Source organism: Diadema setosum, chromosome 10 (assembly GCF_964275005.1).
Source record: "Diadema setosum chromosome 10, eeDiaSeto1, whole genome shotgun sequence".
Lineage (NCBI taxonomy): Eukaryota > Metazoa > Echinodermata > Echinoidea > Diadematoida > Diadematidae > Diadema > Diadema setosum.
Window position 1 is genome coordinate 9,985,802 of NC_092694.1, and position 144,179 is coordinate 10,129,980.

Below are 144,179 nucleotides of genomic sequence, written 5' to 3' on the forward strand. Positions count from 1 at the left end.
AGTCACGTGTGACACTAACAGGAGCTGCAGACAAACAAACATCTCTACCCGCAGAGTGAACGCCGATTTCCGTCTCCACCAATCGGACGTTGAGATGTCTTGCTCCTCTATTGCGTCAAAGGAAGAAGGCGGAGCTCAGGGACGGTCTACTCTAGAGATGGGAGTGGTCATCTTGTGCCACACCCACCTACAAGTCGTCACGTGGTCGTGTCGTTCCTTGTAGAGCAATACAGAAAGAGGAGATTCAAGTACGCAGCTGCACTGCGTAGCAATAGATTGAGATGCTGAATCAGTATTATCACTTTTTACTCCATCAACTGATTTATCATAAAGTGACGCGATGAAATAAAAGTTATCGTTATGCACTTACTTCGGTGTGTTTTCATGCACTTTGTTTTCTTGTCTGTTTACTTGTGGTAGATATGATATGTTGAGAGTTTTAAGTGTAATCTGAATATTATGATCGAAATTAGGCATGATTATGTGAGCGAATAGTAGAGATCAAATCCACATGTTATCAAATTTGAGTCGAACATTTTCTCACGGTATTATTTTGTTTTGTTTTTTATTTTAATTTCGCAAAGTTTGATGCAACCAAGGCAGTGTAAGAACGTCACAAAGGTATACCGTTTGGAAGCAGGAAAATAATAAATTGAATTGACACAATCATAGCAAAGCAACTGAAACGTCAGTGATGCAACTTTTCTTACTTCTAAGCAGTACCAGGTTCCATTATGATGTCAGAGACTAATAATTCACAAAAGCGAAAAGTCGATGTCATTAGAGTCACCAAATAAGAATCCATAACAGAGATTTTGATGTTGTACATGAACATAACATTGAATATCAATTATATAAAAGTGCCAAAGGTTTGCGACTTAACATAGAAAAGACTTCCATTATGTGATGGCCAATTTCTAGATATTGATCTAATATTGTCCATCACCAATTGGTCACGTCGTGATTCTCGAGGCGGCAACCCAGCCGTCAATCTGTGTACATATGTAATCACAGTGTGATAGTCAACATGTTTCTGTCATTCCATTGATGATTAGTTTTAAAGCAAACACAAACCCAATCATACATTGCAAACGAAGGCTGAAATATATTGACATCTCTAAGTTCAAGATTCAAGACTTAAGATTCAGGATTCAAGTTTATTTTCACTTCCATTTAATTAACAAAGAAATTATAATGCATATGTACAGGATATTTGTAATAATTGCAGGTATGAAAATGAGTAGCAGATGAAAAAAAAAAACCGCAATCATATCTTTGTTATTATACATGTACATAAAGCGTATAATACAAGTTAAATAAGGATGGGGCTGAAAATGGAGGGTCCCACTAAGAAGCAAAGCTTGTACGATATGGGACCCTCAGAAAATACACAAGACAGCAATATAAAACAAGATAAAAGGAACCGATGTCAACTGACATGAAATCAAAATAATTAGGAAGGTAAAAAAGAAAGAAAAAAGAAAAAAAGGAAAAAGAAAGAAAAAAAAAAGAACTACAGTTGCTTAGGTTTTTATATTAACATTTCATCAATGCCACATATTGCATTCTGTCCAAATGTTTAACTTTAGTTCAATTTTTAATCAACTCTTGCAGGCAAAAGAGATCAACTTTTTTAAATCAGTGACATGTTACAATACCCATTGATGGAATGATGGACACACAATATTGCATCAGTTCTTCATTTTTTTTTTACAGTTTTATTAAAGCTCGTCATTAAAGGGATTGTATAGTATTGGTTGAGCACTAACTTTGGGTTGCTAACATTTTTTGGCGAGATAAACAAAAACATCTTATAAAATGTGAAAGAGGATGTAATTGCAAGATGAATTATTCAACGTTTATTTGATGAAAATTGGTTTTGAAATGGCTGAGATATCCAAAATAGGGCAATCCTAATAAAAGGTGTCACCCACCTTTTATCATCATTTGATTTACTTTGTTTTTGGACGTCTCAGCCATTCCAAAACCGATTTTCATCAAATAACCTTTGAATACATCTTACAATGGTATCTTCTGTACTATTTCATAAATGATTTCTTTGTATCTCGAAAAAAAGTTAAAAGCCCCATCTTCATCTTTATCAATACTATGCAATCCCTTTAAACGCGAGTGCGACAGGCTACACAAGATGATTTATATTTACTTCGTACATTGTGGCTTCAGCGGTTATCACAATGTCCGGTATAGAGATCCTTTGATACGTCATTACAGTAATCAACGCAGAGCGTTTTTCCCCTTTTCACTAGAACTCAGTTTTGTTGACGTATATGGTCAGTGATTGATGTGTATGAAGAGATTGTGCCATTGACTCCCTTTCATCAGTTATGCGGACGTCCCTTTGGAAAGGCTGGTCATGCGAATAGCTGGCAAACGGTTTTACTCCTAATGGCTTAATGGATATCGTGCAAGTATTGTCGTTAATTAGGCGTGGCAATTAGAAGCGCACAATCCTATTGCTATTGCACGACACGAAAGATGCTGATTAACTGGTAGTGTAACTGTGTCATATCACAGACATGGCAGTGTATTAACAATGGGAATAATATCGGCTGTAGCGTTTCTCATCTCTCTCCCCCTCGTAACGTTCTTAGGAGCGATCTCGATTTACATCATCCACACGAGAGAGGGTGTTTTCGAAGGAGCACAGAAGTTCCTCTACCAAACTTTGTGCTTGGTGGATCTGGTGAGCGGCGCTGTGAGATGCATTCTTCACGCCATCCTGAGTCTGAACGACGGGGCGTGGCCGTATGAACGGCAGTACTCATGCCAGCTCTTGAACACCTTTGGATATATGCTTTTAGGGGCTTCTCTCTACATAATCGTCTTGATAAGTCTTGAGCGCTACATCGCTGTTGTGCGTCCTCTTCACCACGTTATTATGGTGACGCCGTCCAAAGTCAAAGTGGCGGGTATGAGCGTTTTAATTTACACGTTTTCCTCAGTAATTTTCTATAGTTTGAATGTCTGTGATTCGCGAATTATGGTGAACGAATTTTGTCGCAATTATACTTCATCTTTTCACTACCACTACCGAAGTTCGGACAAGATTTGTCTTCTTACCATTTTTAACGCAAGTGCGATACCGCTCATAGGTAGTATCGCCTGTGACGTGCATGTACTTATGATCACCTATAAGCAAGCAAGGCGAATGCGCCTTCTTGTTGGAGCCGCCCCAGTCCAGAACGGTAACCATGACAACGAACTTGTTCCTCCAATTAATGGATCGAACGTGAAGGGTGTGGCAACAATCCTCCTGGTTACCTTTACCAATGGTCTTTCTGCCGTAGCTTTTTATGTCCCGTTTACTGGGAAATACATTTATGGATTGGACATTCCTACGTGGACCTTGGAGCTCTCATTCTTGCTAGCTTTAACGAGTAGCCTGACAAACACGCTGGTTTACATTCGCACGAACAGATCATTTCGCAAAGCATTTCTTCGCATCTTACGCCTGCAGTGCAATGATTAAATTTCATGCGGCAGCTACTACAATATACACACGCCATATCAACTCGGAATTCTCTCCAGGCTCTAGAAGTTTACTCGATAGAATATATCAACGCCTGAAAACACTGGAGAAGGACTTATTATTCTCTGTGCGTTCCTTTTCTACAATAATGATATGAAGTAATGAATTAGGCCTACATTTTTGTGAATTACAGCGGCATGAAATTTGTTCGAGCAGTAATTTAAATGCTGTACATAATCACGATTGCCTCGTCTTCGTTGTGACTCTAGTTGTTATGCAATAAACTAAAATCGTTTATAAATATTTTCTTAATGGAGATTTAACGATGGTAAAGTGAATTGAGGTTTGTTAATCCAAAATGAAATAAGGCTCGTAATTCCGAAATTTAGGCGTAACATGAGATTTTCAAATAGGGTCGGTCGGTCGGATTTTTTTTTTTTTTTTTTTTTTTTGCTACCTGCATTTTATACGTGTAAAACTCGTGCTCAGCTCAGTAAACAGTTACAACTGCTGCACCGAATGTGCTGTGTTCATCTATTCTACAAATCATTTATGAGGCCGATATTACTGGAATTATACCCCTTCACAGAATTTAAAGATGTTGAAATCCCTATCCTGAATGTTTTCACTTCATATTTTACTATTTTGACTTTTTTTTAATAGATAAGATAGATGCAAATTGACCCATATGTACGATCTTTTCATCGCACACGGCGATCTCTATTACAGTCCCACATATACAGATTCGTGTAAGTTCTCCACACAAGAAACCTATGGCAAAACTGTGCACAATACATCGCAGTCTGAATGCTACGTATACTAGTACACTGAATAAATCTTGTTAGAGTACGTGTCCGTGTTGGAAACAGATGACGTACTGATCAAGGAAGGCTTATGCGAGGCGCTAGATCTCTCCCTCGTACATCCGATATCCCCAGAGCCGTTTCCACTTCCGGGTTTGTGCGATCGCGATCGCAATCAACAAGATATTTGATATCGATAGCAAAAAAAAAATAAAAAAACACGGGGTCGGCGGAATTTTTAGGGTCGGGCGGGTTACGCCAATGCAAAAAATTTTTTTTTGGCCTTAGTTTGTACGCACTTATTTTTTTTGCATTAATGAAACTTTGTTTATTAACAGATCAACAGACCTTAAGAATAGCAAGCTCGTTTTCCGGATTACGAATCTTCGAAAGGTTTCCGGATGACGAACCTTCGAAATGCACCACAAATTTTATGGATTGACGAATTGTATATCATTTTGGGAATAACGGACTTTATTTTACACTTTCGCATCAACGAACCTTTTGAATAAGGAACATCACGCAAGTAGGACTTCCTCAACTGCAGCATAATTTGAAGGAAAATTCCATCCACTACAGATTTTGTTATGTAAACAGAACAATGACAAAAGAAGATCGCAGACAATTTGGGAGGAAGTTGGACAGAAAATATAGACTCTAAAGTCTTATAGAGTAATTAAGACAAAGAATATAATAAAACAATAAACTCTATGTGATCTGAAATTTAAGCAGCGCTTAAGTCCTTTGTTGTTGTTGTTTTACGCTTAGGAATAAAGGTCATCAATTTTTCCCCCTGAGAAAAGTTTTTGGTTTACAATGAGATTAAAGTATATAGTATATATATATAAAGTATATAAAGTATATAAATATAAAGTATTGGATAAGTTTTTTTCTGTGCCAAAATATTTGAGACTGTTGAGATTTGCCATTGCAGAATGGCTCCAATTCTTTTTCACAATAGTGTTCAAAAACATGCAATTGCATGCAATATGTGATCTTAGCGAATCTAAAAGCTGCACAGGTATATATACATTCGCCAGTGTTACGACAGAGACTGGGGAGGCAGGGCAGGAATGCCATTGTGCACGCTATGAGGAACGAAACGTGGTTTTCTACATTGAATTACTGTGCTACGATGACCTTTTTTTGCAACGGTTATATTTTGGTATTTAATTTCTTTGTATTGTTGTATGTCGTATTGTATGTTACACCATTATGTTATGATATTGAATAGTTCAGAGTTTTGTGGTGGTCACATGGTCGTGTCATTTATTGTAGAGTGATATAGAAAGAGGAGATTGTGGGGCACAAGATCAGGATTCTGAGACAGTGCTAAAATCTTTCATTTATTGCTGTAACCATGGTAACTAAATGTAAAAGTGTCATGAATAAAGCGAAATTTTGATTCTCAGTGTTATTGAGAAACTAGAAACTCGCTATGGCGACTGGTATGCCTCCGCCATAATGCATGGTTCTCCAAATAGGTCTATAGCACAATATCTTGACAATGTGTGATGACAGCTTCACATAACTGGCAAAATATTAACAAAATGACAGGTTTGTCACAAATGCTTTCAGTGTTCACTATCCTTGAAAAAGGTTTATTTAGATGAATGGCTATACTGTCTAAAAGTGCAGGTATTTGGGGATTTGAGGATTTGTACCCAACTTTTGACCCTTTTATAAGTTTTTGAAAAGAGGAAGTAAGATTTAGCATTTTCACTTGACCGTTGACTTTTTGACCCTTGACCTTTAGGCTAGAAACTTCCTGGAGAATCTGTATTGGGTAATATATGCATACACTAAGTTTCAAGAAAAAATCCTGCAGGCATTGCATAGATAAGCGAGAAATAATGACATTTTGATGAGCAGGTTGACCTTGACCTTTCACCCCCTTACCTTTGACCACATGACCCCTAAATTTCCTATGTGATCACTGCCAGTCAGTACATGCATATATACTAAGTCCAATGAAGATACCTTGAAATATTTGTGAGATATGGAGAAAAAAGTGGAATTTTAACCTTTTGCACTTGACCTTTGACCCTTGACCTTTTACCTCATGACCCAAAGCTCTCTCTGGGTAATCTTTATTTGGTAGTTCATGTACACACCAAGTTTAAAGAAAATACCTCCTGGCATTGCATAGATATAGGGGAAAAAACTGAAATTTTGAGCATTTGACCTAGACCTTTTGACCTTTGACCTTGAGCATGTGCGCCCAAAAGTTGATAGGCATACCTTCGCCCTTTTATACATATACATGCCAAGTTTCATTAGGATACCACTGATAGCTTTTTAGATACGGTGTCCACAAAATTGATTACGGACGGACGGACGGACAACCTGAAAACATAATGCCTCCGTCGACACTTCGTGGCGGAGGCATAAAAAAAGAAAGTATGACATGTCTGTAATCGTAGTGTTTCATTTGACATCTCACGATAATAGTCGATTACAGATCGATTCAAAATTCATAACTTTTTTTTCATGGTGATCCAGCCCATTAACATTTAGTCTGGTAGGAATGGGGGGTCCCCATGCACCCCCGAACACATTTTTTTTAACTTACTTTTTTGTAATCCTTAGGGTGTCTAGTTAATGAATTTTTTTTGTTCCCAAGAAAAAATCGTGTCCCATGGGGGTCATTGGCGGCCATCTTGGCAACCATCTTGGATTTTCAGGGAAAATCATTATCTTCCATAACTTTTGAACTACACAGTATAAAATTATAAATAAAGCACTTCTGCAGGGTAAACATGACACGAGGAATCGATTGCAATGGTTATTTACATGATTAAAGCAAGTCTGAAACAAGAAAAGCCTAAAAGCATGCAAATTTTGGTGTCATTTTCACCGAAAACTACCCAAATAGTTTAACTTTTGAATTACACAACATACAGGGACAAATAAAACAGTAATTCAGAGTTAATACGGCATGATGACTCGTTTGAGAGAGTTATTTACATGATTAAATTAAGTTACATACAAGAAAAGTCCAAACATGCGAGGAAAACCAGTGTCGTTCACTCTAGAAATATTCCCAAGTAGTCTATATACATATATACATGACAATCTCATACCTCCTAAGAGTAAACGTACCTCTCTTTCTTAACGGTCTGGTAGGAAAGGGGGGCCGTGCACCCTCCTTTTTGTATCCCTTAAGGTGTCTATTTCATTTTTTTTTGTGTGTGTGTGTCTCCAAGTGAAAATCGTGTCACATGGGGGGTCATTGGCAGCCATCTTGGATTTGCGAGGAAAATCATTAGTTTCTATAACTTTTGAAGTTTCCAACATACAAGGAAAAATAAAACATTTCTTCAGGGTAAATGTGACATGAGGAATCGATTGAGATGGTTATTTACATGATTAAAAAATGCTTGATACAAGAAAAGTCCAAAATATGAAAAATTATGTATCGGTTACACTGAAAAGTACCCAAATAGTTCAACTTTTGAACTATACACAACATACAGGGACAAATAAAACATTTCTTCAGACGAAACACAGCATGAGGAGTCAATTGAGATTGTCATTTACATGATGGAAGCAAATTTGATACAAGAAATGTCCCAAAAATGAAAAATTAAGTGCTGTTACTCTGGAAATGGCCCAAATATTTCATGCTACATACATGACAAATTGCATACCTCACAAAAGTGACTAACAACTCTGTCTTTAGATCATTGCCCAAATAGGCCTTTTTTGTTTTTGTATCAAAAACATTAAACAGAGAAAATTAATTTCAAGCATTGTCACCCCTCACTCGGTGAAATAGAATAAGAATGTAAGCACTGTGGTAATTTATATGCAAATACCCTTAAAAAGAGTTGACACATGATAATAATGTTGATCACAACACTTAAAATTGACTAATGGACAAAGATAAAACTTGAACTGAAATTTAACACTCTTTGTGCGCATTCAATTTTGTTTCATTTTACATTTAAAACGAGTTTGAGTTGGGATATATTCACGGAAACAATCACTGTGTCAAAATGTCGAGCCGATTTCAAAAATTTAGATGCCAAAATGGTTTCATTTATTCTCAGATTAAAAAAGCAGTTCATTCAAATGTATTTGTTTAAAGTTTATTGTCCAAAAACAAAAAGAGAAACATTTCATTTGACAGCCGGAAATCTAGCCTGTGAATAGGGACTGTTTATCAATGTGGATTGCTGCTATTTTAATTTAGAAATATTTGCATATGAATCGCTTTTGTGCTTACATCCTGTATGCATTCAATTCAAGTTCACATTGATTGGAATTAAGTTTCCTTTTGAATTCTATTAAAAGTATCTGATACAAAATGCAATATTCAAGCTATTATCAAAAGAAATAATGATATTTTGAAAGGGTTAGTCACATACCGATTAGTGATTGGCTGAACACAGTCACGTGATGGAAGTACATTCGTTATGTTCGCCCATGGGCGAACATTCTTGTATTGTTCTCCCATGGGAAAACATTTCCACGTGACAAATGACAGAATTAAGGCCTAGGACCGCACCGCACTTATAACCTCCCTCAATAGCATTTCAAACCCTTCGGGTGGAACATTTGGTATATTCCCTCCGCCGCCAGTCATCATCTATATATTTTAACATCTGTGACATGTGTATATGCTTTTCATGAAGTATGGAATTAACGTATATTGAAAAAATATAAAATAACACAATATGATTTCACTTTTCTTAAAAAGTATTCTGAGTGCTCATCCTGTGTAACTGTACAAACCACAGAAGCGGTTATGCGATATATCAGGTTTTCATTTCACATTTCTTTAATTTCTATACCGGTAGTCATCATCAAAACAATCATTGTAGTCAATATCTGGCTCCTCTTCTTCATCCTCCTTCATTTCCTCAGTAATTGTCTGAAGCAAGTCAATGAGGGAAGTCGGAAAGATAGGGCCACTTGACCACACTGGCTCCATCATAACAAAGGCTACCTTCTGCCATCCTTGTCCAGAATCAAAGGAGTCATATACAGAGCACCAGAAGATTGGTTGGTCAGCTCTCTTTAAGATGGCAAGGCGATGGGTCATACATTTTATGTGTGGGATAAGGTTGTCTCTGCAAGGTGTATATGAGCATGAAGAAATCCACATTGGAGTTTGTCGTCATTTGTTCGCCCTCTCCCATCATCTGCTTTGGATGATGCTGCTGTTAATAAACTTCTCCACCTCTTATGGTCATACATTAGGCATGTGAATGCTCCAATGTCTTCTGTCACCTTTTATTGGCTCTACAGACCACCCATCTCCAAGGTTTAAGTGGGGGACAAAAAACATTGGCACATTTTAAAGTCATGTTGTAAGATTTCAGCAGTGTTCATTATAATGTAATATTGAACAATTTACCACATTTCAGTAAAATATTGCAGAGATTATAATGTCAAACCACTCTCTCCTGAGTGCTGTATGGTACATGGGATGGCTTTGTAGATTCTTTAGGGGTCCGACCTTGCCCCTACTCTTGAAGGCACTTGTTACATCTTCCCCTGTAAACACAATATGTCATGTCGTCCAAGTATTGTGCTACAGTAGCCAGCTCCCTTTGATTCTGTATGCCAGTTCAACGACATTCACAATCTGGCAATGCTCGACAGTCCATTTATCAAGGAGGATAGTGAGGGTGACGGAGTAAGCATGGTGCAAGAAGATCAAGAAAATGTCTGTGTCTGGTGTCCGTATACCACAGCTGCTCTGTACCCAAGCTTAATAGTGGAATACTCGAGGTAGAGCGCTACCCTGGTGTCCGGCAGCTCATGGATAGAGCTTATTGTCTCCTGGGATGAATAATTAGGGGAACAAAAAGAATGTAACATGAATCACTTAAGCTTCAGAGAATGTGATTTCTGTTACATTCCTTTTGTTACTGTTCCAAGAGACAATGGCGCGATATCCATGAGTGACTGTCTAACCAGTATAAGGAGATGGACACCAGGGTCGTGCTCTACCTCAAGTGCGCTGCTAAGCTTGGGTACAAGGCATCTTTGGTGAAGAATCCAGACACACATTTTCTTGATCCCCTTGGTCCATGCTTAATCCATTCTACAATGTATATTAGTATCTTTCTTAATAAACGGACTGTCACGTATTGCCAGGTTGTCAATGTCAACTAACTTGCATTTATATAGAATCAACGGGAGCTCATATACTGTATACCAAAATACCTGGACTGTATTTGTTTACCGGGGAAGATGTAACAATTAAAGTGCCTTAATGGGTTGGGAAAAGTTGGACCCCTAAAGAATCTACAAAAGCCACCCCATATAGCATTCAGGTGAGAGTTGTTTGATATCGTGATTTCAGAAGTATTTTACTAAAATCTAATAAGTTGCTCAGTATCATATTATAATAAACACTACTAAAATCTTAGAATATGACTTTACAATATGCCAAGTTGAGTGTTTTTTTCCTCACAAATCTTGGTGATGGGTGGTCTGTGGAGCCAGAGGTGACAGATGACATTGAAGCATTCACATGCCTAAAATGTATAGCGAGGCCCAGGAGAAGTCTATTATAATGGCGTTCGCAGCATCATGCTGAAACAGATGGTGGGAGAGGGCGAGCAACTGATGACCAAATCCAAGGTGGATTTCTCCTTGCTCCCACCTGGCAGAGGCAACCTTATTTCACACTTTCAATGTGTGAACCATGGGTACCACCTTGCCATCTTCAAGCGATCTGACTAGCCAATCTTCTGGTGCGCTACCTCTTTAATCCTGGACAAAGGTGGCATAAGACAGCCTTCGGTATAATGGATCCGGTGTGGTCAAGTGGCCCTATCCTTCCCACTTCCCTCATTGACTTGCTTCAGAAAGCTACTTCGTAGACGGAGGAGGATGAAGAGGAAGAGCCAGACATTGATTACAATGGTCATTTTGATGATGACTGGAAATTACCAGAAGTATAAAACCAAAAGCTAACATATCGCTTACCGAATCTGTGGTTTGCATAATTGCATAGGATGAGAATTAAGAATATGTTAGACAAATCAAAGTCATAGAGAGAGAGAGGATTTCTGGCTGTCAAGAGATTTTCATATGTTTATTTTCAGACAGGAAGGCTTTAAACAAATACGTTTGAATGAACCATTTTAACTTAATCTTAAATAAGTTTTAATGATAACAATCTGACACCTAAATTGGTGAAACCGACAGAGCATATTGGTACAGTGATTTCCTTTATGAAAATACACTTACTCAAACTCTTCAAATACAAAATTATATGAAATAGAAGATGCACACAAAAAGTGTTCAATAACATTTTAGGTTTGAATTTTGTCGATTAGTCACTTTCACATATTGTGATCAAAATTTGTATGTTCACCTCTTTCGATCTGCTTTTTAGGGGTATCTGCATATGAATTGCCATCGTGCTTACATTTTTCATTTGATTTCAACAAGTGAGGCGTCAAAATGCTTGGAGTTGCATTGTTGCATTTTTTTTTTTTGATATACAAAACACCATTGTTGAGCTATGATCTAAAGACAAAGTGCCAAGTCACTTTTGTGAAGTAGTTTGTCATGTATGTATACGGATTTTGGGTACTCTACAGTGTAAATGACACCAAATTTTTCGTATTTTGGACTTTTTGTATCAAACTTGCTTTAATCATATAAAAAACCATCTCAATCGATTCCTCATGATACAGTTACCCTGAAGGAAATGTTATATTTATCCCAGTATGTTGTGAAATTCAAAAGTTACAGAATTTACTGATTTTCCTCTCAAATCAAAAATGGCCGCCAATGACTCCCCCCCCCCGACACGATTTTTACTTGAAAACAAACAAACAATCATCAAATAGACACCATAAGGGATACAAAAATTTAGGGTGCATGAGGATCCCCCATTCCTTCAAGACTATTAAGACTTTAGTGGTTAGTCAATCATATGAGGTATTTGTCATGTATGTATATGGACTATTTGGGCAGAGCAAACAACACTGTTTTTTTATTCGCATGTTTGTATTTTTCATGTATCATAATTGTTTTGATCATGTAAATAACAATGTCAATCGATTCCTCATGCCAAATTTACCCGGGAGAAATTATCTATTTGTCCTTGTATGTTGGAAAGTTCAAAAGTTATAGAAATTAATGATTTTCCTCGCAAATCCAAGATGGCTGCCAATGACCCCCATGTGACACGATTTTCACTTGGATACAAAAAGAATCAATTAGACACCCTAAGGGATACAAAAAGGAGGGTGCACGGGACCCCCACCCCCCATTCCTACCAGACTGTTAAGAAAAAGAGGTTAGTTTACTCTTAGGAGATATGAGTTTGTCATGTATAGACTATACTTGGGAATATTTCTAGAGTAAACGACACTGGTTTTCCTCACATGTTTGGACTTTTCTTGTATGTAACTTGCTTTAATCATGTAAATAACTCTCTCAAACGATTCCTCATGCCATATTAACTCTGAATTACTGTTTTATTTGTCCCTGTATGTTGTGTAATTCAAAAGTTAAACTATTTAGGTATTTTTTGGTGAAAATGACACCAAAATTTGCATATTTTTAGGCTTTTCTTGTTTCAGACTTGATTTAATCACGTAAATAACCATTGCAATCGATTTCTCGTGTCACGTTTACCCTGAAGAAATGCTTTCTTTATAATTTTATGCTGTGTAGTTCAAAAGTTAGGGAAGATAATGATTTTCTCTGAAAATCCAAGATGGCTGCCAAGATGGCCGCCAATGACCCCCATGGGACACGATTCTTTTCTTGGGAACAAAAAAAAATTCATTAACTAGACACCCTAAGGGTTACAAAAAAAGTAAGTTAAAAAATGTGTTCGGGGGTGCATGGGGACTCCCCATTCCTACCAGACTAATTGACTGTAGATGAGACACTCATGCAATACACTATAGCAACCTCGTTCAATTTTCATGTTTAAACTAGAGGAAGGGATACAAACGCACCCTTAACATCAAGACGGTAATGTTTTGCGTACTCATTGATGATAAGAGGAAATTGTGCATTACCTGTGTACCTGTTCGACCATCTTGTTTGAAATTGCTAGATTTTGTTCATCAACAAATGATGAGAAAAAATAGTGAAACAAAACAATAAGAAAAAAGCAAGAACACAAACAAACAAGATGTATATTGGGCCTGGTCGTGATAACTCGAAAGATATTGATGAAGCAGCGCAGGCTAAAAGAGGACGCACAATGGATAATGCGTGATAAGAAGATGTTACTACTTATTGCGATTGAGACGACATAACTTATAATAATATATAAGCATAATATCAACAACAATGATAATGACAATAATAATTTTTATGATGATGATGATAATAATAATAATAATAATAAAAGCAACAAAAACGACAACATCATTAACAATAACATGCATGTTCTGAATACAGGTTTGTTGTTAAGCATGTAGACAAGGTCCATTCACTTCTGAATGGTAAGACAAAAGGAAATATAGTACTAAGTAAAACACAAGAAGGGAATATGGAAAAGAGGAAGCATGGCAACAAGAGGTTTAACGAGGGTGGTAGGGTGACAACTAATGTAACAGAATAAGACCGGAATTTTGCGAGCAGAGGTGTGGCATGAGTGGGAGAGATAATACCGACATTGCGTACTGATTCACAGGTATAGTCGACACTGAAAAGGCGACGTTGCCAGGGGTAGTGCTTGTTGATCGTTCATGGGTCATTCTTTTTATTTTTATTTTCATTTCAAAAGCGTGCGTGTCAGGCCTCCTGTGAATTCTATTTGTACAATTCTCATTGTTACTCTTTTCAGATTAAGTATTACTCTTATTTTTTCTCTAATTCCGGTACCTTCGTTTATCATAAAATCAAGCTCATTAGTGTAACGTTCTGTATGTGAATAAGATATAAATTCATTGGCTTATATCAGTATTCTTTGATAGTACATGTTTTGAAGAGACTGTGTGATGTATGCGCGTAGTGGATTGTGACGTCAATTTTACTCGCGCGCCTTCTGCAAAGTCCAACCAATCGTATCCCCTGTTACAGCGCTGACGTATTGTTGCCATGCGTTACATGAGTTATGTGCTTTCAATCTATTTAGTACAGCGTATCATATACGTAGTCATTATTACCACCGCAAAAAGGGAGGAGGTTATGTTTTCGTTACCGTTGGGTTGGTTTGTTAGTTTGTCCGTGTGCAAAATAACTCCTCTTTCAGCACAGGACTATATTATCAAACAGGCTACTCAGTTAAAGAGAGCCTCTATATTCGAGAACTGAATCGCATCGCCATTCGTTCTTCCCATGAACTGTAAGGAACTGGAATTCCCTGTCGTCAGAAATTGTTTCAGCGCCATCTGTGGGATCATTTCGAAACCGTCTAACGGTTGATCACAGTGGCTAGTATTTTCGTCAAATTTTCTATGTGCTTGTAAATATCTGTAAATAAATTGTATTATAATGTAAATAGCACCAGTCTGCAAGAATCTTCAGTCTATTGAAGGAGGCAGACTTAATCAGAAGAAGAAGAAGAAACTCAAAAAGTAGTTAAAGGTGCATGGTCCCGGTGTTTTAGTCAAATGCGTACGCGGGCGCACGGCGCAAGTTTCCTATATAGAGACCTACGCTATCGACCCCTCTTTAGTGCTTACGCTTTGGCCCACTTCCCCGAGTCCGAAGAAGTCCGATCCACTGTAGTCAGTGGTCCGATCACAGTTCGGCTCATGATTCGGCTGAGGGGGATGACAGCTTTAGCAAACTTCTTTTGTGATGTCATAATGACAAGCACATAATTATGCACGCACCCTGGCATTACCGCCCTACAGACAGCGCGATGCGCAGAGAAGACAACGAAGGCAACGTTACTTTTAAAGGGGCATAGTCCCGTAGTGTAGAGGGCGCTGATGATGATACTGCCGATCACCGTTAGCATTGATACGAAGATAACCGAAGTTGAGCTGTCATCAAGAGTAAAGTGCATAGGTGTCGCTAAGTAACGTTGCCTTCGTTGTCTTAGAACTCTGCGCATCGCTTACCGACCGAATCCAGGCAAGCGGGAAGCTGATTGGTGGAGGAAAGACAGTCACATGTGATATTAACAGCAGCAGACAAACGAACATCTCCATTCGCGGACTTGCATTTCCTATGATTGCCGAAATTCGTCTCCACCAATCAGATGTTGTGATATCTAGCTGCTCTATTGCGTCAAAGGAAGAAGGCGGAGCTCCGGGACGGTCTACTCTTGATGGGATTGGTCATCATGTTCCACACCCACCAACCACTCGTCACGTGGTCGTGTTGTTCCTGATAGAGGAATACAGATTTTTTTTTTTTTTTTTTTAATTCGGCACGTTTGATGAATGATATATTGCGGGAGCAAGACAACGTGAGCACGACACCATTATAGAAAACTAGAGAAGCACTCTGAGAGCGCAGACCTCCGCCAAGCATGCATCTCATTTTCCACCACCAATCTTGTTCTTCCGTTAGAGCTGATATCAGTAATAATTCCACCCAGGCTTTCTTATAGCATTGTGTGCTGTAAGTCGCCCGATTTCCCAATATATTGTAGAATGTGAAAGCCTTTGTTACGTCATAAACCCTGAGCTGCACGGCGCGCCTCGCCCTAGCAATTTAGTGCGCGCATGCAAACCTGACATACGCGCAGCCTGAACTCCCAAGTTCATTGACCCTACATGCAAAAATATCTAAAATCCTTCATAAATTCGCCCTCCCCAAATTTTCGGATCACTACCAAAAGTTAATCGTTTGTTACTTGTGTCATTCTCAAGCTTTCCTGCAAGTTTCATCCCAATCCGTTCACTACTTTTTGAGATATTTTGCACAAAGACAAACTAACGAATAAACAAACTAGAGCGGCACTCTGAGAGTGCAGACCTCCGCCAAGCATGCAAATCATTTTTACCGCTTCCGTAGAGATATCAGTGATTTCCACCCATACGTACTGCATTGTGTGCTGAAAGTTACCAGATTTCTCAATATAGAAACCTTTGTTACGTCATAAACCATCAGCTGCACGGCGCGCCTCACCCCAGCAGAAACTAGAGCACGCACTTTAGTGCGCGCAGGCAAACCTCAAATACGCGCAGCCTGAACTCCCAAGTTCATTGACCCTACCTGCCAAAATGTCGAAAATCCTTCATAAATTCCCCCAAAATTCTTGGATCACTGCTAAAAGGTAATTATTTGGTACTTGTATCATTCTCAACATTTCCTGCAAGTTTCATCCCAATCTGTTCACTATTTTTTGAGTTATTTTGCACACAGACAAACTAACTAACAAACTAACGGTAACGAAAACATAACCTCCTCCCTTGGCGGAGGTAACAAACCAACGGTAACGAAAACATAACCTCCTCCCTTGGCGGAGGTAATAAGTACCCGTGTAATTATTTGGATATGAAAACAAACTAGAGAAGCACTCTGAGAGCGCAGACCTCCGCCAAGCATGCAAATCATTTTCACCACTGATCTTGTTCTTCCGTAAAGATGTCAGTGATTTCCACCCATACGTACTGCAATGTGTCATAAGAAGAAGAAGAAGATTGTGTGTTGAAAGTTGCCTGATTTCCCAATATAGAAGCCTTTGTTACGTCATAAACCCTCAGCTGCACGGCGCGCCTCACTCCAGCAGAAACTAGAGCACGCACTTTAGTGCGCGCAGGCAAACATCAAATACGCGCAGCCTGAACTCCCAAGTTCATTGACCCTACCTGTTAGAATGTCAAAAATCCTTCATAAATTCCCCAATAATTCTCGGATCACAGCCAAAAGTTAATCGTTTGGACAGGTACTTGCGTCATTCTCAACCTTTCCTGCAAGTTTCATCCCAACCCGTTCACTACTTTTTGAGTTATTTTGCACACAGACAAACTAACTGACTAACGAACGAACTAACGGTAACGAAAACATAACCTCCTCCCTTGGCGGAGGTAATTAAATGAAATGAACTCAACTCGTAACTGAAAACGTTTGTGTTATAATACTTCCAACAGGTGCCTAACATGCTTCCAATCAGGGCCGGGCTCCATTATGTCAGACATTTTCACATCAAGCATCAACAAAATTGAATGTCATTACAGTCAACCAATAAAAATCTATACCAGGTATTTTATGGTTAACATTATACATGTCAGTTAAATGTCAATTAATTATCACAGTGCTACGAGTTAACAAGGACAAGCCTTGGATATGAAAACAAATAAATGAAATGAACTCAAATGAAATATAGGATCTTGTATATGAAGTTGCATTCAGCACAGCGTAACCAGGTATTTTGTGGTTAACATTATACATGTCAATTAAATGTCAATTGATTATCACAGTGCTACGAGTTAACATGGAAAAGCCTTTCATGATGTGATAGCCAATTCCTAGAAATTGATCCAGGAATCATCCTTAAAGGGAAGATAAACCCCAAGAACAATGTGGATTGAGTGAAAGCAGCAACATTAATAGAAGACATCAGTGAAAGTTTGAAGAAAATCGGACAATCGATGCAAAAGTTATGAATTTTTAAAGTTTTGATGTTGGAACCGCTGGATGAGGAGACTACTAGAGGTTATGACGTATGAGTGGACAACAATACCAAGAAAATATAAAGAAAATTCTGCAAAAATCCATTTTTCATGAAAATTACAAATTCCATCAACTTGATATTGATATATGTTAAGGGTAGCAATTATTCCCCCTGCTTTCTGAAAGCGGTTGGTCCATTGTTTTTTCATAATTCTAGAAAAGTGAATTTTTGTTGAATTTCCTTTATATTTTCTTTGTATTGTTGTCCACTCATACGTCATATCCTCTAGTAGTCTCCTCATCCAGCGGTTCCAACACCAAAACTTTAAAAATTCATAACTTTTGCATCGATTGTCCGATTTTCCTGAAACTTTCACTGATGTGTTCTACTAATGTTGCTGCTTTCACTCAATTCACATTGTTCTTTGGGTTTACCTTCCCTTTAATGTGATCTCCGTTGAGAAAACCCATCCGTCTAGAAATCTTTAAGTGGCTTCGGTTTTCATGTTGACAATGTAGTGCATTTTGTCCAATATGACTGTGATTAGATTTTCTTTCGATGAACTCTTGTAGGCAAAAGCGATAAACTCTTAAAATCATTTATATTCTACATTCCCATTGATGAAATGTTGGACACACAACATTTCATCTCTTCTTGCGTCTTCTTCTTCTTGGCAATTTTATTAAAGCTCACCATTTAGCACGACTGCGACAAGCTACAAAAGATGGTATATAATTTGCCTCGTAGCTTCAGCGACTACGTCATGTATCACAAAGTCACGCACTGATTATGCTGATCCTTTGATACGTCGTGACAGTTATTAATCAACGGAGAGCGGTTTTTTTTTCCTTCTTTTTTTTTTCTTCTTTTCCACTAGAACTCAGTGTGGTTGACGTATATGCATGGTCAGTGTTTGATGTGTATGAAGAGATTGTGCTGAGGACTCGCTTTCCTCAGATTGGTGGAAATCCCTTTGGAAATGTTGGTCATGCAAACAGCTGACGAACAGTTTTCCTGCCAATGTTTACTGGGTATCGTGCAAGTTGATTTTCGCATCATTATGCGTTGCATGTAGAAGAGCACAATACTATTGCTGTAGTTATTGCACGACACGAAAATACTGTTCGAACACTAGTAATGTAACTCAACTGTGTCACATCACAGTTACGTTAAGGCGTGGCAGCGTGTATTAACAATGGGGATGATATCGGCCGTAGCGTTTCACATCTCTCTTCCCTTCGTAACGCTCTTTGGTGTTATCTCGATTTACATCATCCACACGAGAGAGGGTGTTTTCGAAGGAGCACAGAAGTTTCTCTACCAAACTTTGTGCCTGGTGGACCTGGTGAGCGGCATCGTGAGATGCATTCTTCACGTCATCCTGGGTCTGAACGATGGGACGTGGCCGTATGAACAGAAGTACTCTTGCCAGCTCATGAACATCACTGGATACATGCTTCTAGGCGCTTCTCTCTACATTATCGTCCTAATAAGTCTTGAGCGCTACATCGCAGTTGTGCGACCTCTTCATCATGCTACCATGGTAACGCCGTCCAGAGTCAAAATGGCCGTTATAAGCGTCTTACTTTATATGTTTTCCTCAACCGTTTTCTTTGTTTTGAATGTCTGTGATTCGCGAATTATGGTGGACGAATTTTGTCGCAACTATACTTCATCTGCCCACTATCACTACCGACGCTCGGACAAGATTTGTCTTCTTGCCTTTTATAACATCACTGCAATTCCACTAGTAAGTAGTATAGCCTGTGACGTGCATGTACTTATGATCACCTATAGGCAAGCAAAGCGAGTCCGCCTTCTTGTTGGAGCAGCCCCGGTCCACAACGGTAACCGTAACAACGAGCTTGTTCCTCTACCACCAATCAAGGGATCAAACGTGAAGGGCGTGGCAACAATCCTCCTGGTTACCTTTACCAATGGTCTTTCGGCCGTAGCTTTTTACGTCCCGTTTAATGGGAAATACATTTATGGACTGAACATTCCTACATGGGCCTTGGAGCTCTCATTCTTGTTATCTTTAACGAGTAGCCTAACAAACACGCTGGTTTACATTCGCACGAACAGATCATTTCGCAAAGCATTTCTTCGCATCTTACGCTTGAATTGCCGTGATTAAGTTTTATACGGTAGCTGCAACTATACACACGCTCCATCAGCTAGGAATTTTCTTTATACAATCAGAGGAGTTTTTTCTCGATTGATTACATCAACGCGTCTGAAAACTTTGAAATAGGACTGATTATTATTTCTTTGTTCCTTTTCAACAATAATGATAGGAAGTTGTAAATTGCAGTTTGTGAATAACTGTGGCAGAAAACTTGTTCGTGAATAGTTTAAATGTTGTAGAGATAACGACTGCGTTTATATCTTCAATGTAAATCTAGAACGTTATGCAAATAACTGAGTCCGGTATACATATTTTGTTCATGGGCAGCTTAAAGGTAGGGGATACCTTTTACAGACCTCCCAAAATGCAGCAAAACATTAAATATGAACCTCAGGGGACTTGTTTAGGCCACTGTTGAGAAATTTGGAAGTCAACAGTTATCTACAATTTGAATAATGCACAAAACTCAACTACTCAGTAGTTCTGTGTGTCAGCCACACTTCAGCCTTTTTGTTGCAGTCTTCTGCATTTTTTATCTATAAACACAAATCTAGAAGTAAGAGCTGATGAATAACATATACAGTGTGTGGCAAGAATGTATATAGAAATGTTTGTAAGTTTTGATGAACTTTCTTCACAAAATATACATGATGGACACACATGCAGTGCATGGGTCTGCAAAGGTATAGCCTAGTAATGTACTGGAATTTACGGTAAGCCCCGAAAAAAATTCAATTCAAAATCTAACGGTCAATAAAAATGTACTAAATGTTACCTTCCACTTTCAATACTTTATGGGAGTTTCTAAAATGACACTCTCTTCAACATACCACTGTATTTATACAACTCTTTATTTTAGGCATGCAAATGGGATTCCCTACCTTTAAAAATGATAAAGTGAGTTGAGGTTTGTTAATCCAAAAAACGAAATAAAGCTCGTAATTCCGAAAGTTGGTTTATATGCACTTTTTTCCCGTTTTCCCATTAATGAAACTTTTTTCATTCACAGATCAACAGACCTTCAGAATAGCGAGCTGTATGCCCCATACTTCTTTTTCGGATTACGAAGCTTCGAAATACACCACATTGTATAGGTTTTCATTTTCAGAATGACGAACTTTATTTTACACTTTCAAATCAAAGATCCTATTGAATAATGAACATCACCCAGTTAAGAAATCCCCAACTGCAGCATCATTTAAAGAAATATTCATTCCGCTGTAATGAAAACAGAATGAGAGAAGAAGATCGCGGAAAGTTTGGGGGAAATTGGGCAAAAATACGGACTGATAATTCTTATTGCATCCTGGACAAAATAACAAAATGAGTCATTGGTTATTGACACTTAAAGGGATGGTACAGTATTTGTGGAGATAAGAATTGGGCTTTTAACCTTTTGCGAGATACAAAGAAAATACTTATGATATAGTACAGAGCATGCCATGTTAAGAGGAATTCAAAGTTTATGTGATGAAAGTCGGGTCTGGAATGACTGAAACATCCCAAAACAAAGTAAAACAAAGCGATCGTAATAAAGTGTTTTTCATAGGAGGTTTCTCATTATTTCACCAAAAAATGCTAGAAACCTGAAATTAGGTCTCAACCAAAACTGTATGATCCCTTTAAATACGCAAAATTACGTAATACGTATCCAGGAAAATACGGAATTAGTATAGTTGATTAACACTGTAAGCAATCAGAAACGTTTGTAACAAATAAAGACAGAAATGTAATACAGTGTGTGTGTAAGACAGAAATGTAATACAGTGTGTGTGTACTGCGTGCAGTGCATGGGGAAATGTACGGTGATTAATTAATTTTGTGTGATTGTTTTTTTTTTTTTTTACGGTGATTAATTAATTTTATGTGATTGTTGTCAACCTCACAAAGCTGTTGTAAATATAGCTATATTTGTTCATTGTAAGTATTCGTAAGTGTGTAATTACCTGCCATGTGTCCAGAATAGGACCATGGACCTGCATGAAATGTTATGTCAACATGTCCTTTGTTTTTACTTTTCAATAACGACATGATTACAACAAATTGCCGTTACAATTCTAACAGTCACTACTTTTAGATTTATCAGGCCTACTCTTTATCTTCACCTCCTATTCATGTTGCTTTGTTTACCATAAAGACAAGCTCATGAATTACTGCAGTATGTAGTTAGGGCATTTTAGAAAATTTCAGGACCATCTGTGAAAAACCTGTTTACCAATAGCTTTCTTCACCAGTGTGTTCATAAAGGTGTCTACTAACACCTCTCAATTAGTTCCAACCCAAATCCTTGTGGAAAATTCTGGGGAGCCAATCAAAGTTGGGCATCCGGAGGGGCGGGGCAAAAATTGAAAAAATATATATTTTTCCCAAAATAGGCGTGTGAGATGTCTAACTAGAGGTTTCTAGGGGTGCTGAATCGATTCCAACCATTAGTTTTGAGTAAAAACTACTATTTGACGGTAAAATAGGCCACGCCTCCTTTTTGCCCCCGCCGAAATACGTAAATATTGGTATTTTTATACATATCTCATTGGGTTGATGGGTTTTTAGGGTGCACTGAAAACATTTATGTGCGATGGGAAGTAGTCGTTCCCATTCCTCTTATATCCATTACACCAAATATAATCCTATTTCTGCTGTAAATACTTATTAAATGTTTGATTCTCAATGAGTTCGAACCAACATCCGTGTGGAAAAAAACTGGGGGGGGGGGGGACCAGTTAAACCTAGGCAACAAAGGAGGGGGGGGGTCAAACAATGGGAAAATATTTTTTCCATTGTTTAATAGTGAGTGAGATGTCTAATACGGGGTTTCTGGAGGTGCTGAATTGATTCGAAACATTAGTTTTGAGTAAAAACTACTACCTGATCATTAAAATAGGCCATGCCTACTTCTTGCACCCGCCGAATAATGTATTAGTGGTGTTTTTCACGTATCTCAATGAGTTTGTAATTATAGTGAGTTCTTTAGAATGCTGAATTGAGGTCTATCATTGAATTTGAGCTATACCCACTCTGAAAACAATGTGCAAAACACTGCAACATAACTGTGCAATTGAAAGTAGTCGTTCCCACTTCTCTTACTTCCATTATGCCCCATTATAATCCTACAGAAATGTAACTCAATATTAAAACCTTGGTACTTTACCCTACTCCCCGACATCTCCCTCACTGCTCTCATCAGCTGTTTGGTTGATATTCTGGCAAGAGTTACCATGACATGTGCCGCAATTAGAAAAATACTGGACTCCTTGCTTTTTACAACAGCACCTAAGTGTGCTACAGTCCCCTCACAGTTGCAGCTGACAGGACATCTTCAGCAAGCGGGCTGCTGCTGGGAGCATCAAACTTGAGAAACTGCCCCTGACAACAGAAGCTGCAGCGCAGCATTCTCTACGAGCTTATCTCCAAACCAGAGATTGGCTAATGTTGCAAACTCCATCATTGGAGATCTTGGAGTACGGATGGAAGCTCAGTGACCAAGGTTACGCACCGGTCCCTTCAACAGACCCCATCGCAAAGGACTATCTTCTGAAGTTTGTCAGCTACAACTGTGAGGGGACTGTAGCACACTTAGGTGCTGTTGTAAAAAGCAAGGAGTCAAGTATTTTTCTGCTTGCGGCACTTGACGTGGTAACTCTTGCCAGAATATCAACCAAACAGCTGATGAGAGCAGTGAGGGAGATGTCGGGGAGTAGGGTAAAGTACCACTGTTTTGATATTGAGATACATTTCTGTTGGATTATAATGGGGCATAATGGAAGTAAGAGAAGTGGGAACGACTACTTCCAATTGCACACTTATGTTGCATTGTTTTGCACACTGTTTTTAGAGTGGGTATAGCTCAAATTCAATGATAGACCTCAATTCAGCATTCTTATAAGGAACTCACTATAATTTTAAACTCGTTGAGATACGTACAAAATGCCAATAATACATGATTTGGCGGGTGCAAAAAGTAGGCGTGGCCTATTTTAATGGTCAGGTAGCAGGCCCTAGTTTTTACTCAAAACTAATGTGCAGAATCCATTCAGCACCCCCAGAAACCGCTAATTAGGCATCTCAGATGTTAATACTGAAAAAATCCCATTGTTCGACCCCCCCCCCCCCTTTGTTGCCTATGGTTTATCCGTCCCCCCCCCCATTTTTTTCCACACGGATGTTGGTATATTTAGTATAATGGATGTAAGAGAAATGGGAACGACTGCTTCCCATCGCACATAAATGTTTTCAGTTCACCCTAAAAACCCACTATATCAACCCAATGAGATATGTATAAAAATACCAATATTTACGTATTTCGGCGGGGGCAAAAAGGAGGCGTGGTCTATTTTACTGTAAAATAGTAATTTTTACTCAAAACTAATGGTTGGAATCGATTCAGCACCCCCAGAAACCCATAGTTAGACATCTCACACGCCTATATTGGGAAAAATATATATTTTTCAATTTTTGCCCCGCCCCCCTCCGGATGCCCAACTTTGATTGGCTCCCCAGAATTTTCCACAAGGATTTGGTTTGGAACTAATTGAGAGGTGTTAGTAGACACCTTTATGAACACACTGGTGAAGAAAGCTATTGGTAAGCAATTTTTTCACAGATGGTCCAGAAATTTTCTAAAATGCCCTAACTAAGTATGCGAAATGTTCTGTATGTGAACAAGATACGTTCTTCATATCGATGCTCCTTGATCCTACACTGTCTTGAAACTGTACGTAACAAACTGTGTGATACGCGCGTCAAGGATTGTGATGTCAAACTTAGTCGCGCGCCTTTCCTGCAAAGTCCAACCAATCGTATCCCCCGTTACAGCACTGACGCCTTGTTGCCATGCGCTACCATGTGTTATGGGCTCCTAAAAGAAGTTACAGCGCATACTACGTGGTCATTATCTTCATACTGCTTCTTTGTAGTTGACGGATGATCTTCATCTAGCGATCTTGCTATTTGCTTGATTTCTTAACTTCTGGGACTTTGACTTTTACGTCGATCGAGTTCATATTGGTGTAATTACCTTGACTAACATCAATAGGTGATTAAGGTAAGATTTGAGAAGATTTTTGTAATGACGTAGCGGCGAGTTTCACAACATGTCATCAACATTGATTGTTACGAAAAACCATAGGAAGATTAACTTCAAAAAAAAAAAAAAAAAAAAAAAAAACGGCTTTCCTTCGACGACCACAAGCAGCATTGCACAGCAAAGCGGCCAATTCTTGTTGCATGTCTACACACCATGACGACTAGAAACTATGAGGTGAATGGTTGTTTCGATTACAACTTTTTTGTGACCCTTTTCCCCCTTTATGGCAAAATTTATAATCACTTTACTTTGACCGCAATCAGATGCGTGACTATATATATGAGGTATTCTTGCATGTAGAGCATTTTCCCTTCCTTCGTGTAGATGGCTTCGAATGGAATTATGATTCCAAAGCCATTAAAGGCCCTCCCTGGTATCGAAATCGACTGTGGTTCCATGCCCAAGACTCCGGCCTTCCTGCTCAGAGACCCCGCCACATCTCGGCGAAACCCGCAATTAGTGCTGAGACCTCTGGGAGCGGTAAAGAAGAAGGAGTCGGATGGTGACCGCAGCGTACGGGGAGAGAGGGTCAAATCGACCAAGGGTGGCAAGAAGAAGAGCAGACGCCACAACAAAGAGAGGATCTCAAGTGAGCCGCTGTACTTATCGTTTGTCAAAGGAAAAATACTTTCACAGTTTAATGGGAAATATGGTCTTAAGATAATTTGGAATTTATTATTCCTCTTCACATCTTATGGTTACGTCATTATCCTTAACCCACTGATTTTTTTGCCACAAATGTACTGTCACCCAACGTTTTTTTTTTTTCTTTTTTTAAGGGAATTACAGGGTTAAGGGACGATACACCTTATGATACATAATTTCACCTATATCGAAGTCTCTATACCCCTTTAATACAGTAGGAGACTTGTTTTTATTATGCTTTTGTTCTACTTAACACAAATGAATTTCGCAAGCCTTTTTTTTTAATGGGGTTGGGGCATAGGTGGTCATTTTGTGGAAGGTGATATTCTAACAAATATTATTGGGTATAATCTTTTCTTCTCAAGTTAAATAGGATAGAAAAAGGTCATAATCGATGCTAATCATGTTGCTTTCCCTGTTATTTCTGAAGATGATGTGGCATCTTCTTTGGGAAGCATCGTACCAACTTGCTCTAAATCAGAAAGAATTCCGCAAAGCTTCGGTAGATCCAACTATTCTGTGCTTGGACAGATAAAGGTAATTCTAACAGTTATCGTAAAAATTGTAAAAAAAAAAAAAAACGATCATAATATGTGCCACGAAGTTATAAGCATTACGGCGGTGCCTTTTTTTTTTCAAGAAATAAACAAACAGGCTCATGCATCAAAAGGGAATAAACAGTGGTCATTAAAACTAAGGAATGCGTTTGATAACATTTTATTTTTTCCTTTTGGCAGGTTTTATCCAAACCTTATGAGTACTCTCTCCTGCTATCTCCCTATCTCTCTGTCTCTCTCTTTTGTCGATTCTCTTTGTATATAAATGTACGTCCCCTATTTATTAGGATATCTTTCCATATCATCCCTTCGTTGTTCTTAATTTCCGACATTCCCGCTTTCTTCCCTTTTCATTTTTTTTTCTCTTCCACTCTGTTATCAACTTATTGCGAGTAGTCCTACACCATCTTTTTCCATTGTCAGTAATTTGTGTTTCCGACGGAAAGCAATGTACACAATAATATCAGTGTTGTTTTAAGTTCTTTTTTCTTCATCTCCTACTCCTCCACATCACTCTTCATATTTGTTCTCTTACCCTCTTTTTTCACAGCCTTCGTCTCAACCTCCAGCAAAGGTCAACAAACTTTTGCCCCATACTGAGGGTGACAGAGACGAAGGCAAGACCTGCGCCGAATCGTTGGCGGAGATCGAGAAATCTTACCAGGACTTCATGCACTCCATCAAATCAACACAACGGAGAACATCCGAGACATGTGGGCCAGCGAGGAGCTCCGAGACTTCTATCCCTAGCAACCCGGTCGAGGCGACTCGGGAGGATGACAAATCTTTGCGCGGGAATCAAAAGAGACACGAACTTTTGTCGGAACGTGTGAGGGCGTTTGCCGACCGAATCCAGGCAAGCGGGAAGCTGATTGGTGGAGGAAAGACAGTCACATGTGATACTAACAGCAGCAGACAAACAAACATCTCCACTCTCGGACTTGCATTCCCTATGAACGCCGATACTCGTCTCCACCAATCGGACGTTGAGATGTCTTCCTCCTCTGTTGCGTCAAAGGAAAAAGACGGAGCGCATGGACGGTCCGCTCTTGATGGGAGTGGTTGTCTTATGCCACACCCACCTACAAGTCGTCACGTGGTCGTGTCGTTCCTTGTAGAGCAATACAGAAAGAGGAAATTCAAGTATGGAACACTAGCACTGCGTAGGAAAAGACTACCACACTGACAACCTGTTCAAATCACGTTTTATAGTGTGTGTTGCCATAATAAAATACCCCTAAAATACTCATACCAGGAGTTTTCTGTCTGTTACTTTTTTATGTGTTTGCTTCATTTTTTTTTTTTTTTTTTTCATCTGAGAAGCTGGCTAGGCCACAAGAGAGTTAAGAGAATGACGCTGATGCATGTGTTCATTTTACAAACTCACCCAGCAGAGTATATTTATCTCCCCTTTTCTCCTCTTTCTCTCCCTCTATCTATCGTCACTATATATCATCAATATCATCATCATTGTCATTTTCGTTGTTCTTATTGTTATCTTATCATTTCAATGTTGTATAGGATTACCCAGCCAATTTCAAATTTTCTCAAATAAACTGAACTTTTTGAGCAATATTGATTTAGTTCGAAATGCGATTGCGGCGAAAAACAAAATTAGAGCTAAAAAAATCGACTTGTTGGAATTCAAAATCAAGAACTCAGTGAATTAATTGCAATCAATTTTTCTGTAATATGTAGTAACTATAATACAAACATATAATATAAGATTTTATCGTGAAACAGGTTAAGCATCATCTTTTAATATTTTTAAAGTCTGTCATCAGATAGAGCAAAATAAAAACTGCAGTTTTCAGTGCTACTGAGCATGACAAAATTAACAAGGAATTATCTTGAAATTATGATTAAACGCATATATCCAGTATGCTGTTGTACTTCCTTTGATTTTTAGCAGCTTGAAAACAAAATACATCAAATTAACAAGAATGGGGTTTTTGCGATCATAGTCTTCGTATCATTGCATTGCATTGCATTTTGTCATAGTTTGACACCTGTTTCGTCACCTGTTCCTTGTCCCCCAAAGATGTACATTGTTGAACTAATGATTCGTACATAGTCATGTTTTCACCGTATGTACGCCGCCAATCATAATTAAATCTAAGAAATAAGTGAAGTGATTAACATTATATGAAAGCAAAAGAATGTTAAAGCAGAGGGTTAAAGATTGGGAAATTTGTCGTCCCTCAAATTGTACTACATTTCCAGCTAGTGGCGTTTATTGTGGGTTGTGAATTCTACTGGTTCCTACTCAGTGTCCTTCCCTGTCGATCACTGGTCGACGTCAGTCGTACGGAATACTTTTAGCAGCTGTAATAATTTATTGTGAGAGACAGTGCGAGCTCTTTATGTTTTCTGAGACTCAACTTTACACTCAGCCACTAAGTCACTCTCCGGTGTCATAAACGTGATAAATGTGGGACGTCGTGTATACGCATCAAACCATTAATCATTAATTTTTTTACAAGCAACTCATTGATAAGGATTCAGGATTGAACTGAACTAGGTTCAAAGTGCGAGTGAGATCTGCTAATGTGTTTGTACTAACCTTCTAAACATCAAAGAACATTTGATTAATACCCTCCGCGACTTTCTCATTCGAGTTGTATCGTTTCTTGCAAAGAGGAGGGATTTTGCCTTGAGAAACCCTGGCTACGACCCAGGCAAGCTCAAGAAGGGATTTGGGATTTACTTACTATTTTAGTGTTAATAACGTGCATGGGATGAAGAGTCTGCTTGGACCTCGAACGAATCAATGCTATTTCACAACCATGGATTTTCTATCAGCGAGATACAAAATGTACCTCAATTATTTTCTGTCATTACTTGTTGCGGGTAAGTTTTTCGACATACTGCAGATGACTTCTGTGTTGGGATTTTCGTGCATTTGACACTGTGATCAGGTGCAGAAAGCCTCAAGTAGATTAGTCTATTGCACATTGGCGCCTGTTATTCATGCAAGTTCTATGGTGTTGAACCTACTGTTGTGATAACACAAAGGGGGTTCGTATATCTTGCCGTGTTTTTCGTGCACTTGACACTGTGATCAGGTGCAGAAAGCCTCAAGTAGAAGTCTATTGCATACTGACGCCTGTTATTCGTACAAATGTTCTATGGTGTAGCACCTACCCTTGTGATACCACAAAGGGGCTTCTACTCCCTTCTAGGGATATTGGTATCAGCTGACATTAGATCTAATAACCTCCTTACCTTGGCTCTTGCTTGGTTGGTATTACACTATATCTGTAGCACTGTGTGGTGTAGACAGAATGATCCGTCTGTCCGGAGGAATCTTTTTTTAATTATTGCGCTCTCCACGGTATAGAGTGGTTTCTGTGGAGCCAGACGCAGTCTCCGCAGAACATAACATACCTGATGACCAGATACAGACCGATCTTTCTGTCAATTTGTGGCGATATCATTCACAATCTTTGCTTTCTTTATCACGGAGGAGAGGAATTTTTATTAATGGTGTAATTAAATACCGAAAAGAAGAATTGATCATTAATCAAATGTGTTGTTTGTATCAGTCATACAATCATGCCTTTTTCCTGATCCTTTTCTTGTATGCTTTTTAACTGCAGGGATCAGCCTATTCAAAGGAATAAAAGGGAATGTAAGCACACCTGATGATGTCACCGTATTTGTAGGTGATAATGCAGAAATTCCTTGCATCTTTGATCAAAGTAGCCTAGTAGCGCTGTCATGGTACCGTGGGGTCCTGACCAATGACACCTCGAAACAAGTTTTGCGGCGCTTCAGGCAGAGGTGGGTATGAGTTTGAATACCAAACAGGGCTGTCACAGAGTGTCAAGCAGTTCATTCAGGCATTCTCATGCCTGAGGTAGAGGAAAATTAGTTGTCAAATATAGTACCAATATCCAATCAAAACTCAGCATTTTGGATAGTTACTCAGACTCTAAAATGCAATACATTTCGGAGTCTTCGGATAAATCTTAATGATCAGCAATATGAATATGAGTGGCCTTGAACCTTGAACCATGCAGGAACCATGAAGTAATAATCCCTTTCAGCAGCTAATTGGACCTAAATACCCATGTTGTGTGTCAGTGGTCAGTGAGAGGGGGCATGATGAACAAGTTAAGTGTAAATCTCACTAATGACAATAATGTACACTGAAAGTGACTGTGCATAGTGCCAGTAAAAGTGGCCCTGAAAGCTGTAAAGCAGTTTGTGTTGTTATGATGAAAAAAAAAAACTATTTTACGATGAAAGTGCAGGAGCCCCCCCCCCCCCCTTCCCAATTACATACCAAGTACAGGCACACATGGAACCCCCATTGCTATAGACATACTATTTGTATGTAAGTGTGGAAGGGATTTTGTCTGTTGCGTTATTGATCAATTTTTCCGATGTTATACATTACATTTTTTTTTTATCCTGTTAAGATAAATATAATTGTTCGTCCCTATCAAACATTTCCTGCACAGTGATTGTGGGGCCTATACATTGAATTACATTTACTGTAAAATCCAATGATCCAAAAGTGTTTGAGTGCTTTGTTTGTTTGTTTTTTGTTGATTTTGTTTGGGTTTTGTTTTGTTTTGTTATTTGTTTTGTTTTTTTTGTCGATGTCAAGCACATGTCGTGCCGGATCAAATTTATAAGGCCATTTTTGCCACATTTTGACAGAATTTCCATTTCGCTCTTTCGTGGCACAGATTTTTCCCTGGATCTGACTCGAGGTTTAACATGTCGGCCAACTTTTCACTGCTGCTCAATGACGCACAGTTGGAAGACAGCAGCTATTACACTTGCCAGGTTACACTCCATGGCACATTCCAATCATCCACAAACCTGATAGTCACTAAAGGTGAGTTGTCACTCGACTTTGCCGTAAAAATAATTGATTAATACTTGTTTGCATGTTTGATTGCATTTGGCAGTGTCTGCCACGATATGTTGTTAACTTATAACAAGCCTGCTATTTATATTAATATAATCATGTTTGTTAAACTAAATATCAACATGAAGAATTTTCCAAGCATATGCCTATGGAAGAGTTATAGATGATAGAACAGTTATCATTGGGATTTCATGAGCAAAAAATACACACATTTTTGTGCGATTTGGATCGCGACCCAAGTAAAACTTCTGGTCCCAAAATTATCGCCTTTAAAGTCTATAGTACAAAATTCGCTTATAACGAACACGGTTATAGCAAAATTTTCATTATAAGGAAGTCTTTTCCGAGGGCTCTTGGCAAAGAAAAACAAAAGAAAAATAAATGTGCTCCGTTATAACATTTATAGCATCTCTGCACATGGGCGAACACTTCACATCACTGTGTGTTCGCTCTGTGTGTCCAGTACAGTTTCCCAGGGGGAATTGCATTATTGTAATACAATAATATGAAATTAAACAAGGTTCGTTTTATTGTTTCGAAGGTACTTCATTACAAAACACACAAATTCTGATACACCGAAATCTCCGTTAGGTCGAAAATGAAATAGAGTTTTGTTATTACGAACATTATGGCGTTATTCAAAAAGTTTGTTATCAATAAGGTTCGTTAATCCGACAAAGAAATTTCATTTCATTTCATTTCATTGTTTCTGTATGGTATAGTTTAATCAACGATGATCACTTCAGAAATATACACATGGTTCAAAATAATTCATGGCTGATTTTGCACATGAAAGGTAAGCAAGTCATTATGACAGAGAACGGAGACATGATAATAATAATGATAATAATAATGATGATAATAATAATAATAATAATAATAATAATAAAAACGATAATGATAATAAAAATAATAATGAAAATGATAATAATAATAATGATAATAATAATAACAATAATAATAATAAAAGCCAAGGTACCATACAGGAGAATTCCCAGTAAGCCGAGCTTGATATTGGGGCCTCACGCACAAAGAAATAAATAAACAGCTTACACGAACTATCGACTTACTTAACTACAACAAAAACAAACTATTTCACCCAACAAAACATACACGGTCATGTACACATGTCATGCTAAGAAAGAAAACAAAGAAGAAGGTGACGGCGATAATGAAAGATGGTGAGAAAGAACAGGAGAGAAAGAAATAGAAAGACTCCTCGTTCACTGTACAATAATGCAATAAGAAATATGGTTGTTATTACGATGCGACGGTTCGTTAGTCACAAAATGATAGGATTTTTTTTTTTTTTTTTTTTGGATTAACAAACCTTCTTCGGAATAGCAAACCTTATTTCACTGTCGGATTAAAAGAACCTTCAGAACAACGAACCTTCGGAACATTGAACCTTTCTCACTTTTCATTTACAAACCATCGGAATGGAGTTTTTGTTAAGTATTTATTTGTTCGGTTATAACGAAAGAAAACTGCCGGTCCCGAGCACTTCGTTATAACGGGAGAGCACTGTATACTGGTTTCAAAGTTGTGAAAGTTTGCAAGCTTAATAGTAACATAATACAAACTTCAATACAGATCCCCGATTCGACTTGATCTCGAGCTTGGTTGCTCTGCTCGTTGGTAACTTCTAGAAGATTCCTTGTCGGAACCCCCAAAGTGTGGTCCTCTCTGGAACCCTCACCGCCCTGTTAATTTAATAACATCATATTTCCCTTATTTTTGTGGTCCTTTGTTATTCTTGATTCTAGTCATACAGCTTTAACAAAACATATCGTAGTTCCATCCTTTAACCACAAATAATTTCCATACTAATGTTTGACAATGCATCATTATCTTTCAACGTTGAGTGCTAGGGGATGAGTAATCAGCCCATTAAACAATGCCATATCGGCAATTACATAAAAACTTACAAGGCACAAACAACTTTCAAACAAATGGTCATGTACTTATATACAACAGTTGTTGGTGTTAAACTCGAATCCTTGTAGATTCTCTTCTGGACGGTCAGAATGCACCAATCCCTGAATCACAATGATTCCAGCACTCTGCTACTCTGCTACTTCCCAATTTTGAAATGACGTAGCTGGTCTTGAGTGTTCCGCAAATTATGTGGCATCTGAATTTTGCGCCTAAACATTGCATAATTTTGTTGGGCCATAGGCCTCCATACGAACTATAAGCTAACTGAAGTGACTTCCTGGAAAGTTTTTACAGAAGTCCTGCCCCTTTTTTTTATGGGCTGGCGTTTTCTGCCTCTCAATACTTTCTTAAATATTCCATTTTGCACTGGTCAAGCCTCCGCTTGACGTCATCAGTTCCTGTCCATGGAAACCAAGAATCACACTACAATTCGAGCAACGTTTGTCTGTTTGTCTGTCTGTTTGTCTGTCTGTTTGTTCCTCTACTCCTCCCAGGTCCTTTGTCCGATCTCCATCAAACTTAGTGGGTAGATGCAGGTTGACCGCGAAATTGCCGTTGAGGGGTTCATTTTTGGAAAGGTCAAGGTCACTGGGATCAAAGGTCAAATAACTTCAGACACTCGATAGAGGGCGCTATGTAGGCCTACTTAATATGGGGATTCCCCAGAAATATAATCAGACACCCGATAGAGGGCGCTGTGTAGGCCTACTCATATGGGGATTCCCAGGTGTACGCCAAAGAGATTTTTCTCCTCAAAATCTCTTTGGCGTACGCCTACTTATGCTTCCAGCAAGTTTGGCCAAGATCGTACCAAGGAGTAGCGCAAAACAGATATTTGACGTCTGTTGACCCAGTGACCTTGACCATTTCTGGGGGAATCCCCATGGAGGATTTCTGACACTCCACGGGTACATTGACTAGTTCTCTGAAATGGTCCTGTTTGACCAACTTATAAACTTGTGCTTATACGTCCTGACTGACGTCCAGATTAGTATGAGGCATAGCATCAGGGATACCCTCTCCTCGTATGTTAGCGTCACATTTAGGGTCTACTCATACTAAAACATTTAATTCTAAATTGCTGTCTTTTACTTCATTGTGCTTCGCAAAATCTCCTTATTTGGTAATGCTGGTGTAAGCTTTTGTCTTTAAAGTTGTGATTCTTCTAACCTTTACAACAACATCAATTTCTTTCATTAATTACGTGATAAACATTAATGAAATGAGACAAATTATTACATGATAAATACAAAATATGTCATACCATAACAGTATCTTTATCTCCCTTTTTCTACTCTTTCTTTCTCTTTCTATCTATCTTCACTATTATCATCAATATCATCATCGTTGTCATTAATATTTTCGTTGTTCTTATTGTAAGCATTATCATTTCAATGTTGTTATAGGATTTCCCAGTCAGTCTCAAATTTTCCCAAATCAATTGAACGTCTTGAGCAATACTGATTTAGTCCGAAATGCGATCGCGGCGCGAAAAAAAAAAAATCTGAGTTAAAAAAAAATGACTTGTATAAATTCAAAATAAAGAACTCAGTGATCTAATTGCAATCAATTTGTCTGGAATATGTACTAACTATAATGATATGATTTGATTTGATTTGATTTGATTTATTTCTGCATTCAATTAGATACAATTTGAATACAAATTTCAATAGTACAAGGACAAAGAATAGCAAGTGCAGTGAAATGAATCGATAACAGTATACAAAATACACATAGGTGATTGCATTGAGCAGTGTACTTACACAAGAACATAAAATGAAATACACAGAATTTTTCAGTAAATGACTGATATCAATGAATGCAGGAGACCACCACCGTAAGCGATTAAGCTTGAAATAGATGGGGGCCTCATAAAAGGATTATTCAAGGACACAACTCTCTTGGAGGAAAGTGATAAGGTGGGTACAGTGTAGTTGCAGGTGTGAGTGCAATATGCAGTTGAAGGAATAAAATAGAGATTGAAAATAAAAAACAATCATTTACCATAAATATTTGTTATCTTGATGAGTGGGTAGAATATGATCGTATCAAATATCGTTTTAGTGAAGCTTTCAAATAATTAAATATTTGAGCAAGACTTTATATTGCCGGGGAGATTATACCAAATGTCCGAACCCGAATGTCTGATAGATTTATATGTCACTAATAATTTGGGATTCAAAAGATGAAAATTTCTATATATACGAGTAGGGCACGAATGGACAGTTCAGTAAGTATTAAACCTAAACATGTTAATAAACGATGACGGAAGTTGATCATGAATACTTATATCAAACATATTTACTGCTTCTTGAATAATATTCAAATCAAAAACCTTCAATGTTTTATGTTCATGAAATAAGAATCAGTATGAGCCAGGAAATGCGAATAACTTTCTTTTGTAATTTTGAAAATAGAATTTATTTTGGTAGAGCCGCAAGTTCCCCATACAATATTACAATAACTTATATATGGTAGAATTAAGGAATTATATAATATTGTTGTTTTGTACCCCCATGTACGTGTCTAAACCTGCCATTCGTTTTGAATGAAACGGTGGACCTGGTTGTTTTGTATACTTGTTATTCTCACACTTTCTTGAACTTGAATAAAGTCATGATTAATCATCAAAATAAAATTGAACGAAGGAGAAAAAAACTTCAGCTGGGATATGATCCCTATATTTTTAGAAATACACGTTGGAACATGATGCAAATGCTCATTCCAAGTCAAACTTTCATCTATAATAATTGAAGACCTGAATATAAGAACGACCCAAGTCCAATTATTTTTTGGCAAAATTCAGTTTGATATGGGAAATTGTAGCTTATGCATGGACTCATTAAAACTAATTAAAAAAAAAACCTAACTACAGAAATTACATAAAAACTAATTACCCCCGGAAGTGCCTGAAATGAATGAGTGAAGAATGAGTGAAGAATGAAAGTGCTCAATGCAATCACCTGAAATGAATGAGTGAAGAATGACCAAGTCCAGGACTTGGATCCTTTGTACATTCATATTATAGCGCCCTCTCTCATCGCTTCTCTCATCTCGTATAGCAGCCTATCCTGTATACGATTCAAAGAACGACCCAAGTCCATCACACAAAATGGCCTCTATTATTATTAATGATATAATCGAAATAAAGAAGGAATGATAGTGGGCCTAGAATTGAGCCTTGAGGACCACCACATTCGATTAAAAGGGGATCAGATTCAAAACCATTAAAGGTAACTATCGTCTTCTGTTTGTTAGATAATCTTTAAACCATAAAAATGCTTGACCCAGAATACCATAATGACTAAGTTTGGAGAGTAGAATAGAATGGTCAAGAGTGTCGAATGCTATGATATGTATTGATATAATATAAGATTTTAGCGCAAAACAGGTTAAGCATCATATTGAACTATTTTTAAAGTCTGTCATCAGATATAGAGCAAAATAAAAACTTTTCAGTTTCCAGTGATACTGAACTTGATAAATAACAAAGAAATATCTTGAAATTATGATTAAACGCACATGTCCAGTATGCTTTTGTTACTTTATTTGATTTTTTAGCAGCTTGAAAACAAAATATCTCAAATCAACAAGAATGGAGTTAAATTTTTTTCTTTTTAGTTTGCGATCATAGTCTTCGTATCTTTGCATTGCACTGCATTTTGTCATAGTTTTACCCTTTTTTTTTTCGTCACATTGTGTCTTGTCTCTCTAAGATGTACATTGCTGAAATAATCATTCATAATCATGCTTTCACCTTATATGTACAGCGCCAATCATCAATAATTCTAAAATTCGTGAAATGATTTACATTAAATGAAAGCAAAAGAATATCAAAGCAGAGGGTTAAAGATTGGGCAATTTATCAAAAATGTAGAGCAGCAGTTGCGATCTTACAAATACATTTTTCGTATGATTTTAACAAATTAACGCAAACAGAAAAACTGACCAGAATGAATAGTTTATTAGTGGAAAATTAAGCAAAGAAAATGGTGGAATCGATGGACCAATGGAATTGCATTTTCTTTGCTCAATTTTCCACTAATAACTTTTATTTTTCATTTGTACAGATCTAAAGGGTGGCAACACCGCTGATAAAAAAAAAAAATCTACCATGAATCGCACAATCAACATTAATTTTGTAGCTGAAAATCAACAAGTACCATACAGAACATGTGGAAAAGTCATTGACATCTGTTCACGATACGTTGCATGACTTTTAAAATTTCACAAACTGTAGATACATTGTAGTTGCCTTTATCATGTGATGTGACTTTGTTCGCATTTTCACAGCTCTTTTGCTCTTTTGCCTCAGCTCATATCTGTATGATATTTTATGCTTGCAAAAACTTTTGGAGAACTTTCGAGACAGTCGGACATTGCTTATTTGCATAGTGACACGCTTCTGTATGCTACATTATTGTAATGGCCACGGGGACATGAAAGAAGGCCAACTTGTGTAAATTGCCCCCCCCCCCCAAAAAAAAAAACAAAAACAAAAACAAAAACAAAAACAAAAACAAAAACAAAAAACAAAACAAAACAAAACAAACAAACAAACAAAAAAACAACTACAAGGCGACTTGCCACGTCACCTTGTTTAAGACTAAAGCGAGAGGGACAGAAGGTGAGAAGGCGACTTGTACAAATTCACCAAGGCACCTTGTTTAAGACAAGAAAAAGAGGGGGCGACTTGTAGAAGACGAGATTTGAAAGCGAGAAGGCAACTTACACAAACTCGGCGAGGCACATGCATAATAATGATCTTGAAATGATATTAGTATCTGAAATGTTTGTCGAAAATAGTTTTGTTCAACAAGACATTCAAACTCATTGTATTTAGCTTTGGATAAAGCTCTATCTGCTAACATTATTTTTTTTTTCATTCACCAGATCTAATCTCTGTATGGAATTCATTGGACACCAGTTTCATAGAATGATATTAATTCATTATTTTGATTACTTTTAAAGACAATTAGTTTTTAGGAATAAAATAGGGGCCTGTTCAAAGAAATCCTGTTTCTCCTCATTCTCATTCCCCGAAAATGCAATTTGTGCGCTTTGTTCCGGCCCCCCCAAAAAACCACCCGACTAGTCAAGGCGCCTTGTTTAAGATTAGAAAGCGAGAAGGCGACTTGTTCAAACTTGCCAATTTGATGCACCTTGCTTTTTTAATACGTGTATGGAAAACAAATGTACCTAGAAATGTATATCTGAATGATACAGTTATTGAAGAAGTTTCTTCAATCAAATTCCTAGGTTTGATTATTGACCGTAAACTTACTTGGAATTTACATATTGATTCCATAAGCCGTATCATCTCAAGAAATATAGGTGTTATAAACAAAGTTAAATTTTGTTTACCCAAAAATGTTCTTTTAATGTTATATTCATCTCTGATTTTACCTTATTTGAATTATGGTATACTCGCCTGGGGAAACACACATTCTTCTCATTTGGAAAGACTACTTTTGTTACAGAAAAGAGCTCTTCGCATTATTTGCAATGAATCGTGGAGAAGTCATACTGATGTGTTATTCCATGAAAACAAAATCTTAAAGGTTAAGGACTTGTATTTGTTACACCTAGGACAATTCATGTACAAACTTACCAATAATTCTCTCCCATTTGTGTTTGAGTCCATGTTCACTAAAAATAGATCTGTTCATTTTTATCCTACCCGGCAATCCAACTCATTTCATTTGCCATTAACTAGGACTATGTTTGCTAAATCCATGTTTTCTTTTACTGGCCCCAAATTTTGGAACACTCTCGATAATAGTATGAAGCAAGTTCTAAGTTTAAACACATTCACATTTAAACTGAAGAAGTTGTTCATAAATTCTTATATAGTTGAATGAGTTATATTTTAATTAGCCTTAATTCTGAGATCTTTTTTATATTCGTTATATTCACTCTTTTCTTTTATCTATTCCTTTCCTACATTATGTACATATACCTCGGTGATCCACCGCATCATGTGCCTCGCGTGTGCTGGTATAGACCCTTCATCTCTTCTCCTTTCTCGCCTTTCCCTGTCCTCTTGTCTCTTTCTGTTTCTTCTTTCAAACTAATTTCCTCTTTTCCTCTTTTTCCTTTTCTGCGTTTTGTTTTTTTCTCTCTATCTCTCTCTTTACAAGAGAGGTTGCTTGTGTTTGCTTGTCCGTCTGTTTGTTTGTTTGTTTATGTATAGGTCTGTTGTGTTGTACACCGATATATTTGTATGTCTAGCTAATTGCTTTTCGATGTTATTTAGTCTTTTTGTCCACGAGGAGACTGCAAAATACAAGCTTAGCTTTTTAGCATGTCTCCTCCATTTCCTGCAACTTTAGTTTCAATTCAATTTTCATTGTTTACTTTGCTTTTGTGATGCGTAGTATTGTCAACTTCACGTATTTTTCTTTGTTACTACATTGCATTGATGTTGTGTTATTTTGTGTATGAAAATGTTGTTGGAAATGAAATAAATGAAATGAAATGAAACAAGGCGCCTTGGCGAGTACTGTTCAGTATGTACAGAAGTCGTCTTCTCGGGGGGCGCTAGCTTCCGCAACCGACTCTGACTTGAGTAATAACCACGATCCATGGTAAAGGGCGAGAGACTGTGGTAGAGCGCCAACTACGTTTGATAGCAGAAGCCTTTGCATCAGAGACTTCACCAGCCCACAATCGCTGGGCTATACGGGAGCAGCAGGTGCAAGTGGCACGTATCTTGATCGTTCGTTTGTTGTGTGTATAGACACTTTATAAACCTCGATCCTGTCGATCTAGCGATTTGTTGTTGTCCCTCTGTTACAGTTCCAGCTAGTGGCGTTTGTTGTGGGTTGTGAATTCTCAGATTCCTACTCAATTTCCTTCCCTGTAGATCACTGGTCGACGTCAGTCGTACGGAATACTTTTAGCAGCTGTAATTAATATATTGTAAGAGACACTGCGAGCTCTTATGTTTTCTGCGACGCGACTTTCTCTCACAGCTCGACAGTCGGTGAAGTATTAAAAAGTCACTCTCCGGAGTCATTTAACGTGATAAATGTGGGACGCCGTGTACGCAGCAAACCATTCATCATTTTACAAGCAGCTCATTGATAAGGATTCAGGATTTAACTGAACTAGGTTCAAAGTGCGAGTGAGATCTACTAACCGTCAAAAACTCAAACGAACATTAATACCCTCCGCGACTTTCTCATTCGAGCTGTATCGTTTCTTGCCAAGATCGAGGAGGGATTTTGCCTCGAGAAACACTGGCGACGACCAAGGCAAGTGCAAGAAAGGGTTTTGCTGACTGTTTATAACGTGAAGTGAAGAGTCTACCTGGACCTCGAACGAATCACTGCTATTCCACAACCATGGATTTTCTATCAGCGAGATACGTCAATTATTTTCTGTCATTACTTGTTGCGGGTAAGTTTTTCGAATGACTTCTGTGTTGTGATTTCACACCCGGAAAACGGGACTGTGCCAACTTTCGTGCTGATCCTGAGCTGAGTAACTGTTGACCTCGTTCGATACCTCCCCGTATACAAGGAGGTACTAACCCCAGTAATGCCCTAATGGTAAACTTTACCTCCGGCCGTGGTATCGGTAGGTTGGCCCGTGCCCTGGCTGGTCGGCTGGGGGTTCGATCATATCTCTTGCCATGTTTTTCGTGCATTTGACACTGTGATCAGGTGCAGTGGCAGAAAGCCTCAAGTAGAAGTCTATTGCATATTGGCGCCTGTTGTTTGTACAAATATGTTCTATGGTCTACTACTGTTGTGATATTACACAAAGGGGCTTCTAGGGATTTTGGTATCAACTGACATTTAGATCTATTACAATGTAACTTCCTTGCCTTGGCCCTTGGTTGGTATTACTATTACTAAGTGTCTCTCTAATGACAATTGTATGAAAGTGACCATGCATAGTGCAAGTAAAAGTGGCCCTGGAAGCTGTAAAGCAGTTTATTTATGATGAAACAATTATACATCTGTAGTCCTATACATCTGTAGCACTGTGTGGTGTAGACAGAAAGATCCGTCAGTCCGGAGGAGTCTTTTATTATTATTTTTTTTACATCATCGCTCTCCACTGTTATAGAGGGGTTTCTGTGAAGCCAGACGCAGTCTCCGCGGAACACACCTGATGACCAGATACAGACCGATCTTTCTGTCAATTTATGGCGATATCATTCACAATCTTTGCTTTCTTTATCACGGAGGAGAGGAATTCTTATCAGTGGTGTAATACTACAAAGAAGAATTAATCATTAATCTAATGTTTTGTTTGTATCAGTCATGCAATCATGCCCTGTGTTTTTCAGTTTTCCTGATCTTTTTCTTGTATGCTTTTTCACTGCAGGGATCAGCCTATTCAAAGGAATAAAAGGGGATATAAGCACACCAAATAATGTCACCGTATTTGTAGGAGAAAATGCAGAAATTCCGTGCATCTTTGATCAAAGTAACCTCGTAGCACTGTCATGGTACCGTGGGGTCCTGACCAATGACACCTCGAAACAAGTTTTGCGGTACTTCAGGCAAAGGTGAGTATGAGTTCGAATACCAAACAGGGCTGCAGAGTGTCAGGCAGTTCATTCACGCATTCTCATGCCTGAGTTAGAGGAAAATTAATTATCAAATATAGTACCAATACCCAATCAGAACTCAGCATTTTGGATAGTTATACTAAGACCCTGAATGGAATAGATTTCAGAGTCTTCGGGCCAATCATAATTATTAGCAAAATTAATGTGAATGGCCTTGAACCTTAAACCATGACTCATGAAGCAGCCAATGATAATCCCTTTCAGCAGCTAATTGAAACTATCCAGGGATGCAGGTGGAAATGTTGTGCATCAGTGAGAGGGGACATGATGAACAAGATAAGTGTAAATCTCACTAATAACAATTGTATGTTGAAAGTGACCATACATAGTGCAAGTAAAAGTGGCCCTGGAAGCTGTAAAGCAGTTTGTGTTATATTTATGATGAAACAATATTTTATGATGAAAATTCAGGAGCCCCCTCCCCCCTATTGTATATCCAGTACAGCTGTATACATTGTAGGCATACATGGAACCCCCCCCCCCCCTTCACCCTCATTGCTACCATATTTAAGTGTGCAAGGGATTTTGAATAAATGTTGCATTATTGATCAATTTCTCCAATATTATACGTTTTTTAATTTTTTTTAATCCTAGTAAAAACAAACATAACTGCCGGTCCCTATCAAACCTCTCTTGCACAGTTGTATTTTGTGGGACCTACATGTATATTGAATGACTTTTATTAGCTCACCTGAGCCAAAGGCTCAAGACACAAGTGAGCTATTGCGATCGCCCTTCGTGCGGCGTCTGTCGTCCGTCGTGCGTAAACTTAAACATTTTCATCATCTTCTTGAAAACCCCATGACCGATTTTCACCAAACTTGGCAGGTAGCATCCCTAGGGGGATAGGATCTCAATTTGTTCAAATGGGCACCATGGCCCATCTGGGGGGCCCCAGGGGGGCCCAAACCCCCTAAAATTAAGGAATCTTTAAAAATCTGCTTCTCTAGAACCAGAAGTGATAGGGCTTAGTTAATACTATGAGTTAGTACATTGATGACTGTAGTTTCAAGTTTGTTCATGTGGGACTCAGGGGTGCCCCCCTTGGGACCCAGGGGAGGGGACTTGGGAGGGGTCCTAATGGGGCCTAAATTGTACATTTTCATCTTCACTTTGAGATCCCCATGTCTAATTTTCACCAAACTTGGTACAGTGTACATGTATCTGTAGGTAGCATCCCTAGGGGATAGAATCTCAATTCCTTCAAATGGGCACCATGTCCCTCTTGGGGGCCCCTAGGGCCACCCCCCCCCCCCCCACATTAAGGAATATTTAAAATCTTCTAAGTAGAACCAGAAATGGTAAAGCAAAGTTAATACCATGAGTTTGTACATTGATGAATTTAGTTCCAAGTTTGTTCATTGCAGATCCAGGGCTGCCTGCCCCCCCCCCCCCCCCCCTCCACCCTGGAGTTGAGGAGGGGGATCAATTATGCAGACCTAAAATTTCCAATGTTCTCAGGTATGAGTGTGCAAGAATGCATGGAAGGTGAAATTGCGATACTCCGGTGAGCGCGTGACCCCCGGGTCTCTTGTTGTTAAATCCAATGATCCAATTATGCTTGTTTGCTTAATTTGTTTTTTTTTTTGTTGTTGTTTTTTGTCCATGTCAAGCACATGTCGTGCCTCATCAAATGAGGCCTTTTTTTTTTACCAGATTTTGACAGAATTTCCATTTCGCTCTTTCTCGGCACAGACTTTTCCCAGGATCTGACTCGAGGTTTAACATGTCGGCCAACTTTTCACTGCTGCTCAATGATGCACAGTTGGAAGACAGCAGTTATTACACTTGCCAGGTTACACTCCATGGCACATTCCAATCATCCACAAACCTGATAGTCACTGAAGGTGAGTTATCACTCAACTTTGCTATAAAAAAAAAAAAAAAAAAATTGATTAATAAATTCCATGTTTGCATGTTTGATTGCATTTGGCACTGTCTACCATGATATGCTGTTAAGTTGTAACAGACTTGCAATTTGTATTTATATATCATGTTTGTCAAACTAAATATCAACATGAAGAACTTGCCAAGCATAGAGTTAGTTGATAGAACAGTTATCATTGGGATTTCATAAAATCACACACTTTTATGTGATTTGGATTGTGACCCAAGTCTAAAAAAGGCATGGTGTTTTTTTCTGTTGACACTGTAATAATTTCAATTTTTTTGAAAAAATCATGGTATTTTGAGTGCAACGAGAATGCCCCTATTGTGTCCTTCTGTACCTGCCATACACTGAATTTGTATCACTGCAAAATTTGACAAAGCTGTTGAAAACAGGAAAGGAGTGTTTGTGTGGTAAAAGTTGAATAACACACCATGGTGTTAGTTCCTCCTGACAGATAACACTGTAATCTGTGTCACATTTGCCTGCATGTGATTCCTAATGGGGCGCTCATGAGTTCCAGCCATGTCTGGTCTCTTAACCTTACCTCAGCTGACCGTCATTGTTGAAAGGTGAAATCACAACAAAACGGTTGATAAACTGATATATGTTTTAGACCCGAGTTGTCAGGTCTGCTGTGAGAGATAGCATTGCACACATTCAGGTTGAAAACTCATCAATGGTTTTCCCCTCCGGAATGATTGGATTACAATGTAGTTTGGGAGGCTGCACATGGTCAAAGTATAGGCCTACAGTGTATATTGTAGTGTAAAAGTGGAAATTTCGTGGTGAGTACCGTAAATCTTCGCTCAACCAGAAGCTAGCACGAAAATAAAAGCATGCAAATAGTTTTGCGTGCCATATGTTCCAGTAATTAATGTCTTGATTCTGCAAAATAGAAAACATGGTATTCAATTATGCTCGTGCAAAAATATCCACTTTTGCAGGTAAAAAAGATAAAAAGCAAAAACAGCAAAATCTTCTGAATGTATTTCATCTAGGGCTGTTCATACAAGAAAATCATGACCTTAGAAAAGTGGCATCATTGTGATGAAAATTACCAGGTAACTGTGCCAGAACTCACACATTCAAGAAAAGATGCAGACTAGAGAGCCATTTTTCTATCATTCAAAACATTGTCAGAAAAGATGCAGACTAGAGAGCCATTTTTCTATTAAAAACTTTGTAACGGTATCATATTTAGTACATGGCAAGAGGAAAGCGCTTAAACTCAGAAATATTGTGATTTGAGTCAAGTGACCTCCATTTCATGTGGTGATTCCACCCCATGGCAACACGCACACAAGCCTTGCAGCAGCCAGGCCACTGAGCATGCAATATCCATGTATAGAATTAATGATGATAGGCTCCCAGTACAATATTTCTCTTGCAACGTGACATATACATGAGTGTATATAGTTTTTATTGCAGTTAGAGCAGAAATGTCAGACATTGTGATTTGTGATTTGATAACTTAATACAACATGTATTTCCCCAAAGAGAAACTGACTTGGTTTCAATTGATGCTGCATTCGATTCCTGCCATTGTTTCTTCATGTAAAGACACTTTCAGTCCCTTGTGATGAGATCACATACCAATACTTTTTGGCCTGATTTTTTTATTTTTATTTCTTCATTCTTTTTTTTTTGGGGGGGGGGGGGGAGGGGAATCCCCAATTTGCGGTACTTTCCAATTTTTATGTTTGTTGTTTAGAAGTAATGTTATAATGGATGGGCAGGCCATGATGTACTGTAAAGTGGAAATTTATGCAGAGTGGGAATTTTTGTGCATTTTTCACTTCCGGAAACTAGCACAAAAATGAAAGCATGCAAATATTTGTAATGTCTTGATTCTGTGGAAACAAAACCATACAAAATTCATCTTACTCGGCAGAGCTCATTACATCACTCCAATGCAAAAATATCCCCTTTTACAGGATAGATTGTGAGTGTTTAATATTGTACATCCACAAGCTACAATACTGTATGTCATTTTTCATAATCTCTCCATTATCCGGGTATTGACTGACACATGGTTGTCTTTCATGCATTTTTTACAATAATGCAAAATCTGACTAAAATGAAACACAAAACTATATTCTAACAGGTACTACAGCGTACATTAGATACTATGTAGGGCCTACATGGAGGCATGAACAAGAAAGTTGGAGCTTAAATTTCTTTTTCTTGTCTTTTTTTTTAAGATAAGAAAAGGTTGTGTTGCTTTTTGTCAGAGGGAGTCAGAATAGCGGCAATAAGTTTTCTGATGAAATGTAGAGGAACTGAATGTTGAAAACTTGCGTATTGTCCAGGAGATATCTCATTGTGACATTTACACCTGACGAAAGCCATGAGTTAGTAGCAATTTCCCTGTTCTTTTTGGCCTTCCAGACATTTGATGGTTTTCACCATGCAATAAAGTTCTTGGCAGGCAATCAATAAGTCTAGTCCCACACGTGACGTCTTTTGTCTGACACATTGTAGAGCCTAAAAAGTTGGTGTGTGTGCGTGTGAGGGTGTGTGTGGTGTGTATGTGTGTAGTTTGTGTGCACGTGTGTGATACACCTTCAATACAGATTGGACATGTGTTATCAATTCTTTGCAGACAAAACTATACGTGCATGTATACTTCAAAGTTTGAGCAATAGAGTGACTGTCCACGAGCAGCCTTGACTCTGAGGGCGGTATCCATAGCAACCAGATATCAACAGTGTGGGCAAATTAGTGCAGCTATGGGGTGAAGGCTTTCTCCTGGGCCTGGCAGGATGTGTGTGCATCCTCCCGAGGAGGGGAGTGAAGAGGAGGGGTATGAAGAGGAGGAGAAGTGATGAGGAGAAGTGATAAAAAAAACACCCTCCACACAAAAAAAGGGGAAAAATGAAAGAGGAGGAATAGAAAGAGTAAGGACAAAAACAAAAAACAAACAAACAAACAAACAAACAAAACAGAAGCATATATCAAGAAGCAGTATCAAGAAGAGGAAAGTAATTTAGTATAAATTGTTGTACACGTGTAGAAACAGTACAATTTACATCATTATAGATGTAACTATTATATGACAGTTGTAGTTTAAAGAAGAAAAAAGTGAAAAGGGGTGGCAAACAAGGACACAGGAAAGGAGGGATAGGAATGTGAAGGAGATGGGAGAATTCATGAAAAGAATGAGAAGACAAAGTTGAAAGCTACATGTACATATAGTGAAACAGTAATAATGTGAACCCCCTCCCCCCACAAAACCAGCAACACAAAGCAGAACAAAATGCTATACCTGCTTTGTTGGTATTTTCAAAACTATGCCTGAGATATAGGCAGTGATTCACAGGAGTGATTGGCAAGTTGTGGAGGTTAGAAACTGTTGACATTTAGTATGGAAAATAGGTTAAGTATCCTTGAAGACCTGCATATAATATACTGAAGAAAAGAAATTCCCTGAGTGTAATTTAATCTCTTTTGGCCTACAAATCCCCCTTTAGGTATGATGTCCAAGCAGATTTGTAAACGGACACTTGAAAATATCCAACTTGGGGATTGCAGGGCAGGTTTCCAAACTCACACATCTTCTCAGAATATGTGTGTCACCGAGGTATTCGGTGATTTCTTTTTGCCCCACGTCAACATGGATGAGATCCACAATATCAGGACTTGGAACATGTATACAATAGATTCTATCCATCTGGACACATCTGCATACAGTACCCAATACATAATGCACTGCTTTAGTGTACTCTTGAAAATTAAATGCAACTCCCACCTCCCACTTCCCCACAACATGTTCAGACTGTGTGTGCTGTTTTGTAACTTAGTGCCCTGGATTAGAATTTCTAGGTATTTGTTTCAAAATAATGTGACACACACATTCATGGTTGCAAACAATGAAATTGTGTGAACCTGTACCAAATGCCATCATACTGGGTGTTACAAAAAACATTTTCCACTTCTGATCCTTAATAGTTCAGAAACTATACATATCAGATAATACTGACACTGATATGAACAATAGCTGAATAGTGTACAATTTTGTTTGAGGTACAGGTATAATCTAAGAATTCAAATTTTGTTGTAGAGGGAAATATGTCATAAATAGATCCACAGGTATGGATATACAATAATGTAGATGACAGTATTCAATTCCTGTACAGGAGGACAGCTATAAGAGAATCGCACACCTACTCGTAGTGTAAAATCAATGTAAAGGGTGTGGTGATCTCATTTCTGTTGTATTGGCAGTACTGTACATATACTTTATAATATATGATATTTTGTGAGTACAGATTTTTCAGGAATCGGAAATTCCTACCAATATCGTGAGTGGCACCTTGAATTTTGAAGTATGGAATACAGTACCATGTATTTAATGTAACATGTGGACATAATGATAGCAACTATCGGATTCAATTTGCAATCGGCACACCACTAAATGTGCAATATTTTTGAAATAGTCACAGGTGTGCCTCTTGTGTTGCGATTTTTCTTCATGAACCAATGCGATTTGGATTACATTTTTTTTTTTTTTGCCAGCGTACATGCGAACCAGTGTGCAAAGAAAGCACGATTTGAATTGTTATTTGACTCACACATTTTCAGAACATTCATGTGAATGGGTCCAGCGATTATCGCTGTGGCTCCACGTCCATAGTACCATTCATTTTCTACTACTTCTGCGCACTAACAGTCGTATCTGACTCAAATTTGTTCCCTCAGGAGCCTCGAAACATTTGTCTACTCGGCTTCAGAGGTTGAAGTAGATGATGATGTAGACGAGGAAAAGAAAGAAGAAGGGGGAGGGGGTAGAGAAGAAGGAAAAGAGATTGAAGGAAAAGGAGGAGATTGATCTTGTCTCAAAAGGATATTTTTGTGTCTGGGTGCAATTAACCTCCGATCCAGCGCAATTCGCCCTGACAGTGCATGCCGGAGCGTTGGGACGGGAGATTGGAGTTTCAGTGCTCGCATCCAAGCCAAATCGAGAATAATCAGGGCACTCTGTATCGAATGCCGTACCTAGTCTACAGAAAACAGACACTGATGCCATGAGGTGTATGCACCAAACTACAAAACTAAATGCCCCTGAGTGGATGTCAACAGTGAGGATTTTAGTTTAGGATAAGCTGGTGTCGTAGTTAATAATAGTTTTATATCACAGATAGACTGAGTGTACAGTCATGAGATTTAAAAACTTGCTGGGATTGTCCCAGCAGCTCAGGGACAGGTGATAGTACAGTAGTGGTCAGTCATAAAAATGATACAATCTCTCCTGACTGTCCCCAAGATGCGGGACGTACAAAATTTTCCTCTGAATGTGGGTAGTATGACAGTGCTCGCTTTCTGTAGAACTTTTTGCAGTCTCAAAGAGTCACAGCTTTTTAAAGGATATATCTCCCACTACTGGGTGGTTATGAGGACAAGAGCTTCATACTTAATAAAACATGCAAGTGCCTTCTCAAATTACTTGCCCAGCATTGAGCTTTAGTTGCTCCAGGTACGAGATGAAACATGTAGTGAAACATATTGAAAACGTACAGTATAATGAAACATAATAGTGAAAACATATATTGAAAACATATTGAAAACGTATAGCGAAAACATAGTGGAAATGTATAGTGAAAACATAATAGTGAAAACATACAGTGAAACATAGGGAAACATATTATAGTGAAACATATAGTGAAAACATATAGTGAAACATACAGTGAAAACATAGTGAAACATTATATTGAAAACATATAGTGAAACATTATAGTGAAAACATATAGTAAAAACATATAGTGAAACATATAGTGAAAACATAGTGTGAAACATATAGTGAAAACACAGTGAAACATTATAGTGAAAACATATAGTGAAACATATAGTGAAAACGTATAGCGAAAACAGTGGAAATGTATAGTGAAAACATAATAGTGAAAACATACAGTGAAACATAGGGAAACATATAGTGAAACATAGTGAAAACATACAGTGAAAACATACAGTGAAACATAGGGAAACATATAGTGAAACATATAGTGAAAACATACAGTGAAAAGATATAGTGAAAACATATAGTGAAAGCATGTAGTGAAAATGTATAGTGTAACGTAGGGAAACATATACACATATGTGGAGTACCAATGCCTTCAAGCTTTGCAGGAGCTCTTTAGTCTGGTTTTATTTGTTTCCTGCTCCATGGTTGCTTTAGAATTCCAGAAAGAGACGTAGGGATTTCAACACTCTGTGCATTCTATGCAATGAAACTGCAAGTGGGTATTTACCTGAACATTTTAATACAAGAGTTAGCTCAGATGTATTCATCAATGCAGACCGTGTAAATCCCTCAATGTGTTTACAAATGAGCATAATAGCATGTGAACTACTGGTATTGTTTGGATTACACTATGTCTGTGTGTACTTCCAGTGTCCTAGGGACCAGTACTTGTGACAATAAGTACAATTGTACCCTCATATATTGTAGGTGAGAGGTTCCTTGACTGTCATCACATACAGTGTGTATTATGTACACCATGGGTCCTAATCCTGGGGGGCATTTCATGAAGCATTTTGTCCAACAAAGTTGTCGGACAAAATGCTCTCAGCCAATCAGATGCAAGGATTTCTGTAGCTCGTAACAGTTTGTCAGAAAAATATCCGACCAAAGTGCTTTATGAAATGCCCCCCAGCCGTAGATTTTTGTCTGTGCTTCAACATTCAGTGACTTATTGGTAGGACTAGAGTTATTCTGAATATAGATCCCCCCTCCCCCCCCCAAAAAAAATAAATAAATAAAAAAATAAAAAAATAAACAGAAAAAAACAAAACAAACACAACAACAACAGACTGATTTTGTCGTGAATTTGTACAAAGTATAAAACTTGAGAAGGGACCATTTAGTCCTTCCCTTAGAAATACAGTGTATTTTTGAAATCTATTATCATTACTTCATATATTGTATTGTCTTTATCATTACCATCAAATGTAACGATTATTGAAACTTGTATAAAATATCCTTTACAGCCTTATGGCACTTCAACATGCATACTTGTACATATTGTACAATCAGGGAGGTGGGAAGAGACTTCCCATCTCCCTGGTACAATGTAGCACAGCACTCAAGTAATTGTTCACCCTTTCTGTGCCTTTAAAGTCAAATGTGTACAAATTTCACACACATACAGTGTACCATGGACAGGGTTGGAAAAACAGATCAACACAAACCTTTTTCAGCTGTAGCCTATTTACGATTCTTCCACAGATAATTTTATTGTGTTTGCTAACATCAGTCCATTAATGTGCCCATATAAGTATAAAAACTTGTAGGTGTCTACTGTGGGTCCATGAGTCCATATGACTGCTTAGATAACCCTCTCAGTCTCCAGACCTTTGCCTCAAAACTAAAACATAGCTCTTTAATACAAGATGTCTTGCCCTTTGAGTATAATAGGGTTAAACTCTGCATTGTTGTACACCCTCTGTGTTTATCTACATGGCCTTTCCCAGTGGTACAGATCGTCGCCGGTCACACGAACCGACGAATCACTCGATTTTGGGTCAAATTTTCGATTTTGAGATTTTCAATCATTTCGATAGTAGACATTCCATACTACATATTCTGAAATTCTCAGTGTGTAATTCGGTGTAATTTTTACGTAGTTATCACTTTTGTAGAAGTATGTAATTCCATTTGTGAAAATTATTTGTTTTCCCCATAGACGCGTGTGTTTAAGCAATCAGGCGATTCGACGGTTCGGTGACCGCGCGTACTACATTTGTAGTACGCGCGGTCACCGAACCGACGAATCAGTGCGCATTGACTTGCGTGTAGTTTTTGAGATTCAACAGTTCATTGACCGCGCGCACAGTACGCGTACTATGTAATACATGTGTTGACAATGACAACGCTCAATGTACATGTACATATGGACACACATGGAAAATGACAACATTCTTTGCAGACCGAAAATACATGCATGCAGCTCTTTGACAATTTCCCGCTTATTTGTTAACAATACAATTCGATAAAAACATCACAAGTTAGGGCAAGAATTGAAGTCTGATGTACTACAAAAAAAAATGGAAATTATAGACATGAAAGTGTAGCAACCATAAGTCAAAAATGGGTTAACTTCAAACGCGATTTTCTCGAATTGTCATTCTTACGCAAACCTGAGGGATTCGTCGGTTCGTGTGACCGGCGACGAGATGTACAGTTGTAGTCTCTTCTTTAATTAATAGTGCATTCAGTTATTCACAATGCTATTGATTGCAGGTTCAGTCAAGACTACAGTGTACTTGCTACGGCTTCCCTGGCTTGGGACTTGTTCAGTTCCAGGTTATTCACTTAGCCTATTCAACACTTGGTTCATTTGATATGATTTAGGAGAGTCTGGACCCCATTAGAATAAACTAAATGCATGTTTAATGCATCATTTAACCCTTTGAACCCCACACTATTTGAGATGGTCGTGACCCTCACCCTGCATTATTTGCACATATTGAGCATATTTTGCTAAATGACTGAATACATTGGTAATACATACAAAAAAATACAACAAAAACAAATAACCACATGTCTGTGAAGTGTGGTTATGATTACTCCAATTTTATTTGAGCTGCAATAATAGCTCAGTATGACAATAATGATTATAATCATAATGATAATCAACAATAGTAATGTTAGCTATAAAAACAATAACCTCACTCCCTGACTGTGCCACACCCCCTTGACTTCGACGATCACCAACATGATCACCTCGAGCTCCGCAGCTCTAACGGCATCCCAGCTGCTATTTCCCCCGCAGGTACCCGGCTGAGATTGTACATCACCTTGTGCACCATCTAGCTCATCATCTGTGTCCGTTTCATCTTCAAAATCACTGCTTTGACTATAATATGACTTGTCAATAGCTTCCTCATAATCACCAGATGATTCACCTAACATTATCGCACGAGCCTCCTCTGCAGAATAGCATCTTTTTGCCATTTTTATAGCTCAAAACTTGCAAATCCAAACCGTAATCAACGAAAGTATAGACCGAAGAATCTCTCCACATCGTTGTATAGATGGCGTCGTATTTAGGCGGTCACCTGACAGTTAAAACTCAAGTTATTAAAGTCACATGATTTCTGGCTGGTATACCGGCCTTTAGGGTATTTGCACGTTCTGCGCGCGGCCGGTTTTCCGGCCTTTCGGGTTCAAAGGGTTAAGGCTTAAGAAACTCAATGTTCATTATACCACATTGAGGTAGAAAGATTATACATAGGGCTACATTGTATTTGCCAAATGTGTACGAGCATGGAGGTAGAAAGAAAGATTTCTGCCTCCATGGTACGAGGCAGACTTGTTCATCCTCAATTTCATGAAATTCACTACTACGCACCATGGATTATCTTCCACAATTTGTTTGTTTGTTTGTTTTTCATTATAGCCATTTCCCGCTATAACTTACATACAAAACACCTGAGTATTTTTAAACTTCTTTAAATAAGATTTTTGTGTTGCAGCATTTTAATATTGACTAGTGCTGAAAAGTGCTTAATAAGTACTAGTAATTGTCTGAAAGTGTGTACATATGGTAAACAACATACATTGTATTTTCAAGTACAGCAGGTGAACATTTCAGACATTCTACAACATCTGTAGTGTATGCTACACCCCTTCAGGATTCCTTGCAAAGTATGGTACAAGTAAATCAGTTCATTGACATCAGAGAGGAATGGTTTACATTTGAAGTATACAGTATGTATACATTCAGTGCATGAATGTAGAATTTACATTGTACCTCAGGTACGTGTTGTGTAGGCCTACTAGTACTCGGAGGACCAAGTACAGGTGCCTTGTTTTATACATGCATTTGCTGCATGATTCAGACATGCATGATCGTGGTAAACCACCTGTGTGATGCTGTTGCCATGGTAACCCCATGTCGTTCATTCGTCAGCATTTTTAATCTCCTCGCTATCTACATTGAGTCTAACGTGTGGGCCTTCTTGTGTCTGCAGGGAAAGATGGGGGGGGGGGGGGGGGGTCTTGCCAAAGACCAAACTGTGGCAGATTTGCCAAGACGGTGCATTAAAGGGGAACTATATATTCAAGCTCAAATCAACAGTGAACAGAGAAAAATCAAACAAAATAACCATGTACAGTAAAGTTTCCTCGATACAGACCATGAATTAAAAAGAAGTTTATATCAAACACATTAATGCCTCACATGATTTGTCAGGACAGAGGCATCACTCATAATCAGATTATGCAAATCAGATGTGCAAAAAAGTGATGATGTCATCATTACCATACTTGCCAACTAGTAAGATTTTATCAGATTCAGTAAGATTTTTTTACGTTAAAAATAGCAAAATCAGATTTTCTGTCAGAGAAATCAGATTTTTAAAAATTATTTAGATAGACCTTTCATGTGTATTTTCTGAAGATTTGACCGAAAGTAAGATTTTTAACTTCAGTTTGCATATAAAATAAGATTTTTGCAATCCACGAGTAAGATATTTCATCTTGAAATGTTGGCAGGTATGCATTACCTCCCACGTACGTGTATCCTATTAGCTTACAACAAATCTTCCACTTTTTTGTGTGACACATTTATTGTCTGTTTAAAGGGATAGTACAGTATTGGTGGAGATGAGAAATGGGCAAGTTTTTGCGAGATACGAAGAAAACACTTATGAAATAGTACAGAGCATACCATTTTAAGAGGAATTCAAAGTTTATTTGATGAAAATCGGGTTTGGAATTACTGAAACATCCAAAAACAAAGTAAAACAAAGCGATCATAATAAAGTGTGGGTCCCACACTTATTAGAATCGCTCTGTTTTGGATATCTCAGCCATTTCAAAACCAATTTTCATCAAATAAACATTGAATTCATCATGGAGTTACATGCTCTTTCACATTTCATAAGAGGTTTCTCATTATTTCACCAAAAAATGTTAGAAACCTGAAATTAGGTCTCAACCAAAACTATACGATCCCTTTAAATTAAAAGTAAAATGCACTGTGATATGTGAAATACGTTAATATTACACACATTTGATTCATTAGCACAGAAAGGGTTATTGAAATACTGTATACGCTATATATTTCGCGTGGGTTTTATTTTCACGAATTTCGCGAGTCGGGAGCTATTCGCGAAATTAACAACACGCGAAAATATTACCTTCCAAAATGATTTATGAATCCCTTGCCTTGACGATACGAACATTTTAGTACTATTTAGTAGTATACCATGTCACGGCTTACCGAACAGACCATACTGGCTAAGCTTGTTTACGTGCATATATCACGTCCACGTCTAACTACTAGTATACACAGCCCAGTCGCTGTAAGGAGCATTCGCACAGCACAACGTATTAACAGCGTCTGGGGGTGGTCGGGCTAATCCACGTCTACTTACGAATACTGTAGAGCCAATCCATTATCGCAACCCCTTGTACCACTCGTCAGAAATCTAGCGCGATGGACTTAACCACTTCAAAAATGTTGAATTCTAACTTACTAGTTCGCAGAGTTTGGTAAGTTTTTTTCATGCAGTGTATAACTAGTATCATTCTTATTTGCTAGTAAGTTGAAAATTCACACTTTCTTTGCCACTTCATATTTTCTCTGGTCCCCCAATCGCGAATTTAACCACTCGCGAAAATGTGTGACAGCAGCAATTCGCGAAAATTTATGTACGCGAAAATTATAGCGTATACAGTAGGTCCTACCTGGTAGTGGTATTAGAAGTTCATTTTGAAAAAAAAAAAAAGTATACTTCTCACTTCTAATCATTCTAGTATTTGGTTGTTTTTGTTTTCATTATCATCAATGCTCTTCTCCAACGGGTATGGGTGGTGATAGATGAATTGTCTTGAGAGTCAAATACCGGGCAAAGGGGAATGAGACTTAAAATATACAGTTCAAATTAGTAAAAGTGAATACAAAGCAATTTGAAGTTCCTATGAAATATGGAATCTCTCATCAACCAAAATGAACTAAATCATTGCCCTCAGGCATACCCAATGATAAACAAGCTTCTCAGACGCAATAATGGAGGCCAATTTTCATAATTGTGATCAATTTTATGAGCCAAAGCCATAAAGCCAGCATGGACTGTACTGCAGACCAATAATGGAGAAGATTTCTAATGGTGGAGGAGAGAAAATATATGACATGTTTCAATGACTCAGAGGGGAAAAGTGCAGACCTTCAAATTTAAAGGACTAATTTACCTTTTGCAGATGAAACAGAAACCCAGCTGTAGTGCTTCAAATAGTTCTGAAATGGGAGTTAGTAATAGAAGCTATCAGTTGATTTTTTTTTTTTTAATTTAGTCCATGGGTTATGTGACATGGCATACTGCATACACTACTGTATACATGTATGCTGTCATTTTGGCATACAGATATTTTCGCGAATGACGAGGCCATAGACATTTTCAAAAAACAAATCGAAATCAAAAACAACAAAATGTTGTTTCGCATATCGACGCCGACGCTTAGACATTTTTGTGTGTTTTTAAATTCGTGATACAACTGTGATTCGCGAAAATTAAACCCTTATGAAAATAACAACTTATACAGTATTAGTATTAAAAACAAACATCCTTTTCATATAAAACAGACTCAACATCCTCTGTCTACAGGATGTGTGATTAAGCCTCTGTTTATATTTTACAGCAGAGCAGGGGAAGAATGTACATTAAATACACAGCAACACTATCACAATAATAAGACCGAGATACATTAAATACACAGCAACACTATCACAATAAGACCGAGATATGATATAGTTTCGATGCCAGCAACAACTCTGAAATTCTTCCGACAGACGTGACCTTGGGTGAACGAAAAAGTTTCATCTTTTTATTGCTTTACCAATTTGCAGGGCAAACATTGTTTTGTGAAATCCACTGGTAACTTCATCCCTTTCTGTACCGGAGACTCTGCATGGGCAGTTTGTAGTGTAGGCAAACGCTATGCGTGATTTTCTGTGTCAATTGGTATTCTGAAGCTCACACAAAGGACTGAACAATAGAATGTCAGTTATCACCTGCTGAAGCACTTAATTGTTTGTTATAATTTGTCTCGTCTGCTTTTGTTCTGTCATATTCATTACTTTCATGATTTTTTTTTTCTTTTGCTTTTAATGTTAGATTTGTTTCTGTTTAAATTTTTTGTTTGGTGCACTGTGAATGACTGATCAGTACTTTCGGTTGTCAGTGCAATCAATGTTTCTATAACTCGTCCTGAATCTTGTCAGAAGCATTATACCAGAAGTTTGCTGATGATGTGCAGTGGTTGAGGTGTTACTAGTGGACTTGTTCGGGGGGGGTTGAAGAGAGAGAGAGAGTCATAGTCTGGCTGGCACATAGTCTAGCACTTTATTGCATTTTAGATTAATTTTTGACAAAAAGTATTTTTTGTGTTAATTTTTTTTTTTCATGGTGTGCAATCACAAAAGGGAATGTATTTGATGTAATGCATTTTGTGGTCACCAATAAATTTGGTTCATTCAGATCATGAAGGTAATTGATAATTTTGCTAACCAGTCCATAAAATGAGTCATATAAGAATCAATACAATTGTAATAATGGATTAGGCAAAAATTGAAATGAGGATATTATAGACAAGCACACTCTTTTGAGGTTATGTTTGTAGGGTTTTCCCCAAAGCCTTTTCAAATGTTAATGTTTGTTCCTTTCATCAAATTATTATTATTTTTTACAATACTTTCCTGTGGTCTAACAGTATCAGTTTCTTTCCCCCCTGTAAATGGATTGTGCAGACTAGCTTTGCAGTCACAGTCAGTGGATCGGGATGGATTTTAACGGAAGCCCACCCTTTATCTGCTAATATCCTGTGCCACAGTTTGGGGGCCATTCATTAATTAATGCGTGTTAGTGGCATTGAGCATCACCAATACTTCAAATGGAAAATGGGGGGGGGGGAGGGGAATGATTTAGAAATTTGGGCTTGCTACCCGACCATATTGGCAGTTAATCATCAAAAGTGGAGTTTATTTGTTGTCTCGTGTTTTATACTGAGATATTTAGCCTCGTGATGAGCATCAATGTTGATATATGTTGTGCAATCCAACTCATACACTCATGCACACGCACAAATCCACAAACATGCACAACACCATGACAATCCATTTAACCTGACATTGTGATGGGCATTTTCTATACAAATGATGCACAGGATAGAGTGCGTTAGTGGAGGCGTATAGTGCACTCGAGGGTATTTACAATTGTGAAACATGCACGACATTGTAAATACCCGAGAGTGAGCTACGCCTCCACTAACGCCACGAAATAATCCTGTGCATCATTTGTTTTATAAAATGGGTCGAAAATTCGAAAACTAACAACATTTTTCAGCGTTTTTCACGTACCTTTGTGGGTCAAGACGTCCGAAGATGTTCGTCCCAAACATTTACGCACGTCGCACTCGGAAATCCCGCACATACAGTACAGTATAAGTATGATGGGGGGTTGGGTTTCCGGACACTTAAGTTCCCGCATGAAAACTTACTTATTTTACATAGAATATGCACCCTTTACCTTAAGGACTTGATATAGACTCCTCATAAAGGCCTACTAGACAACATACTCTGAAAACGGCGTGAGAATTAACCTGCTAAATCGTTGGATTTGCCCTTCAAAGTGACTCCATGTACGCGTCCAGTCCCACAATGCTTAGTCTACTGTACTGTACAAAGTGTACGTAAGAGTATACGCACGCCACACATGTTATGCACAAGGGAAGAAAGGCCGGCCGGCCGGCAGCCCGAACTAGAAGTTGTTTACAGGATTGACAGCGCGTAGAGCCTACTGTATGCATGCAATTCAAAGGAGCCACCGCGCGCACAGACGATCGGCAATAGGATTTAACAGGCAGTGCGATGGGACTAGAATAACCAAAACACACGTGACTCATTTCAGCGCTTCCTATTGGCTACATTCTTGAACCCATTTTATAATATGCCTTTAATGCATTCCATACTAAATTTTGCAATCCCTATGATAGACATAATACACAGGCCACCAGGTTCCCGTATGGAACAGGTTAACCCTTTGAGGACAAGCTGATTTTACTACAAGCGTTTGTATAACACACGTTTTCCTTACACCTGTGTGGGGGTATGCATGGGAGTAGTCTTCATTGAGTTGATAGGCCACTAGTGTGTGTTGAAGAAGAGGGGTTATATCAGTAGTATACAACATTGTACTATGCAAATATTGTTGTATTTTTATATATCTAACACAGCAGTTTAATACACGCATAGAGCTTTATTTCTTTTTATTCAGATAGACATTGTAAGAGGACTGTGGTCTGTAGTAAAAAGAATCAAAACAAACAAACAAACCCAAGACAAGAAAAAAAAAATGAAGATAATTTACAGGAATGGAAAGTGAGAAGTAGTGAAATAATGCTGGTACCCTGCCCTTTAGAGTTCTACTGAGTTTCGTGTTCAAGTGTACGTACTGAGAAAAGTACGACAAGGGTGTTGTAGATTTTAAGAGCCTACATGTAGTGTCTGTTTTAAATTGTGCTTTCGTGGTTCTCCAAGTAATTGTGATTCATCCATTCAGGGCATATTGCACTGAACTACATGTATAGTGCATTCCAAATTTTGTTTAAAAAACAAACAAATTATATCTAAATATGTTAATGACTTGAAAATACAAAAATCTTATTTCTTAGATACTCCGGTGCATTTTGGTTGAGTATTCTTAATGCAGGTATTAATCATTATGTATGAGCAGCAGTGTGGGAGAATTTTGTTATTTGGTGTGCTGTTGTTGTTGCTTTTTTTTTCTACCATCTGAACAGCCATGCTGTAGACTGAAGCCACTGTTTGTTAAACAGTTGATATCAAACTAAAAAAAAAATGTCTTTCTAGCCTTTAGTTTGGGCTGATTTTTTTTTTCCTGCATGCAAAAAAAAAAAATAAAAAATCCTCTCTTCTCTTATCAGATATGTGTCCTTATCAGGTTTATGCAAATTTAACATTCATGGCTTTGCTAATACCACAACCTTGTGTATGCCTAGGAGATGCCTACTATTCTAAAAGTAAACAACATGCACTTCATTACACCCAGAGTAAGTCGCTGTACAATTTTTTATTTTTCTTCAATTTATATACAGTGTGTTATTTGTCACATTGCAACCAAGTATTAAAGTGACATTATCTTGATGTCCAATCCCTTTAAGGTATATAGTGCCACCACAAGCACCTCCATGCCCTCATGAGATGAGCTGAATCAACATGGGTTGGGGGGGGGGGTGGAGGAGGGGGCTCCTTAAATCCTTGTGGAAGGCTGCCCTGTGGAGTGTGCTGTGTACACAGAGATAGTGAATTGGCTCCTTAAATCCTTGTGGAAGGCTGCCCTGTGGAGTGTGCTGTGTACACAGAGATAGTGAATGATGAGGGATCAGCCAAATCGGCCAAATATTAAGGGGATCAGCCCTGATATACTCCAGAGTTAAAAGTGTTTTGCTATATATGCCCAAGAAGCCTGGTGGATATAAATCTTCTTTAGGTGCTTATCATGCAGCAGTGTGTTTTGACTTTTATTCAATTTCACAAAAATATTTTTAAAATGTAATCTGTTTTGTTGTTGAAAATATGTATTTTGTCTCAAGGTTAAAAGAGAATACCCTCTAGATATAAACACTAAACAAGCTGCTTTGATTTAAGCGGTAAAATCATTTGCAGTTTTGCTCAGATCTTCACCTTTTTATCAAGGGGAAGATAAATTGCTGTGTACAGCTGTATAAATTCATTTGGGAAGTTTGTCAGTGTTGAACATTTCTTTATGCCTATTTGAAAAAAATGCCTTCAGTCATGTGGCACTTTTTCTGGATAACTGAATTCCCAAATATTTCTGTTATACGTTCTGTGAAAATATTTTCATACTTTGAAAAGTACTGTCATAACCACCAAGCTCTGTTGTATTATATATCTCTTGTGATATTAAAAGATGTGTCATTTGTAGCTTTACTGGTATGCTTGTACATGTACATGCATCGTATAGCAAAGATAAAGAAAATGAGAGGTGAATCTATGATACATTTTGACGTTTTAAAACAACTGCATGTGCAGGAACCTGTGGGTGCAAGGGAAATGGACTAACATCGAGGTTGAATTATTTAAATTCATTACTAAATGGCTTTCCCAGAGTTTCTCTCAATATACACGCAGGTGATACTAGTATCACTTGACAAAATGCAATCATCTATAAACTTCTGTGAGACCAGGGAGCTACATGGTGAGACTGGTACAAGGTGACGACACAGTTTTAGATTTATTGCACATCCATGCTTCCTGCCGGAAGTGTCAACTTCATCAATTAGGGTAGCAGGTGAAAATCTCAGTCGTTAACAAGGTAAACAGCAAGAGGGAAAAGTTAAGTGAACAGTTTCCTTTATTTGATCTGTCATGTATCAATCTGCATTTTGTTTGTGTGTGTGTGTGTGTGTGTGTGTGTGTGTTTGTATGTGTATATAGGTGTGTGCTTTTGTGTATTTTTCAATTAGCATATAAATACATTCTTCATATGTGTTGTTGATGCCCTGAAAAAGAGATATATTCCAAACACTAGGCAATTTAATATTTTTTTTCAGACCACTTTGATAGTCATATTTATAGTGCCATTCAACACTCAATAGGCTCATTTGTACACAAGAATAGTATGTAGTGATGATATTTTGGGAAATAAGAATAGTCTTGCGTATTGTAAATGTGTGCACTGTATTTCATTAAAGTATTTACAAAGGATTCGATCTGTCTATCTTTCATTTGACACCCTTTCAACACAATTTTCCTTTGACTGCTCATTCAGTATCAGTGCGTGTCACATTACTGCTGAAGATTGCATCTCAGTGGAGGGCAATGTAGCTCCCCACCTCCCCGGTAGCCCGAAGGATGCTCCATCTAGGCAGCCAAACGGGGCGGAGATTGGGAGATAAAAGCAGGAGAGAGAATTCACATCTCCTTGTGATAACACTGTCAACAAATTCACGCCATTCTCTCTCCGTTTGTGCTTTCAATCTCTCTCTCTCTCTCTCTCTCTCTCCCTCTGTCTTTCCTCTCTCTGTCTGACCCCCCTTGCTCTCCTATCCGTCTGCACTATATTTGCCCCTTTTTCCACCTTGTTTTCCTGTCCTTCGGTGCTATATTTGACCCTATTTCTCTCCCTTCTCTCTCTTCCTCCCATCCTTCCATTGTCTCTCTTCTGCTCCTATTGTATCTCACTGCATATTTTGTATCCCTTCTTCTCTCCATCACTCTTTATGTCTATCTCTTTCTCTTCCCTTTCATCTCATTCTTGATATTAAACTCTCTTCCTTTCTTATTTCTCTCTCTCTTCTTATATATATATATATATATATATATATATATATATATATATATATATATATATATATATTCTGTTTCATATCTGTTTCTGTCTCTTTGTCTCCTAGCCAGTCTTTGTCTTTCCCTCTCTCTCAATCTCTCACACACACTCTCTGCTCTCTCTCTCTCTCTCTCTTTCATTGAATCTCTGTCTGTCAGTATATATCTCTCTATCTGTTTGTCAGTATATATCTCTATCTCTCTCTATTTTTTTCTTTTTCTATTCTCTCTCTCTCTCTCCCACCATCTCTCTTTTTTTTTTTTTTTCGTGTTCTCTATCTTTCTCTCCTTCTCATTTTCTCCCTTTCTGCTTCTTCCACATTCAATATCTCTCCAGTCCATTTGGGCAAAATGCATGCGTACTGCACTGAACAGGAGGCATGTGAACAAAGCATGCTCCTTCTGGGCAATCACTGGGGTGTGAGAATCCAATTCCCATATTATGAGAGATCCCCAGTGGTGTTTGGCGTGTAGCCTCCCAGTTCAGACTCTTCCGAGTTTCCTTTGTATATGGATGGAGATATGGGTGGAGATGGGGGGTAAGCAGTACATGTATGCAAATCCAAGGGTTTACATGTCTTGGTAAGACCAATGCCTATACATGGGAACCTTGCAAATCCCATGATGCTCAATATATGGGTATTCCAGAATGACATCGAGAATGTTTGTTGTGCATTGTTTGCGCTTTGAGCACTTGTGGATATGATATAACCATCATTACGATCATTAGATCTAGCATTGATAAGTTGTATCTTGTGCCTTGTCCACTTATCCTGTTGGCATCGTTTCTTTCTTTTTTTTGGGGGGGGGGTCTTTGTTTGTCTGCAGAAAGAATGTATCCCTGCAGAAAGAGTGCATATTTCGTAAAATCTATCAGTCAAGTATATTTTGTCATATCAGGCTTTCATCAATTAATTCACTTATTTCTTCCTTTTTCTTTTATTTAGGATAATCCATCGAAGACAACTAAATTTTACTACAACACACATTTCCCATAGACACCTGCCCGAGAATACTGGGGACAAGTATTCAATGTGTTAAAATGTGTGTTGACTCACTTAGGCGTTGGTCATATCCTTTTAGTTGCAAGGCTACTGCGAACTAAAAATCTTGGATGTTAATTCCACAAAGCATGTCAGAGAATGTGCTCATAAAGGTGTCGTAGCTTTACTCAGTATTTAGATTTAAATGTATTTTCCAAGAAGACCACCGAGAACTAAAATGACACGCCAGCCCATTCCAGCTGTGAATGCTGTTGAAGCAAATAAGCCAAACCTCAGCGAGAAAAATTACACCTCTTTCCGAGAAGTCAAATCAATAAGTATTCAACCACAAGCGTGCTAACAAATTTGATTAGATCATGAGGGCCAGTGAAAAGAAAGTTGAAAATCATTTTTCAACACAATGGGCACCCTATTTCGGTGACTCATGTACTGTGCAGAAGTCAAGTTGTATTATTGTACTGTTCAAAAAAGGTGTTTTTTTTTTTTCTGTGAAGTGCACACATAGTTCAGTGCTCTTGTTCAGTGAACCCTTATATCTCATTGATCATATCGTATGGCTGACACAATTTACTCTGTATGTATAATATGTACATGTGTTCTGTTTCTTTTGGTAGAAAAAAAAATGAACAAAAGAGAGAAAGAAAGAGTTAGAACTGTAACAAACCATAATGTGTAGAGGCCGTCATCCAAGTCAAGCTAATACAATGTACAAATTGTACATTTTGTAGCTTATTGATAATGGTCTCTTCCGACAGTCTTCCACCTGTACTTTAACCCATTGAAGACTAGTGTCTGAGTACCACTTATACTCACACAGGTGTCTATGGGAAATGTGTGCTATGTGCATTCATATCATTTCCAAAAGGAGGTTTAGTTTAACCTGTCTTCGCATATATGTATTTTTTTTAGATCAGCAAGAGTTCAGGGCCAGGGCATGACATTGTGTCAATTATTGTAATGGCTTGTTATCGTTAGTCTGCTCCTTTGTTGGCCCATCATCAAGAATGCATCAATGGGCCTGTGTGCCAATGATGAAAATTTGCCTGATGAGGTCAGGAAGGAAAGAAATTACTGTGAAATTTCATTACGAGGAAATTCGCCCACGTTTGATATTTTGTAATGACATCCACGGGCGTCAAACTTTGTTGACAAATCGAGAGAGAAAAAAAAGTCACAGCGCAAATGGTTTAATTAGGGTTACTATAAATACATAGTGATGCACTATTGATATCTCTGTCGTCACCTAGTATAATATGTGATTTTTTTTTCAAGATTTTTCTAAAAAGATGTTTTTGAAGGTCCGTTAGTGTTTGTATTGGTGTGTCCTTGATGTGATCTGTTAATGAGGCAAGAGTTCCTTTCTACATAATTGTTTTTTTTTTTCTTTGCGGATGTTGTGTGGTTGGTGCATGGTAGGGGCATAGATTCTAGATCCTGTGCTTTGTCTTTCAGCAATGTCCTTGATGTACCATGGCTTCAGGCCTGTCCCTGATACTTTTGGTATATCACCAGTGAATTTTGTCACCAAATCATGAATTACAGATCAAGCATATATTCTTCATTTTAGTGCTGATGAAATGGATGTAACTGAAGATCTATAGACTTGAATGGCAGCTGATATATACTGTAAATGCAGTGTGACCTCATAATATGTATGAGACAAAGTTGGGATGGAAATTCAAAGTATTTCTTATTGCACTTTCATGACAAAGTTTAGTATCCTGTAGCTAAGCTCCACACAGCGGTGGACCAGAAAGCAAACATAAAATACAAAATACAAAATTGTACATAAACTCACCTTTAGACTGGTCATTGAATGCGGTGAGATATCAGATTTCGTATTCACAATATCATTAGTCCCAGGATGAAGACACACATAAATCTATAAACGTATGCGAACTGAAAATTGATATGTTTGAGTATGGAATCAAACCGTTGACCTTATGTATACTATAACCTACACAGCCTGCATACTGTATGTCCTGGTAGATGGCTGTGCATGGTCAGTTTGCATCTATATAATGGTCAATTTGCACGTGGTCAGTTTGCATTTATGAAAGAGGTTTGGTTCAGTTGCCTCAGTCATTGCATAAAACAAAAACCAACAAAAGAAAAAAAAACACAAAAAAATCAATTGAGCAAACTGTATCATCTGGGCTCATTTTCCATTTCTGCTTTAAGAAAGAAAGCATGGATCAGTGCAGTTTTGGTTCCATGATTTCATTTCATTTTGTTCTGTTTTGTTTTTCTTCTCTTTTTAACAAAGGAATGCTGTCATGGACATACACTCTAAATACAATAGTATGTTATATAGTAGAATCAAGATTTGAAACTTTCCATGACCATTTCATACACTGCAAAACATCCGTTTTGGAGATCTTCATAATTTTATGCAATCCCACCAGCCAATGAATTTTGAAGTTAAAATGGCCAAAAGTGGGAAAAACCTTGCATTTATTATCAGATAATTCTGGAAGTAAATTGGTTGGGATTTGATAACGTTAAAAGGAAAGATTTGTATTTTTTTTATTTAAAAAATGCCCCCCCCCCCAAAAAAAAAAAAAAAAAAAGAAAAGAAAAGAAAAGAAACCAGGTCATATAGAGTAAAATGTGGCTTTGATTTTTAACACTTTACTGAAAATTAAAATCATTTAAAATTGACACCATAACGTTGGTTGAGAATGATAAAGGCGTTAAGTTGCCACTAAACCTATAGTGTTCACGACCACTTAACGCCCTTTTCATTCTCAACAGACGATGATATAGAGGAGATTGAGCTCTACAACATGATACCAATATAAACTCAATACTTCCCTTAATTGCAATAAAGCCCTTCTGGTTCTCAGCCCACATAATTTACAATGTATTTTGTCTACAGGGCAAGTCCAAGATAATGTCCCCTCAGATGCTCAAAATTCATCTTGATTTTATCAAAAAGTTATTGATATCATGTTGTAGCCAAAGAGTTAAATCATATATTTCCAGCAAAGAAAATATTGAATTATGCAAATTTATGCAAGAAATATGGCCTTGATTTGCATAAATCAAAAACAAACCTTACGTATGGGACAAATTATAAATATTCATCTAAAATCAGTTGAATTTGTCCTTGACCTAGTTCCTTTATGGACATGACCCCTGTATGAGTTAGTATAATCTGCAATTGGTAAGACAAGGTCAGCACATTAATTATGCAAATTATGCACTTTCCCAGAACATAGTGTCCCATACGTAAGGATTTGTGTATGTTTTTTTTAAGTTTTTTCTGAAGATTTGTAACATTGACCAATCATACTTTAGGAAGTTCTAATTTATTCATTTCAACTCCAGATTAGCAAAACTAAATGAGGAAATTTAATTAGTCCTTCATCTTATAACTAATTAAAGTTTGCTTATGTATGGGACAAATGCCTTACGTATGGGACATTACATGCAAAGTGAATGGGAAAACCGCCTTTTGACATGGATGCTATATGTCCTTACATTTGTTTGGTTTATGGTTATCTTTGCACCTACTCTGAAGGATATGTCTATATATCTGCCTCTCCTACTCAGTTGACCTCAGGGAGAGTGTAAGAACAGCATTATTGAGTCATTCTATGATTAAGAAAGGAAAATAAAGAACATTCATTTATACTTGTATTTTCTTATTTTCATTACAGGCTGTGCAGCTGGTCTTAAATTAACATTCCCTGTTAACATTTTGATATTGGACATTCTCTTAATTCAGTTATCATTTTCAACTTTACCTCTCTACAAAATGACTTTGTCCAAGAATGGGATTCTCTGAGTGTCATTTTAGGTGCAGTACACTGTTCAGCATGTACCACAGGTTGTACAGCCTCAAAAGCGAAATCAAAACAATTGTGCTTATGGCGCGCATCAATGACAACATTATAGGTCTTACTGAAAAGAAAAATCACTTATGGTGTGAGCAGGTAACTTTGTCATTATTAGAGTTGATAGCAAAGGAAAAACCCTATGAGAATACTTTTTATTTTGATATGATTGTTAATATTTCAACTGCACACCCTCAGAATATGTCATGACTTATCAAGGTCATGAACATGATTTCTGAAAATCCTGTAAAATGAAGACTATAGTTTACATCTGCTATAAACCACAATATCAATACTGGTTCTGTGGTTGGAGTGCTAAAAACACAAATTACACAAACAAATAGGGAATTCAATTTTCTTTTCTATTTTGTGTTTGAAGAGACAGATGTGCTCTGAGACACCTTCATCAACTCATACTTACTTTGTACCCCACATCTACACAATTATCAACATACATTGTAATCTGGTAGTGTATGATCAAATGAGGTTATTAGAATTTATTCAAAATTGTAATTTGCAGATCAGTGAGTTACTTAAGTGTTTCAAATCTAGATTTGAATGTGCAAATGATAATCTTTCCTGTATCACTACACAAGCATGTATGTATGTACAAAGTAACACAAATTTTGTCGTCTTTGGTTTCATAGACACGAAGCCAAGCAATTTGAAAAAAAAAAAAAAAAAACAGCATTGGTACATACATTCTTCTATCTCCTTAAAATCTAAAACTTTCATTAAAATTTGATTGATTTTGCAGGTCAGCTAAAATTCACATGGCAAAACATGATGATTACAGAGCAAAATGAAGTACTCTTGTTGTTGCTGTGTTTTGTGCTGCATTTCAAACAATTATAAAGCTTTATAAAAACTTAGACAACTTGCAGTTGAGGTAAGCTTAGAGCTACTGAAAGTACCCACTTCAAACTGTATTTGCAAATTACATTGTACATGACATTTGATTCTAAAGTTGAAATTATCAAGACTACAAATTAGTTATTGTACATGTACATGTATGCTATATCAAGGTCACAAGCTAGAATTCGCTCATTTTTTTTTTTATTTGATGAAAAAGTATTGACTAGAGTAATTACAAATGGGCTAGAAATAGAGTGTCAGTATACTATATCTGTATGTGTAGACATCATGAGGACAGTGTTAATGCATGACGGAATCCAAACTAAGACATTTAATTGTAAATTGGTCATTACTTTTATTTGTTTTATTTTAGCTTTTGCTAGGTACCTGAACCGGGAAAGTACCCACTTAGAAGTCTATTTCATTTGTTACATGTTGTAGCATGATTTGTGGAACTGAATATGACACTATGGGGAAATTTAAAGTCATTCCCATGAATGCATTTGTGCACTAAAGACAAATGTCCCATACGTAAGTTGAGCCATGTCCCATACGTAGGGTGTACTTTCGTTAATTAAACCAACTTCATGAAAATATGCTTTATTCTTTTGCAGTGAAACTTTGCTGAAAGATACTTCAGTATTGTACCTTTCTTCACTTCCAAACAGAACTTGATCAGTAAGGTACTTTCAGAGAATTTTCAGTTCAAACTTTATTTTGAAAAACCCAGTTTTTCTCTGGTCCCATACGTAAGTTGGCATATTTTTCTTAATAAAACCATTAACCCAAGGTCAAATGACATCAAACTTAAACACAATATTCTTCTCAGGGATACCAGTCCTCCTGATGATAAACAATAAAATCCAAGTGCTCCTTCATTACTTTTCAGAGGTTTGAAATCTCTGAATGTCCCATACGTAAGGTGCGCGATATCTTGGACTTGCCCTACAGTGTCTCATCTTGACCAAATACAAATTACATAAAATGTACTTGTCTGATATTCTTAACTAAATCTGTCTTTTTGATTTTATGAATTCTATTCAAAACATATATTCCCTTTGGCATCTCACAGGAAAGTAATGAAAAATGTTACAACCTATAACAATGTTATCTTGTTTTCTATTAAATCAGTTTTCATATCCTCACCCATATTACTTCGCACATATTACCAGAATGATAACCAATGCTTAACCCAATGCAAAATAACCCAATGCTCCATGTATATACAGCTGTAAGTTTGTGGGCATCATATCTTCCATTTTCTTTTTTCTCAAAATCTTCTTAAATGTACCGAGGGGAATCCTTTTTACTCAGCCGAGCGCCACTGAAGCCATATCCCCCAAATAATGGTTCCTTGTCCAGACAATTACCTGCACTTGCAGATGTACATGAATTTTGCCTGGGTTCAAAGATGCACACAGATGCATTCGTGTACATAATGCCGCATGAATGCATGGATCTGTTCGGAAATGAGAGTGTACAGCTTGTGTGTATGTGTATGTGTGTGGCGAATAATATTGCAGGAGAGATTTTGGCCTCGGAAAACGACTTTACTTTCAAGTAAATGCACTTTTGCGAGAGAGTTGAGTGCTTGCTCTCAGTCTTGTACATTGCTTGTTTATTGCTGTATTGTTTGGGCAGCAAGGAGCTTTCCAAATTCGATTAGCTTTGTGTTGTGGGGAGAAAGGCCGTGATGTTTATGAATATATCATTTCATTTATCCCCGCAAATTCATGGAGCTTAGGCCACTTACAGTTGACGTCCGAAGCACAATATGCATCCAGCTTTATCCTGAGGCATACTGGAATCTCTTGTGACATGCATAGCTAACAGTTTCTATGAAGAGCTCGAAGAAATAAAAAAAAGGACTTTGTATGAGTACACTGTATACAGGCTTTGATGCAAAATATGGGTTATAATGCACATTGTGCCATGTATGCTAGGCTATACCATCTGTAGCAACTGTTGGATCAGTTGTTGGTTCTTTCATTGTGTAGCATCAGGGAAAAAAGTACATATTTGAACTTTGAATGCAAACTCAAAGAGTAGCAGAGCATTGAAACAGATAGCATGATGCTGAAAAATATGTATACATGTGTAGATCAAAGTTCACCAATGTGAAATGCATCCTTTATCTCAGATGAAGTAGCTGTAAGAAGAATTTATGCATTGAACAGGGTTCCCCCTTTCTCACCTACTTGAAAATGAACAAAAGCTATCATGTTATTTTTTTTTTTGTCAAATCCTGCTTTAGATATCAGAGATTTGTTACTCAAGTGCACATTCCTAGCACCAATAAATCATAGCTCTACAGGCAGCGGTTACAAAAGTGGAAATACCCTCATACTCCTATTCATCATTCTTTCGACAGACCTATTTTGTATTTTTCTAGCTGAATGTTTGACAGAAGTGGTGACATAATTGTAAACTTCTGTCCTGTACATCTGTTGTTACCAGTCTGCAATTCTTCTGCAGTCTTCTGCATCTGATGCACAGATTAATATTTTGAAAGTGTACACACATAATAGTGGTCTTGGTAAATGTGTTTAACTCTGCATGCACTGATTGGAAGAAATTAACTTTACTCTGCTCTGGAGGTGAGATATGTAACAGAGCCCAGGTTGCTACCTTTGGAAAAGAAAAATGTATTAAAAAGCCTTCAGGTTCTTTGAAACACATTTGAACAGGAGGCTGACTGTGTAAATACCAACAATTTTGAATACTACTGGGTGTTTGGGGGAAGTCGATCACATTTAAAGAACTGTAAAGTACAATGATTGAAGAAAACAAAAATCATACAGTAGGTCTGTTGATACCAAAAAGCATACTTCGTAGGTATTTTACAGTTATAAGTCACTCTTCTGGTTCTCAGCTGCAATGTTTACTGTTCACATCAAGTGTGAAGGCATTTGTTTTCATTGTAGTATCTTGACCCACCTAGTCATATTTGTGTATGTTGCTTGAATGTTAAACACATATCGTCGCTGGGGTGACAAGACCTTGTATCTGCAATTTTGGTGAAAATGACTTTGTTTGTTTAATGGTCAAATAATGGATTAAGAGATGTCCTGTCCAAATCTCAACTGTCTTACTCCAAAAATGAAGCCACCAGGACCTGTCAAAGGAAAGGCTATCCCATTCGCCACAGTGCTTTGGATGCCATGTTTTTTGGCTCTCCTGAACATTTGACATTTTGTAGATACGAGGTATTGTCACCCAAGCGACGATATGGTCCTTTTTTGTTTGCACCTACTTCTTCTTTTCTTCTTCTTCTTCTTCTTCTTCTTCTTCTTCTTTTACTTCTTCTTCTGTCTTTTGTCTTCTTCTTCACTATTGACTGAGTCTACCATATTTCAATGTCCACCAGTTTGGATTAATTAACCTCTCTGTGCATTGTTGGGTTTTAAATGATGGGATTTGTTATAGCTGTTCCTTATCTTTTGATTTTGGCCACAACAACATCCAAATATATCCACGCATTTGCCCATTACTGATTTGATATCAAGGAGCGCTGCACCTCTTTGATGTCTTTTACTTTTAATATCGATAAACCCTTTATATACCGTAGGCACTTTATGTACCTTATCATTTTAACGAGCTTTTTCAGCAGAGTTTATTGGTAATCCATTCAAATTTGACCCGCAATGTTTTGTTTTAAAAGTCATAGTCTTGTGAGATAGCATTATGAAATCATCTATATCAAATTACAGTATCAATATATACCCACATTTAATAAAACTCTGTGTCATACGAATGTTATCTTGTCATCTGATATTAATCCATTTTTATATTAAAGATAAAGTGATGCATCGACTAGTAAGTATCGTCCTTGGTAGCCACGAATGCAGAAAGTGGAAAAGAAGAAGAAGAACCGAAATACATTGTAACACAATCTAAGATGTCATCTGCTGTAACAGCAGGTGATCAGAGTTGGGGTGGATGGAGAGAGAAGTCTCTCGTTGATATTTTCAGGTTGTGATATGATGCGTGACAGACAGATGCTGTCTTCCATAAAGCAGTTGAGAACTCAAGTGCAATAAAAAAGGGAGCAAAGTTTTGTGTTTTTTTCCAATGTACAACGTATGTACGTGTGTCCCCTTGTACAGTACATGTACAATGTAGTATTATGGCTGTATGGCAAATGACTTGAGTTCAAAGACATTATTCTTCCATTCTTCTCTGGTGTCGTTTATGGCACAAAGCTAGTATAGTAGCAATGAGTTGCTGAATGTATGGTGGATACATTTCAATACCAAAATCTTAAAAATTATTTTTGCAAAAAATAATACTAGTATAAAAGATTTGTCTTTCCAAAAAAAAGATAAATGAAAAAAAAAATATCCAGGAAGAATTCAGGTTGTCTTTATATTGTGATAAATTAGCTAATAAATCATTTTTCTTTTCATTTACCTCATTTGATGAATCCTTGATTCTGATTGGTCGGAAGTGCAGTGCTCTACTCTAGTAGAGTAGTGCTCTACTGCCCAGGAGTCATCTTGTAGTTTTACAATATATGCATCAAAGCGTATGTTGTGCACAATTTTGAATTGTGAATTGTAAAATAATACTTATAGAATTATATGTATTTTTTTTTTTCTGACTGGCAGCACAGCAACTTCATTTCAGTTTATCGATTTAGAATCTAGATATTTTATCATTATTAAAGTGGGATGTCATTAAAGCAAATATACATACTATTGGGTCATGGTCAAAGCTATTTGCCTGTGGTGATTCAGATATTCTCAACAGTGCTATGCACCTCAAAGCAGTCAATATTTGTACAGTATATTATAATTTGTATCTGTTTTATACTGTATGAAAGTAATGACAGTCAATGTCAAGTTTATTTGTTTGTTGTTTCTATCTGGTAATGTCCTGATCTGTAATGTATCAGGCTTTTAGTGCAGTTACACACCTTTTAAATTGCATGCATAAAATCTCACATTGCATTTCAACATCATAATTCATATATGGAGTTTGATAGATGAACCTATGGCCCTTTTATTCATAATTTATGAACGGAGTACAAATTTGTAAAGTGCTGATTCAAGGTCACTTGCAATGGGCTTTTGGAAAATAGCATCATGCACACTTCACTGATTCTCCAATGATCCTATGAAAGCAGTAGCCTATAGTTGTATACGTTGCTTGTACGCTTCAAGCAAATTTTGCATGCGGACATAATAGTGTGGCCGCCTTGTAGGATGTGGTAAAATTTTGATAGACACAACTCATCATGAGTAACACACAAGTGAAATAGCTTTTGATATTCCTCCAATGAAAGAGAAATAGGGACTACACTGTATGAATGGAACCAATTATAGCTGATCATAACTTTTGAAAAGCCAGTGGTTGAGCCACTTAAAAAAAAAAAAAAAAAATCCATATAATGTCCAATCCATAGCGCATGCAGCAGCCACTAGGCATATTCTGTCCTGTTGTTCAAAGTGTGAGTCTGAGAAATCTAAGGAAAAGAAAACTTTCATCTTAAAGTAAGAAAACACACCAGAGGCTTGAATATTTCATTAAAGGTAACCAAAGGAAGTACTCGTAATGGTATTTATAGAAATTCCTCCTTGAACAAAACTGCAATCATTATTACAACAGAAGTGGTTTAAAGGAGGCTGTTTAATCTCATGTTTTGATTCCTGATAGGATCTAGTGGACTAAACAAGATTATAAAGGAAATGATTGTAGGTCATGGATTGGGAGTATTATTGCAAATTATAAAGTTCACATAGAGTTATGACTGTGACCAGGCGTTAGGGAAGTAGTTCTATACCTCTGCTGTTCTCAGGTTTGAAAGTAGCCTATACAGTATAGATTGAAACAGAACAAAGTTCATGACTATCATTTTTTAACAGAATCCATTATGAAGAGACTTTATGTTTGAATGTCTGCTTTTTGAATTATCTACATATTGTAGCTTTCGAGGGATTATTAACAAGATTGTGAATGGAATTTTCAGGGTCAGTTTGAAACTGTTTTGGAGAAACAGATCAGCTATGCTTCATTGGATGCAGACCTCTGAGCTGACTTATTATTGTACGTTATTATGCTCTTAACGATGATATTTGTCCCACGCTTAATGATGCATTTAAATGACTCTTCTTTTTCCTCTCATTCTCTCCCTGTCTGTCTACGTATAATGGTTAGCTGCCCCCTACTCTAATTTACTCCCACTCTTATTTCTTATCTTGCGGAGAGGAAGTAATTCTTCTTTGCGTCAAACTTATTTTGGTGGCATGTGAGGCACCGGAGTACCTGACGTCTTCTCACGTCTGTGCGTCATGCTGTTGTCATACTCTGCCGTGTTTTGTGGTGATTCTTTGATCCTGCGATCGGTCGTACGGTTGCATGTGGTTAGGGTGTGTGTAGGCGTAATGTTTCATCCTTGGGCTTATCATTTAATTTGCAGCTTCGTGGGCTTTGCTCGTAGAGGATAACACTTCACTTCATTTCTTTCCAGAAAGGAGATCAAATCCCAAAGGGGAAAAAACAAAACAAAAACAGCAGCTCTGTTGAGATAAAATGCAAGGAACTAGTTAAATAATGGTTATAAATGCTTAAAGATAGGCCTACTTTGAGCTTGTTTTATTCTTCTGAGATCACTTTCAACAATGCTTGCTTGTTCAAAATATGATAGCTATATGCTCAGAAACACCACCATAGTTACATGTGTGAATATAAAGAGACTATGAAAAGTTTTTTAAACGCTTCAGAGTCTATAGAATCTATGATTGACTGGATTGTAAATTTTACTGTGCTCAATTTTCCCTTAGACAGGGTATAACCTGGTGTAGACTACGTATAGTCCCGAGGTACGGGCAGGTGTCTTGATGGGACATGCAAGTTTTAAATACAAGTGTAGCAAAATCAACTCATCTTCAGTGGGCTGAAATAAACCGTTCTTGCCAGTACATTCAAAATCAGCTTGTCCTCAATGGGTTCGCTGTTAAAGACGAGTCCCGAGTATACTCAGCCAGGTGTCTATGGGAAATGCGTGTTACAGAAAAATCAGTCCGTCCTCAGCGGGTGAAAATAAACCATTCTTTGAATGGTATCAAGTCCCATCAAACATATTAGCAGTGTGCCTACAAACTGCACAAGCTAGACAACCAATCCTTATTTTTGTTGTTATAGTTAGCCACATTTAATACAAGTTAAAACCTGGGATTGAAGACAGAACATGCGTGCTGAATGTTCAATTGTACATTGCGTGTGGATGATCGTGATGTGTCTACAGAATGCTGTGTATGCATTTGCGTGATACTCGTACACGTCATGTGGAGAAACCTGTCGAAACACAAACTAAATTTACCAAGTTCACAGTTACACAAGAATTACATTCTTAGCTTTGCAAACTATTAATATTTCGCGCATTTATGGGTGTACATGTAGCTCACCAAGAACATAATGATCTAGATCTACAGGGAGCGACAGCAATGTCGCACCGCTAAGCACCGGTCTTCTGTGTGTCTACCAGCAGCACTTACAGTCAGCCAATTGATACTGTTAATCATTTCCAAATGTAAAAGCAACAATCTGTTATTTATTTTAGCATCATATGGAGCAGAATATTACCATTATTCATTTCCAAATTTAAAAGCAAACATCCGACATTTATTTTACTATCATACGGAGCCGAATGTTACCGCTGTCCACTTCCAAAAGTGAAATGAATCATCTGACAATTATTTTAGCATCGTACCGAGCCGAATGTTACTGTTTTTCATTTTTGAACGTCAAGGCAGACATCAGACATTCATTTTACCATCAAACGCAGCTGAATGTTACTGGTATTCATTTCGAAATGTAATAGCAAATATCCAACATTTATTTTGGATATTTGGGGCGCTGTGGCATTTGGGGCGCTGTGGCATAGTGGATAAGTGGATAAGACTCCCGACTCCCGAACGGAGGACCGTGAGTTCGAATCCCGCCCAGTGCTTACATCCTTGGACAAGATGTTTTTACCCACAATGTCCCTCTCGACCCAGGTGTATAAATGGGTACCTGGCAACGCTAGGGTAATAATGATAGCAGGGCCCTCTGGTAGAACAGTGGCAACACTGAAGGGGCTACCCTGGGTAAATAAGACCATATTATTATTATTATTATTATTATTATTTTACTATGGAGCAGAATGTTGCTGCTATTCACTTCCAAATGTAAAAGCAATCATCTGACACTTATTTTGGCATCTTCCGGAGCCAAATGTTGTTGCTATTTACTTTCGAAAGTAAAAGCAAACATCCGACATTTATCTAATGTATTGTCGTACGGACTTGAATATTATTGTTATTCATTTCCGAACGTCAAAGGGATCATTCGACATTTATTTTAGCATCTTCCGGAGCTGAATGTTATTGCTATATACTTTCGAACATAAAGGCAAACATCGGACATTTATTTTATCATCATACGGAGTTGAATATTATTGTTATTCATTTTCGAACGTCAAAGGGATCATTCAACATTTATTTAAGCATCTTCCGGAGCTGAATGTTATCGCTATTTACTTTTGAACGTAAAAGCAAACATCCGGCATTTATTTCTATCAGCGTATACGGAGTTGAATATTATTGTTATTCATTTCCGAACGTCAAAGCAAGCACTCGACACTTATTTTAGCATCTAACGGAGCCGATTGTTACCGCTGTTCATCTCCAAAAGTAAAGGCAAACATACGACTTTCTGGTCGTCCGACATGCGTTTTTGGTGGCCCCGGGCCACCGTTAGTGTCAGCACACGAAGGATGGGCTACTTGGTTGCCAAAAAAAAAAAAAAAAAAAACAGTAGTGAGTAATATTGCAAGATCAGATTTTGGCTACGGCTTCTGAGTACAGTGCTATTACTGTAATCATAAACATTTACCGAAGAGGATTGTTCGCATGAAAGAAAAGAGAAACAATCTTAGGGGGCCTATACGATTGTGCTAGAAAAGAAAAAAAGTTAAATTACCGAAAACTCAAATAAAGATTCAAGTCAAAACAGGGGTAAAGTAAATAATGATTTTTTTTTCTTTGTCTGAAAATCATACAGCGTATCATTCTGTAACATCTAAATTTATCAGAATAAACTGTTGTTAAATCATATCTATACTATTCTTTATTATGCTAGGCCTATATTTCCAGATGATATACCACTTGTGACACTATTTTCATAATCGCAATGCTGAAAAAAAAGAAGAAGTATTCAGTGCTTGTGTTCTCGGGGAAGAATTAATGAAACAAACTTCGTGAAAAGAAAAAAGTTAAAAAAGCACTAGCAGGAGATGTTTGGACAGTGGACGGTGATTAATGCCAAAGATATTACTGTCAACACCTAAGCAGGTGCACCGCGACAGTTAAGAAATCTACGCGCACGGCATGACTATTAGGATCGCAAATCATAACACAGTGGTTGAAGAAAAGAAAATGATGGGGCAGAGCGTAGTGCTATCTTAAGCACTCCATTGGCACGGGTGCTATGTGCGTACCGTGTACGTGTGTAGGTAGGTGTTGGGGATTTTTCTTGTCAGCTGTGTACCGCGTATTTCTTTGGACGCATGATCGTTCTGGTCTCAGAATATTTACAATCGAGTGTGAAAAGATTTGTGACATGTCTTTGTTGTCCATGCGCATAATCGGAAATGCTGAGTGATGTTTGCAATTTCAATTTGAGAAACATGCTGGGAAAAACAATAAGTTAATTAAGATCGGGACATTAGATTTCCCTTCGAGGTAACCGAACTTCAAGTTAGTTTTTTCGAGCTATGCGAGTTTTAATACACAGAAACTCCATAGGAACAATCGGGACTTTCATTTTGCCCCCGAGGTAAGTGATATTTGGCTAATCCGACATCGAGGTAAGCGAGGTTGACTGTTTATTCACACAAACACAAATACAGAATCAAATCTTGTTCATGCAAAGTAAAGTCATCTCGCAAAATGTTTGTTGTGTGAACACCACCCTTTACCTCGGTGTATATGTATCATACTGTGTGTTTTACACGTGTAGTTGCAGCACAGTGCTCCTGACACCTTTCTCACCGAACTCTTTTGTCGCGAACTCTTGGCCTAGCTAGTGAGGAAACCTTTCGACTTCTGTGCCATGCCACGCTGCAGTAGCCTGTGTTTACTCAGACACTCATGTCTATTCCTCAACCAGAAGGTGAGTAAGTGTATAAAAGAAAGAGTGTGACTGTAGGGTGACAACCCGGGTAACTGGGCTGGAACTAAGCCGCCTCAAATGGGGATTTGCATTGCACATTCATAGTCATCATTGTGTGAATGTGTAAAGCCCAACGGTGAAAAGAAAATGATGAAAAAAATCAACAAGGAGGAAGAAGAAAGGGGGGTTTTTGTTTGTTTTCATTTTTGTTTTCTTGCTGAGCAAGTGTCCGTATTGTACAGTAGGAATAGAACATGTAGGGCAGACAATGATAGAAACAGAACATAGTGAAGGTGCATTTAGTGCTGGTACTTTGACATTCAGACAAGACGCACATGAGCATTCAGACAACACTACACAAATGAACAAATAAAAGTAGAAACATCCACGGAGTCATTCTTTGTAATATGATATATGTGTCCACCCGATGTTTATGAAAGTGGCAGCACATTGTATTTTGAATATTAGGCTCTCTTGAATCATAGTTATATTCATGAGTATTACTATAAAGCAGATGCTGCTTGTGGGTAACGATGTAGACTTTGTGAATATTTGCTGTTATTTTTTTCTTTAGACGAATCTCAGAAGGGGCTATCAATAGTGCAGGGCAGGGAATAAATTGCAAAATAAAAACGAACATTTTCAATACATGGAACAAGATAAGGGTACTCTTTTCTTTCTATATTGTGATTATTTGGCAAAACAACATGCCTGACATTAATGGCTCTTCATTGCTATTTCTGTAGGCTGCTCTGTCATGTCTTTCACTTGCCTTCAGACAATCAAAAAACAAGCTCAAGATGACAACACAATAATGCTTGCATGTTGAATCTGAAGAACGTCTTAAATGCAATGAGCTGTCAGCAGCTAGATTGATATTATATGAATGCATTAGTACCTTATCTGTCAAAGTGTTCATGAGGAAAAGTTCTGGAGTTGAAAGAAAACTGTACAGACAAGTTCTTTCGCCAGCCTGAAAGGGCTCTCATAGTCAGGTGTATCATCACTTCTTTTCAGTACAGACCAACTACTGTATACATAGATTTTGGTCACTGCAATTCTTCCATAGTATATGATAAGATTACAACAATTTGTATTTATGATAAATTATGGCAAAAGTGCAGAAATCTTTTAAGCAAGAAATTCAGCAGTTTGATATTTTTTTGTAACCATTAAAATGCACCCCCAAAAAACCCCAAACAAACAAACAAACAAACAAACAAGCAAACAAACATACAAACTGACCCTCCAATACTACTTAACTGAAAAAAGGAAAGCCTGATGCAAAGCTCCAGAATAGATTTCTCTCTATATACTCTACATGATCTCTCTTGATTCATTGGACTACATCAAGAAATGGCATGTTCAACATGTTTGTTTTCCTTTATGAAGTCTTGGGGTGTTGTGGTATAGTGGATCAGGCTCATGATGTACAAATAAGGTTCAAATCTTGCCCATAGGGTGTGGCACAATCCCCAGACAGGATGCCGTCTAAACCTCTGTATACCCGTGACCCAGCAATACAACAGTTTTGTAATTGAGCTAGCAGTACTGGGGTAAAAATCATAATGGCTACCCTGGATCTGAGGGACAATGCTATTTTTAACATCAATTGTCATTTTACAGTACTAGAGTTACCCTGGGTGAAAATGACAATTAAATATTTTACGCATTGCTGCTATCATCCATAAATAAACTAACTACATGAAATAGAAGGGCAGTTTGTTTGATTTACTTTCCTAGACATGCTGTACTGTATGTGATCTCCCTGTTTGGCTATACTTATAGTGGGTGGGTCCTACCATATATTAGGACCACTTTGTTTTACTTTATTTCAAAACCCGTTTTAATCAATATTTATAAGGTTTTTAATTCCTCTTAAAATCATATGCTCTTTGATATTTTACGAGTTGTTTCTGATAATCTCACAAAAAGTTAAAACATGAATCCCTATGTCAGCCAAAACTACACAAACTGTGAAATTGTCGGTACATCAAATTCCGGTTTATGTGAAATTGCTACTAAAGATGCATACCAAATCTACCCTCACACACACACACGCACACACACACACACACACACACACACACTTCTAAAGCAAAAAATTGCAGATTACTTGTCATCTTTCGTACGAAACAAAGTGATGTCTGAAACTGCTTTAGTAGCGAAACAAAGCTATTTATCAAACATCCCCAATGGCAAGCACACAAACTTTGTTTAAAAGAGGGTAGAAAATGAATGCAAAACAATTAATGTGCAGCCGAGTTCACTCCACAATACATTCAGGCATTATGTGGTTTAACCGCAAAGAGAAAAACAAAGACACAAAGAAATACACTAAACATTCTGAGGGTATAAGTCACTAGTACATTCATGATGATGGTGTCCCTTTACTTGTTAAACAATAGAGATTTGTTATTCATCCGTTTGTCCCTACTCACTGAAGCAAATGGCTCTGTGATTATGTGATGGGGAAACTATGTTAATCTTTCAGTCCGCAAGCTCTCTTCAAGGAAATGTCATTCTACATAAAACGTAATATTCAGTCAGGCATTCGTCACTACATGTTCATTGTAATCACTCAATATCAGACAGTATTTCATGATAACAGATGATGCTTTTCAAATGTACAAAACATAGTTTGTGTGAGTGAGTGAGCGTGTGTGCATATATGAAAACAATTAGGGCAGAATTTACAGAAATTCTCAGAGAACAGTTATGATAATACCACAAGTGACTGCCTTTGCATAAAGGGATGGTATAGTATTGGTGGACATGAGGATTGGGCAGTGGCAAGATACCAAGATACCAAGAAAGCACTTATGAAATAATATAGAGCATACCATTGTATAAAAAGAGGAATTCAGAGTTTATTTGATGAAAATTGTTTTTAGAATGGCTGAGACATCCAAAAACAAAGTAAAGCAAAGCAATCGTAATAAAAGGTGGATCTCACCTTTTATTAGAATTACTCTGTTTGGGTATCTCAGCCATTTCAAAACCAATTTTCGTCAAACAGAAGTTGAATTTCTCCTGGAATTACATGTCTTTAATATTTCAAAGGAGTTTTCTCATTATCTCACCCTGAAATGTTAGAAACCTGAAGTGCAACCAAAAATATACGATCCTTTTAACCTGTTGAGGACGAGTCCCAAGTATACTCGGGCAGGTGTCTATGGGAAATGTGTGTTGTAGCAAAATCAATCCGTCCTCAACGGGTTAAAAGTGTAATACTTCAGCAAAAATGCACTGAAGTTGAGACAGTTCTGTGTACTCACCTGCTGCTTTTACTCAAATGTGGGTATATTTGGAGCAAACCGTTATGAGCTGCACCCCTAAAATGCATTGCCGGTGATGGCAAGATTTTTTAATCCTTTAGAATTATAGTCATTTCAAGTACAAGCAAACTGAGACTCGGTGGGAATGGGTATAACAGGAATCAAATGGGATTGTCCAAAAAAATGGGGTTAAAAGGTCTTTACTTCCCCTGGCATTCACAGTTTGCAAGTATAGTTCCTGACTGAAATTCACCCTTTATATTCCACAACAAAGATCTGCTCCCGAATTGGATCTTCTTGACCCGTAACTGTTGCAATGATAGTTGCAGTATGGGATTTTAATGTCCCATTATACATGTTAATATCCCATAAAGGCTACAAGAAAAGAAGATTTTAAAGGATTGCAATTCAACATCCTTGACTTCTTCGCCCTAATTTCCTGGTAATCCTCACTCTCTGTCATACTACCCTCAGTACTTATATTTAGAAGTCAGTCATACAAGGGTCTGATTTAAGTATCAAAGCGAACTTCACCTTTGATTGCCTTTTGGTCAGGCACGGTTGACTTGGCTTGGGCACTTTGCCATAAGATTAATTCTCTTGCGAGTGGTTACAAGTTTAATTGAACGTCATGGTTGCTCGCCTCTTTGTCAGTGCTACAGATTGGAGAAGGAAAATTGTAGGCAGACTGCTTTAGAATTTTGCTCCCTTCCTTCAATGGTATGTTCTAGTTGAACGGGTTACATATAATACAGTCAACCTCGCCTACGTTGACATAACCGAGACCAAGCAAAACACATTGACTTGTAAACGCAAAAGTGGAATTATGCATAAGTCAACATTTTGTCAACATATGAAAATTAATTTTCCCTCTTCAGCGACATTTTACGTGAAAATTAATTTTCCCTCTACGGAGTAAGATTTGGCTTGTATTGCTATCCAAATACTCCTTTTTCCAGCGATTGTATGCTTTGGGTATCTTAGCAACAATCGTATTGTAGTTTATGCACAAATCCCGCACGGATTAGTGACGACAACGCAACGATTGGGAAATCTCTGGAAAGATATTGAGAGAGCGGGATTAGAAACCTGGGTTGATTCATGGTTTGATTTATTTTCATGCACAACCCTTGGGTCTATACATCGTCTTGGAACCAGTTTTTAGCATACTTATCAGTTTCATACATGTATGTGTGCTGACAAATAGAAGTGAGCATAGACAACTTTGCTATGTAGCTCTTGTAAATGTTCTTGTGGTGGCATGAGAACTACTGACTGTCTGCAGGGAGTCCCACCTCCCTGCTGTCTGCCACCTTATAAACACAAATCACAGTTCCACCACAGAGAGAAAGGGAAAAGGAGTATAGTGTATGGTGCGGACGATATGTGCAACAAATGGTAAATTGAGAAGACAGCTGTGGAGACAGATGTAGACACACTTATCTCTGGCTCTTCAGCTGCCTTTATTGTGTTCACACTTTATCAGGAGTGCTTCCTTGTTACAAGGGGGCTACAATCATGATTCATGGGTGACTTTTGTAAAGTGTGTGTGTGTGTGTGGGGGGGGGGGGGGGGAAGAAGTCAAGTTTGTAGGTTCAAAGTTGTCACAAGGATATTTACCAAGTTTTGTCTAGTGACGGTGGTAATGTGCCAAGGAGATATAAGCCCAATTATCATAGGTTTTTTTTTTTTGCTTTTTTTTGTTTTTTTGTTTTTTTTACAATCAAGCTCAAAAATGACCATCCTGGCATGAATTTGGTTGATTTAAAGCTTTACTCATCATTTTATATCTATATGCATGATTTACTCTTTTTTTTTTTTTTTTTTTTTTTTTTAATGACGAGTGAGGTACATGTGTATCCCATATAGGAATTTAAGATAATGATCTAGGCCTCTACAGAGTGAAAGCCAGTCCAAATCATGCAAAATTTTTCAAGCAATTCAAGCAAGCAAGAATTAAAAAAAAATGAGATGCATTTGATACCAAATAAAAACTCTTTAAAAGATTATAGGGAGAGGACTGCTTTATATGTTGTTAATCACCTTGTTTGGATTGCAGTGTAAAAAAAATAATGAAAAAAATTGCTCTTCCATATTGAATATGAAGGAAATTATGTGCCATCACATGTCTCCATTTTTATCACCTAAATTCTCTTAATAGACAGGAAAATGCCAAATTTAGAAGCGTGTTTTAATAGCATACTGCATCAAAATAGCTGGTGGATGTTGACGCAGCTACATGTGTATACAGTACTTGTACACAATGTTTGATAAAATGTTTTGTACTGTGTGATAAAAGCTTGTCTGTCCCACCCACACAATATCCTCTGTATGGGGCAGTCATAAGTCAGTCGTTATTACCCGTAACATTGATGTTCCTCATTCTATTTTTGTCAGCCTGAGGCATCTGTACATTGCCAGGAAAAGGGAACATTCAGTTTTGTGACAAGACTGTCAAAGTTTTGTGAACGAGAATGGAGTCGGAACTCTCTTGCATACTGTAGCAGAAAGCAGACAAACATTGCGAAGTTCTATTAAGTACATGGTGGCATGCCTGCCAACTGTTACTCATTTTTATTCTAATTCTTTTGTTTTTCCAAGAAAGAAGAGTTTTAATTCAACTTTGTTTTTCCAACTTTTAGTGAATACCTGCTGTAGTGATGTTTGGAGATTGTGAAAATTCCTCTTTATGCAGTATCTGTCCTAATTTATTTCTTGATTCACTGAATTTTAAGGTTGTCAGGTACATGTACATGCTACATGTGTATATAATGATTGCCAGGCTGTCATGCTATTAAACCAATACAAAGTCAAGTAGTGCCGTTAAAGTGGCAATTCTCACAGTGTGGAACTTTTTTTTTAACATTTGGAGTGACATGAAACTAGTGCGAAATTAAAACTTGATGTAATATCTTCATGTTGATCAGTTTAATACCTTTTTAATTACGTTTTCAAGTGCTGCCTTATGTTACAGTGATGAGCTGTTAGAAGTGCTGGCTGGTTAATTGTCCACGAAATTAAAGACATTCAAATTCATTTTACCTGGCCAAGGGAGAAAGTTTAATGGTGCAAAAATTTCTGCTTTTACATTACTTGTACTACTAGCCTTGATATTGCTGCAATTAAGTTTTTGATAATGTCTGGTAAAGTTTGATGAAGGGAAACAGGGTGCTAGAAACTAGCACCCCCACTTGCGTGGTTGGATTTGAACTCACTGAACAGGTAAAAGTAATATAGTGAAATACTTAAAATAGATGGGTCACTGTCTGTGTAGGATATGGAATCCATAGATACCCACTCGGCCACATTGAGAAAATTAAGATTTTTTTTTTTTATTGCTGTTTGTAAATTGTACTGTTTTTCAAGTCTGTTGTGCAGGAAAGGAAACATTTAGTTGCCAAGGTTTTGTTGCTTTGAGACGGGATGTACAATTTATTGGCATCATGCATCAATACCAGACATCGTCTTATCTGCGCATATCCACATCTGCCATTTTGTATGTATTTTGTTCCCAAAAATGAACGGTTTTAACAAAATTTTAGGAGGGTGTCCTTGTGGAGTGATTGGGTGCATAGACTAGTACAATTACTGGCTTCCTCCAAGCACTTGATTCATGGTCAGATGGTTCTAGAGAGCTGTAACCTAAAACTGTATGAGACATGCAATTGACTGTTGTCTTGGTCATGCGGAAGGGTTTTGTTCTACATAGAGAATAATCCATCCCACGAAGCACCTTGTATTAATGTTAAATTGTGCATTGTAGCTAGCTCATTGGCATTGCCTGGTATGGCAACATTGCATTTTGTATTTGAGTATTAAAAACCAGAGAATCTGCTCTTTTCAAATAACAGCAAAGAAAATGCTTTACCAGTTAGGGCTTTCACTCTTAAAACTTTTTTAATTGTAATAAAGAATAGCCTAGTTTTGTCCTTTTTGTTTTGAGTTCAGTGAAAACACCTTCTTTTTCATCTCTACCGTGTTCTGTCTATTTAAGGTAAAAGAGAGGAGATATGGAAAGGAGAAAGAAATGGATCAAACTTATTCATGCATTGTAGAATTTTGATGATATAGAATGAAGGTCAAGTTTGGGAAGATAAGTTCTCACTATTGTATAGCTTTTATCATTTGTGTAACAACCACATTGGTCATTTGTGTAACAACCACATTGGTCCGCTTATGCATAACCATACCAACTTTGTGGCTAGCCCACAGACTTGCTCCCATCTCAATCAAGTCTGCATGTTATTGTTTGCAAATTTGCATGATCTACATTGTGCAGAATGTTGCACAAAGACAGACACAATGGACTGCCGAGCAAACGTACAGTACGGAACTGAAAACATAACCTCCGCTGACTGTAAGGTAAAAATCAAAGTGCTGGATATTGTACATCTTCTGGATAAATGGAACAGATCATGGACCTACAACATGTTGTAGGTCCATGAACAGATTAAAGTGGCTTGTCATGTGACACAGTAAGATGACATCTCATTGCCCTCAGTCATTGTCCAATAGGATTCTAGGATACACACACATTCACACACACACACACACACACACACACACATACACACACACACACACACAAGAAGCTGAAGACAACCTGAGAAGCTGTCATGCATCTACATACATCTAGAAATAAGTTGAGAATGACCTGGGCGTTAATTTGTCAGGAAAGACATAGTGTTCGAGGCATCTTAACGCCCTTATCATTCTCACCCGATGACGAATTGTTGTAAATTGTGTAGTGCTTCAACAGAGAATATCATTGGCGGATCGATGGCCTTCCATGTATCACATTTCAGTGAATATTAAACCCATCATATTTAATGACTAGTGCTACAGTACTTCGATGGTTTTAGTATCAGTTCTGAATTTGTATGGAGATGTCTGTAGTTTGTCATTGATGTGTCATACTTGAAAAATAAAATAGCAGAATCCATGATACTATCATCATTGTTTATTTGACTATAAAAATACAAGCATAGCAAACAACTTTCAGTACAGTGACAGAGAACCATGGAGAACAACTGGATGATGAGGAATGGGGCAATTGATATGTTTAGGTCCTATAAGGGCTCATAAAAGTAAAGTGCTATTTTACTACTGCCCCTATAGGCAGGAAAACCTTTTACATAGTGTTCATGGTTGTCAGGGTCTTCATATGCTTTGAACCAATTTGCATTTGTCCCATTCAAAGATTTGAACACAAGGGCCCGAATTCACGAAGGTGGTACAAATGAAACCACGGTTTAAACCATGGACAAAAACTATAGAGCGCCAAGTGTCCCATGGAATATTTCGTTACGAAATCAGTCATTTCGTCGATGAAATGATTATTTTGTAACGAAATGACAACATTTTGTAACTAAATGAACATTTTGTCCACGAAATGATAATTTCGTTAATGAAACGGTCATTTTGTCGACGAAATGACCAATTTCGTAACGAAATATTCCGTGCGACACTTGGCGCTCCATGGTTTTTGTCAATGGTTTAAAACCATGGTTTCATTTGTACCACCTTCGTGAATTCGGGCCAAGAAGTTTATACTTCATTTTAAAACCTAACTTACTGCACTTTTAAAGAAACAGCAGTTACTACAAAAATTTTCTCCAAAAGGGTTAGTCACAGTACTTGCACAAATGACCACCAAGTCTTGCTTCACATAGACTTGTAAAATTGAATCAAAGTACAAAAAAACTTTGCTTTAATAGTTCCATATGACCACTTGACCCAATGACGAATTTGGAATAGGAACTGTTAATAGCTTTAACCCAGTGAGAACGGTCTGATTTTGCTACAACGTGCATTTCCCATACACACCTGCCCAAGTATATTCTGGACTCGTCTTCAACAGGTTAATATCGAGGGGTTATATTGTGGCTCAGTGGATCAAACAATGGACTGTCGATCACAAGGTCCCTGGTTTGAATCCCCATGCTGCAGCAGTTGCACCCCGAGGCAAGGCCCTTTTTCCCTCATTGCCGGGGTCTTTTGAGGGGACTTCAAGCCCTCAGTCTGTGGTTGCTTGATTTTAGCATTCAATGCTCCCTTTAGAGGGTCAACTTAGGTAAAAAGCAATTAAATTTAATTTAAAAGTGCTTTCAAATATGGCCTGTAATATATGTTTCTTCCGCTGTGTTGAAGCAGCTTCATAAACATCACCACAAGACACTAGCAGATACTCTGGCATAATGTTCATAAATCTGCCACTTTCTATTAACGAGATTTGTAAAAATATCTTTGTAGAAACCCTCAGAAAACCAGATGATGTGGCATTCTGTCAACAAGTTTTGAGTCATGAAAAGTAGAATTAATTTTTCCACATGGTCTTTCATAATAATAATAGTGATAATAATAATAAACTGGTGCTTATATTTACCACATAGTCAGTTAAAACAGCTCTCTGCGCTTTACAGAGAACTCTCCAATATTGTTACATTACAATAGAAATAAGTATGTCTGTAAGTTTTTTTTCAGAAGATTCTGTTGATGTACATAGCCGTAATGTGCTGGCAAACTATTCCATATACTGAACAGTGGGGAAAAAAAGTGAGAATAGCATGAGATTCAGAATTACTACTTAACATACTGTAGAATCTTAGCAGCTTCTTATGTGGTGTATGTGCCTCTTGCAATGGCAGATTTTTAAAAGCAAGCTCTCAAACTGAGCTGCCTGAGGAGGGGATGATGTGAAGTCTAGAGCAAAAACTCAAAAGACTGAATCATCATCTGGATGTACTGTTGTCACTCATCATCCAGTCCATTTGCATTCATAATGTATTGGGTGGTAGCAATGCACTCACTTCAATCATGATGTGCAGAGTAGGGATGAGGAGTGCGAAATACCTTAGTCTTTCTCACGCAGGCTCGCTCTGTCTGATCAATGTCTTGAATTTCGCTGCAAGTATTATACATTTATGCGGCTTGCATTTTGCAGCAGTTTTTGCAAGGTCAAACGTGATTTTATGGAAAGATGCAGGGCTTAAACCCGTTAAGGAAGAATCCCGAGTATACTTGGGCAGGTGTCTATGAGAAATGCGTCTTGTAGCAAAATCAGCCCATCCTTAACGGGTTAATAGAACGAGGAAGATTTGAATTGGAGGCTATCATTATTCACTGTTTTGAGGAAGTGTGCTCTTTGTCTTTCAAAAGAAAAAACATGCTTTATTTTCCAATTAGATGTGGATAGCGTATAACTGTATAAAGTAATGATATGTAATCATGTTCTCAGCACTGTTTCCTTTTTACTCCAGACCGTGAATCCTTTGTTTCCTGTGTGATGTTTTTATAGCAACATCCTCCTTTAGATCTCTGAACATTGCTAGCACGATTGTGTATATTGCTATCAAGATGGTGCTGTTGCATGTTCATCATATTCTAATGACGAGATACTATACCTAACCCCCCCCCCCCCAGCACTTCATGTTTGTTTCCCCTTGCTTTCTATTTAAGGAACATCTATTAAACCTAATTAGATTATGTAACTCTGTCTGTAGCTGGCCAGAGACATAAAAAGCACAATCAATGTTCCTCATGTGCTGCGGCCGGGAGATATCGATATGTCGCATTGCTAGTAATTTTAGCTTCCCCCTCCTCTTTCTGCTGGTTAGTCTGACCTGTATCGAAGGACCACCTCGCACCTGCGCCATGGCTTATACCGGTAATGGGAGCTCCTTAGCTGGACCGTGGAGCTTTGTGGTTAGACATTGTGCATAGCAGGATGGCAACAAAGTCTCATTATGTAAAGTTTTGATGGTACTGTACATCTCGGCTGTTCGTTCACCCCCTACGATGTCTTGATTGTCTGAGTGGATGCTTTGCCCGCATTCATTTTCATCATGTGCCGGTGAGGCTTATGGAAGGAGGGGAGGGGGGATTTTCATCTTCCCCCGCTCTCGCATCGCACCAAATGATGCGAGCAACCGTCACTCTTTCCTGCAGGCGATCGGCTTCGACAGATTTGTTTAGTCTTGCCGGCGCAAGGCGTACAGCGCCTTGCCAGGTTTCTTGATTTGCGCACATTGTTGCTTATGAAGGAGACAATTGTTGACCTTTAAGCACCCATATACACATAGTCAGAGCCCCACGGATGGACTTGTCAAAAGATAGTCAAGTGCAAGGAAAGAGATTGCATGAATCGGCATAATATATGGACCATGCAGAGACAGAAACAGTTTTACAGACCAAACATTTTCCTTTTTTACTCCAGAAAAATATTCAGAATTTGATATCATAAACTTGCCGTAGGTGTACATGTATGGGAAGTGCATTTTCTTCACATAGCTTGAACAGTCATCCGACATGAATTTAGTTTAGGCCATGTAAACTCAAAAAACAAATTATTTCTGCCACAGCACAAGTGTAAAACAAACGAAACAGACAAGAACAAACCCATGCTTCAGAACAAAATTTTTTAACCTACCATGGCATTGGTCACTACATACTAATATTTTTTTCTCCTTGAACTTGTATCAACAAAAATGTGCTATTGGAAATAAAATTTCATTTAAATTTGAAATTGGAAGTTAAATAAATTGCACACACTTTTCAAGGTATATTACAGAATGGGTAGCGAGAATCCTGCGATCTCATTGGTCGAGAGCTATGTGTTTATTTGTTCTGGCCGCACGCTGAGTCACAGTGGTAAACATACGTTATCGCGCACTTGTAGCAAGAGTATGCATACTTGTAACAAAGGTTCGCGCACTAAGCAAGCGTTCGCGCACTCAGTACGAGACGCCTATTGGCTAAAACAATCATGCGTCAGTTTTTACTGGATGCATGGTTCTGAAGAAAAACCATGCATCCAGTAAAAACTGGTGCATGGTTTTCGGGTTCTCGTCTATGGCAAGCCAAAAAGAAATGTACCCAGTAAATTTGTCATCGGGTAACACTATAGAAAAATGAGTTTTTGGCAAGAAAATTACCCATTCTATAAAACAGATGATGCACATGTCTTTTCGTGCATTAGTCGGAATATAGTGTGCATGCGATAACTAAGGAATTTAGCCTAAACCCACTCGGCTTCGCCTCATGGGTTAAGCATTCCATAGTTACCTTATGCACACAATTCCGACTGACGCACTCAGACCTGTGCGTCATTTGTATACTAATCAGAAGTGTCTGAGTGTTTAATTTATTGCAATACTGCAGCCTTAAGAAAATGAATAATTTCCTCTTGGTTCGCTGAGCTTTACCTGTGTATCAGTGGATAGATCTGAAAAATCAGCAGAGGCCTTTGACTTCTTCTATAATTTGTTTCTTCCTTATATTTTCATTAATGCATTTGTTCAGTGCAATGAGCTCCAGATGGAGGCCAGTAGAATTCAGCATAAACTATATGGTAGTCTACGTTCAAGTCTTGAAACATTGTATTCTTCATTTCTTGTCTGCATCTCATCTTCTTTACTGTCTTAATTCATGTCAATCCTGCTTAGGAACTATATAAAAAAAGGAAGGAAATTATAGCATTTCTAAAACATTTAAAACATACCTGCCATTCCCGAGTGCCAATCATATTAAAGTAATTTTTTTTCTCATTGGTGCCACTATAGGGTGTATGAGGAGAGTATGCTCAAAGGATTTCAAATTGTCATCAACAAATTATAATTTGTCATCAAATTGTCATCAACGAGTTATAATTTCAAAGAATTTCAAATTGTCATCAACAAATTGGATGTTCAGGAAGACTCGTACTATGGCAAACCATGATGGAGGTGAAAATAAATTTGAATCTTGAATCTCTTGAATCTTGAAGCAAATCTGATTTTTGACAGACTAAGTATGAAGACGTGCCTGTCTTGTGTTGTTGGCAAGACATCAACAAACGGAAGGCCATAATAAACCTTACAGATGGGCTTCCATGAATACCCTCTTATCTTTGATTCATCCATGTGCATCCTTTTACAGTAGTATCTGGGTAATTCCTCAAGGAAATTGAATGCATTTTGAAATGTATCCATATTTACGTGCAAACCATTTGATTGTCTGTCTGATCTCCTAATGTGCTACCTCAACTGTGTTGTATAACTCCGCTACAAGGTGCATAAGTACTCCTGAATGGTTTGCAACAGATTATGACCACCTATCAAGGTCGTTGCCCTCATTCTCTAAGCCTTATCCCTCAACCCCTCCCCCCCCCCCCCTTGGGAATCTCATGACAAAATAGGATTATTGATGTTAATTGTATCACACTGCTATAATATCACATGGCATTGATGTCATACAAATGTAGTCACACCATTCGATACCACAATCCTACATGTAACCCTGAAGAAGATAGCTCTACAAAATTTGTATCGGTGTATATAGGACGTGTGAATGACAAATAGTATCTCTTTTCCGTTTGATGAAATGGGAAGGAAACCGCTAGAATCAACATTCAAACAGATCTTTTTTTTCTGTTGACATGAAAACCATGTTTGCTGTCAGAACAATATTGCTATTATTGAGAATCTGGATTGGCAACACTGAAGTATTTGATTATCACTGGTGAGTGGTTTAGGAAAGGCAAAAAGCTCATTATCCTGTATGTAGCTCCACCAATCATTTTCTTATCCAAGGTAAATCAAAAACTTTGATGCTTTGATAGAAGAAAAAGTGGAAATCAGAGTTTATGTCATGGATCAGTGTGAGTTTAACATAGTATGCCTGCAGTTTAGTAAACTTTTCAACTTAAAGTCGCACAGAATTTCTCGCCGATCATACAACAATTGATGGCTAATAGTAGCACGATGGAGACCTGCCTCCCTCATGTAGTAGAGAACCTGTAGTGAAGTCACAAGCCAACAGTGTGGTTTTCCTTTTTCAATGGATGCCCATCGTCCCTCTGCTTGGTGAAGCCGCATGCTCCCAGGTGAGTGCTGCCCCCGCGGGCTGGGACAGGAAGAGGCTTAAGGAAGTGAGTGTGAGTCATCGCAGTTACGTGTCTACTTTAACCCTTCCTTTCCCAGAGATTAGCTCAACTATGAAGAGGCCCACTTGCTCACTCCATGATGACAAATATCATCATTTTTGTCTTATCTTGGGGATAGGGAAGCATGCAGACCATGATGTATGCACACGTGCACGTGTGCTGCCCTCATGTCTACCCCCCGCCGAAAAAATAAAATAAAATAAAATGAAAATGAAAAAGCTACTTCCCTGGTCGTAAGTATGTGAGTGTACTACCAACTATCTTCAAACATTAAGCAGAAAACTTCAAGCCCTTAGTCTAAAACTTGGACATGAAATATGAAGAGTGTTATGGAATTGTGAAGTTTCACATGTTTCCACAAAAGTACAGTATTGTTAGTCACTCATATATTAAATTAAACCCATTGAAGACAAGTCCCGAGAATACTCGGGCAGGTGTCTATGGGAAATGCGTGATAGAGCAAAATCAGTCCATCCTCAACGGGTTGATATGAAAATAATATCAGTCGGGAATGTCATTGCCTCATGATTTCCCACTGGTTTGTGCTCAAGAGGTATTGTAAAATAAACATGCTTTTAGCCCTCTACAGCTGTACATGCTACATTAATTCCATGTCCATCGATTTGTGTGTGAAATTTGGGCATATTTAATTCAGTGGCACAGAAAGGGTTCATAAATCATAGATTTTTAAAAAGTTCAGCCTGTTCGATTTCAAATTTTATCACTTCTGGAATATTGCAATACCTTGATTTTTTTTTTGATGGGGATGATTTATAATTTTTCGTATTACTGTTGATATTTTAAAAATGTATAAAGATGAATTCAGAGTGGTAAGAGAGTTTTGGGACAATCAAATCATCACCTCATCACATTTTGCATGACTTTCATATTTCATATCTTGCTTTCATGAAACATTTACCACCCAATTTGTATGATTTTATGCTTGTTTTTGAAGTTGAATGTCAAGATGGGGCGGAATTTTACTTTAACCCATTGAGGACGAGTCTCGAGTATACTCGGGCAGGTGTCTATGGGAAATGCGTGTTGTGGCAAAATCAAACCGTCCTCAACGGGTTAAAGGGAACGCAAACCCAAAAAGCAATGTGGCTTGAGTGAAAGCAGCAACATTGGTAGAACACAGCAGTGAAAGTTTGAGGAAAATCTGACAATCGATGCAAAAGTTATGAATTTTTAAAATTTTGGTGTTGGAACCGCTGGATGAGGAGACTACTAGAGGTTATGACGTATGAGTGGACAACAATACAAAGAAAATATAAAGGAAATTCAACAAAAATTCACTTTTCTAGCATTATAAAAGAGCACTTGACTAACCGCTTTCAGAAAGCAGAGGGAATAATTGCTACCCTTAACATATGTCAGTATCAAGTTGATGGAATCTGTAATTTTAATGAAAAATTAATTTTTGTGGAATTTTCTTTATATTTTCTTTATATTGCTGTCCACTCATACGTCATATCATCTAGTAGTCTCCTCATCCAGCGGATCCAACACCAAAACTTTAAAAATTCATAACTTTTGCATCGATTGTCTGATTTTCTTCAAACTTTCACTGATGTGTTCTACCAATGTTGCTGCTTTCACTCAATCCGCATTGTTCTTTGGGTTTGCGTTCCCTTTAAAGTGAAAGACAGGTAGAAACCTCCCGAAGTACTGCCGAGTAGCATGAGAAAACGGATCCAAACTGCACATACTGAAGTCAGGAAATAAAGTGAAAACTCAACCTGCTCATGTCCTCTCTTTTGACTATCTCTCTCCTCTCCTTCTCTTCATTCATTCTCACGCAAGGAAAGGAACTCATCTGATTTCGCGGAGAGGGTTGGGGGGGGGGGGGGAGGAGGGAGGGATTCAAATTGAATGTGTGCAACCCTCCTGTGATTCAATCTTGGTATTCTATGCCGCTGATGTGAAGGCATGGAGGACACCCATTATTGTGCCTTCGCCGGGGCGAAGAAAAGAAAAGAAAAATAAATAAAACTGCCAGGTCTTCAGTTAATGCTCCTCTTGCAGTAGTATTTAAGGGACATTTTATTGAATAGCTGCCCGCATTTAATCATGAGTCAAGCCACTTATCTAGCAGTGACCTTTCATTGAAACCGAGTAAATCGCACACCTTACGTTTCCTGCTATGTGCCCTTCTATCTCTGTCTCTCTTCTCTTTTTCCCTAACATGACAGAGACACTCAAATTCTACAAGTACAAAGTAAATGTCTATTGTGGTATTGAAGAGCAATGGTACTTGTAGATTTTTATCTGTTTACAAACCTCCTTATGCGTCTATGAATTGCTCAATGTGCCGCAGGCGATTAAAGCGCATTCCTGCAATTAGGGACTCAATGTTGAACGTGATATTCTAGGACATAACATTATTAACTAGATGTTATACTTCGAGAGCAGTAATAACTTTCATACAGGGGCGTGCAGTGTTATCTCAAGGCTGTATGTCTATTTACAAGGTATTTAAAATCAAGCCACACAAGTGGAAGAAAGCTGTCCAAATCATGGCAATAGCTGGCAGAAGGAAGGAAGGTTTATGTAGTATTCTTTTTTTTTTTAATTCATGAGCACAAGTCTCTTTGTTATCATGTATTCAATGGATGTGTGTTGCACCCCATTTTGCAATGAAAGAATGTTGAAGGAAGTCAGCAGGTTGCCCTCATTTTGTTACTTGTGAATGCATATATTGAAGGCTAAGTAATTGAATTATAGGAAAGTCAGTAGCTAGTACATTATGAACATGCCTCCTATAGAATTGTCCTGGGTGACTTTTTAGATTCTTGTCTGTTTCGATATCACTGAGTTAGACCCTCAACAACTACTAAATGTATGTCTAAATTCCAAGCATCTATTTTGTGCGAGTTCTTCTGTTTATTCAGTTACCAAGTGTGGCATGATATGTTATCCGTGTTCAAGTTTGTGTTTATTTTCAAGCTGACCAGTATTTACACTTTTTGAAAGTGGCTTCCTAAACTTCACTTGGCTACAGTGACTCTCAGATGGAGCTGGTATATTGTAGGCCAACCTGTGGACATTTTTGTTATGTGGAACAATCTTTTTTTTTTTTTACAATCATCTTTTAATACAAAGATCTATACAGTAATTATTTGTGATTGTTTTTAGTAATAATCAAAGAAGAATTTGCTAAAAATGTACAAAGAAGTGCAATTTTCAATAACTTCTTGTTATCTCACATAGGATTTATTTTGTAAAACTGAAATTAAAATTTTTCACTTAAAATTAGTGATACCACTTCTACGTGTACTTCTATGAAGTACTGCAAATAATGTTAATGATGATGACAGTTACTGATATTTGTAAAAATGATAATGGAAAAATTGAATACCAAGAACAGAGCCATTGTTTCCTGGGATAAGCTGATATTCACAGCACAGAAATTACTTTTGGTTTGGATGTTCCTATAGCACAGACTTTCCTGTGCCGTTGACTTCTTGGTTTGTGTGTGTGTGTGTGTGTGTGTGTTTGTGTGTTTTGTATTATGTGTCTGTGTCTGTATGTATGAACTTACTTTGTGTGAGAAAATAACACATTGAGAATGTCTGTGAATGGGATACTGGCATTCATTATTTAGAAGAAAAAAAAGTGACTCCAGTGATGTACGGCTAAGTATGTAACATATCCAGGTCTTGAAGTGTGGCTCTTCAGACTGTATCACAGTTTGTAGCACAACTCAGATGATTTATTTCTGAATCTAATATCGTTTGTTGGCTGACTAGGAGCGGTCAAGTACTTTACACTACCAGCACATGTTTGCATCCTGATGCATTAAAAAAAAAGAAAGTTGTCGTGGAGTTGTCGCTTGCAGGATTAGTGCAATAATGTCGTTCTTTAGATGGGAGTGCATATTGTGTTCTCAACGTGTTTGTTCGGAACTGTAATTTTTTATTGTAGCAAAATTTTGTGGTTAGTTCTATTTTGTTCATCACCAATGTACACTGATGCTGACCTTATTCCATGCAAATTATATCATAATATTCTAAACAACTTTTATGATAAACTGTAACCATATCTTGTTTTTAATCTTGTCAAAAATAGCCTGGAGTCGTATAGGCTTTTTTTTTTTTTCCATTTGAAGGAAAGTTGAAGTGCCTGGTACATGTAACCCTGACTCACATGGACAAAGTAATTCATAAAAACTTTCCTCTACATCTAAAGTATAATTTACAACTTTTGTGTTGTTTTCTTCTTTCTTCTTTTGTGTCACATTTCTTTGAATCAATTTGTTTCTTTAGCTGGTATAAAGTTGATTATGAAAAAACAAATCTGAGGAGAAAGAGTGCGGACTCCTGATAGAAGCAAAACAGCATGCAGGACAGCATGTGAGGATGTGCTGCAATAATCTTTAAACCGTTGAGGACGAGTCCCGAGTATACTCGGCCACGCGTCTATGGGAAATGTGTGTTGTAGCAAAATCAAACCATCCTCAATGGGTTAACAAAAATGTGAATGTGGTACTTGAATTCTTGTACAAGCAAGTGACACGAAGCGCAGATTTCATGCTGTTTTCTTGTTCCATGTTTTATGTTCAGTTTTCAACTAACAATAAAATCACTAAGTACACACAAGGCAAGCGTGAACGAATAATAACCTGATGAAAAGCAAACTGCTGCTTTTTAAACTGTTTTGTTGTGCATAATATGATGCTTTAAAGGGATGGTACAGTATATGTGGAGATGAGAATATAGCTTTCAACTTTTTGCAAGATACCAAGAAAACACTTATGAAATAGTACAGAGCATACCATTTTAAGAGGAATCCAAAGTTTATTTGATGAAAATCGGGTTTGGAATGACTGAAACATCCAAAAACAAAGTAAAACAAAGCGATCGTAATAAAAGTTGGGTCCCACAATTTATAAGAATCGCTCTGTTTTGGATATCTCAGCCATTTCAAAACCAATTTTCATCAAATAAATGGTTGAATTCCTCTTGGAATTACATGCTCTTTCATATTTCATAAGACATTTCTCATTATCTCACCAAAAAATGTTTGAAACCTGAAATTATGTCTCAACCAAAACTAAACGATCCCTTTAATTGATGAAATTCTATGCTCTCCTTGCTCCCAACAGCTTTACAGTTACCTACCCCAACAATGACTTCAGCCCAAACGCCCAGTCAATACATGCGTACAGGTGCCTAGATAGTGTTCTTACAAAAGATTTGCTTGTGCGCACATGTGTGTGTGTCTGTGTGCGTGCGTGTGTGTGTGTGTATGGTGTAAATGCTTGATGCACTTTTACTCAAAGTCATGCTTTAAAACCAAATTGTGCCGTGATCAAATGTAAATTTTAGACTAGCTGCTGTCCACTAATACCTCAATATCACAAAATTTTGCACATCAACATGCTTAAAAGAAAGTACAGTATAATAGGCTATCATATACACACTTGTACACTACATTCATCTTCTTTCTTTTCAACCCTTCCGTTTCCTGTATTATGCATACAGTTATTTGTGTGCTCAATCAACAAGCAAATTTACATCTGAGGCGTATTTTCTTTTTAATTCTCCAAGATGCCTGTAACACATTTTCTTTTCTAAGTTTAATTCACAACAGGTTTAGCGCAAGGATGGTTTTCAATCCAAAGTTTTTCACATGCAATTTTAGTCGACGTAGGTTCTACCTACAGTTAGTATTTAAATCGAATTGTTTGCGAGCCTAATAAAGAGGTGTTTCTACCTTTCAGTGAACAGTCCACCTTCATAAACATGATAGAAATTGAGAGAATGCAGCAATATCATTGATAGAACATATCAGTAAAAATTTGAGAAAAATTGGACAATCCGTTCAAAAGTTATGAATTTTTAAGGTTTCAGTGCTGCCATCGCTGGTTGGGAAGACTACAACAGCTTGTAATGTCACATCTGTACAACACTATAAAGAAATTATAAAGAAAATTCAACATATTTTCACTTTCCTTGCATAATAAAAGAACATGTGACTTGCCTCTTTCAGAATGCAGAGGGATTAATATTATCATTAAAATATTGATATATGTAAATGACTAGTTGAGGGAATATGTACTTTTTTCAAAAATGAATTTCTGTGAAATCTTTTTTCCCTCTAATATTCTATGCATGTGACATCATAATTCTGCAGTCACTTAGACTTGTCATTCAGCAGTGACTTCGCAGAAACTTTAAAGATTCATAATTTTTGAGCGGATTGTCTGGTTTCCCTCAAACTTTCACTGATTTGTTCTATTGTAATATTGCTGCATTTCTCTCAATTCACATGTTTAGGAAGGTGAACTTGTCCTTTAAGCCATTGAGTCCCGAGTATACTCGAGCAAGTGTCTATGGGAAATGTGTGTTGTAACAAAATTAGCCTGCCCTCAACAGGTTAAACAAGACAGAGGCGAGGCCCACTTTACAAAACAAATACAAATCCAGAAGTCAAGGTTACTCGTAATGTCTGAGCACATTGTGACAGACATTTTGACATAGCGGTACAAAGTTTGGCGCTTTATCAGTCTGAGTGGCTAGTAATAAAATGAATAAGATGGTACCCCAAGACATATCATTCTATTCTCAAGAGGAGAATTTTGTACATTCAGTCTGTTTACCTGTACCTGACAGATTTCACCTGTTACGAGTACTGGTATGAATCAGTTTATTCTCTTGGTAGCTCTGTAGTGTTTATCTAAAAACAGAAGAGAGAGAGAAAAAAATGTAGCATTCATTGCAGGAAGATGCACTCAGCAATCTTTGCAATTTAAACATAGACAAAGTTAAAACAAATCAGTGCTATTTAACAGACATGCCATTTTTTGTCATTTTATCCCTTGCTATTATGACCCAGTATCATGTGCTATTAGGACAGTGAATACAAATGCCAGCTTCTCCCTGTATTGCTGCTTTTTCCCATAATACAAAATGTGTTTTCTCTCTCTGTGAGCTAATTTTCAGGATAAGGGGCTTCTAAATGTATGGCTGAGGGAGCAAGTTTGTCCTCGTTGCACTGAACGCAAGATGACAACTAATTCATTTTATTGGCAGCAGCTGTAGTGGAGCCACATCAACAGCTTTAGATGGAATCCAGCGTCAGAAAGGATATTCACATACAATGTCTAATGCATGCCATGACTTCTGCACATGCAATGCGCACTCGTAGATAATTAGTATGCGACCCATTTGGGGTTATATGTAGAGAATATTCACTGTGCCACAGGCCATAATGCTGCGTCTTTGTCTGGCTTTCCAACTGTTAGGGAAACCTCTGTCTGTCTACACTGTCAATATCTGTATATTTCTCTCTCTATTTCCCTGTGTCTTTTCCCTCTTCTCCACCCCCCCCCCCCCTTTTCATTCTGCCTCACCATCTTCTATTGCCTGGGGAGACGGGGGGGGGGGGGGGGGCATCCCACTGCATCTGCTCCAAAGCTGCCTCGTTTGTGCGTCTCGTAGATATATTAGTTTTTGAAACCATACTCCAAAGTTTCCCCCTCTACGTTCTTGTCTTACATCTTTTTCTTGGCCCCAGCTGTCACCTTAATTTGCCTCTCCCATCGTCTCAGCTTAGCTTGACAAAGATGTTCATTGACAACGATATTCATTGACATACTTCTATCTGTCTGTGTGTTTGTCTTTGTTAATGTTTGTGTATAAAACTATTTTGCGTTCATTTATATTCACCTCTTCAGAGTGTAGTCTGTGCATAGATTTGACCATTGGGTAGTTTGGGATGATATCCTTATCCTCCATCTGGCTCTTCATCTATTGCTGTTGTCATGAAATTTTGCAGATTTTTCTGCATCTGACCACTTACCCAACTTCCCTCACTCTTCCTTGTGACGTTATTTAGACATTTATGTGAACGATTGGAAGTAGATGTTAGAAGATATTTCCAGTTGTATTATATTCCCTCTCTCTCTCTCTCTTTGTCAATTTATGCTTCATTTTCTGGGACAATCTGCTTGTAAAACATAACAAAAACCACGCTTGCCCGTGTGTGTCAAAATCACCGCTTGCTTGATGTGCAGTAGTTCTGTCTGTGTGACTTGTAAACATAGCTAGGCTTTTTGCACGCTCCATGGTTTCCATGTGTGCGTCTGTTTCTGCTGCGGCGGCCTTTTTAGCCATCGGAGTATGAATATTGGCGGGACAAGCCTCCCCGGGGGCGCACGCTGAGCTGGGAGGGTCACGCCACCATGATCAAGAGAAGATATTAAATCACTAGACGTGCAGTGGAGAACGGAACAAGGTTTCTCAAGCTCTGACTTCTTCCTACCTCCCTTTCTCTCCTCTCCATCTCTCTCCTCATATATTCCATCCTTCCATCTTTCTACCTCTCCCTGTCTCTCTCCCTCTCAGTCCCTCTGTTATCCTCTCTGTTATCCCTCTCCCCTTCTTTGGTCTCTCTCTCTCTCTCCATATTATCTGTCTCTCTGTTTGCTCTATCTTTCTCTGTTATCTCTGTCCCTTCTTCTTTGCTGTCTCTTTCTTCTCTCTCCTTCTGCTGTCTGTCTCCCTCCCTCTTTTGCCCTCTGTTGTTGTTGGTTTGGTTTTTTTTTTGCACTAGACCCTGTGCTGTCTCTCTCTCACCCTATGTTACATCTCCCTCTCTTTCTCTCTCTCTCTATTTCAATCTATGTCATATCTTTGTTTCTTCCTATATCTTTTTTTACCCTATCATGTAATCTCTCCATCTCTTTCTACTTCTCTCTTTGACCCTATGTTATATCTCCCTCTCTTTCTATCGCTCTCATGTAATATCTTCATCTCTTTCAATCTGTCTCTCTCACACCCTGTGTTGTATGTTCATATCTTTCTTCTCTCACCCTATGTTATATCTTCATATCTCTCTTCTCTCACCCTATGTCATATCTCCATCTCTTTCTATCACTCTCTCACCATATATTATCTCTTCATCTCTTTCTGTCTCTCCATCTCACCCTTTAGATATTATCTCTTCATATCTTTCTATCTCTCTCTCACCCTTTCTCCATTTATTTCTATCTCTCTCTCACCATATATTATCTCTTCGTCTCTTTCTATCTCTCTCATCCTACAATGCATGTTATCTCTCTCCTTTCACACACACTCTCTCTCCCTCTCCATCTCTAATGTGTCTGTCATGCTCACCAGGCATTATACCTCATCAGTGTTTCTACCTCTACCCTGCCTTTATCTCTTCCTCTACCTCCCTCTCTCCCCCATATTTCTCACAATCTACTCCATCACTATATTATGATATATTCTGCTTTCTCTTCCTCTTTCTCTATGGTAGGCCTCCACCAAGTAGATGTTTTGAGTGTGGGCAATAATATGACACTGTCATGAGTGTACCTATGTTTGGAAAATTGACAGGGGGGCAGAAGGTAACAGCAGCTTACCACCAAGTACGTCTCCATTAGATGTGTCATCGCCTGATTTCCCTGCGACAGATAGCAGGCCTCTAGCTGTACCTTGTGTGATAACTGCTTAATGAATGTTTGGAATACCTGGAAATGACATGTTTCATATGCGTGGATTCAAAGTGGATAGATAGATAGATAGATAGATAGATAGGGAAAGAGATAATAAGATGAGGGGAGATAAATCTTAGATAACATAAACATATAACATAAAACAGAAGAGCAATTACGAGGAGGGTGCGATTAAGAAGAGAGAACATTAATGAAACATAGAAATGAATGCTTTCTGACAAGATGAGGCTTTGAAGATATCTTCACAGAATCAGAAGGAAACACTGACATTGTTTTGGGAAGAACTAGCTTTAAAAAAAGAAGGAAAAATGAAGTGAGCAAGAGAGGGGGAGAGAGAGAGATGGAGAGAAGGGAGAACAGATGGATCATATGAAGGTATCGATGGTAATCAAATCCAGCATGCATGAAATATTTCTGAGCTTGGCTGCTGCCAGAGATCTGAATGCCCAATGACAAGTCTCGCTTTCCACTATAAAGTACGCAATGTCAAATTTGATCTCAACTGAAACACTTCAACCTCATCTGGACTGGCTTACAACAAATTAACCCTCGCTAATTTCTATTCTCCAACAGTGAAAATGCCTGGGAATCTTGGAAACGGTACAGGTAACAACAGCCTTTGAATTTTTTTTTTTCCAAACCAAACTGGAATGAAATGAATGCAATAACACGTGGGATTCACCTTCTAACAACGAGACTGTCCATCATAAAACACTACTATTAGTATAGCTCTTTACATCCTGTAGTCACTTCTTTCCCTTCTTCATCTGATGTGCTGTATTATAATATGGAGAGTGCATGATCTCAAATGCAATGTACAACCTTGGCTGTATGCATGGCAAATGCATAATTAGCCCCTTTTATGCACTGTTGTAAAGATTGGAGATAAAAGAGAATTACATGAGAGCTAATTATGCATTTGCATTCCAGATTGAACAGAATAATTCATCACAGAAATGCACCAGTCCTTATAGTGAATTAAAGGACCTTATAACACTGATTACTATTTCATTCACACAAGATTTGTCATACAGGAATGTGTGGTCATTGTGCATGATTGTCTGTAACAGTGTATTACATCCCCTCCCCCCCCCCCCCACACACACACACACACAAAACATGAAAATCATTTGTTGGCACTTCAATGAATCGTGAATCATGTTGTGAAACACCGATAGCATTTAGGCCATACTTTTTAACAGCCCTTGTAATACGCCCCTGTTCTCTTCATTGTGACGAATGGTTTCTGCTCAATCCCAGTAGAATAGCTTATTCTAGGGGCATCGCATGAATGTTATGCGGCTCCAATTTAACAACTCACAATCTTTTTCATGTACATTATAATCAATGTAGACCTTTCAACATTTAACAGCACTTGCAGAACAGCCCCATTCTCTTCATTTTGACAAACGATTTCAATTCAGTCCAAGTAGAATAGCTTATTCTGAGGGCAACACATGAAGGTCGTGTGGTGCCACTTTAACAACTCACAAATCCTATTATTACACTGTTAACATTTAGACCTTTCAACTTCTAACAGGGTTTGCATACCATACTTCTCTTCATTTGACAACTGATTTCAATTCAGTCCCAGTAGAATAGCTTGTCCTCAGGGCATAACATATCAAATTACTACATTCAGTTTCAAGAGTCTTGCAAGTATTTATCTGAATATCCATTGCATGACATTCAAGAACTCAGATTTTTCTCTGTTACGTGCAGCTTGTTGCACCATTATGAAACAGTTTGATTGGATTTGAATCAAAATCTGAAGTTTATCCTACCATAAAAAGTACATTATTATGTTTAAGTTTGTGAGCATGTCCTCCTGTAATCAAATACACCTTTACCCATTCCATAACAAATTCTGAAATCCCCATAGAATACAACAGCCACCATGTTCCTGCAGGGAATGGGATAATATATTGTGCATCCCTAGCTAATATGCCCATTTTTAAGGTTTTTCTTTGTGTTTTAAGATCAGAGATCCATAATGTATCAGTCTGTGATAAAAAGGAATTATTTCTCCTTTCAAAAACTTTTTCAAGACATCCTGACAAAATATTGATTTTCATTGTAGTACTCATCTTTCTGAAGCCTGCAAAACATTTTTCTATCTTTAACCTCGCTGCCGTGCTTTTTATGATGAAAATTGATTTGAAAATTTGATCAGGTGAAATGGGAAACAGCATAGAGGTAGTGGCCCAGTATTAGAAATCATCCATGTAGATGACATTTTTTTTTTCCTGATTAAAGATAGAAATAATAATGATGATGATAATAATACTGGCAATGATAATGAAAACCCAAATTGGGATAAAAGAGTCAGATTTGTAAAGTGCTTTTTCCGTGATACTTTAATAGAGTTTGATGCTAAGAGCAAAGTCAGGCTTCAGGATGTAAAACCTCGAAACATTTGCCCTCCATCATAATGCTTTCTGTTTTGGAAATCAAAATGGGCCCAAGAAAATATGACTGAAGTTACATAATTCTTCCTTCTTTTTTTATGAAATGCTTTGACAGTATTCCTTTGACTTATATCCAGATCTAGGCAATCTGACCTATTCTTATCAATGCATACGTAGTGCAGCAAGGATCACCTGACTGTACAGTCAGTAACACCGATTCTATCCCTTCCCCCCATTTAATTACAGAATAATAACAACTATTTATTTACATCCACATTCCAAGTGAAAGCTATTGTCTATTGTGCTGTGGTTGATTAATTTACTTTTATAGATTTGCAAATATGGCCTATATGGTTGACTGACAGTAGTGGTTATTTCTCTTATTACCTTGAAAGAATATTTCTTTTCTTGCCATTCAGCATAGATCTCTCTCTGATATTAACAATTAGTATTGATATTGAATAACTGTATATTTATTCATCATTTCAGCTATATAAGACACCTAACTCCTACATGTATCATAACATTTTCAGCCCCTTCTTTTCACAGTGAATTCTCTATCATAGGAGAGAATATATATACAAGTAATCATGTTATTTGTGTTTTTCTTGATAATTTCAGGTTTCCTTTACAGTATGTGCATATATTTTTATGCAGATGCTGTCCTATGTTTGAAAGCATAAAGAGAGATGAACGTTTGATTGACAACTGATAAGTCACAGAAAATATGACACAGCTGTTGTCATAGAATATCATCAAACACTATAAAGCAGTCATGGAGAAGACTTTACAATACAATAGTTTTTTTTTTTTATCTGAACGCTTTTTAACCCTACAAACATTTTAGAATGCTATTCATAAATGTGATTCATAAATATGATTACAAAAGAGTTGTTTGTGTGTTTAAAAGTGTAAGATCCTTTGGAAGGCTCTGATTTCATAACCTTGTCCCAGCATTTGAGTGACTTGCTTATTCTCAAGAGAGTCTTTCCCTTTCCAGCCAAGTAGGGCAGTAAACAATGATAATGGTTCCAGCAACTGACTGGAATCCCTATGGATTGAATGGTGTATTGACATCAAGTTTAAAGGTACCTGTCTAACTAAATACCTGACTTGACTAAATACCTGCCTAGACCCACTCTTTCCAGATATGGCATACCTTTCCATTGACTTTGTAATGCAGAGTATATCCCATTCCTTATAACTAGTGAGTAATCACTCCCTTTAATACTTCACTCATAATGTGTTTCTTTTTCATTTCCCCTCAAATGCACTCGTTCAGTTTTAGGAAAGTTTTTACTGCAGAAAGAATACTAGGTGGCAAGTACTGCTACATTTTGGAAAGGATCAGCAAATTATGAATTATTCATCAAATTGCATGATTATGTTTTAAAGTTATATGTCAGTAAATTTAATTGTGTACATTTGACTAGCACATTATTACTCAAGATTGTTCTTCATATACCACAAAACATTAAATTGATTTCAAATAAACTTGAAAGGGTTTGAAAGAAAGGATGATCTTTATTTAATATCTTTGGCTACAAAGTCCTCAAAACACTGTCATCAACACTTTTATGTCCCATTCTGTATATGAATCAACAGTAAGGAACTCACAAAATGTTAATTGTTAATTTTTGTGATATGCCTATTTTTTTTCTTTAATATGCCCCAAATTTTTATCCCAATTAAATAAGTACAAACAGTGCCTATCGCAGCATAATTTTTCATTTTGAAACAAAAAAAAAAAGAGATAATGGTCATAAATTGAGAGAATGTGTACCAATGTTTTCAGCTGGCAAAAAGGATAAAATCTAATTCCACATTTCTAACAAACCCTGGTCGACCATTATAACTTGTTTTCTCTGAGCAAGATCCAGGCACACAATTGCATGATAAAAGCAGACATAAATGTCTCAAATGCATATTGTGCCATCCTTCAGAAGAAGACGAATGAGAAAAAAAAGGGGGCCTCCATTAATCAAACATGGAAGGAAACATGGAGACACCAAACTAAGAGAGGAAGCAACTATATCACAGTGGCCTTTGGAAAGGGCATATAATGATTAAATTCAATGGAATATATGGCATATGTAGAGTGTACAGGGAGAGAAAAACATACTATGATCCATCTGCTGAGAACCAAAGAATGACTATGATTGATATCACTGTCAAGAGGGGGAGAAAAAGAAAAACCAACAAGTTATAAAACGAATAACTCTCCTATTCAGCTCACCTTCCTGTTTTGATTTTTTTTCCTAGTCATTGAAATCAATTTGAAAAGTGGCTGGATTTTTACATTGATATCTGTGAACTCTGTACAGGTTTAAGATTACGCCAGTTCTCATACAGAAAACAGAGCATTGGATTATAAATAGACTTATAGAATTCATTTCCAGGATGTATTTGTGGTGCCTTTTTTTTTTTTGTAAATGTACAATGATGTGAGCAGTCAGTAGAATTACAGAAGAGTCACTGAACACCATTTTACTGCTCTAGTTAGGAAATTCATTCATCTTTCTGGATTGACAAAAAGGAATGTTGAGTGGAGACTCGCTGTAACTGTTCATGATTTTTATAACAACAGCATTCCCATACTGCGTACAATTAAGTTATTGATGAATGCATTACTTGAGAATTTAACCCCGTGTGTGTGTGTGTATATATAAATATTGGGACAGACGCTATCAATTAAACAGTCTTTGCAGGGCTTACATTGATAGCTACACCATGTGTCTTTCTCCCTATCGGTTGTGGTCAGTTTTGGTCAGTTGTTGACCATAATTGTCCAGACTTTTAATGGGATGACCATTATGGTAGTCCCCAGACAACAGGAAAATAGAGTGAGTGAGAGAAAAACAGATGCTGGTCACACCTCGTGCACCTATTTTCCCAGGGAAATAATGATAATAAAATATGGTTTCACCAGCAGTCACTTCAAGCGAGGGGTCAGTCTAACCGGACAGTGTGCAGCCAGCATCAAATTCTCTGTAATTACAGGATGTCCACCAGGTTTCAATTCATAAGAACATTCTGAAATGAGATGATATAATCTTGATGAGATGCATTTAATGTTACCATTATGCATTTACCTTTTAGTCTGTATTTTTTTTTTTACTCTCTCATTTTATTCTTGTGGTCATTCTCTGTAGATTGTCTGTAAGGATTTTTTTTTTTGAGGGTCAGTATTCATTCCAGTTCCTTACAATTAGGTTTGTGGTGGACATGCTATTTCTTCTCATTATTGTCCACTGTTGTCTGTAGCAATGGTACAAGTTACCCCCCCCCCCCAAAAAAAAAAGGAAAAAAATCAGCAGCACCTCTTTATTCAATGAAGGTCACTAGTACTGAAAAGGAATGGCAATTATGAGTTTAACATACTGGCCAGTAAAAAAATGAACTATGGCACTTGTTATTTCTTGCATTTTTTTTTTTCAGGTATTCTTTGTGTTTCATGGGTGGTACAGATGAATGAGGATATGCGTGTGAGAGTTAGATGTTGAGAACATCTTATACTGCAGCTACATTGCATTTTATATGATTGCAGCCAATATCACCATTTAGTGAAAACCTGTGAAACAGTACGATTCAAAAACTTAATCCATAATTTATGTCCAATTTTCCTGAGGCCTCTGCCATGCTGTTCGTTTTGTTGTACTATGGCCATGTTTATCAAATTTTCCTTGTTTGAAATGCATTGTACTATCTACTATCAAAACCTCTTTGGAAACGTTTTTCAGACTGCGTTTCGCGAGTTGTTGCCATTATCAACTTTGTTGTGAGTCAATTGGGAGGCCTTGCCACTGAGCAGCTCCACTGCGCAGTTTAACTCAAGGAGCAGAGATGTGCAGTTGTTTTCTAAGTGGTTAGCATGGGCAGGTCCAAGCTATGAATGCGTTTTAAAATGACTTTGCATTTATCAACTGTACATACACGTGTTTCTGGCTCAAACGCATTTGCAATTGCACCTTTTTAGGGGGCATTTCAGAAACTTGTTTCTATCCCCATAATCAAAACAGCTCTGTGTTAATCAACTGCCCAAAACTCTCTGAAAATTGTATGAAAACCTTTATTCTGCGCCAGATGTGAGTTGATAAACGCAGCCTATGTCTTTTTAGTCATCTTAATGTGATGTGGAATTACTGTTTGATGCAGGTGTTCAGTGATAGAGTGTCCACCTTTTTCTCGACAGCCATAATGCCAGAAAATCTGAATACCACTGCGGCAGGTAAAATGCACATCAAATAACTCCATGGAGTTACATGACTCAACACTAAATTTATGTTTCTGCCTGGTGTGAGACCACAATACATGCATCTACAATATATCATTCACAAATATGTATTCCACGAATTTATCAATTAATCTAAGACATTTTTTTGTTAACAGGTGTCTATTTCATTTACATTTCAAATCAATCAGTTTACACCTGTTTGTTAACAAAAGTTTGTGTTATGTAATGGTACATATCAACCATATCAGAAATTTCACTGATGTGCCCGATGTTATGTCATGTACAGTATGATGTGATTTTTCTCACAGACTCGCATCCCACTGAAACTGTTTAATCAGTTTAATGTGTGCATTTTGCAGCAGCCAAGCCAGTGTGCCACTCCTTCGGTTGAATCATGTCAAATAATCATACTTTTTGTAATACACGAACATTCATTCTTACGTCATACATGTATGTATGATTTCCATTATACCAACCCTTCCCTTTAGTCTTTACAAAAGAAAAAAAAAGAAAAACAACAGAAACAAATCATTATCAATGTTGGTGCTTTGCCTCAAATAATGTCTAGTAGTTGAAATGGTGTCAAACAATCATATCAACACCAGTGTTTGCTGATTATTGTTGATATCAAGTGATGTTAAGTATTGAACTCACTTTAGCAGTACACATCTGAATTCATGAGGTGAAATTTGATATCATTTTAGACCCAGTGTTTTTGCTCGAAAACACAAAAGTTCAGTTCTTTCTCCAGCCTGAGATTAGCAATTATCATCTTTATGTCTTGTATCAGATTTCAGATTTCTGTATCAGATTTCATCATCCATAGAAAATATGCAGAATTAGCTTTCCGAAACTTATATGCATGCAAGCATGCCTCCGTCTGCATCGAATGTTCCATGGCCTTTGCTGGGCTACCCATGCATCTGTTTAATCCAGGTTTATATTTCCTTTTTATAGACTAGGTTACTATGGCAACCATTTCCACCATAATCCCAACCTACATACGGTTAGCATGCCATGTGTTGGCATGCATGCACAGACTCGGCATCGGTCATTTGAAGGCAGGCTGGTGTGGCTGCCTTGCAATGACCGACTGGTCATGCATGCAATGTATATTGGCACTGATACGATAGTTCATAAATTAATTATCTCTCAATGGCAGTGCTAGCTGTTTCTTCTTTCCAGGGCCCTGTTGCTTACAGAGTTGTAAGTCCTTGTAGCTGGAAGTGTATAAAACAAAAATACAATTAACCCACTTGCGTATGGTCCTTTCTGGCAGAGGGCTGTACTGTGTGCGAACAGTTTTACATTTCTGTCATTTCTTACACCCATGCAGTCATGTGTGATACTCTATATGACAGGATTAATTTGCTGTCTGATAATTGATAGTATATTTTTGTGCTGTGCAACAGGGACCACTCATGATATTAAGCAACTCAAGAGTAATATGAAAATGATCTTACCGTTGTATGTGTATATGCTGGTTTGTGCTTTTAGTAAATCCTTTAATGCCTTCATTTGCTACAAATTTGTACAGTGTACATATCTTGCTTAGTAATGAGATAGACTTCATAGAAGAATCACTTTTAACCAATGCTGTTTTAAGACTGAATGCTTCCATGCACTATTATAAATGTTTTAGTACCATTGATTCCAGTTAGCAAAATGTCCATAGTATGCCTCTTGCTTCAAGCTTTAAGCTCCTAGAAATAACAAATGCATTACATCAAACTAAACTGCTTTCTCTATTAAGTGTCTGGGATGTCTTTTGAAGGACTATGTTCTAATGCTGTGAGTAGACTGATGTGGGCAAAATTTCTTCCTTTTCAATATCAACTGCATGAGCTGAAAGGTAAGTACAAATAATCTTTTGCGAGTCGTGGTTGTTGGACTAAAGAGACGTGTTATTTCTCAAAATCTTTCTCGATTTGCGCTCAACTCGGAAGTTCCGACCACCCAACCCACAACGACGCTGAGGTCGACTGCCAAACAGACCACACGGGCGACGACTGCCCCAACGTCGCCCTCCGAAAAAAGTTCTCAAAAAACTGATGCCCCTCAAAAATCAGGTTCGGCCTCAGGTTAGTTTCAGGGAGATGAGACTTTGCCCCCTTTTAGCGGTCGAAAGTTGAACACCCTCATGCATGCCGTGGACAGACATATAACTTTCGACATCTTTCTTTCTCATGCCACCTGCCTTCCGTTCCCCCGCCCCCTTTTTGTGTAGATGTAGATAGATGTAGCAAACTTTAATTTCAAAATTCCTTTGAAACTGGGCTGTTTGTCATGTTGGTATATTGTAATAGAGGGACGTGCAGTAACATTACATCCCTGCAGCAACTCTGTCTGTGAAATGTTCAGTGTTGTCTGTCCTGCTCTTTGTGTTTGTATGTTCTTCCGTTCGGTGAAAACGCTTGATGAAAGATAAACAGATGGGGAGGGAGCAATCATACACAAAGACACACACAAGTACTAGTTGTCTTGTTAATACACAACTATACCAATGATGACAGCCTCTTGTGTCCTCTTCTTTAATCTTGCATACCTGTCAAGAGAAGATGTAAAATTATTGTTCTGCTCAACTAGGGGATACCATGACCCCTTTGTTTCTGTTTGTGGTTATAAAAGAGTTGTTGTTTTCTTTTCTTTGTATGCAGCTTCATTCTTTAGTCATAGATCATGTATATAAACCCACACATACAGTACATTTTCAAATTTCTTTGTCTGTCATGAAACAATAGTACGCTACACCTGTATAAGCTGCTTGTACCAATGCATGGATTCTTATTGAGATAATTCATTTCTGGTTTTGATTGTTCTATGTACTTAAATTCACCTCAGCTGATACAGAATACCAACTGTTGAATACACACCGCTGCTTGTCTGTGAATGTGGAACTTGACATTGGCACTTATATGCCAAGATATGATTTTTAAGTATTTGCATGAACTCGTGTTTCATAGCGCTGCACAGTCTGTCAAGTTTTGCAGGTCTTTTTACTGTTTGCGTGAATATTTAATATGTATACTTGATTTACTTTGTATATATTTGCCTGTGTCTGTGTATACTCTTTTGAATCACTTTTTGTTGACCTTTGTACATTTCCTTATCAATCAAAAGTTAAATGAAATTCTCTGACATTTCATGTATACGTGCTTTGTATTAGATGCATCTCCTTTTCTAGAAACTTTACAACTTGAATAGAAAGTCAACCAATAGAAAGTCAATAGAGTTCTTGAATAGAAAGTCAACCATGCAGTTATAGCAAGTCATAATTTTTGCCCTTAAATACTCAGCTAAACTGAAAGTCATTAACCCATAAATTTGATGAATTTCATATCCACTCTCGAAGAGTTTTAATAGCAACTTGTTTGCTTTGTATGGATGTTGGCTATGTATGTTGATTTAAAAAAAAAAGAAATAATCTCTTGCATTGACATCAGGTTGAATACTAGGTTGACTTCAGGTTGGAGGCTGATTTTTTTCTTTGAAGACCTGTTAAATCCATATCCCGAGAGTTTTGATATTCATGTGACAAAGCAGAGTTTTCATAGGAATAGAAGTCGAATGGCATCCCAGATTTTAGCAGGAAATAGAATTTGGTATTAGTTGTGTTGCTCTTATCCAAATTTGACAATTTAGCATTGATTTTGAACAACAAAGGTGCTAGGTTTATCGGAGATTGTAATCATGTCTGAATCAGAGAAGGTAAAACATGATATAGTAAAGAATATTTGATATAAGCAAGAAAGAAAGATGCAACTTTTTTCTCTTTAATTTCAAGAAAAACCAAACCAGATGAAGGATGTTGTGTCAAAGACACCGAGACAGCTGTGTCTGGGGGAATGTACGCAAAAAGGTCACATCAGAGATTAACTTTGATTGGACCAAAAAAAGGGTCCCTTGTGAGGTTAGATTAGTGACACAGAAAGAGGGAAAGATGTAATGAGGACAAAGTCAGAGAGACATTAATGGATATAAAGTAGATAATCAGACAATTCTTATAATTGTAAGGTTTTGAATATGTACAGTATTTTGTTGTAGGTGTGCCGTTGAGATTCAGAGCATAAAGTACAACCTTAAAGGTAGGGGATACCTTTTACAGACCTCCCAAAATGCAGCAAAACATTAAATATGAACCTCAGGGGACTTGTTTAGGCCACTGCTGAGAAATTTGGAAGTCAGCAGTTATCTACATTTTGAATAATGCACAAAACTCAACTACTCAGTAGTTCTGTGTGTCAGCCACACTTAAGCCTTTTTGTTGCAGTCTTCTGTATTTTTTATCTATAAACACAAATCTAAAAGTATAAGAGCTGATGTAATAACATATATAGAGTGTGTGGCAAGAATGTATATAAAAATGTTTGTAAGTTTTGATGAACTTTCTTCACAAAATATACATGATGGACACACATGCAGTGCATGGGTCTGCAAAGGTAGCCTAGTAATGTACTGGAATTTACGGTGAGCCCCGAAAAAATTCAATTCAAGATCTAACGGTCAATGAAAATGTACTAAATGTTACCTTCCACTTTCAATACTTTATGGGAGTTTCTGAAATGATACTCTCTTCAACATACCACTGTATTTATACAACTCTTCATTTAAGGCATGCAAATGGGATTCCCTACCTTTAAGAAATATCCTTTGAAGACAAATTGTAAAGTAGCCACACAGAATATCCCTTGCTAATAGGAGAAATATGAGACATATTATTCTCCACGCCCAAGAGCATAATTGTACACCGAACATAATATAACATAAAATTGAGATGACCGCTGCGATATTGCTCGCGATACGGCAAGTAATGTTCTCCATTCCCCCTTATTCCTCCCTCAAGAGGCTGAAATCTGATCTCACCTTTTCACGGCCGAGTGATATTTTGTAGGCGTGACCCTAATCAACAGACAATGATGTCGATTGGGGCGTGTGGTTTTTGGAAGTCTTGGGTAATCCAATACAGAGCTCAGCAGGAATCCAAGGCCCACACTCCTCACTGTCCTCCATCACCCTATCATCGCAACAACTTATTTGTGAGGAGAGAAACTCTTTGACCTTTAAGGGCAGTCAAGTGACTTTTCATGACCAGATTTCAAACACAGAACAAAATCTAAAGACACGTAATGTCTTCACCCAGATATATTAAGATACTTAAAGAGTTAGAATCCCACTACCATTGCTCCATGAATGGTAGATCATCACGACAACATATTTCAGAAAAATTGGATGCTCAATAATTGAGAGTATGTTGTCTGTGATAAAGACAGTGTAATTAGGATTGACCTGAGGTCAAAGGTCAAGCACTAAACTATACTTTAATAGTTTAAAGTATTAGAGCCATCATGCAGCAGGAACTGCGACAGGTTGATAATGATGTGGCTCTGATGTGCCTTTTCATGTGATTGAAACACATAAAAGGAGTTTTAGTGAAAGGTACATGTATACTGCTTTGCAATCACTGCATCTGGCTAAGAATCAGTGCTAGGGGCAGTGTGGATTAGATTAGAAACAGTTTTGACACAATTCTTTAAAGCAGCATGAGGTTGAGAAAGACAGTTCAAAATTCAGAGATTCATCCAAAGCTTGCAGTTTTATCATGTTCCTTTCAAACTGGGACCAAATGACAGATAGGAGTGAGGACAGACACTGTCACATAGATGACACACTAATCTTAATGCAGAAATACCACTTTTATGAAGCACTTGAAACTATTGCATACATATGAACACGTTGACCTGTCAAAATCTAACCTGCAACCTATGAAGAATCCCTAACTTGCGGGTCAGATTACACTGTCAAAATTTGTACCCCTCTTCTATCCCATGTCCCTCAAGGACCTGGGCATGCCAACACCATGGGAGCACTCCCCAGTTGTTGAATGCAAACACAGCGTGACATCCGGTAACACCGGTCCTTGTTCCATATCTTGTCGAGACAGCACAAAACATATGACCCTGTCTGATGATGAATACACCCAGCATGTTGCATAAAAGCTAGCAGAAGAACATAGATACAAGTTGGCAATTGAAGATCAATGAAATTATACATAAAGTGTGCATAGTTTGATGACCACTTTTATGTAAATGTCTATTGCAAACTGAATTGAGAAAAAAAGTTAATTTTTCACCTAGTTTTTCTGATGCTTCCCCTCATTGAGACTTGATGTTTTGAATCCCACATTTGTTGCCCATAACTGCAAGAAAAAAATAATATTAGTGCCATCAATATTCTTATATGAAGTTTTCTAACACCTGCTCTCTTCCTAACAAATATAGATTGAAAAGGTTGTACTTTGATCACTGATGCATCCAAAGTGTGATGGAAATCACTCTTTTCACCTCAAAATCAAGTCATAGACATATAAATGTTTAAAATGTCAACATTTTATCTTACTTACAGTATACTGCAATTTTCTTTGTGACTTTGGTAGAATAAGTGAAGGGATAGATTCATTATTTTGAATAATCTTGTGAGTTTGGGGGTTAAGTACAGTGTATGTCACAACAATGAAATAATCTAGGCCATGTGACAGAAGTGAACAGGTCATGCGATCGTTTTGTGAGATGACTAAACAAGTTGTAAATTATCACATTCGGTACATCGTCTGCCATCTTCATCACCGTCCGCATCCGAGCGAAAATGACAGAGGCAGCTGAGTGGAGCACAAAGACAACAACGAGATGTCTTTCGTCTGCCATTCTAGTCAGATACGCTTCGTAGAATTCCTCAACAGCTTGCCGGGGCTGCCAGGATCTCTGGCCCTGCTAGAGCAATCAGGCTTTCATTAAATTACCCCCTTAAAGGCATTGATCCTTCTTTCGCAGGGGATGGTGGGGGTCTCTCAGGGGATGCACACTTGCAAGAGAACTCGCACTTAAACCTGTCTAGGAACATGTTGCGTGCTGATCATATTTTTCAAATTTAATTTGTTTGTAGGTGTTAAAAGGAAATGCAAATCACGTTTCGTTAAAACACATTTCCCAAATCACTTTGGGCCATTTATGACCCATACTTGTTGTCCAGCCGAGTCTCGCTGGATTTTAGACATGCTTATGCCAATGCTGCACGCTGGCACAGCTCCGATGGTCCCTGACCAGTGAAAATCACTGTCAATTCAGTAACTTTTTCAGAAATGGACCAGTAAAAAATGGAAAAGCTAGGTACCTACTGATCCGACAGACAAGTTAAACCAGTAGAAAAAAAAAAAAAAATGGGTTAGTGTACAGCCCTGCCTGTGCAGTCTGAACTGGCACACAATTGAGGCAGTGTGGAGCTGAGTTCATGACCTCATTGTCACATTTGCATTGTGCGCATGCAAAAGAATAGATGTTCACAGGTACTAGTAGGCACATTAAGAGCTCCTCAATTGATTGACAGGCTGTACGAAGATAAGTTTCACAGTTGTCATCATGTACTGTCAGTCACATTAGCAGTTGATGAGGAGAATTTTTTTTCTGTGTCTGAACTGCTCATTACTGTGACCATGATCGGACGTGTGTGTCTGAAACGTGATTACAAAACAAGAAAACTCTGTAGTCTGAAATCCCTCCAAGACACTTTTGCCAGGAATGGAGGTCGTCTTTGTGTGCACTTCCTTAATTATTGGGTGTATTTAGACCCTCTTCTTGCCCTAAATCAATTTAGCACAGTGTATTTAGGTCTTTGCCTCCTCTCGAATAGGAGCCGTTATAATTTCAACAAAATTAAATCTACAGATGACACTTAAGTAGTTCTGTGGAAACAGGTCATTAGATTTGCCCCATGGTAGTAAAAGTCATATACAGGGAAAGACAAATGTTCCTCAAATTCTTACCTTGCCACGACAAAATTTCACATCTCAATCATTCTACACAACACAGATATTGTTCTTTTATTACCTTTAATGGGAGAAGCATAAGGTCAGTAGTTGACATGCATGATAATTAGCGGCTTTGTGCTTCTCAAATGACAAAGAGCTCTTCCATTCTGTAAACATTTATGAGAAATTACTTTACAGATGCTCCTGCTTGTCTTTGTTGTTGTTTGATCTTTGTCTTTTGTTTGTTTCCTTTTGTTGTTTTGTTTATATAATGCTTTACTTTTGTTTTTATGTTGTTTCTTCTTTGTGTTTATGTATGGGCTGCCTCATGAGATAATGAGATATAATTAGGTGTCGACATGAAAAGAAAGTATGCATAGATCTAGCATTTGTCACATTTAGCAGGTGATCGATAGCTGTGCGACAACTGAATGTCACTATCGAAAGGGTGCTTTTATCTGTGTAGGCCAAGCAGATAAGGCACGCGACCCTGAAATGTGGAAAACATCATTTTCCCCTTGTGGAGATTATGAGAGCAAGGATGGTGCTTCTCTATCTTGGGTATGACAGCTTTGAGTTGAACTTCCATGAACTAGGCAATGTTATAATCATGTTTGCATACACTATTCTCTGATTACATGACGGTGTAATTTTGTGCGACCCGATGAGGTCAATTTGGTTTCCAAACTAGCAGTTAAATTTCATTACCTACTAGGCTAATTTTCTCATTAGAAAGATTGTGTGAAACCAGCATCTGAGATACAGGAAAAATTAATGCTGATAGTGCTATAGTTTGTGTGACACTTGACTCAACATTATATCCATGGGTAAAATTATTTGATGAGATGAATTATGATAATTCCTTTTTGATAAAGCATGAATATTTGTGCAAACTGTTCTCTGGAAAATTTCTAAAGACAGATTAGACAATGGCAGATTTTTGTGCTGCATCAATATTTGTATCTCATGTAGTAGAACTTGCAGCTTGGCTTCAGGATTGGAATATTACACACCTGTCTGTGGGCACCTGGTTTAAGCTGTTAAGGACGAGTCCAGAGTATACTTGGGCAGGTGTCTATGGGAAATGTGTGATGTAGCAAAATCGGTCCGTCCTCAACGGGTTAAGAAAAGAAGAAAGGGAAGAGGACGAGGGGTAAGGGGATGAAGGGGAGGGGTAAGGAAAGAATGGGTTAGTGGAAAAGGGGGAGAAGAGAGTGAAGAAAAGGTAAGGAGAAGAGGGGGTGAAAGATAGGAGAGGAAAAGGGAAGGGTTGGGGAAGGAAATGGGAGGGGAGGGTAAAGGAATAAGAGAGTAGGGGAGGAGAGTGAAGAATTTGGGTAGGAGGAGGGGTAAGGGACAAGGGAAGGGGAGGGGAAGAGGAGGAGAGGGGAGGGGAGGGGCAGAGAAAGAAAGGAATAGTTTGGTGATCATATGAAGGGTTTGTTTGCAAAAACCGATAAGTCCATTTTTGAAGATTTTGAAGTACGATTTCTGTCAAATGTATAAAATAATACCTTTTAAATGATACATTGGTCACTACATATAAAGGTATATTTTTGAAGTTATGGTCAAAAGAAGCAAATATTTTCTTATTATTCTCTTTATTTTTCTTGACCTTTAATTGCAAATATCTCCATTTGGCAAATATGGACTTATCGGTTTTTGTAAACAAACTCTTCATATATTGCTTTCTTATTTTCCTCTATTTTTCTGTAATCTTATTAACGTCCTGAGGGGTACATCCAGCTGTCATTCATACAACGGCATAACCTTTCTTTTCCCTCATTATTTATTCTTCCCCGGTTTTTGTCCTCTCGCCATTATTGATATTCTCTCACTTACTTTCCGGAGGAGAGAATAAGAAGTGGGAAATGTGGAGTGTGTCCCGATTGAACCCTCCCAGGTTTGGTGGAGCAAGTCTGCAGCCAGTGCTGGAAGCACTATGACATATATATTAGGATCTCGTGACAAGAGCCACATATGTGAACATGCATACACACATATATGTGTATATATTAATTAAGAGAAGTAGGGTGAGAGATAGACACACAGCGAGAGAGAGAGAGAGAGGGGGGGGGGGGAGGAGAACTGCCCATTAGAAGGGATTTTTTTCGTGTGTTTTTTATAACTTCTTTGTTTGTTTGTTTGTTTGTTTATTTTGTAGCATTTTATATAGTAGCATGCTTTGGCAATTCTTCAACCTTTGGACCAAATATTTCTTTTTCTTTTTCATGCGGAATATTGCATTGAAGTTTCTTTTGATATGTCAGCAGGATTTGCATCCATAAGTACATATTTCAATGTAAACTTATGCACAATACATACATGTAGGAGATACAGTACCATCATAGAGGCATCCATAATCTAGATACATATGTTAGGCCCATCTAGGGTGGCACTAGATGTTATCTAATTTCATACGCTGTGCATGTACGCTCAAATGTTTGACATAGAACACTTCATCAACATTCGCAGTGTTTAGGATAACAAAGTCCCAGAGAGATGATGGACGGATGGTCCAGTTACATTCTACCTTCTGGTCAAATGTCACTTACCCCCTATTCAGACGCAAGCCAGTTTATACCAAAACTCGATAAAGAAATGACGTACAAAGAATCATCGTATAGCCGATAGACCGTTCAGACGTTAATTTCGACCATTCCGGAAAAACGTCGTATAGATGTGCAGTTTCTCACTGCGCATGTTGTTATGGTCATGAGTGACAGGTACAAGGTCACCTTTCGTGCTCACTCCCATTATGCCCCACCCAGTTATACCGTTCTATGGTCGCCATACGTTCAGACGCACAATGCACACGATGGAATGCTGATTCGTTATCGAGTTCTAGTTCGAAACGATGCTCTGACCGTCGTTTCGCTATACGTCGTTTCGTTATACGTTGTTTTGTTAGTCAGCGTTCAGACGTATAAATTCATCGTATGGCTATACCGTTTTAGTATAGCTATACCGTTCTAGTATAAATTTTTTGCGTCTGAATGCCCTGTATGTCGTAGACCTGCTCCTGCTTGCATTGCTTTTATTGACACGTACCAGAGCTTGGCGAAGATGGTATCAGAACTGGATAGGGAAGGGGGACGTAAGGGGATGGTAGGAAGTTATCCATGTAATGATGTAACCAATCAGCCCCAGTAAGTGCTGGCAACACAGACAAACGATAAAACATGACAGTGTATGATATGTAGCTGAAATTTGAACCTCGAAGCATGGTCAAAGCTGCTTCAATATAGATCTCCTCGACCTTACCAACTGAATGCAAAGTCTTTGGATGTTGTTTTCTTTATCTGTCATTAATGAATCAGGATATACCCACACTTATGTTCACCAAACAAAAAAACAAAACAAAAACAAAGCTTGGGGATATTTAAGGAATTCCCCAAGTGCATTTGCCTGGAATTTTGTAGCTGGGTTGATACAAATTGCATGTGGCAGTTGGAACATAATTGCATTTATTGACATGAGCTAGTAATGAGTTGTTAAGTTGGGTAATGCAAACAAGCTGACTGCTGATTTAGTTTGTTAGATATTTATAGCTCTCTGTGCTTGACTAACATGATGTAGTAGATTAGTGTATATTGATTTCTACTTTGTTGTTTGTTGTGTGTCTTAAAGCATACACAGCACCATTCTCAGTTCAGTGTGGCAGGACAAACATGACATGAAACATTTGTTCAAAGAACTAGTGCAAAAATAACATGCCTCACAAAAAACAAAGAATAACATTATGTGCTTCGAAACAAAAGAGGCTCTGGAATTTGGACAGGAGGTATTACAAAAACAAATATCATATTTCATATTTTTGCCTTAATCATCATATTTCATTGCTTGCATTTAGCTTTAAATAGGATTTTTTTTTTTTCTTACCTCAGGGTCATTTTTCCCTCACATCACACTTCCTCGTGTTGGAAATACGAATTGAAACCGAAATGAAATTTTGCTGCCCACTTTCCTTGACAAAATTGTGAGACTGAGACCAAATCAAATGTGTTCTCACATGATGAAGACCAATATTTTCGATGCACGTGCTGTTTTTCCACACTAATTACGTCCCCTTCCTGTTACTCGCCCAATATGCCCCCAACATCCCTCGGGATTTCCAGAGTGATACCAAAAGAAGGAAATCGATATCAGGCAATATATTATTATTATACTCTGATTGCTGGTAGGTCAGGCACAGTCAACACCAAAGACATTTTTTTTTTCTTTGTCTCCAAGTGACAGAAAGATACCGAAAGAGTAGCCAGAGAATGTTTGTGTGTTTTGTTTTTGTTTTTTCAAGATTGAAGGAAATCAACAAAGCCTACACCATGTGCCATGTGAGAAAACATGCTGTTGCTAAGGAAGTGGTCGCAGATCATTTTGATACCAATAGATTTTTATATACACTGTATTATATATAAAAAATTTACTTTGTAATTGTCACCACAGTGTACAATAAGGACTGAGCTAGGCTCGGTTTACATTAAGTGAGTGAGCTTTACAGAAGATACTCTTATTATGATAACATACATAATAAAGAAATTCATGTACACTATTTGTATGTATGTACAAGTGTATGTGTGTGTGTGTGTTTGCGTGTATGAGTGTGTCTGACCTTGTTATATCCATGGAGTTTTCACTGTACCAAGGTGCTCAAACCTACTCGTCCACCTGCCATAATTTGCTAAGGGCAACTGAACTTGACTGTTTGGCAAGTAAAATGAATTGGCACTTGCACATTGGAAGTTTTTTGGGCCTTTGCCTCTGGCTTTGGCAAGTGGATTGAATATTGGGTTTGTTTGGTTGTTTCTTGCAATTCCTTGTATGATATGAATGATCTATATGTTTTGATATTCATATCAGCTTTGAATTGACAAATGTTTTGTGCAAGACACCTCTCTTTCATTGTCCTCAGTCTTCAAGTGACTTCATTCTAGCAACATTTACAGCAAAGAAAACTGACAGGCTGAATTGAAGGTTGCAACCATATGGGAAGATTGATTCTCGGGTTCCCTGTTTCAGATAATATTCATGATTGTTTGTTGGGTAATATGTGCACGCAAAATCGTCTAGTAATTTGCAGTTTGTTTTCTGTGCTTGTGTAATGAAGTGTGCAGTGTTGCATGCCATATCCTCATCAAAATTGAGCCCATCATACTAGCGCTGTGTTCTTTAGTGTCGCATGCAGCCTTCCATACGCTCCATCATGCCTTGCTTGTCACTCGTTAACTTGTAATCGCAGGAAAGACAACGGCTTTGTCCTCCAATTCACTTATGAAAGACGAACACGCTTCTTTAAAGGTGTGGTATCCTCCTTGTTATCATCGCATTAAAAAAAAAAAATCCAAATTTGGCATTATTAATTGCAGCTTGAGCCGTTCATCAGAGCATCGAGATCCCGGCACCACCAGTCAATGTGTATCAGTACACTATTTTTAAAGACAAAATGTCTCAGAATGTCTTGACTTGCCTTCTGACTTTCGCTGTTTGGTTTAATCTACCCAGGACCACCCTTGACATTTAAGTGTGAACAGGTTGTTAATTGTAGCAGCAGACAGAACCTGTTTAGACTGGCAAAAGAACTTGTTTGTAAATGTGTTGTATGGAATGTCATTTCTTTTATGTCCGAACATTGCATAACCCTACCATGAGTAGAACTGGGTTTTAGAAAGTTGATGTGAAATGCTTTTGTTTTTGTTTTGTTTTGTTTTTTCAGTATGAAAGTAGCCGAGGTAATCCTTAGTGTGCATTGTTTGCTGAATGGCATGTTTCACACCTTACTCCATTCGGTTTTTCGGTTTTCGGGACATTATTTAAACCGATAGCTACTGAATGCCTTGCACAACCCATGTTACATCGTGGGGATCAGGTGGTGGGTACACAAAGAGTAAACTCCAGCCACATTTACCATCGCTTTCTTCACCTTCATCATCCATGTCTGCAACTCCAGAAGGGGCATCAGTAAAAGTCGGTTTACTCTTTTTGATAAGAAACAGCTTTAGACCCTGCTGGTGTGACACTTGTGATACATAAATATATAGATGTACATGTACAGTGTAAAAGATATCTTTATATCAATTCAATTCAATTCATTTTATTTTCATACTTCTCATTTATGAACATTACAACAGAAACCAGACAAGTTCTTTTACCTTGTGAACAATGTGCAGAAAACAAACAATATACAAGGTGATAACACAGTAATTACATGTAATGATAACTGGTCAAAAATCGAAATCGAAATGGGGTTGATCAAAGAGAAGTATGACGGGACCTACATGAAAGCTAGCTTGTTTGGCTGTAAGCCCCGAGTAATCAGTGTTTGTGAAAAAGAAACGGAGAACGGATAGAAGATAAGACCAGAATGATGATGTAGGTTGCCAAATTTTATGTAATAAAAAAGAAGAAGAAAAAGAAGAAGAAGAAAACAAACAAACTATACATTAATATGAACTTACTGTGACCGAGCCATCATTATTATACAGCCTACTCTGTATATATACTATAACCTATTGTTGCATTAAAACTTTCACCAGGATATGATCAGTAAGACACAAAAAGTTAACATGTACAGCTATTAAGCCATTTGGTGCCTGCCATCAAGCTCTGCATAGAAGGTTAGAGAGGGGTATCAACCTCTAGAAGGTTAGAGAGGGGTATCAACCTGATAAGTATTTGTATTCTATGCAATCAAACTTTTCAACAATGCATTAAGTAATCAAGTTCTCTGTGCCCTCAAAATAAAAAAATGGAAAGTATTACTATGGAAAGTATTATTATTATTATTATCATTTTTATCATTATTATCATCATCATATCTTTTCACTTATTCTGTCTGTTTTTCTCTTTCTCTATCATTCATTTCATCTCGTAGAAACACCAACCACTCGGTCTGTAAAGACATCCAAGCCGGATGGATCATCCAAGCCTACTTCAGGTAACTTTCTACTTAATACATTTTTGTTTGTGTTTATCATTGTATTCTTGTTTATATATATATATGTGTATATATATATATATATATATATATATATATATATATATATATATATGCCTGATATAGAGTTTTTGTTTTTGTTTGTTCTGTGTGTGTATGTGTGTGCAGCGGTGCTAACTGTAAAACAGTTACTTTTTTCTACAGTATCTTAAAGGTACAGTTTAGCTTTGGGAGCAGTGATTTTGAAAATGTTCGAGATATCACATTTGATGCATATGTGAAGGTCAGTTATATCACAAAACATATCCTACAAAGTAAAAATTTTGTAATAAAGCCTAAAATATAGGAGATATTTACTATTTTTGTCAATAAACCATAACTGTAGACAGTTTAGTCTAAAAATATTTTTATCATAACTATTGTTCACATTTTGCATATTTAACAATACTTAACATTAATTATACTGATTTTGTACATTGGTTGTTTCTATCCTTAACTTATATTTTAGAACTATTTTGAAGCAGTAAAGCTGGGTTTTTGTTTCATCCGCAAATGGTAAATTATGCCTTTAAAGTTTGTGTGTGTGTGTGTGTTTTGCTGAAAGTACTGCAGATTCCATGGAAAATGCCTGTTTTTTCCAAAGTGTATTATTACACTATTTGTATGTCTGTTACTGGAAAGGTAAAAATACCACCAAAGATAAACCTTTCTGCCTTCAGAGTACCGCAACACTGTTTTCTAGGTTGGCATCAATGTGCATGGCCAGCGCCATGTTTTCAAAATGTGGGGGGGGGGGGGGGGGGGCCCACTTCAGACTTTTGGTGCCATTTCGGGGGTTTCATCCGCTAACAAGCAAAAGCAACAGCAACAACAAAAAAGGACTCTTCAGTGCAACTTCTGTAGTTCTATAGGTCTGTAGAGTGCCCACAAGCCCCCCCCCCCCCTCCCCCCCCAAAAAAAAGTCTTCAGCACATCTTCTGTAGTTTTTCAAGGTTTCTATCTATTTCTTTCTAGTGCCGCTTATGCACTTCCAGGGAAAAAAAAAAGTGAGAGGGGCCCAAAGTGGTATTAACACCTTATGCATTCCTTTGTATAGTACAACAAAAAGTGCCCCTCCCCCCTTCCACCAGCCCTGAGGTGTGTGTTTGTGTGAGTGTGTGTGTGAACATATTTTTGTATCAGAGGTACATGTTGGGAGGGGGGAGGTTTATTCTTGATCTTTTTTCTTCTTTTTTTGTGCAGTATATTCCCAACATGAGGCAGTAGCAACTATCCTAGTTAATACTGTTTGCTATTTCCACTGTGTGATATGTCTCTGTAATGTCAGGTGGCATGTTTTGGAAAATAAATGAATGAGTTTCAATACATGCATCAGAATTTTTGGCAATTCTGTACCAGCAACATAGTAAACGTTACGACCATGGGATGTCAATAGATATTCATAGATTTATGGCAATCCCGTGAGCCCCTCAAGATAGTCAGTGCAGTCACATGATACATGATGCCAACTCAAAACGAAGCATGTATGGGGTGTAGAGGGATATTTCTTTATACTGCTTTACATGTATGTCTTGTCGGGTCCTGAAGAGATATCTGATTTTGAATATTAAAAGCGTCTTGCAGAATCCGGGAGGCTTGGTGGCTTTGTCCCTGTGATATGAAACTTTGATGACCTCCGCCAAGGGAGGAAGCTATGCTTTCATCAGTGTTGGTTTGTTGGTTTTTCTGTGTGCAAAATAACTCAAAAAGTGGTGAACGGATTTGGATGAAACTTATAGGAAAGGTTGAAAACGACACAAGTATTAAACAGATGATTAAATTTTGGTAGTGACCTAGGAATTTTTGTGGATTTTATGAAGGATTTTCGATATTTTGGCAGGCAGGGTCAATGAATTTGGGAGTTCAAGCTGTGCATTTCTAAGGTTTGCATGCGCGCACTAAAGTGCGTGCTCTAGTTTCTGCTAGGGCGAGGCGCGCCGTGCAGCTGGAAGTTGATGACGTAACAAAAAGCTTCTGTATTGGGAAATTGGGCAACTTTCAGCATGCATACGTATGGGTGGAAATCACTGGAAGAACAAGATTAGTGGTAGAAATGCGCTGCTTGGCGGAGGTCTGCACTGTCAGAGTGCTTTTCTAGATATGTGTACAACTGGAATTTTCATCTTTTATTATGTTTTAGTTGTGTTACTTTGAACATTTGGCACATATAGAGATAAATTTTATTGTGCAGTTTTCTCACGTTTGATATCCAGAATTTACCGGTGGATAGTGATGGGTCTGATATTAATCCAGTCTGAACAATATAATACTTTTTTTTTGCATCCTTTCATTTCATTTTTGTTTCTTGAACTTTTGATAACTTGTTAAATCCAGTACACTACTGTTGAGAAGAAAATACATATAATACACAGGAGCTACATACCATTCATTTAATCATGCAGTCATATTTGCAAATGTTAACGTGATAATACAAAAATACAATTTTATGTGATTATTATATTACTATTTCATCCTTGGTATTTAACAAAATGTTTGGTTACAATGCGCTGCAATGACGTGTTACAAAATCCTGTTACTTTACGTCAATGTTGCTTTTTTTTTTTTAGCCCAACGTGGTGTTATCACATGATTCCAAATCCTGTTGCTTCATTTCGCTGTAGTATTATTTTAAACTTCTAGTGGAAGCCCCGCCTTAAGGAAGAGTCATATGATAGAGTTTCTCTCAGAGAAATATATCCTTGTATGGATGATGATGTTAATAGCATGACAGAGGTAGTTTCACTTGCATTTTTTTTTTGTCAGTCTGTCATGGATTTTGGTGATGTGCTTTTGGTGGTGTGATGTGATTTGCTAGAAATCGAAACTTTTCTCCCGGCAATGTCTTGCAAGATTGTACATGATAGATTGACTGTCTCAGCACCGAAAATACAAAGGATGTGGTGTTTTTGTTTTCTTTTTCTTTGCCACTTGTCTCTTTGGGCGTGTACAAACAAAACTCTTTCTTGTAAAGTCATCTGTGGGTGTGTTTGGTAAGCAGTTATAACAACTGTGCAGCAGGAAAAGGAAGTTGGATATCAGTGGTCCTTAAGATTTCACTCAATATCGAGTTTTGCAGTAGTATTAATGATAGAAGTGATAGCGTTCTTTACTTTTAATACACAGTATACAATGAGATTGTGGAAATAGAAATCAAGTCAAAAAATAGAAGTAAAAGTAACCAGATCTATCAAAATATATAGAAATAAATGAACCAGATGCAGATGGTGCTTGTACAATATGTTTGGAATGGAGCTTGTGTTTGTTTGTTTTTTTTTTTTTATTTGTTGCTTTTGTTTTGTTGCCTTTTTTGGGGGGGGGGGGGGAGTGGATGATATGCAGGAATGGCACCAGTTGAAGGAAACATAAAATTTATTGTAAGAGGGAAAAAAAGAGAGAGAATTATTTCCTGTTGTCAAGGACTATCTCTGGCTATTATCCAGCTCAGACAGACAGTATACCTCATTGTTCCAAGTCCCTTGAAGCACTTTTGGCTTTAGTATACATATGTCACTGTACATATTTCCTTTTTGAACAGGGGGATTCCCCTCATCAGTGTTTTGTTTGACCAACCTTTGATCCCTGAAATCCCCCCCATCTCTTTTCCATTTAATTCCTTTTTTTGATAAGGACAAATTCATGCATTAATTATATGTGATAATAATGTGGCATGTATGTGCTGTGCCTGATGGTGTTAATGAATGGTGGCATTAGTAGTGTTATGGTGATATTCTATATATATATATTAGATTTAAACTAATTTTGAACCAAACCCCATGGGAGGTAAATCACATTATTAAGGAAATCCTTGGCTGGTAGTCTTCAACACTGTCACTGCATCCCAAGTTTAGAAAAACTAAAAACAATTTTAATACTACTCTAGCCATGATATCTCTAACTTGAATACACAATATTCTTCTTCTTGCTATTTTTTATTTTGGTAGAAATCTTGAAAATTCTTTGATTTTAAGTAAGAAAAGTTTCTTGTATGTGTGGAATATAGGCAAGTTGGGTTGAGTTGTATCTTTTTTATGAAACTTTATTCTGGTCCTCATGATGTGATTACTTCAAATTGGCAGTGACATGTTGTCACTATTTGATTACCATGCAAGAATAATTTTGTGTGTGTCACTTTTAGCTTGTGGTTTTTGGCATCTCTCCTCTGTATTAACCATGATAGTGCTTTTAGTATTAGAAAGGCAGCTCTATTTGTAAATTGTGCTAATATGAGGAGATATATATATATATATATATATATATATATATATATATATATACTGTCCAATAGGTCATTCACCCTCATTTTACAAATATGTTAATCAAGTACTGGAAATATGCATGTAAATATGTCTGCCGTTTGCAAGCTAATTCATACCACGTTTGGATGATTGATGTAGATTAATGGCGACCGAGCGGCCCGTGAATATTTCCCGGGGTAATGTGCACTTCATTAGCGGGAGAATGGCACGGTAATGTGCAGCGGTGTGCAATTAATACACTCTGTCATTGAACAGAATAGTGAGGGCATTTGCAGGCATGATAATATCTTTTACTGATGTTTCTATTTATAAAGCACTTAGGGGGTGGTTGTGTGTCTGAATGTCCACTTGTTTGTTCTGTGCGATATGATGAGAAATTAATTGTTTATTACTTTTACCCATGATGGACATTCAAATCCTTTCATATTGTCTGTCAGTGCCACTTTTAGGTTTTAATTGACATATAATCTATGGACTCCTCTCAACGATTCTTTGATGAGGTATTTGTCAGTTATTAGTGTTTTGTTCAGTATTTGTTATGATATTTATATCTCAAAATTTGTTGGTCATATCATATGTTGTAGCTCCATTGTCATGTGTCATATTGTTCAAAATGACACTATTCAAGCCGGATTGTAAATTTGATATTTGATTTACAATTCTCTCTATTGCCTCTTTCTTCCTGTTTCTCAACCCTCCTGTTCCTCTTTCTACTTATCTGTTCTTTTCTGTCTTTATATCTCTGTCCATATCTCTCTTATTTTCATATATATGTATCTCTCTTTTTATTCTATTGTTCTACCCATATTTCTGTTTGTTTCTATCTATCTTTCAATATTTGTGTTCACTATTTTCTCACTGTGTACCCTTGTCTCTGTATCTTTGTATTTCTCTATCTTTCTCCCATTGTTTTCTACCCTTCTCTGTCTGTCCGTCTGTCCGTCTATCTGTCTGTCTGTCTGTCTGTCTGTCCATCTGTCTCAATCCCTCAATCATGGCTGTCCAGCTCCGGCGATGATAAGCAAGATGGACAACATCCCCATCATCATCGGTTGCTCCATCGGTGGTCTCATTCTCCTCGCCATCGTGGTGCTGGCCTGTTACTGCTACTGTTGTAGGGTGAGTATTAAAATAAAGCCTATTATGGGCATTTATCCCGTTGAGGATGGGCTGTTTTTGCTACAGCATACATTTCCCATAGACACTTGTCCGAGTATACTCGGGACTAGTCTTCAACGGGTTATGGTCCATCGTATACAGAAGCTCAGATGTGTGGCAAGAAGGCGACTTTCTCAAATCTCTCCCAAGGCACCTTGCTATGGACAAATAAGTCAACTTGTTGAAACTCACCAAGATGATTTGTTTTAGGACAAGAAGGTTTCATAGAAAGCTATTAGAAGACACTTGCCCTGATGACTTGTTCTGGACAAAGAGGTAAAATGTCAAATTAATCAAGGTGCCTTGTTTAGGGCAACAAAAAAGGCAAGTTGGTTGTTAAGGGTGAGGAGGAAAACTGAACTCTGGTAATGCTTACTTTAATAAGTACCCTCTTGTTCTTAAAAAAAGGTGCCTTTGACTTTAAACAAAGTTGCATTCTGCCCTTCTTTTTCTAAAACAAGGAACCTTTTTCTACTTTAACAGTTGCTTTTTTTGCTGCTCATTTCTGCTTCTGTATTCAGATTTCATTTCCTTAACTGTGAATTCAGCAGTAAAAACAATCTTTAAAGAAAGTAACAAAACAAAGTTTACATAGATACAAACCAAATGACAAAAAGGAGAAGTCTGAATTATTTTGAGGCCAGCCATTCTTTTGATGGCTGCATCATATAGCTCTGGCAAATTTTGGAACACCACACACATTGACCTTCAGTGCGTCAAATTTTTCAAACCTTGATGAAAATGAAGCATAGGACAACTGAGGGATAGCAGTAATCTAGATGTGTTGATGGATATGGATACCGACCAGCAAATCTGACATGTACAGGCAGGAAATGTATGCTGCATTTTTCTTGTGCATGTGTATGTTTTTCGTTTGTTTGTTTGTTTTTTTTTCTTTTCAAGGCCATCAAGTGGTATCCATTTTAAGGAGAGTTCATTTTACATCACCAGAGACGCACATTGCCTACATACGTCTGAACTTGACACAGTTTAGCAAAAGAACTGAAATGAAAATAAACACTCACATAATCTGCATACACTGTCTTTTTGGAACATTTGTGCGGGCTGCTTTTCTTCTTCTTTTTTGTGTGGAATATGTTGCAAATTGTTTTCTTGCAATACAATCCATGTTTTAACTGTCAAAATTCAGATTTGTTTGCGTTGGTTGATGCAAACAAATGTGATAGGAATCTATTCAGTCTTACCATAGCTTCTCAGTCTCATATGCATGTTAAAATGAGAGGATGTTCTTTTTGAAAATATCAATCTTTTATGCACCATGTATTTTGCAGGGTTTTCATATTTGCAAATTTTGTGAGGAGGTTATTAACAACACACGAATACATTAACTCTGATCCTGACATGAATGCGACATCCACACATACATTTCTCCATTTATTTGTATACTTTACGATCACAGTCGCAAATCTAACCACTCGCAATATTGTCTGGAAATCCTGTTTCACAAAAAAAAAAAAAAAAAAAGTTAGACCCGCTAAATTTATGGCGTGTACTGTAACTACTCAGTATGATGGTCCAATTGAGGCATTGAAAAGGTTGGACTTTATTTGAATCTTTGAGCATTATCATTCGCAATCACAAAGGGCTTGTGTGACTTGGAGGTTATGAACATGATGTCAGTATTAAAAAGAGGAAAAAGAAAAGAAAAAAAGAACAGTTGCCAAGTATCATTTCCACACAGTGAAACATTAACAAGCTTACATTTAGCCTCGAGGATGGCACTTGACACAGATCTTTCTCATCAGCAACATTCTGAATCGACAGTGATATGTTCACCCAGAAGAAGAAAAACGACACAAAATTTTGACCAAGACACAAGCTCACATTCCCCATTCCCAACCTATGACATCATCATTGCATCATTGTGGGGAATTCCAACCACATCATGTAAACAAACAAAATAAGTAGAACAGACTTTGTCAAACACTTCCATTGTATATTGCAAAAGAAATAGACCAAAATTCAAGTTCATACCCGTCTTTGCTAGCAATCAATGTAGTGGTGTCATTTTTTATTAAGTAAAGAAGGATACTGTAATATTGTAGTCACAAATAGATGGCACTCTGTCTAAACAAGAGTGGATGCTTATGTTTATTAGAAATTATACATATACACATATATATATATATATATATATATATATATATATATATATATATATATATATATATGTCTATATGTTTGTGCATGTTTTGTGTATGCTAATGCTTTGTGCATTATGGTGATGATGCCTGAGACTTGCCGATATAAATTACTCTGCTCAGTTGCATTTGATTGGCTCCTTTCACTATAAACTTCTTCTCACTGTCATTCTCCTTTTTATGTTGTGTTTGTTTATAAGATGATTGTCCTTCTTGGAAGCATGAAAAGCTGTCCAAGAGATACTGCAATATTCCCCATAGTGCCCAGCAAGCAAAATCCCCTTCCTACAAAGTTAAGGTGTACTAAAGCAACAGGAGTACAGTCTGATGGTTGATAGTTCTTGTGAAAAATGTGGAAAGTGAAAGAAGTTTTAATATTTGATGGCGTGTATAAGTGTGCATTAGTTTGCAGACTTTTTGCTCCAAAATTGTTGAACTGAGTCAATTTATGTAAGATGCTCAGCTTTCATGTCATAAGTTTACATGCACTAGATTGTTCAAGCTTTGTTGAATATTGAATGTTTTTGATAACAATGTTTTCAGAGGAATTTGAAGGAGGCTGCACATTGTCATGAAATAGCAAAAAGATTATTACTATTGCCTTGATGACATTTTGATAGGTCAATATCTTGGTATATGTGTGTGTGTTAGAGTGTGTGTTTGTGTGTTTGTGTGTGTGTGTGTGTGTGTGTGTGTGTTTGTTTGTTTGTTTTTGTCCAGCATGGCTAGCTGATAAGCACAAGGATGTCTCATTGTGTCATAACAAATTTGTTAATTCAAAACAAGACACATGATGTAGTCCTGTGTGCCACCAAATGAGTGTCTTTGACGTATTCCGAGAATGAATCCTCTATTTATCCTCAATGTTGTCTCGTCTGTCCAGCGTGTTCCTGTGATTGTTTGTCAAACACTTCCATTGTATATTGCAAAAGAAATAGACCAAAATTCAAGTTCATACCCGTCTTTGCTAGCAATCAATGTAGTGGTGTCATTTTTTATTAAGTAAAAAGGGATACTGTAATATTGTAGTCACGAATAGATGGCACTCTGTCTAAACAAGAGTGGATGCTTATGTTTATTAGAAAGTATACACATATATATATATATGAAGAGTTTGTTTGCAAAAACCGATAAGTCCATTTTTGAAGATTTTGGAAGTACGAACTCTGTCATAAAGTACAAAATAATACCTTTTAAATGATATATTAGTCACTACATATAAAGGTATATTTTTGAAGTTATGGTCAAAAGAAGCAAAAATTTTCTTATTATTCTCTTTATTTTTCTTGACCTTTAATCGCAAATATCTCCATTTGGCAAATATGGACTTATCGGTTTTTGCAAACAAACTCTTCATATATATATATATATATATATATATATATATATATATATATGTCTATATGTTTGTGCATGTTTTGTGTATGCTAATGCTTTGTGCATTATGGTGATGATGCCTGAGACTTGCCGATATAAATTACTCTGCTCAGTTGCATTTGATTGGCTCCTTTCACTATAAACTTCTTCTCACTGTCATTCTCCTTTTTATGTTGTGTTTGTTTATAAGATGATTGTCCTTCTTGGAAGCATGAAAAGCTGTCCAAGAGATACTGCAATATTCCCCATAGTGCCCAGCAAGCAAAATCCCCTTCCTACAAAGTTAAGGTGTACTAAAGCAACAGGAGTACAGTCTGATGGTTGATAGTTCTTGTGAAAAATGTGGAAAGTGAAAGAAGTTTTAATATTTGGTGGAGTGTATAAGTGTGCATTAGTTTGCAGACTTTTTGCTCCAAAATTGTTGAACTGAGTCAACTTTATGTAAGATGCACAGCTTTCATGTCATTAGTTTACATGCACTAGATTGTTCAAGCTTTGTGGAATATTGAATGTTTTTGATAACTGAATGTTTTCAGAGGAATTTGAAGGAGGCTGCACATTGTCATGAAATAGCAAAAAGATTATTACTATTGCCTTGATGACATTTTGATAGGTCAATATCTTGGTATATGTGTGTGTGTTAAGAGTGTGTGTTTGTGTGTTTGTGTGTGTGTGTGTTTGTTTGTTTGTTTTTGTCCAGCGTGTCTAGCTGATAAGCACAAGGTTGTCTCATTGTGTCATAACAAATTTGTGATTCAAAACAAGACACATGATGTAGTCCTGTGTGCCACCAAATGAGTGTCTTTGACGTATTCCGAGAATGAATCCTCTAATCATCCTCAATGTTGTCTCGTCTGTCCAGCGTGTTCCTGTGATTGTTTGGACGGCTTTATTTTTGGTCTTCTTATGTCATTGCATGTATCCTATCTTCACTCTTATCTCCACTTTCAGGGCCCCAAAGTCCTCTTCATACCTCACTCTTTTTCACAGAACATCTTATCGGTCTCATGACCTACAACCAACATCCTTTCTTTCTTTCTTTCTTTTTTCTGTAGTCTATCAGCCCCCCCCCCCCACCCCATATCACTTTACACATTGTTCAAAAGCTAACAAATCTTTCACATGATCTTTTCAAAGAAATGATATGAGGTACCAATTTAGGACAAAGCCACCCATTAAATTCTAAATATGACTTTCTGAAGGATAGTTCATTCACCTTTTTTTATAACAAATATAATGTCATAATATAATGTCATATATAAGTAGGGCAGAGTTTAAGGGTACTCGATACTATACATTCTTTGTTATTGCTCTGATGGAGGACATAGTAAACTATTCTGGGCAACAGTATCTGAATTGATTTGGAATGTATGTTTCAGTTTCTGCAATTAAATGATGTCATTTGAGACAGATAGATTCAAAAGTTTTGGCAGTCTGGATAAAGCATTTCTATTTTTCGCCTGGAGAGGGCAGTATGATACTCTATCACATAGTCTGTCATACCAGTGTTAAAATACTGGTAGACTACCCTATGAATGGTAATTGTACTAATGTGAGGAAAACATGAACATCTTCAGGACCATGGACATCATGTTTATGTATGATGTTCATATAATTTTATTATGTTGATACTAAAAGGATTTATGCCTATATTAGAATTGTTGCTATTAATCAGTTCAATACAGTGGCAGCCTCCTTACAACCTGATTTCAATTTTGTATTCGAACTTATTTTTTTTTATTCATTTCATTTCTTTTCTGAGCTTGTAAGGAAGCAATCACTCCATTAATTCTAGCCAGTTAATGAATCAACCCTACTCTTGTCTATCCTTTATATTCAATATTTTGTAGTTTCTCTCCTCTATGTTTTCCTGAATTTGTGTGGCATGTCAACCAACAAGAGGAATACAGGGCAAAGTTTCAAAGTGAACATTTTTTAAAAGCATTTGTATGGATGACAGATTTGCATGTTGCATGTGCAGGGGAGTGGGGGGGGGGGGGCTGGGGGCTGGGAGGGCATAATATTTGGAGGGCATAGTACTTGGAGAGCATAGTACTGGGAGGGCATAGTACTTGTGATCCTGCAAAAGGTTCCAGGGAAAGTCTGTCCAACGATCTCAACATGAAGCCTGCCTCATCAAAGAGATATTTATACATAGTATCTTAACCCATAATGCACAGCATGGCTGGATATAGCTGAACCTGTCAAGTCCTGGGTGAATTTTGCCGCAGAAATCATCATGGTCATCCCTGAATTGGCAACTCTGAATTTCACTGCGTATAGAAATGGAAATAGATATATATATAATTGGCACAAAATGAAAAATGCATTTGCACAAATTTGCCAATTTGAGGGAGAAACAAGAACTGACATTTTCTCAAATGTATTGCCAATTAAAAAAATCAATTATTGTAGCAGTGAAGGGGCTTTGGATAGTTTGATCTTCAAAAAAAAAAAACCAAACAATTATTTATGGATAACAAAGAGACTCAAATAAAGCTGATTTTTATTTTACCTCAATGGATGGTAAAGTTTGGAATAAAGATTTACATCACCGAACCACAGAGGTGTGTTTTGGGTGATTTTGTGGACTGTTGTAAAGCATGAAAAAAAGGCAGAAGAATGGTCCTTGAGAATGTGCATGAATGCATGGTTCTACGTTACATCCAAAGTGAACTATATATGATACTTAAAAGGAGAACAAAATGTTTGTTTTCTCCCACCTCCATTACCTTTTTCACCCCCCCCCCCATCTCTCTCTCTCTATCTATCTACCTATCTATCTATCTATCTATCTATTTCTATTTCTATCTCCCTCTCTCACTCTGTCTATCTCTTTCTCTTCTTTCCCCTTATTTGGTGCTGTACCCCTCTTTGGAACCTTTTTGCAGGAAAAGGATGATTTTTAAAGGCCTTGGGACAATTATGTAGTCTTCCTTCGTACCAGCCATCTTCTGCCTTCTTCCACTTCTTCCAATCGGCAATGCTGCACACCTCACGTACCCGCCCTATAAAAAATGTGTGCCTATGTTCAGTCACATTTCATGTTGCATCACACAAGGAGCAAGGGCTAAAGGGAGCACCTAACTTTTGACTGATGGATGTGTATGGTTTTGTCCCAGTGGTTGTAGCCATGAATGTTTTTCATTTTGAAGTGTCGGTGTGCAACCCTGTGTTGTGTGTACTGGACTAGGAAACAGCTTAACCAGATCTTTGGGCCATGAATTTATGTCTTGTGTTGTTTTCCTCAATATATGTCACCTCGCGTTACATCAAGTGCTTGTCGATTCTTAATCACCGGCCATCGTGGCTATTTTGAAATACATTCTACACATTTCCAAGCTGTGATTTAAAGGAGAGGGGAATTATTAAAAAAAAAGACACACACACACACACACACACACACACACACACAATAAATGGCCATGCTCCAATTATATACTTTCAGATAATGAACTCTCAGTTGTCATGGAAATGCCAGTACATCATTGCTAAACACTGTCTGGTATTTTCCACATTGTTTAGCAAACCATTATATCCTTACCGTCATGTACTGATCAGTCTACTGTATAAGCTGTTATTTTCATGAGGGTTTAATTTTCACAAATTTCGCGAATCACAGTTGGCCTGCCAATTTAACAGCACGCGAAAATAAATGTCACATTGCGCTAAGGTATACTGCATTACAATGCTGTTGGTGTCAGTTCGCGAAAATAACATCTCGCGAAAATGTCTCTGACATCCTCATTTGCGAAAATATCTGTACGCAAAAATAACAGCTTATACAGTACTTAATGTAGATTGACAGAGTGCAGAAGTCACATGTATTATACACTTGTATCAGCTCATATTCTTTTGTTTTTATTATCATTATCAATCTATGTTTATGCAATGATTCTTGTCATGTTGTTTCCACATTCCCTTTTCCTCTTTCACGGCCGTTTCGTTACTCGTTTCTCGCCCACAGAACAAAAAAACCAGCGGCTACTCAAAGCCGCCGAAGCCGGTATAGCCCGAAACTGCATGCAAACACACTGAATAGGCACAGACTGCCCAGCTTTGCGACGTAGTACTACGTAGCATTCTGGTTGTTGTTCTTTTTTTTTATATAACGAAAGTATGGAAGAATTTTTGGACCACGTATCCGCACAAACCACCGCACTGGATCAAACTCATTGTGGCCCTGCGTCAAGGAGAGCATCTCTCACGCAAACCTGTCGGCAGAGTTTACATCAGGAAATCAATCTCGTGACCCAAATGGGAGCAATATTACGAGGAGTGATGATGATGATGGTGATGATGACGATGATGACGACAATGATGAGCTTTCCAGAGACCCACCCCCATTTAGAATTGATGGCCCGCTCGCTTTTATGACAACCCCTGCCCCTCCCCATATCCCCAAGTATGATAATTTGGGGCAAGTCTTCAGCAGGTGAATGTACCCAGCAACTACCTTTTACTCATTGCCACTCTGTTTATTCTTATGCTGTACACCAGTTCAATAATCTGAACTAATCCCCCCCCCCCCACATACAGTGTACATACCTGATAATTTTGATGCATGTATATTAAAAGTTTTTATGCCTCCGCCATGTAGTGTCGCCCGAGATATCATATTTTTCGGGTTGTCCGTCCGTCTTTCCATCTTTCCGTCCTTCCGTCCGTCCTTCTGTCCGTACTCGCTTTTGTAGACAGCTTAACTTGAGAACCATTTGGGGCATCAGAATTGAAATTGGCATATGTATGTATGAGTGGATGAAGTTGTGCCTACACTATCAACTTTTGGGTGCACACACTCAATTAGGTCAAAGGTCAAGATCAAATTCCTTTAATTTCAGTATTATCCCAATATCTCTACAGTGTCTGAAGTTATTTTCATAAAACTTAACGTATACATATCACCAGGTAAAGATTCTTTAGGGAAAAGTTTTGGGCCATGGGGTCAAAAGTCAAAAGATGAAGTGAAAATGCAAAAATTTTACTTCTTTCTTCACATCCAGCTGGACCCCATGGAAGACCAGCTTAACGTAGCTGAATATGGGCTATCCAGCCATCTTCTCAGATGGAAAATGAACAAACAAACAAACCATATCTTTGAAATGGCTTGAGGTATCTTCATGAAACTTAGTATATGTGCATGTACTGCCTGACAATGATTCTCTTGAGAATTTTGGGGTCAAAGGTCAAGGGCCAAGGGTCAGGTTAAAATCCAAAAATTTGATATCTAATGCTGAAATTACACTATTTCTCTGTACCTTGAAAATTACTTGGTGCATGTACACTTTATTAAACTGGTATGTACATGTATCACTGCCAATGACTCTGTTTAAGGAAAGATTTGGGGTCAAAGGTTGAATGATGACATTAAGATTTCACTATTGTTCCCCATAAAGTGCTCAAAGTATTGTCATGAATATGATTATTTCAAGAAAAATGTGGGCCATGGGGGTTGAAGGGCACAGGTCAAAGTTCACATGAAATTGCTCAAATTCCTGAATACTTGCTCTTTCACCTGAAACACTTTATCCATCCAAATGAAATCTGATATAAGGAATGTGTAAAACACTAAACACATTTGGGGTTGTGCCATCAAACTTTCAGACTTGTCATTTCCATTTTGTGCCACAGTCTTGTGAAACTGTCATCTCACACTGTCAAGATGTATAACAAACCCTAGGGAGAATAATGCGATATGGTGGAGACATATTCGGTCCCCGTAGAGATTTGTCTAGTCATATTAATTCTCAATACAGACCTACTTCCCAACATAACTGGTTGTCGTGATACATGAGAATATTTGAAAATAATTTGTCTTTTTTTCGTTGATGTATAAGATATTACACTATGTGATGTGAGTCTACACATACCATCAGCTGTTTGTCAACTTTATACCAAGATCGGTTCTTGATTTTTGTTAATGTGACATGGTATATGAAGTATGCAACATGCATAGAAATTTGTAATGTGTGTGTACTTTGAACAGCTGTATTATATGTTTCTGTTTGATGTGTTTTGCTCATGCCTTTTTGTGGGCAGACAAAATCTTGAATGTGCTTCAGTGTTTTCTTTATGTGGGACAAATATTTTCTTGCCGTATTTTCCTGCTTTATGTAACATTTGTACATTAAACAGTAATGGTGAGAAATTAGATGAATCACAAAACTGGCGCCTTCAGCGAGTATACATGAATGCAGCATTTCGCCGCATGAGAGCACAAATACATCGTGTGGTATTTTATTGGTTGGTCAAGGACAATTCAAAAAGAGATAAAGATGGTCATGTCATAGAGGAACATTATAACATATGTTAATGTCAGAACACTTGCTGTATGTCCTACCATGGGCAACATTTTCATGTGAACAATTGGCAAAGGATATCACGTGAAAGAGCTTCTTTTTTTTTTCTTTTCTTTTCTGCTGTGAAAAGATTTACATGTTCTTTTATTGTCTGCAATGTCCAAAACCAGATGACCAGTGCAGATTTTATTTTTTAAATGCCATTGGAAAGTCTGAAAATGATGTCTACTTCTGACAGGCATAGAGGAGTTTTTGTGATGAAATTGAAAAGTGTGTGTTCTTGTAATACTTGGATCAGCCCATGTAATATTAGCACATGATGACTGCTTTGTAAGGAATATATACAGAATATCCCCACCCCAGTGTTTGTAGTGCTATTCAAGAAAAAAATAATAATAATGATGATGATAAATCCAAACCTTGGGGTGGAACATTATACGGCCTGTTTCCTCTCCCACTTGTCATCACTTGTGTAATTTACAGTGTAAATACCGGTGTACATACCACATGCACAAATATGACAAATTACAATGTTTTGATTTCAAGTAATGAATGATGAGCACAAGTTCATGCAGTTCTTCAGACAAGCCACAGCACAAATCTATGATAGTTTTACCAGTTTGTAATACCTCCTGGTGATACAATCATATTGCATCCCACCACAATAAAGTGAATACAGCCTTTGCATAAATAATCTCTCTTTTAAAGTGAAATTCTCTTTGTTATGATGATGGTCATTACATTTTTCTGTGGGATTTTTAGTCCAATACTGAAGGCTTACAGAGAAACAAAGGAAGAAAATGTTTTAAAGGTTAAAGATTGTGATATCAGTTTGTCAAGTTCTTTCCTGCAATAAACTTTGAAATCATACCATACAGAAGTTGCAGGAAGTGTTCCCCTTTCTTTTGTGTTAGAGTGTGTGATACAACTAGGAGATAATTAAGACTTTGCTGAGAGCTGTAAACTTTCAAAACATTAATACTTCAGGTAGTCATTACCAGATGATAGTCATTCCTTGAGGAACAAACTATGTGGTGTAGCAAAAAACAAAACAAAAACTATGTGGTGGAGAGATGTTCTATGTGTATAACTAAGTTCGTTGAAGGGTGTCAGGAAAGATTTTTTTTTCTGACACTCTTGTCTGACAAAGTTTGTTTATATTTGTAATTTTTCATAATACTATGCATACTTGACATTGTTATAACAAAGGTCATTTTATTATGAATTTCTGGTGGCCAATTTTGGCTAGCAAAATTATTAAATGTCCTCTGTTTTTTGGCTGTTTTCTTCATTTCTTGCACATTTGTTGTCTTATCTTAAAAAGCCACTCTTCAATATTTTTACTTCTACATGCATTTCTTTCATCAAGTTCATTCAAAATAATTCTCTCATCATAATGTCTTTTAATGTGTAGAGGCTTGTGTAATACCTTAAAATAATTCAAACATACTCCTCTATAGCATACAAGGGGTTTGTTTATTCTACAAGCAGAAGAAGTAGACTTGTGATTTGGAATGACTTGAAATTCTTTGTTACAGCCCATACATTTTTAGTAAATAAACATGATTATATTACTTTCAATTGTGATGTCTAATTTATGTGAATTCCTTCCTTAGTTTCAAACTTTTAATCTTGTAGCTGTCAAATTTACATTCGTATGATTATCATGCAACTGTGATGCAAAGTGTGCAATGTAAATAATGTACAATACAAGTGTATATATACCATGTATGTGTTGTGATTGAATGCAGTATTTCAGCAGGGAGGTGGGAATCCCACCTCCCTGATTTCAGTCGGCATACCTCCACCCTCTCATTGCGCAATCTGTAAAGAGGAGGTTGTTTTCTTTTATATTTCTACAACCACCTGTTAGAAAAATAGTCTTTAGATTATAGTATCAGCAAACATCTACTCTCTTATCATAAATCATGAATACCAGTTGCTTTGTGGAATGTTGTTTCAAACACTTTGCACAAAATGGGGACATACATGTAGTCTTCAAGGAGAAGCATCAAAAGGTAAAAAGCACAAACGAAATCATGTGCTTTTGATGTAACAGAGGATTACACAAACAATGAACTGTAAGGAAATATCATTCTTCCTGGGACAACTATGTCTCAATCACATGCTGTTTTTATGCTTCCGCCACGAAGTGGTGCCGGAGGCATTTTTTTTCTTCTAATTTTTAAGTAACAACAGACCATTATATCTTAAAAAATTGCTGAATAAAGAATGCACAAGGCTGATATTTGTTTTTCTTACAGCTACATTTAGTGTGTTTGTATGTATTTATGCCCGTGTTAATTGTATATGCTTGCTTGAATGTGTGCATATATATCCATGTATATTTTATTATATATATATATATATATATATATATATGTATATATATATCTATTTATATATATATATATATATATATATTTATATATATATATATATATATATATATATATATATATATATATATATATATCTATAACAGTAAAAGGCGAAGTTGTTGTTGTTGTCGGGGCCTTATGTATTTCCTGTTTTATTCCGGCGTTGCTGGTTTGTCTATCTCCTCCCGAGCCGTCGGCTCCGGGCCCCCGAGACCGGTGCCGTCGGCAGCGGGAGGGTCTCCTACGTGCCTTGGACCGGGTTTCGTCCGCGCTCCGCCTCCGTGTCGACGTCGAGGACGACAAAGAGAAATTAATTAGATAGATGCATAATGCATTTTTGTGCGTGACGTCAGAGTCGAGCGTTTTAATATTCACCGATCCTGCGCTGGACTCCTGCCTTTCTCGATCGTCCATCTTTTAGCTTGCAGAGACAGTGGGGATACTAAAGTCAAAAGGATGATGGCGTGCAGCGAAATCTCTGTCATATTCCGGCGGACACGCACGCACGCACACAATGTACTCTCGGGTACGGTATGCCAGTGTGTGGCCTGCGCCTGTGTATGTATTGACGATGGTTACACGAAACACTATTTGCGTGCGCGTGATATGGACACTCATTATGGTATAATACACGGCGCGGTCATAATACAAGTACAAGGGCATTTACGTACAGCGACGTTCGCCATTGGCGTGCCCAAATGAAAACAACGAATGCTGTTATTTTATTGTATTTTGCACAACTGCAGGATACTATGCAGCTCAGGTACGTCATTTAGTTTACGGAGTCTACTCTCAAGTCGGATATCATTGTACTCAGACTGTTCAGGACGGCAAAATATCGTCCTTGCCGATCGTACCCTTCCATATCAGAGTACACGCGCCGCTGTTCATTCACTGCATGGCTGCTGTAAATATGAATATTCATGAGACGAGCGGACGCGGGGGGAAACCCTCGCTTTGCTGACCGCCAATTTTTGAAGTTACAAGTGGACATCAGTTGTTCTATGGTGCATCAAACCAAGTTTTGGTGATAAAAATAAAAAAGAGGGAGCAAATGACGACAAAAATATTCTTCTTTCTCCCATAACGTGGGAAAAGAAATACAGAAAAAATACGAGGCCCTGAGACCCATGGATACCCACGGATGTCTACTTATTAAACCTATAATGACTATCCCCCTTCCCAAAAATAATATTTATTAAATGATGATACAATAATAGTATTCATATAATAATGATGGTAATGATAATGTACAGTCTGAAGCAGATAAACGGGCGAGGATATGTAAACATATTGTCGTTGTGTGTGTGTTTTTTTTTTTCTTTTAAATGACGTGGTAAATTGAATATTATTCATGACATACGCCACTTTTCAGCTTTTTCATGAAGAGAAAAAAAAAGACAAAGACAGAGAAAGAGGACAGAAAATATTCTCTGGAAATTTGTCGAGCTCTCTCTTCCTCTCCCTCTCTCACCCTCTCTCACACTCTTATTTATATCCTGTACAACTGAGCAGTGGAATTCTTAGCGTACTTCCAGTGACAATTTATTCTATAAACACAAAACACCACAATTTTTTAATGAAAACAAACAAATATGAAATATATAAAACATGAAGTAAGAAAATACCACAAAAGTCCGAGTCACATGAATGGGTGGTTTAATGAAAAGTCTGACTTTGTCTATATAGACACATGTTCTCGAGAGGAAATTAAAGAACATCAGAATGAGAGAGAGAGAGAGAGAGAGAGAAGGGGGAATCAATGAATGATCCATCAAGTGCATTTCAGGAACAAGTCATAACCCTCAGATGAGATTGTCATCGGGTGGAAGGAGCACAGACGGGTTTTTCAAATAAAAACGTCGGAAAAGAGATATAAATGATGATATAACCCATTTGCATCTTTTTATTGAACCGAAAAGGTGTGTGTGTGTGTGTGTGTGTGTTATTATGTGTGTGTAATGATCGATCAAACAGGTGTATCAACATTAGGAACGGACGACAACTTATTAGATGGGATTTCGTTGGGAGGGAAAATAATTTTTTTTTTTAATGAAAATGTGGTAAAAGAAGTATGAATCATGACATACAATGTAAGCTTCTTTCAAGCTTACGAATGAAGAGAAAAGATGTGTGTCTGTGGGGGCCAGAGAGGACTCATGTACCCAAAAAAAAAACAAAAAACAAAACAAAAAACAAAACAAAACATAAACAAACAGGAAGTTCTTTCGCTTCAACTAATAAAATGGGGCAAAAGAAATATATATAAATCTAAAAATATGGGGCCCGCAGACCCGTGGATTTCCACGGGTGCTGCTAGTATATATATATATATATATTATTGTGAAAAAAAAAAAATTATACTGAAATAAGAACCTTTGGAATAATGAACATCACCCAGTGGTACGAACCATAACTGCACTGGCTAAAATTATATATAATTCAGAAGGTTCATTATTTCAGTATAAATTCCCCATACCTAGATGTTTAAGAATCTGAAAGTGAAATACACTGTAGGGCTCAATTGTTTAAAGTGACCCTTTTAAGAAATGCTGCCATAAATGGGTCATTGGTCAGTGATTTGACCTCAACAGATCTAGACAGGACAACACTATTTCATGATTTTAGCTGCCCAAAAACTGGTAATTGAAAAGCCACTATGTTGGCAATTTATTCCAAATACAGATGATTTATAATACCAAACATTGAAAATGACAATGTGTGTGTGTATGTATGTGTGTGTGTGTGTGTGTGTGTGTGTGTGTGTGTGTGTGTGCTTTTCAGGATTCGAGCAGGTTGCAGAATATGTCCAGACAGGTGCATTGCAAATGTCTCCATATGCTTATTTCTGACTGTTACTTTACTGCAATTTCAGCACAATGAGAAAACTCTCATGTATTTTTGAATAACTGAATATTATAATAATTATAACATATAATGTATAATACAAACACACACGCACACATCTGTACAATCACAGTTCAAAAAATCACATGAAAAGTCCAATAATGTCCACATGTGTATAAAAAAATACATACAGATTTTTATATATCTATTTTCATCCTTGCTCTTTTTTTTTTACGATTTATATCTCCAGACTGTCACATTATTTTATATTAGACTCATTCATATTCCCTAGGCTTTTGTTGAATGTTTTGTTTGTTTGTTTGTTTGTTTTTTTTTTTTTTGGTGTGTGTGTGGGTTTTTTTTTTTCACGACGTATATAGCGTATACACTGTAATTGTAAACTTTCTTCTTTTTTTAAGACCCTCGAAATGCTGATGAAATACTTGCTACGTAATAAGAGAGCTTAGAGTCAGTAAACTTCGCTGGTGAATCTCAAGTAATGTAGCCATATAGTTCTCTGCAGTTGTGGCACTACGTGTATTCTATGTCTAGTTTGGGAACGCGCCAAGTCTTCTCCAGTATAGACTTGGCGCGTTCCTAAACTAGACATAAAATACACGTATCGCCAATCAATTTTCACAACTCTCACCTTCAGGCATCAAAAGTTTGTCTTTCAGGTCTTTGAATTGAATATTGATTAAACCTAGATGGTAGATCACCGGATATTGTAACAACAACAACAACAACAACAACAACAGAAGAAGAAGAAGACAAACTTATCACACACAGGTGAACCCAAATGTCCTGTTTTCTTTTCTAATTATCCTTTGTTTTCGTGTGTTTCATGTCAGCTGCTTAATCTTTTTGGAGTTTATCAAAGGTTAATGAA

At 37.5% G+C, this 144,179-nt stretch overlaps 2 protein-coding genes and 2 long non-coding RNA genes across 4 annotated transcripts in view; all 4 read left to right on the forward strand.

The window, feature by feature from the left end:
- The window catches only part of LOC140234496 (uncharacterized), a 3,167-nt gene extending 2,835 nt beyond the window's left edge, over positions 1–332 (forward strand). Inside the window, exon 4 of the mRNA XM_072314537.1 lies at positions 1–332. This exon is cut by the window's left edge and continues 335 nt beyond it. Coding sequence (XP_072170638.1) covers positions 1–223 — 223 coding nt within the window. The 3' untranslated portion in view covers positions 224–332.
- A 25,138-nt stretch (positions 333–25,470) lies between these two features.
- Positions 25,471–26,830, forward strand: LOC140233641 (uncharacterized). Its single transcript, XR_011901556.1, has 3 exons — positions 25,471–25,600; positions 26,087–26,193; positions 26,764–26,830. It is a non-coding gene; the product is annotated as an uncharacterized lncRNA (long non-coding RNA).
- Positions 26,831–28,999: 2,169 nt separating this feature from the next.
- LOC140233734 (cell adhesion molecule CEACAM3-like) lies at positions 29,000–113,917 on the forward strand. The gene is made up of 8 exons (XM_072313835.1): positions 29,000–29,063; positions 29,813–29,996; positions 30,911–31,062; positions 41,371–41,554; positions 43,313–43,464; positions 101,968–102,000; positions 109,983–110,117; positions 113,874–113,917. The coding sequence occupies exons 1-8, from the start codon at positions 29,000–29,002 to the stop codon at positions 113,915–113,917; spliced, it is 948 nt and encodes a 315-aa protein (XP_072169936.1).
- An 8,789-nt stretch (positions 113,918–122,706) lies between these two features.
- Positions 122,707–135,947, forward strand: LOC140234536 (uncharacterized). Its single transcript, XR_011901633.1, has 3 exons — positions 122,707–122,771; positions 128,073–128,185; positions 135,731–135,947. It is a non-coding gene; the product is annotated as an uncharacterized lncRNA (long non-coding RNA).
- The last annotated feature ends 8,232 nt before the right edge of the window (positions 135,948–144,179 follow it).

What these genes read in the sequence shown, in the direction of transcription:
- LOC140233734 (XM_072313835.1), top strand. Translation starts at nt 29,000, where the DNA reads ATGGATTTTCTATCAGCGAGATACAAAATGTACCTCAATTATTTTCTG. An exon ending in AAACCTGATAGTCACTGAAG is followed by an intron (nt 43,465 to 101,967) that starts GTGAGTTATCAC and finishes ATTCTCCAACAG; the next exon opens with TGAAAATGCCTGGGAATCTT. An exon ending in GAATCTTGGAAACGGTACAG is followed by an intron (nt 102,001 to 109,982) that starts GTAACAACAGCC and finishes TCAACTCGGAAG; the next exon opens with TTCCGACCACCCAACCCACA.